This window comes from Passer domesticus, unplaced genomic scaffold (genome assembly GCF_036417665.1).
Source record: "Passer domesticus isolate bPasDom1 unplaced genomic scaffold, bPasDom1.hap1 HAP1_SCAFFOLD_54, whole genome shotgun sequence".
NCBI classification, from domain to species: Eukaryota; Metazoa; Chordata; class Aves; order Passeriformes; family Passeridae; genus Passer; species Passer domesticus.
Window position 1 is genome coordinate 236,199 of NW_026990162.1, and position 142,645 is coordinate 378,843.

The 142,645-nt window shown below is 50.6% G+C and overlaps 1 long non-coding RNA gene across 2 annotated transcripts; it reads left to right on the forward strand.

The window, feature by feature from the left end:
* Positions 1 to 46,630: 46,630 nt before the first annotated feature.
* Positions 46,631 to 108,613, forward strand: LOC135292856 (uncharacterized). Of its 2 annotated transcripts, none has more exons than XR_010355023.1 (2): positions 46,631 to 46,677; positions 108,250 to 108,613. It is a non-coding gene; the product is annotated as an uncharacterized LOC135292856 (long non-coding RNA). The 2 variants fall into 2 exon arrangements; XR_010355024.1 differs by lacking the exon at positions 46,631 to 46,677 and adding an exon at positions 107,889 to 107,939.
* The last annotated feature ends 34,032 nt before the right edge of the window (positions 108,614 to 142,645 follow it).

Sequence of the window (142,645 nt, forward strand, 5' to 3'; positions counted from 1 at the left end):
AAATGTTATAAACATCAGCAAAAGCCATCATAGTTTGCATGTGAAAATACATATTTTTTGACATTTGGGAGTTGGAAATTCTCATAATTTAAAACCAATTTCTCTTGCTGATGATACAGAAAGGGGGCAGGTTGGTGCCTTGGTGCCTATGTTTGCTACTGTTGCCTGAAAAATAACTTTTGCAGTAGCACCCTATGGCCCTGGGTGGCCAGAACGGAGGTCCAGGAGGCTTGACAGGTGTTTACTACTGAGTCTTTGACCTTTTAAGCCAAATAAAAGTTATAAATTCTTAGAACTATGTATTTATAAAAGAAAGTATAAAGGAGAGATGTTGTACACTGTGTGTGTCCCACCTTAAACATATGACATTATAAAAGCACACTCTCCAAACATCCATTCTTTTGTATGACCAGGTAAATGCCAGGTAAAACTGATTTCTTTGTTCAGAAGTATCTCACCTACTGACAACAATTAGAATTGCTTACAGGGCCTCAGTTGCAAATGCAAAACATTCAAAACTCAAACTAACTGGTTACATTAGAAAGCACACTTTGCTTTTCTCAAGGGGCTGGTTGTGAGCTATTTGATGAGCTATTCATGAACATATCCTGGGGCTGTTTGCATCAAACACTGGGATTTTGTTAGCGGTAAAAGAGGGAAAGTGCACTATGTGTGGGAAAGTAATTCCTTCCCAAAATATGTGCTTGGAGGCTACTTAGGTCAAAAGAATTTATTTTAAATTCTGTGGGCTGAAGAACTGCCCACCATCTGCTTTTTCAGAAAAAGAGGGTTGAGTCTTTGGCCCCTTGCAGAGCCTTAAATGAGAAAAGCTGAAGGCATTTGCCCCAAAAAGCAAGGAGTGTGTGAGGCTCATGGCCATAGCTGTCTGCAGAAGTGAGCATGGGCCAAGGGAAGGTCCTGCTGCCCAGAGCCAGCCCGAGGTGTCCCTGAGGATGTGTCACATCCTCTGCCTCCTCTGCCAGTGCTGCCAGAGAGCACAGCAGGAGGGATTGCAGGGATTTGTCAGCACGGGGAGGCAGAGCATGAGCTCCTGCTGATATTTCCATCCAGGGCTGGCACTTTCAGGCCAGCAGTGACAGATTCTGCAGCTCTGGCTGCACAGTTGCTGTTGGCAGTGCTGTGACAGCCTCTGCCACCAAGCCACAGTGTCTGCAGGGGCAGGATGGTGTAGAGATGCCTCTCAGAGAACGGAGAGAACACCTTCAAACAGCATCTGGCAGAGTTAATGAAGGGGTGGTAAATTCCTGTAAAGGGGACAGGTTATAGAAACCTCTCTCTGTGAATATAAGAGACTGTAGGAGTGAAGAGGGAATGGGAAAAGGGAAGGGAAAGGTAGAAAAAAGAGGCAAGGGAAAGAGAGAGGGAGAGGATAGAGTCCTTGGACATTCTGATTTTATCTAAAGGACGTTTTCTGACTACATAGATGTTTGCTACAATAGCGCTTTTCGACATGCTATGGCTTTCTAACTCATGATATTAACTGATCACAGTGTGTTTTAAAAAACATAAGAAAAAAATCAGTAAAAAGTTTTCCTTCAAGACCAAATATCTGCCAGAGTCTGAGTGCCATGGTTAATGGCTTTTGAACATTCACAGGAATGGTCAAAGCATTAAAGTAATTAAATAGGTCTCTCGAATCCAGCATAAGTTGTACTGATGAGGAGATTAAATAGAGATTCCCATTGCACTGTGTGTTTTATAGAGGCTTAGTGACAGTATTTCACGCACACATAATAACATAAAGAATGACAGCTCATGCCTGTTGCCAGGATTTTTAGTGAAAAAGCCTCTGCTAGGATTTTTCCTGTCCTGAGGAGCTGAGGGCCTCAGGAAAGAAATGTAAACAATAACTATCTGCTGCTGTGGAGTGCCACAGGTGAATCTTCCATTGGTCCATGTGGATTGTTTTCAATCAGTGACCAATCACAGCCACCTGTGCCAAGGCTGTGAGCAGTCACAGGATTTTTGTTATTCATTCCTGTTCTATTCTTGTCTTTGTAGCCTTCTGATCTCTTCTCTCTGTTCTTTTTAGTATAGTTATAATGTAGCATTTTAGTATAATATATATCGTAATAAATCAGCCTTCTGATCAACATGGAGTCAAGCCTCGTGTCCTCGCACCAGGGGTCCAAGTCAAAGCAACAATTGGTGAACCCTGCACGTGTGAAACTGATGGTCACCCCAAGAGTGACCACAGAGTCCAGCCTGGAGCTGAAGAAACGAGACCCTGAAGATGGGCAGAGTTCACAGCCAAGGCGAACAGGAGAACCTGTTGGACTTTCCTGGAGATTGTGTCCAGAGACCGCAGAGCAGCAGAGCTGCACAGCTGGATCCACTGTCTAAAGGTACTGTTATTTTTTCCCTTCCTGAAGATCCTGCCATTCGCAAAAGGTGGGAGGAAAGTTGGAAAAATGTACCTTAAGAAGCTCAGGTTCCGTTTACTGCGTCAGAGGAGAAAGTTATTAAACTCTGGCACAGATGGGGACGCGAGGACGGAGTTAATAGTCTGTGGGAGAGACTGTGTGTTGAGTTTTTCAGATGGGCAAAATTTCATGGATTTTTTACAAATGTAGCATACTCCCTCGATTTACATCTTTGGGAGTTCATGGACGCTGCTTTTGACTGGACAATGGACCAGGGTGTTACACTCCCAACAATATATGGAGTGCACCTATGGCTTTTTTTCTGTATTTTGGAAAAAAGGAAGGCTGCGGGGGACGTCGTGGCCTGGTTTGGTCGCGCTCCGTACCCGCCAGGTTCGGCACGAGAGAAGCCTCTCCAAAAAGACGAACCGCGGGTTCCCAGCCCCCCCGCAGTGCCCACAGCTGAGCAAAAGTTTTTCTCTGTTCCTTCGGAGCAGACAGAGCTGCCTTTCCCCCCAGATCCTTCTCTTGGCGGGGATGGGGAGCCGAGCCCGCCGCTTTCCGGGCCGGTCCCGCCCGCTCCACCGCGGAACTCTCCGCTTTCTCCACCCCGGGAGGGGGAGGACCCGGAACCGCCTCCCGCCGATCCGCCCGTGTTGCCAGGCAACGCGATCAACAACAGTGATTCCCCGGCTGTGCTGCTGTTCCCGGGAGCTGCAGGAGCTGCCTCCGTGTCTTCTTTCTCTGCATCCCAGCCGGCAACTGAATTCGCAACGGTGCAGGCGGCGCCGGCGAGAGCCGACCCCGCTCCGAGCCCGCCGCCCCCGCCTGTCCCGCCGCTCCCTGCCGACCCAATTGCAGTGCAAGAGCTTGCCGAGAATGGTGCTGAGCCCACGGGATCGTCTCAAGAGTCGACACCAGCGCCCGTGCTGCCCGCACCACCCACCCCAGTTGTCCCGCAGGTTTCCGAAGCTCCATCGTTCGCATCAGACCCTGCGAAGAGCCTGTCCTTCCGTGGAGGAGGCGTGGCCCTCCAGCTAACTGCAGGAGCAGTTCGGCTGGCTGTGTTCAAAATCAGTGTGGTTTCTGGGTCATTTCGTGTGTGGTCGGGGGCTTCTCCCTGGGGGTTGGGGTGCCTGCCTTCCCCTGAGCGCCCCAACGGCGTGGGGGAGTTGGCTCCTGTGGCATCTGCCTCTGATTCCCAGCCCAGTGGGGATGGTGGTGGTGCTGAGGGGCAGAATGCAGGAGAAGTGCCATTTGCCTTGCAGGAGCAAGAGAAACAGAGCAAAGCAAGCATTGCTCGCTTGCTCGGGGGACAAGAAACCCTCAGATCTGGGATGACAATTTCTGAGAAAGCTTCTCTTCCCGAGCTGTCGGTGTGCACCGGTGCTGCTGGGGGGAAGAAGCATTGGGTCATTTCTGCTCTGAAGACACTGGCAGCATGGTCCTGCCAGGTTCTGAGCATGCAGAGCCCGCCTCACAGGCTGGTTCTGGGCCGTTTGGCTCATTTCCCTGGGCCCCGCCCAGTGCTGGGTTTGGGGACTTTGCTTTCCTCACAGGGACCTGGGCCACCATTCTGTGAGCCAGGTCTGGGTTCTCTGGTCCGCCCACCAGGACCAGGGCCACCCAAGGGTCCTAGAGACCCTCTGCTGCTGCTACTCTTCTTCCTTAAAAAAAAAAAAAAAAAAAAAAAAAAAAAAAAAAAAAATTTATAAAGAAAAGTGGAAAGAGCTAGCAGCTCAAAAGCGTTGAAAAGCCAAAAATTAGCCTCAGCCCAAGTGGTTCAATGAAGGGCTGTGGCCAGGGCATTCTAGAAATTTTCTCTGAATTGTTTTGTGATTGTCAATGAATTTTTCATAATTCTTGTTTTCTTTAGCAGTTCTTTGTTTCAGAATTCTGCAAGCCTGTTTCAAGACCAAAGGGGACTTCCAGAGATGTCAAAGAGGAACATCTTCAGTCCATGGACTCTGTCCTGAAACTCAGCTGTTTGGACTTGAAACAATGAACTTTCTCTGCATGTGTTTTTGCATTTTCTTATATTTTTAAGATTGTTTTAGTGATATGATAGAATTTGATGTTTGATAAGTGAAGAATTTCCCTGAATGTTCTACAGGGGAAGAGTTTCCCTGACCATTCCACATCAGCAGATGATTGAGATTTTGATTGGCAACAGATGAACCTCAAGAGGTGTTGTTCTCTCTTTGGCAAAGCCCTAGTAGAAGAGATTGCAAACATTTCTTTTTCTATTTAATTTAATAATTTAAAAGGGTGAGATGTTGCCAGGATTTTTAGTGAAAAAGCCTCTGCTAGGATTTTTCCTGTCCTGAGGAGCTGAGGGCCTCAGGAAAGAAATGTAAACAATAACTATCTACTGCTGTGGAGTGCACAGGTGAATCTTCCATTGGTCCATGTGGATTGTTTTCAATCAGTGACCAATCACAGCCACCTGTGCCAAGGCTGTGAGCAGTCACAGGATTTTTGTTATTCATTCCTATTCCTTGTCTTTGTAGCCTTCTGATCTTCTTCTCTCTGTGCTTTTTAGTATAGTTATAATGTAGCATTTTAGTATAATATATATCATAATAAATCAGCCTTCTGATCAACATGGAGTCAAGGCTTGTGTCCTCGCACCAGGGGTCTCAGCCTAAGCAACAGGCTGCACTCAGCCTTGGCTGGGAGGATGATCTGTACCAGGGGAGAGCAGAAAGCTGGCACGGTGAGCAGAACATGCTGAGAGCACTGCAGTGCAGAGAATGATACTGCCCCTGAAGTGCAAAAAGCTTGAAAGCATAGAATTCTGTGCAGCACTGTGGTACAAATTTTCTCTTCTAGAACATGTCCCTTTTTGTATTCTGTAGACGAATTATCAGGATTTATAAAATTGTCCTGGCTTGTAAAATAAGCATGTATTCTATTTTGCCATCTGTTGGGGGTTAGGCAGTTTTTTCTTATCTCTTTCAGGAACCGAGGCCCAGCTGCTCCTTCGCCGCATTTTCGGAAGGAATCTACACCCTTCTGCAGATCGCCGCTCCAGGAGGAGCAGCCACCATTTGGCTGGACTGCTATCAGCACCCTGACTTCTCAGGGTGCCAGGTTTTTCTCACTCTGCCAGTGGTTGTTTTGCTTGTGTTAAATTACATTGTTATTTAGTTTTTTTCCAGTAAAGAACTGTTATTCCCGTTCCCATATCTTTGCCTGAGAGCCCCTTTTTAATTCTGAAGTTGTGATAATTCGGAGGGAGGGGGTTTACCTTCTCCATTTCACAGGAGGCTTTTGCCTTCCTTCACAGGCTCCTGTCTTTTCAAACCAAGACAAAAATGCATTGGGATTTTTTCTTAAGGTTTTTGGGAGAACTCTCAAGTTTATTTTTGTTTCCATACTACAAATAGTATTCATAGAGATTTCTTTTTATTCTTCTGTTGTGAATATTAGGGAACAATAATTTTTCAGTTCTTAGGGATATTGTGATTCGTATACTTAGAAAGGAAATGTAATAAATAGGTATGATTCATGCTGACAAAATTGAAACAGTAATCAATATTGATACTGTAATTAATGTTTGGAAATAATAAGAGAGTTGAAGGTGCAATGCCAAGAAAGAAAGGGAGATGAGAGCTCCCCCCGCGCCCTTCTCCTGCAGATGTTCAGAACAGGAAGATGCAAGAGATAACTATTACTAAATTTAGTTTGAAGAGGAAAATTTGGTTGGACACCAGGAAAATGTTAATTACATGAGATTTGATGCTTTAATGTTAGAACATAAGATTGGCTACACTATACCAGCCTGGTGCACATGTGTAACCCAAAAGTTGAACTAAAGGACACCGAGGAAGAGGAGAGGCCTTCCTCAAAAAAGACCCCAAAGAGTGGCGCAACACCCTAAAAGGATGGTGGAGCATGCGTGGTAAAGGTGATGATGAGGGTGGTGATACAAGTGTGATGAATCGAAAATGGGAGGAAATGGTAATGGCATACAGCATAAAAAGGGGAATTCAGGCTTGAAAAGCTTGTATGTGAGGTGACGGGGGTCAAGCCCTGCCCTCCATACCCCGCACGGTTCTTTTTGCTTATACACTATTATCAGAACCAAATTATTCCTTATTTTACCAAAGTGTGTTGTCAATATTTCAAGTGTATTCAATTTTATATAAAATAAGCTACTTAATTAAAATTGCTGTTACATTTAATTTTGCCTTTTTTTTTCTTTTATAATTGGGCAAATATAACAATATTTTTGGGAGAACTTTCAGGTTTATTTTTATTTGCATTTTACATCCAGCATTTATACAGATTTTTTTTTTTAATTTTTCTTTTGTAAGCACTTAGCGAATAAATACCCAAGCATTTTTTAATCCTTTGGGTTATTGTGATTAATATTCTTAGAAAGAGAACCTTGTTGAACAAGTGTGAAGACACCAAGAGAAGGAAAATAACATAAAAGTCTTTTAAAACAGGGCATATAATGAGGAGTGCAGAACTGAGTAATTCCTCCAAAGGGGGAATTAGCAAGGTATATTACCAAGAGTTACTGCCAAGATACTTCCTGAAATCAAGGGAAATGTGACCTGCAGCCATACAAAGTACAGCCAAAGCAAATGAAAACCCTTTGGAAAAGAGGGAATTTTGCCAGTGATATCAATCTGCCAGGATAACTGAGGGATGCTCATCTTCCTTGCACTGCATTCCTCAGTGTCTGCAGTGTGTTTTCTCCCAATTTCTGACAAGTGAACAAGCAGATGCTGTTGCTTAACATTAACTTCAGTTCTTAGGAGAATTACCTATCATCATAAATGTTTTTTGGAGCTGAGCAGGACTTGAGTTTCCCAAAATCTTCTAAAAGCAGAAAGGAACCACTGAGTTACTTCTTGTTAGTGAAGGGTTTTGTGAAAGGAGGTGTATGAGAGCATTGCAGTATAAAACTTCCACATTCAAGAAATCATGAGTGCACTTAGAATAAAAGATACAAGGCTAGCATAACATCAGAACAGGATAAAATGAAATTCCTAGACAGGAAGTGATGTATCAGAAATGAAATGTATAGTTTCTGATACATCTGCATGCATTTGCAAGCTAAAACAGAAAAAGAAAGGCAGAGATAAAAAGGAATGAAGGTTTTAAAATTGCACTGTGCAGAAGAGTAAACCGCCAGTGTAAACAGAGCTGAGAGATTCAGCTTGGAGCTGTAATAGAGTGGAATCCATTCACTGAAATTATCTGGTGCACGAGTGCAAAGACTGAGGGAAAAAGGATCGAAGTTTAGTTTCTGAAAGCCATTTAGATTCCTGGAAGCATTGTCTAGAGATCTAAAAAGCTAAAGCCTCAGAGAATCTGAACCTAAAACCTCCCCAAATCGATTAATAAGGTATGGTGGGCACATCTCTGCTGTTTTCAGAGTCACTGAAACTGACCAGGAGTATCTGGAGATCAGGAATGCCAACCCAGATTTTATCTTCGTTACTTTAAGAACACCTTAATAAGGCACATTAGGAACTGAACACTAACATTCTCACCCTGCTCTATTTACTTTACATTTGAATACAAGCTGGTAGAAAGAGAGATCTGGCTTTGATTTCTCCCCAAGTTACCTGTTGCACTTTCAGGTTAGGAGTACATGTAAAATGCAGCTAATCACTCTCTCTCTCCATGGATATTCCACTAGTGAACTGACATGTAGAAACATCCTTCTTATCTTTGTACCTTCCTAAGTGGTGCCCTAATGAACTGGAGACTTGCATAAATCACACAGAACATCACCAAAATTGCTGAAATTAACACTTAATTCCATGACAAAGGGTTCTGAGAAAACACTCCACAGGATCACTGAACAAACTCAAGCTTGGAAGAGAAACATTCATTTTAGCACTGATCAAGGGGAAAGAAAAAGAAATGCTGCAAAAATTCGAATGGAAGATAAGGAGAAAGACAGGAAGCAGAGGAAGAACAAGGACCTGTCAGATGAGCTGTGGAAGGTAACTTTGTGCCCCAGCGCTGCCAGAGGACGTTCCCTGTCATTGGTGCAAGCAGCTGGAGACAGAAATACTGCTTGATCTGGGGGCCACAGTCCTGGTAAGTGCAGAGGTGGTTCAATAACGTGACATGAGGGAGTTCCCCCAGAGCAACTGGGATGCCTGAAAGAAGTGAACAGCTCAGCACAGCCTGGCCCCTCGGCTGCTTTTCCTTCTGACCCTCCTGGGGAGGCTCTGAGATTTCCTCTTCCCTGATGGAAGTGCAGCTGCTGCCAAGGGAAACGTCCCCGTACTGACTCAGTGTTCCCTTTGCTTGCCACATGTCCCATCTGCTGTCCCTGTCCAGGAGAGCTGCTCTGCACGGGAGGAGGAGACCGAGGGAGAGCCTGGGAACATGGGGGGCTGCAATCCCTCCTGATCTGGTTCTGTTTATGGATGGGTAGAGTTAGACTTGGATAGTTACAAGTGTAGGGATATTTACATACAGTGACTGATATTTGTGTAGATATTATGAACGTGTATCTAGTTGCATTTATGGATGTATGTTATGTATGTATATATATGTGTGTGTGTGTAAAGATATATAAAAACATAGATATGTATGCAGTTATATATATGCGTACCTATGTTCATTTTACATCCCTGCTTTGTTATATTCACATATGTGTACAGTTGTACAGCTCTATAGTTCCACTGTTACAGTTAGATGGATTTTTCTATTGGTACACTGATATTTGTATTTATAGATAGGATTCTTAAGAATATGTTTACATATGTCTTACTATATGTCATATGTAACACTTAATATATATTTACAGTGCACATTGTTGTGGTGTAGTTACTTCTATTGAAATGTGTATGGATTTGTACAGTTCTGAAATTGTGTTCATTTAGTTCTAGGCCTAGGGTTATTTAGAGAGGAATATTGATATTCCTGTGTTTGTATATGGGCTGTTCAGTTGTAGTAGTTTGTAATCAATTTAATTGTTAAACTTTGATTGATATTTGTTTCTAATTAGTGTTTGTAGAGGGTTTCAGTACATTAGGTTTTTTTAACTGTATTTGATATTTGTAAATATTTACATTGCATGAGAGTAGGAAAAAAAATTTGTTTTGCAACCTTAAATTGATATTTGTATGTTGACATCGCCAGTGTAACAATTTATAAAAATTTTCATTTTTTTAACCTAAGTTGATTTTTGTGTATTTATTTAGTGTTGCAGTGCTGCAATCTTCTTGGAGATATGCAGCATTTCTTGGTAGAAATGCTGCAATCTTCTTGGAGGCGTCTCCTTCAGAAGCCACTCAGCGGAAGGCCACGAGAACAGCCATTTCCAGTCCATGCACACGCACACGCCACAGACAGCTCAGCACAGGAAAGTCAGGAAGGGTCTTTGCATGACATAGTCCAGCAAGGGTTTTACTGCATCCAGCACGCCAGAGGGACCAGAGACAAAAGACCAAACCATGTGGTCTGCAGGACTTCAGTGTGGGGTCAGTGACCGATGACCTGAGGGCACAGGGGCGGGCAAAGGGCAGGGCCAAGGGCAGCAACCTGTAGGGGGGATGAGGGATGAATAATTGGGGTGGGCGGTGTCAGCTGGCCAGTGGGGGAGGCAATCTGATGTGGATTGGCAGAAGTGCTGCAGAGCGTCAGGGGTTAAGTCTTCTCTATCAGCCCAGGTGGGGAAAACTCTGTGATCTAATCTTCCTTGAGGGGGAGGAGTCAGAGGATTCCACAACTCCCCTGTTTTTACTTACTATGAAGACTTCCCCAGTGGACCTCTGCAGACACTTAACTAAACAGGGAAACATGAGTAAAAGCAATGATTACAACCCAAAAAATTCCTCTAACAAACGATGAAACCTATCCTGTCAACCCCCATTGTCTGAAAAGTTCATTGATGGCATCTGGGTTCTTCTCAACTTTTAAGTCCTTTACTTGCTCCCTCAGTTCTGGATGTTTATGTGGATGGATGTTGGGTGTGAAGAAATTTGAAGCAGTACATCCTTTCAAAGTTGTGGCAGCTGTGTCCATGAGCGAGCAGTGAAAAGTGTGTTGCTGCTGGTTTTAGAGTGTTACATGCTTGGTGTTATTAGCATTTGGTAGCAGCTCACTCGGTGCTTAGGAGGGAGCACTGGTTTGCTTACTGAGCGAGCACTTTCAATTCTCTTAGCATTTGTTTTAAGTTTTTGCAGCATTAACCTCGGGGACCAATATTGAGGCTTCTATTTTCTTTTTTATGCCTCAAAAATCAATATTGTTTCTGCAGCCAGATTTAAACTGATGGAAAAATCTGTTGTGCTTAATTTTTTTGGTCACGAATTACAGTAATGCTAGGTGCTAGCAGAGCAGGCTTCCTGAAGTCACAGGGTGTGTTGACCATGGCACCATTTATTTGCTGGTGGGGAGTAAGGTTTCCAAGAGGCTTCATGGGTGAGCAGGGCTCCCTCAGAGGTAATTTCTCAGAGAACAACCTGTAAATAGAATACATTGGCAAGAAAAAATTAAATTGTGATAGGCTGAAAGAGTTAGTAAGCACTGAGTATTTGAAAATTTCAATTCACGGATTTGTTACGTCCAGAGTACACAGAGAGACAAAACTGTATTTAGTTACACATCTTTTTAGTAAGGCTGTTAGAGGGTTTTCCCTCTCTGCTTTCCAATGGTTTTAAAGACTAGTTATTCTTAAGACAAATTTATTGGGGTCTTCAAACTACCCTTATAAAAAGGAAACACAGTTGTGCTGTTAGAATATAACAAAATTTTGAAAACAGAAAGCATTCTTAAAAGCTCACAAGAAATAGCTATAAAAGAAGCTATGCCTTCTTTGAAAAAAAATATTTTTATTTTATCAGATGACTCGCGTGTGTTTGCGCAATTGCACATCGGTATATATCTTTGCATGAAATTCACACATATAGAACACAAAGTCTTATAAACTTCTGAAGTTGCTGCAGGTGAGGTTTGGGTTCACCTGGAGCACAGTCAGGGGTGGTGAGCACTGGAAGATCCAGCTGCAGTCCCCATCCATGTCCCTTTCAGTGATGGCTTGAGGGTGTCTCAGCCTGGATCCAGAGCGCCCTGGGGGGCTCCTGGGGCTGGCTTTGCACTCAGGGTGAGGATGGCCAGGAGCCGCTGAGGCCGGCAGTGGGGACCAAGGCTGGGGCTCGTGGCCTGGCAGGTGTGGCTCTGGGGGCTGGGACATGCCAGGGCTTGGGTCACAGTGGGAGCTGTGAGCAGGGGCACGGCCAGCTTGGCAGCCGAGTGACATGGTTCTGCTGGCTGTGACATCACAGAGGAGAGGTCACACTGCCCTCTGTGTCAGGAGCAGCTCTGGGCAGTTGGATTCTGGCAGCCAGTGAGTGCACATGCAGGGGAAATGCTGGGCTGGATGGGGGCTGGGAAAGATGCCCTGGGGATTTAAAGCCAGAGTGAGAGCTGGGACCCTCAGGGCAGGGGGCACTTGACCCCAGAGCTGAGGGAAGTGGGGCTTGGGGCTCTCAATGTGGCAGGTGCCCAGAGAGGCTCTGGGGACATTGCAGGTGTCACCAGCCCCCTGGTCCCTCCCAGCCAGACATGCTGAGCCCCCTTTCTCCCACCAGGCCATGTCTCCAACACTGGCCTTCATCCTGGCCCTGTTATTCACCCCCTGTGGGTTGAAAGCGGACATGAAAATTGATAAGGATGCAATCAGGCGGATCCGGGAGCGCGAGGAATTTCTTCATCAGGAGATGACTCGGCTCCTGCGGGAGGTGGATGACAACAATTCCATCATGGAAAGCCTGCTCCTTTCTGTACGGCAGCTGCTGTGGCTGCCTTGGCTGACCATAGCTGGGCAGAAGGGGAATCCAGCAATTGAAAAAAATGAAGCTAAATGCATGCAGGAGCGCGAGGAGTATCTGCTGCAGGAAATTACTCGGCTCCTGCAGGAAATTGATGGCAACAATTCCATCGTGGAAAATCTGTTCCATTCTCTATGGCATCTGCTGTGGCTGCCTCTGCTCTCTCTGGCCTTCTGGCTGGTCATGAGATGGAAGTGTGGCTCTGCCAGACACAGCACAAAGGAGGAATCCAGCAGCAAGATGAAGATTGTCAGGGTGAAGTTCAGCAGCAAGGAGAAGGTGAGTGAGCATGAGAAGGACAAGGGTGCAGACAGGGGTGGCAGCATTTTGGCTGTGCCCAGCCCATCACCAATGGGCACATCTGGGATAAGGCTGGAGGGGGCTGTGAGCAACCCGATCTCATTGGAATGGCCCTGCTCATTGCTGTGGGATCACACTGGGCAGTCCCTAAAGGTCACTGCCAAGCCCAGCTGTTCTGTGATTCTGCAGCAGGGCCTGCCCAGCACGAAGGTGCTGCAGGAGCTGGTGGACGAGCTCCTCGGTGTGTGCCGAGTGCTCTCCAAGAGGAGCTTCATGCCGGAGCTGCACCCAGCTGCCGGGACGGACACCAGCCCTGCAGCCTGCAGCATCCAGGAGAGCAGCAGCACCTACCGCACGCTGGTCATCCTGCGGCCACCCCCCGGCCACTCCTTCAGCCCGAAGAGCAGCAAGTGGCCACCAGCCAGGCGCATCCGTGTGGCGCTGGAGTGCCTGTGCTCCGGGGAGCAGCTGCTGGGGCACACGTGCTTCCTGCACGCCGCTGGTGGCCAGCTGCCCACGGATCAGGAGTGGTACCTGCTGGACACCCTCTGCACGGGCTCCTACTTGGACCTGCAGAAAGTCACCCGCTGGGTGCAGATGTTGGTGCTGGCGGCCTGGCCGCTTCTGCCGCAGTCGCGCCACTGCCAGCTCACGGCGCTGCCCTCCGGCAAGTCCTGCAGCTTCCGGCTGAGCGGCGCCTCTGGCCTGCACTGCAGCATCGAGATGGCTCTGGCCGTGCAGCTCGGCAGCTCAGGGGCCCCCCTGAGCCTTGAGTAGGCAGCAGCCGGCTCTGCCAGCAGCACCGTGTGGGCCAGAGAGCTGCCACCTCTCAGACTCACTGCCGCGATGGCACTGCTGCTGCGGTGACAGCATTGCAGGCAAAAAGGAGTTGGGGAAGGTGAAGGGAACCATTCCTCATGGGACATTTTTTGTTTTCTCTTAGGATTCTTTAGTTCCTTATTATGAAATCTGAAAAATGTAGCCAGATCATAATACTTCTAAAACTTCCCAAGGCAAAGCTGGGAAGGTTAACATGATTTCAAATACGTAGAAGTTTATGTTGAGAAAAATTAGACATCCATAGGAGTTTTCCTACACCACTTGTTTGGGGTTTTTTTTGCATTAAAAAAATAAAATATAGTTCTTTAACTCATATTTGGTCTCTCAACATGTCACTTGTGATGAGAATGCAGACAAGGCACCACCATTAGTAAATTGTCAATAGAAGCAACTATGGTGGCAATTCAAAATTTCATTGGCTCTCGCCCAGCTCCATCTCAACTCTAGGAGGATTTCTATAAAAAGGAAAGAGAAAATTTGGCCCACTACATACCCATTATGAAAAGGAAGGAAAGCCTCTTGTATCTAAGCCAAAGGTGACAGAGCCTAAGTGAAAAACGATCATCACATCTCAATTTAAAACTGCTGGCAGCTGTGCTGCTCCCAGACTGGTTCTGCTGATCTTCAGCAGGGAAGTAGAGGTGTTCCTAGAAACAGCAAACAAGACAAACTTCCTGGGCAAAACCAAGGTGTGAAACTGCATCAACTCTGGGATCTTTTGGGCTCGGTCCTAACTTGTATTTTGTTAAATGCTCGCTGCACTGCTCTTGTTGCTTCCCCCAACTTAATGACTACTATTACACTAATTGCAAGCATAACTTAGCACCAGCAGAGAACCTCCTCTTTGTCTTCCTTCTGGGTTAGAACAAAACAAATTTGAAGAGGAATAGTCCCTGAAAATTTGTTCCTCTCCAACTTCAAGTTGATCCATACCAGTTCTGACTAAGAGACAGCAAGAGACGATAAACTCTTCCAGAAGCTCTTCCGTGGTCATGGCTGAGGGAGCTTTTCCTGCAGCCCTGGAAAGGGCTCCAGGGGCCCTTGGCTGAGGATGGGGATCAACGCTCAGGAAAAAGAACCAAAGGGCTCAAGGCAAAGGCTGAGAGGGCAGAGTTGCCACAGCGTGGCACAGAAAGAGCCTCATCTTTTTTTTTTTTTTTTTTTTTTTTTTTTTTCCTGTGAGGGAATGAAACCAAAGAAATTGGTCTCAGCATGCCTTCTGGGATGGCAGAGATCCCCACACATCAAACTCTAAGTGTGTTTACTAATTAGACAAATCTTGCATGTATCCCTCACTTAGGAACTGTCTGAAAACTGAGGCAAAGGCTTAGGGATGCCAGATGAGAGTAATGGCCTCATTCTAGTGACTGCGTCTCTGTGCACTTTGCAAACTTGCAGAATTATTCCAGACAACTTAAAGAATGAAACAGATTTTGTCTCTCCCATCTGCTCTCACAAAATCCCTGGTGCTTCAGTTTGTTCAGTGTCTTTTTTTTGTGGTAAGGACAAGAGCATGCCTAATCAACAGCACATTACTATGGCATTTTTCCAACCGGCAAAAATAGTCCTGTCTTCTGCTCACAGATTCTAAAGAAGAAAGAAAATCCGAAAAAATAGAGGTTTTCAGAGGTCTTAGGAGGAAAAACAAATTTGTGAGAGTACAAATCTGTCTTATCACATGAGGGGTTTTGCCAGTCCATCTGCTTGGAGAAAGATTCACTTTGGGAGGTAGTTTTCAAAAGTATTCCTTGGAATTGAGGGGCACAATGCCACAATGCATCCCCCTGTGATGTCACAACCCACTGCTCTCTGACACCAGCCTCCAACCCCTGTGACAGCACAAAAGGCATTGAAACTCCTTGGAACCCCAAGATAAGCAGGGAGAGAAGGTGAGGTCACAATCCAGCAATGCCTGATGTCACCATCCACAGCTTGGTGACATCAGAGTCCTCTACCCTGTTGTCAGCGATGAGGTAATATTTTGCTGAACCCAAAAGGTTATTAGGTAAAACAATGAAAGTTTTTGGTTCTGTGTGTTGTTACTTCTGGGTTGGATTTGCTCCCGTTAATTTGTTGGGTGTTGCTGTGAGCTGGGAAAGCAGCCAGGTTAAAGACCTGACCAAAAAGGAAGGAGGATCAGAGGAGTGGGGACAGAAAAGTAGGTGGTGAGGAGAGAATAGAAATTCCCAAGTACCCAGGCAATGGGAAAGGGGACAGGGATTGCCCCTGGCCAAGAAAGGGGATAAAATGTAGTCCTTTTTTGGAGGGTGTGTGTGTTTGGCTCTTGAGGGAAAGAAGGCATACCTGCAACTCAGGTGAATTGTTACTAATAAACAGATTTCTTTTGCCTCCACTTCTTTGTCTCTCCATTTAAGTGTATCTAAAAGTTCATTTCGAACACTGTGATGACACAGCAGGCCTTCCATCCGTGCAGGCCCATGTTGTCAGAGAACAAAGGAAATCCTGTTTCCTAGTTTCAATTTCTACATTTCCATGATGCTCTTCCTCAGCCACCTGCATCACATCTCCCTGGCCCTGTCTCTAATGCCTGCTCCTGACACCTTGCCATGGCTTCCTGGGAACAGTCCTGGTCTCTACTCACAGGGCCTCTGGTCTCTCTCCCTGGGAGAGGCCATCACATCCAGGCCTTCCAGGCCAGGCCCTGTACAAGGTTTTGTCCCTTTTGGTTTAAAGGTCAGAGTTTGTCCTCTCTGCAGCCCTGCTGGATCGAGGGTGATGGGCACAAGGACACTTTGCAGCTGTGTTTAGGGCTGTGGGGCTGTTCAGCCTTGCTTGCTCAGTAGAATGGGTCCTGTCCAGGGGGCTCCAAACCCAGGAAGGAATTCTCTCTGCCTTTTGTTTTGGCAGCAGTTCTTCCATCTGCACAATGACAAGGCCAGGCCTCCATGCTGGCAGCTGTCACCCCTGAGGTGACAAGGACAGCATGTAGGCCCCTGAAGAAAGAGAATTTGCAAATACACAAATGGTGCCCCAGGGGTGCAGCTCAACTTTTCTCCTCCTGCCTGTGCTGAGTTGTCCTCCCCACCTGAATTCTGAAGCCTGGGAAGGGCACTGTGCCAGCAAGGTACAGTCGCACACTTCACTGCTGACCAAACAAGGGCCCCTTCCCATTGTTCAAGCTGCCGAACTGTGGGAAGAAAGGAAAATGTGTCTGAATCAGGGCAGCCAGGCTGCCAGCAGGGTCTTGTGGGCCTCCCTGTGTTGTTGTGGGACACCTCATGGGAACTGACTGAGTGAGGGACAGCTGGAAGCTCGGCTGGAGGAAAAGGTTGGGATTTTTCAAAGATTTGGATGCCCCAATTCAAGGCTGCTGCTGATCTCAAACTGGGAGGGGCTGTTGACTCTCTTGAGGGACAAGATGTTGCGGTGTAGAGGCTATGTGTCCCCAGCCCAGCGACAGAGAAAACAGGGGTGTGACAGATCCCCCTGGCAGACCCCGCAGAATTCCAGCTGCCAGCAGAGGTTTGGCACAGATGAACAAAGCAGCACGAGTCCTGGAGTTGGAACAGGCGTAGCTTTATTTGATGGTAAACTCCCCAAGTCCAAGGTCCCAAGACCCTGACCCAAGGGCAGGCAATAACTTATAAACAGGGATGGTCTTGGGAGAGAATACAATTGTTAACCAATCGAGAGGACTGAGGGTGGAACACAAGGTGGGGAAATACAATCTGTAAACCAATAGAGGATCTGAAGGGAGGGGAAAGGCTTAAGTAAACCAATGGGGTTTCAAAGGATAGAGAACTGACAAGGAAGGTTCTGGAGAAAAAGGCAGGCTTAGGGAAGGATTGACATCTGAGGAGGGAAGGAGCAGGGAAGGTGTTGGGGGAAAAAGAGTAGGGACAAGAGGGATTGAGGATTTGGCAGGGAGTGGCCTGCAACAAACAAGAAGACAGTTAACCAAGCTGAATAACAATGAGGGAGTGAGTCTAAATTTAGCAACATAAGATACAAAATGGGGAACCTGTGCTACTCCAAAGGCGGGGAGAAAAACACGGAATAAAAAAACCACAAATCGAGCAATAAAATATACCAAATAAAGAAAATGAAAACACATCACAACAACAAGATGTGATGCAGAGAGACTGGAGCCTTGGATTTCCTGTGGGAAAAGGTGCTGCGCCCATGGCCCTGGGCCTAAGGCTGTGCCCCACAGGACATGGGTGCCACCCGTGGTGGGGCACAAGGGGAAGGCTGAGGAAGCAGAGCCCAGAGACTCTGTGGGGGAAACAACAACAATTTCTTTTCTCTAAAATAAGGGGCTGAAGGAGCCTTGCTGGTGCTACTGGCAGGGGGGCCTCTGGCAGGGGTGGGGAGACTCCTCAGGGTCTGGGGCCTTTCTCTTTAGGGCCCGCCGGGGCCGCCCAGGTGAGCAGCGCCCGCCGTGGGTGGGAGCAGAGGGTCTGGGGCTGGTGCCCTGGACAGAGGGACCTGCCTCCTCCTGGGGCTGGTCCTGCTCTGGGGACACCGGCACAGCTGGGGGTGGCTTTGGCCCCTGGTGGCAGTGATCTCAGGAAGGAGCTGGAGTTGCTGTCCCTGCAGAGTGGGGTACGAGGGCCAGAGGAACCCTGTCATGACTCTGGAGAGCCCAGGACCCATCACCACGTGGGCCATGCTGTGCCATCATCCCCTCTTGCCTCTGGCTGTTGTCATCCCTGAGAGTCATCAGCCCAAGCAGTTCTTTCTTCACTTGGAACTATTTTCTCCTGGTTTGAGGCTTGGCTGGTGTGAGGCAAGGATGCTGCGTGCAACCACCACGTGGGTCTGCCTCAGGGGGCAGAGATCTCTCTTCAAACCTGTGCACATGGAGGGTGTCCACTGACATGCTTTGGTGCTTTACAGTCCACATGGAAAAAGATGGATGTTTGTTCATCAGGAATTTTTCTTTTTATTGGGAGGGATGTTTTTCCTTGCTTGAGGAAGTGCCTCTTAAACTGTGCAGTTATATTCAATTTTATTTGGAATTGGACTTGTACCAGTCTAAATATATACAGGCAGCAGCTGGAATTTCAGAGTACCAAGATATTGTCCTTTTCCTGGGGAAACTAAGGCCACAGATAGTCCAGGAGATGCATTTCATGCTTGAGGAGGACTCTTGGCCAAGGTGCTGATTTCATCTGGAGTTCCTTGCACATCAGTGCCCCAGAACTCCCCCCATTAAGTCACTGCCATGGTCACATTTCATTTCTTTTCCTCTTCTATCCCATGTGCCCTGAAATGATGAAATGATAGAAAGGGTGAGGATGGTGTTGTGAATTCTTTAGACATGTGACAGGTCATGGTCTTATTCCACGAATGTGCATTTATATACGGCAAACATGAGAGGTTAAAAACTCACTTTGGTCAGTGTCAGAAAGTAGAGCTGTTAATTCTTATTTATGAATATTTCTCTACTCATCTCCAATGGATGAGAAGAGATGGCATCATGTTTGCATGAGTCTTCCTAGGCACACATAGTTTAAAAATTATTCAAAATCTGGATCAGCTGGATCGGGTGTATCTTACTAAGTCAATACCCTTGAAGTTCACTGCCTCCACAGTTTTTCAGGATTGATTTTTTAAAGTTTCTTCAATGCTGATCCATCCTAAAGTGGATTTCCCTTAGATCCTTTCCCCTCTTTGCCATTGCTATGTATGCCAGGAAGACTAGGTGCTTATTTCCAGAAGCACCATGCCTGACAGGTTTTTTATCTGGGCTGTTACTAAACTGCACTTTTTGCTTGCAGGCCATCTAAGCCATCTCCTTTTTCACAGCTGTGCCTTGCTCCTTGAGACTGCAGAGACTGCAAACAATGCCCAGCCTAGAGGGAATGTCTATTCCTTTGATTCTGTCCTCGTCACAAAGGCACTTGGAAACAAGAAACCTGGAAAGAAAATATCAACGTAGCCATGAATGTTTATCTCCACGCCCTTGTTTCCTTCTTTCAGCTACCTTCTGGGTGAGGAACTCTGGCTGGTTATGGAGTACATGGATGGAGGCACCCTGAGCGATGTCATCAGCAAGAGCTACCTGTCTGAAGAGGAGATGGCAGCCATCAGTCGGGAGGTCAGCAATCCCATCTGTGCTGCCGAGGGCTTGGGCAGGATTGTCTGGGAAACAGAGGCTCAGAACAGGAGAGGTTTTATGTGCCAAGCTTTGTTTGTGTGTTGCTGCTATGCTGTGGGCAAGTAGAAGCATCTCAAGTGAAATGCCTGCCAGTGCACCTGCACTCACTGAACTCAGTTCTTGTACTCTTATCTCCTGCTGTTGTGTTCTTGCTCTGCCTCTTGTGTTTGCTCTTCTCCATCTTGCTTTCTAAACTTTTGCCTGTCTTCACTGCATTCCTTGCGTGTAAAAGCAAAGGTGCTGGTGGCAGGATTTGAAAGGAACAGCAAAGGAAAAGAGAGAGACTCGTTTCTCTCAGTCCTCAGCTAAAAAGGATAGGAGTGCAGCCAAAGCGCTGTTTGCTTCTGAGCACATCCCCTGCAGCAGCAGTCATCCTGGCTGGTGTGCAGGGGACAGTCTACAACAGCAGGTGCTGTTGCTCTTTCAAAGGCTGACACGCCTTTTCTTAGAAAGGTTCTGCTCTGCAAGTGTTGCAGCAGCAAGCTCTTCCTCTCAGTGTCACTATGTTCTCCATTACTCCCCATTCCCCTGGAGAGGGAATCTTTTTGATTCTTTGTCCCCTTTCTTATGTGATGAAATCACATCACTTAGTTTTGCCCTCTTGTTTCTGTTTCCTCTCTCAGTGCCTGCAAGGACTGGATTTTCTTCACTCCAACCACATGATCCACCGGGATGTGAAGAGCAGCAACATCCTTCTCAGAACCGATGGCTCTGTCAAGCTGGGTCAGTGTATTCTTGGTCAGGTGCAGCATTCCAAGGGATGTGGGTGTGGGGCTGCTTGGAGTGGCTGCCAGCTCCCCAGAAATGGTGCTGGTGACAGTGCAGGGACACCCGCTGTGAGCTGGTGACACGGCTGCAATGTGTACAGAGGCATGACAAGGAACAAGCAGCCAAGAGTGGTGTTTCTCTGTGTGTCCCTTCCAGGGGGAGGGAGCTACAGTCTAAAACTTCCAAAGAACAAAAGCCACTGCTGGAGGCAGTGTAAAAAAGTGTGGGAATTTTTTAAGTCACAATGCCATATTTCCTTGGCTAAAGTCCGGAGAAAACAGAGTAGGGACAGTTGTCCAAGAGATTCAACAGCACATTCTCAAACTTCTACTGGGGAATTCTTTTGCTTGGTTTCCAAATTGCACAGAATTAAAATAAAAACAGTTATTTTGCTTTCTCCTCAGCCGATTTTGGCCTCTCTACTCAACTCACCCCTGAGAAGAATACACGGAGCGTGTTAGCAGGGACTGCTTGGTGGATGGCGCCTAAAGTGGTGACGTGTCAACCATATGGCCCCAAAGTGGACATATGGTCTTTTGGAATTGTGGGAATTGAAATGGTGGAACAAGAACCTCCTTACTGGAACCAGAGTCCTGCCTTGGTAAGGAGCAAATCCTCACTAATCCCGCTGTCTTTCTCACCTGTCCCATGTTCTGTGTGTCATTGGACAAAATCCCATTGCCATCTGCTAGGACTACTTCCAGCACAGTGCCTTCCTGAAAATGTCCCTGCAACACACCAGCATCTGCTGTACTTTTGGTTGCATCATTGGGGGAATTCAAGCCTTACCACATGCAAACAAACTCCATTCTCAGGCAACACTTGCCTTTGGGTTATAAGTGGTTCCAGTTGTCTTGTCTGTGTAGATGGCCCCAGTAACAGGAAACAAGCATCTTAGAACTACTCTTATGCTTCCAGAAATGAAGGAAGGAAACCCAAACCAAACAGAGTTTCTAAAACTGTGGTTTTCAGAGAGGGACTGCATCCCCTGTGCAGTTTCTTCTTGCTGGGAAGCTTGCCTGAAATCTGGGCAGGAGGGTGTAGAGACCACAGAGTCTCTTCTGCTTCTTGTGCGGTGCTGCTGAAACATTCAGTGATGATGTTTCTCTCACAGTTGAAGCCACGTTCTCCACGTCACCAAGCCAGAACCTGGTGATGTGGAGAGCCTGCCAAAACCTTCCAGTGTATCCTGGCACTTTCTGGGATGGGCCTACCATTAATGCATTGACTTGAGTATCCAAAGGAGCAGAGAGTGACCATAGGGATGGCACCTCTCCTTCTTCTGACCATGAAAAGCTTTTCTTTTCCACATAAGAGAAGCTGAAATTTTCAGACAGTTGAGAGACAGAGCTGCAGGTGTTTCCTGTGTGCCCAAGCATGCATTTTCATCCCAACACATTTCTGCAGGCATCTTAATGTGTCTGTGTGGAATATGAGATTGTAGGTGTTAGTTGCCTTACCTGGGGAATAACTGATGGATTTCCTTTCTTTCCTTCCAATTACCATTGTTTTCAAGAACAGGAGAAAAAGCTTGATGAGTTTTGTTCTATGCCAGCTGTGCTAAAGCGGCCAACAAGCACTGCAGTGATGCCTTTCATGTACTAATCCTTGGAATTAGTATAGCAAAGTCCCTTTTCCAAAAAGCCTGTCAAGCAGGTGTGAATCCTCAGAGAAGCAAAGGTGCTTTTGTTGATGTAGTTCCCACTGAGTAGGTCAGTCAATGAAATCAGCTGTCATGGCAAGATCTGAGGGATATTGGAAAAGCTGTGGCTGCATCGGGGATTGGATTTTTTGTTGGTGAAGGAAAGGCATCTCTGGGTCTCTGCCAGGGCAGCAACTGCCACTGAAAAACAGAGGTTAAACAATGGGATCTGGGAGAGCAGTTAGAGATGTGAAAGCAGCAGGTGGAGCCTCGTGTTTCCTTTTTCTCCAGGCTAAATTCATGATAGCCTCAATAGGGACCCCACAGCTGCTGCATCCCAAGCTCCTCTCGGCTTTGCTGCGTGACTTCCTGAGCTGCTGCCTGCAGGCAGACGAGGAGCAGCGCTGGTCTGCCAAGGAGCTCCTGCAGGTAAAATGCAAAGGGGCTGCAGGTGAAACAGGGTGTGAGGGATAGGCTCCTCCTCCATGGAAGTCCAAGGCATCAGATGAGCCCCCTTCCTGCTCACCTCCACTCTTGGTGCTCTTCAAATGACAATGGTGAGAAGTCCTAGACTGGGCTGGGCTGGCAGGGCCCTGTAAAGGTCATCAGGTGCAAGTGTCCTGCAACGAGCAGGGACATCTTTAAAGAGATCAGATTGCTCAGAGCCCTTTGCCACCTGACCTGGAATGGTTCCAGGGACAGGGCAACTACAAGCTCTTGGGGCAACCCATGCCAGGGTGGCACCATGCCATGAGTAAACAATTTCTTCCTTCGTCCTACTCTGACAATCCCCTTTATGTTTAAAATTATTTGCCCACATCCTATTGTAACTTGTCCCGTTCAAAAAGGTGTCCCCCGCTTTCTTCAAAGCCAATCTGAAGTTTTGGAAGGTGGCAATAAGTGGCTCTCTGGGGCCTGTTTTTCACACAACTGAATAACTCCACCTGTCTCCACATTTCCTGAGAGGACAGGTACTTTGTCCTCTGACTGTTTCTGCTGCCCTGTTTTGTAATTTGGTGGTGTGCTCCATTTTATCCAATGGCAAAAGAATTGAAGTTGAGCAATGCAGGGTACAGAGACATGCAAAGGTGGTGCAGGAACCCAAGGAAGCCAGGCTGGCTGAGTGGTCAGAGATTTGGCTGTGGGCAGGAGGGGCTGTGGGGGGCTCACTGTCAGCCTCTGAGGGGCCCTGGTTTGTGCCCCCAGCCCACCCTTCGAGGCTTCTGGCACGCAAACAGGGAGAGCTGAGAGGGACTTGTCCCAGCCCCATCTACTGCCTGGCACGCTCAAGCAGACAGGAACTGCCCCAGGGTTACTGCCAGGTTGTGTGGCAGAGAGGGAAGTGCAGCAGCCAGTGCCACTGGGCTGTCCCTGCTGGGAAGGAAGGTGCCATCCAGCACAGGAGGGGCAGGTCATGGAAAAGTAGACACTGCTCTGTCCCCTGTGGGAATCAGCACAGTGCCTGTTGTTCAAAGACAAGGACCAATGTGAGGCTTTGGAGTTTCCTGAAAAGAAGAAACGCCAAGGACTGAAAGCACCATTTCTAGAGCAAAAATTTTTGCACCATTTTGTCAGTGCAAAAATCCCAGCAAGATGAAAACACCTTGATAAAAGGATGAGTGGGATTCTGGGCCAGGTTTGGCTGTGATGACAAGGTCTTGCACATGATGATTGAGGTGCAGATGGTCCATCTTTCTGGATCTTTCTAGGAGCCCTGTGAATCCTGTGAAGCACTGAGTTTGGAAAGTCATGGTTCATTTGACTTCTCTTGATTTTCTTTTTTCCTTTGTGCAGCATCCATTTATAATATCTGCTGAGCCTGCATCCAGCCTGGTGCCACTGCTTGTTGCAGTGAGGAAGAGGAAGGAGACAAGACAGCACCACTTAGTTATCAACCACCTTAGAGCAAGATTGTAGGTTAGGATAAGGGTAAGGTTTAGGGTTAGGGTTAGGTTTAGGCTTAGACTTAGGCTTAGGCTTAGATTTAGGCTTAGATTTAGGCTTAGTTTAGGCTTAGGCTTAGGCTTAGACTTAGGCTTAGGCTTAGATTTAGGCTTAGATTTAGGCGTAAGTTTAGGCTTAGGTTTAGGCTTAGGCTTAGGTTTAGGCTTAGGCTTAGGCTTAGGGTTAGGCTTAGGACTAGGTTTAGTACTGCGGTTACGGTTAGAGTTACTGTTATGACTAGGTTTAGTTTTAGGTTTAGTGTTAGGGTTACAACTAGTCTTAAGGGGTTAGGGTTAGGGTATGATTTTGTAATAGGTGTGCAGAGTAGGATTTGAAATTAATAAAACATTTCAAACCAAAATTCTCCTTGTAATTTCCTTCCTTCTTACTCTGTGAATAAGATCATGATTTCCTTGTAAATTGTCTGTTGTTTCTTAATGGTGGAAGTCACCCCTACAGTGTCTTTGGTATGGTGTCAAATTGGGGGATGCTCATCTTCATTTATCCTCTCCAGACCATGCTGCTTTTGGAATATGACCCACTTGTCTGGTTTTGGTCCTCTGTGGTACCTCTATTTGAGTTAGAAAGGGCAATGGCATTTGCAGGAAAAAACAGTGGAAGAATGGGGCAGCCCAAATACTCTATGAGGATACAGGCTCTCTGCTGTGACTCAAGAGCATTCGAGTTCCTGCCACTTGGATTTGTATCCCCAAGTGCAATCTCTTTGGCGGAAGGAGAGCCTTGCGCAAGTGAGAAAGCAGAAGGATCAGAGAGGGGGCTCTGAAAGGTCTCCTGTGGTGCAGAGCTGGCAGCGCCTGTGAGGTGAGAGCGGGCCCGGCCTTGGCCGGGGTGCAGCCCCAGCAGAGGCCTGGCAGAGCCCGGAGCAGCCTGAGCCTGGGCAGAGGCAGGCTGGAAGGAGGCCCTTGGAGCTGCAGGAGGCAGCAGCCGGGCCCTGGGTGCCTCTTCCTGGCAGTGGGCGAATCCTCCGCTCTCAGAGCCCAGGTGGCAGCTGGCTGCTCCCGAGGGGAAGCGGAGCCGTGCTGGGCACAGCCCAGACTGGAGGCATTGGCCGTCTGGAGTCTGCCCAGGAGCAGAGAAAGGCCAGGGGCAGCCCAGGGCCGGTGGCCTGGCTGAGGATTCCTACTCTTGTGCCGGCTGCCCTGTGACTCCTGGCAGAGGGCGGCAGTGTGTGCAGCACTCTGGGCAGCGGCGCAGGGAGCCGGGCTGCTGGGCAGGCTGGAGCACAGGGCAGCGTCCTTCAGGCACGGCACTTCTGCCAGGGCAAGCCAGGCCAGCCTGAGGCACTGACAGCTTGGCAGCTCCCATCTGCAGGAGCCAGTGCCTCCCACAGCTCTGCCAGGAAGCGCCTGCAGGCCTGCAGTTCTGCCCTGAGCCACAGCAAAGGTGTGAAATGCAGAGTGTTCTGCAGAAATATTCAGGGCCACCAGGCCAGCCTGCTTTGTGCTCTCTGGAGCACAGCAAGCACTGTGCAGTGCTGCTCTGAGCTGCTGGGAGAGAGGTGTTAGAAATAAACAAACTCTTAGTTACCATTAAATGGAGACAAAGTCATTAAAGTAAAAGAGAACCTTCTTCTTAGTAAGGATTCAACTGAGCCCGCTGTGTATCTCTGTCTCCTGAGAGCTGAACATACACACATACCAACACAATGCTGCTTTTGATTGCTTTTCACAGCCTTGGGTGATCCCTGTCCCCTTCCCCTTTGGCTGGGTGCTAGGCAACTTCTATTCTCTCCTGACAGCCTACTTTTCTGTCCCCTCTCCTCTTCTCCTACCTCTCTTTTATTCTGGTGTTCACCCCTGCCCCTTTTCCAGCTCACAGCAACACCCAAGAAATTAACTGGAACAAATGCAAACCAGAACTAACACCACCTAGCACCAACAGCTTTCATTCTTTTTTCTAATAACCTTTTGGCTGCAGCAAAATATTACCTCCTAGCTTTCTGAGGGAATCATGAGCCTAATTTCAACATGTTTTTGGGATGATGATGCATCTTCAGTGATTAGGTTTTCTTTTGGGAAGGGTATAAGGACATGAGTTCAAGGTTGCAGGACAAACAATTTTTTGTCAGTTAGAAGTTCTCGTGATGACCTTCCCATGCCTAGTTTTTAACCTTTCTGTAATCTCAAATGACCTCAGTTCTGTGATTATTATATCTGCATACTCGCTGCAAAAACCCAACATTAAAAGCCATGGTCATATTTTGGTTGAAAATTAAGAAAACATGCAAATTAATATTTCAGTGATAGCAGTGGCAGACATTTTAGGTTTAATCCTATTCGTGCTATTTTCAGAAACCTGCTCTTGACTTCAATAGGAGCTGGCATGAGTGCTTAACCATGAATAAATATGGAAGGTAGTTGTTAATGATTTTCAGCATGAAAATGATTTTATAGACACTGTAAACAGAAGTGACAGGTGGCAAATAGTCAGAAAACTCTGCAACTTAAAACCTGCTGATGAAGCACTTTTGTGTCTACAGACCTAGCCTTCAAACACCTCTGGAAGATCTGTGGAGTTCATGGGAACCTCTAGTGCCTTTATTTATAGTACCTTTAGTTATAAAGGTGTAAATTTTAATTTAAAGCTGTGAACAGAAAGGGAATATTTAACCACGTGCAATGTCTTTAGACACTGCAATCAAGGTTTTCTTTTGCTCTACCATACTCCAATGTATTTGGGAAAATAATCTTTATGCAAACCTGTGTGTCAGTGTAGTTAATCACAGTGGTATTGTGTGGATGGATGTACATACAAAGTCTTGAGACAGAAAATATAAGTTCAGACCTTGTTAATTCTTACTAATAGATTAGGAGTGCTTTGATTGATCTGATCTGGTGGGGTTCCAGTATCTCTTCTTTTAAGGCAGTCTGTAAGATAGAACTCTCTACCTCACACATAAAGTAGGTGTTCTGTCAAACAAACAAAACAAAACAAAACGCCTTGAGACAATTCTAAGTTTTTTGAGAATTATAGCTCATGCCTTGTTTGTGTATAGTGACTGTTTAGTGAATTAGCACTCCCAAAAGGCAGATTTGGATGCAGCAGTGGGGAACAAAGTGACACAGACCCCCTCATGCATCCAAAGGAGATCTCTTTATTGTAAACATGGCACCCTTTTTATGCCTTTAGTCTCAACCTGACATAACTGAAACCAAACCGAGACCTAACAGAACTGAAGAGAAAGAAGGCACCCATTGGCTGGTGCTTCCAAATGTCAGAGATGAGCTTGCTGCCAAGCCCAGGGATTGACTGCCAGGGGCTTCCCCCAGTCAGATCTCTTAGGAAGCTGCAAGCATTTCAGCGGCCAGATGCCGAGGGGGTGTGGAGTTCAGACCAATGAGAATATGCAGACTGGGTCTTTCAAATGCTCTGTATGAGGGGTAGGCTGGGAAATAAACCCTCTCTGTGCCACACAAACCTCGGGGCTGAGTGATCTCTGTCTCCTGCACCCACAACCCCCAGAAGTGACCTAACACGTGGTAAACCCCAGAGTGATAAGAACTCAGAAGCACAGAGCAAAGGAGACACACGGCGTTAGAGCTGGAAATTGGTGTACAACCGGATTACAAGCAGCGTAAGAGCTGGTAAATGGTGTGGGAACCAGATTACAAGAGCAACAGGCCCAAATTGGTGTTTGGAACTGGATAAATACAGCCTGGGAGCTGGGAATGGTGACAGAGCTGATATGCTGAAAACCTGGGACTTTGCTAAGTAGCATAAAGTGCTGCGAGGTTTCTAGCCCTGTTTTTGTGGACTGGAATCACTTAGGAGACCATGGGAGCTTGGATGTCAGGATCAGAAAACTCTGTAACGAAGGTACTGATTTTCTTCTTTCAAAGAAGAGAAATAAACCACGATGAGTGAGCTCTACAAGCTTTATTCACATGGTGCGAAAACCATGAGGTGCACGTATCAAAAGGGGATGCTTTAGATTTGCCCTTTTGGGAGAGGGCTGGACAAAATATATTTGAGGCAGTCTCATTTGGCAATGATGCAGCCATCGGTATTATAAAACCATGGACACTTGTTCTGGACTTATTAAAGAACTGGATTATGAAAGGCAAAGGGGGAAGGGCAGCAGTGCAGCCGCCTCTTCCTTCCACCCTGTGTGTGAGCTGGCATTGCCGTGGGAGCCGGCAGGCCCCGGCTGCTGTGAAAACGTGCTCTGCTACTGGGACTGTGGCTGACCAATGTGGAGTGTGTGTGGGAACCAGCACAGCCCCAGGGAGTGGGGGAATCCCGGAAAACGGAGACCATCCGGGGGCTGCCCGAGCCAAGGACACCGATGTCGTCCAGAGGGCCGGTGGCGCCGATTGCACGATCCAGACACGTGGAGAGACGGCGGCCGCCACAGCCCCGGCAGCCGACCCGGGCGGGAACACCACGCTGCCCTGCCCTGGGGGAGCAGACCATGTGGGGAACGCTTCTGCTCCCCGCCGGGGACACCATGCCATGCAGCCGCTCCAAGCCCTCCCGGGTTACAGGGGAATTCCGCAGCCATTACACCGTGCCACGTGGCCGCTGAGATCGCCCCCCACCATTCGCACCGGGGCCGCTGCAATTCCCATCACCATGGAAACCGAGTGGGCTGGCTCCAAAGTCACCCCTCCCTGGAGCCCAGCGTGTCTGCATCGGGAGTGGCCCTGCCCCGAGCCTGCCTCCAAAGTCGGATCTGAGAAGAGCTGCAGACACCAAAGCCAGAAGCAGAGCGTGGGAAAAGCCCCTGCGGGGGCCCAACCAACAAAATACAGTGGAAAGAAGCGTGTGAGGGTGTGTGGCCATTTCAGCAATAGCAAGCAAGCCGTCCTGAAAAGATGCTGCTGGCCACATGCCACGGCCATTTCACAGCAGCTGAGAGAGGGTCACTTTCTCACCAAGTCCAACAGAAAGCCAACATTGCCCTACAATGCTTTTCAAATCAAGGCTGTCATGTTTCAAAAACTCTAATAAACACACTGAAGGGTTATCACACAAAAGTTAGAAAAATGTACAACTGTTTGTAAAATATGCCTTAGAGTTCATAGTACAATACTCATTATGACTGTTTGCGATTGTTAGGACCAAAATCAATAGGCCTATGATTGGGAAAATGTGCTATTTCTTCTTCAGGCAATAACTGCTGTGCATCAAGGAAGCCTTAGTGTGTCTATTAATATTTGTTTTCCTAGTACTCCTACTAATTATTATTGCCTTGTTTCAAGAAGGATGGTTAAGCTCCAAGGGATATCCACTAAAATACTCATTTAAAAAAAAAAAATCAATTTGTCATAACCAAATTACTGTTGCAAAGTTCTTTCACTGAAGTTCTACCACTTGTCATCATTTTGTCCTAGACTGCAAGGAAATGTGTGTATTCTATTTGCCATCTGTTAGAGGTGTGGCTCTGTTATCTTCTCTTAATTGGGCAGTTTTCTTTATCTCTTCCATGACCAATCCTCCCTCTGGGGACACATCTGCTGTTAATGGGCCATTGAGTGCCACAGCATGACTGATAAAACTACATCATCCCACATTGTGAGAAGCTCTGCCCAGAGGGAGGAGCCAAGCATTCCTAACTGGATATCGTCTGAGATTTTGGACACCAGGACAGCCTTTTCCACTGGATTCCCAGAGGAGCAGCTGCCTTTTCCACTGGATTCCCAGAGGAAGACCAGGTCCATGTACACCACCACTGGATCTTCAGAGGATGACTACACCTTTCTACAGGATCGCTGCTTCAACAGAACCACACCTGACACTCCAGGAGGACGGCAGCCACCATTCCAATTGGACTGCTACCAACCCCCTGACCAACAGGTGTCTGTTGGAGTGTTGGAGGGCACAAAGCAGATGATGGACTTTGGACCGGGTTAACATAAGAGATTTGATAACAGGATGCCTTGGCAAAAGCAAATGGAACTTTGAAAGTTAGACTTAGATTGCAAGAAGATTAAATCAGAGAGGTTTACCAGAAAAAGAAATTCCCATTAAACTCTGCAAGCAAGAGATGTTGTTATATGCATAAGTTTGTGTATGTGATTTTAACCTAATCATTGTAGTACACATTACTAGCCTCCTTGAAATAGTATATAATATATAACTGTTTGTATCCCACAATAAAATTGGATTCTGATCACCAAGTCAGTCTTCCTCGTCTCTCTCCATCGCTGACAAGTGTCAGGTTGTATTCTGACTCTGGCAGTGTTGTTTTGTATTACTGCATTGTTTATTTGACTTTTATTTTCTTCCCTAATAAAGAACTGTTATTCCTGCTCCCGCATCTTTGCCTGAGAGGCCCCCTAAATTTCAAAACTATAACAATTTGTAAGGAGGGGTTTTACATTTTCCATTTCAGGGGCGGTTTCTGCCTTCCTCAGCAGACACCTGTCTTTTCAAACCAAGACACATTTTAAAAATTAAAAGTCATCTATTAAATCACTAACAAAATGTATAACTTTTAACAAGGGGAGAAGGGTGGATTGCTTGCACTGTTATTCATGTCTGAAGTTTTTGTGCACTAGATATTAGTAAAAGTTTGTTTTTAAAGTATAAATACAAAAAATCTCCCACAACCAAGCTCATGATCCTGATCAAGCCATGAACTTGGCTGGTAAAGAAAAATATATTACTAAACCTAGGTGCTTTTTTTCCAATGAGAGAAATGAAAAAAGCCTCATTCAGAAGAGGTTTTTTTCAAGTTCTCATAGTGAAAAAGAGACCCAGGCAGAGCTCAAAACCCATGTTTTGTCCTTATTTTTGTTTATTATACAAAGAAAAAAGGGGAAAAAGGGGTTGTTGTGAAGGTACATCTTTGACTCTTAAGTAAATAATATAACAGTAGAATAACCCTATGATATTCAGCTGCCTAAAATACACTTCAGTGGAAACCACAGACAAGCATCCTGAAGTCTACTTACCTCATGGACAGTTCATATAAGAACTTGATTTGTTTACAGTCTATCCCTCAAAATATTAGACCACATCCTATTGTAACTGGTCCTGTTAAAAAAGTCTCTCACTTTCTTCAAAGCCACCCTGAAGTTTTGGGAAGTGGAGCTAAAGTCTTCCTGGGGCCTGTTCTTCACAAAGCTGAATAACTCCATGTCCCTCCACATTTCCTGAGAGGAGAGCATTGCTGGCCAGGGGTCTGTGTCAATCCATGAACAGGACGGGAATGCTGAGGAACGCGCCTCGAGCTGTTTGTTTTCCAGCTGTTTGGTTTCCACTCTCATTACATGGTTATGACAATGGGAAGATGCCAGCAGCTCACATCCCCGGCAGCGCACAAAGAACTTAATGTTACCTTACCTTAAAAAAGTAAACTTTTTTGACCAATCCCACAAAGCAAAAGCATATTGACAGTAGTTCTATCCAACCCCTAGAAGCACAGGTACCTTTGGTTAAAACAATGCTTGCTTATTTGGTATGAAATACCCACTTGTAAGCCTTAAGATACAATGCACAGAGCTCCATTATTAAGCTTAGAAGTTCCTAATATCTCACTAGATATACTTTTCTGTAACTTAGAGTGTTATTCTAGCCAAGCGTTACTACAAAGACCATTGTTCTATTTACCCTTACTTTTTTACGTCTTATGTAATTTTGATGCTGACTTATCTTATGGCTGCTGCTTAGCTCTAATCACAGTTCTGATGTCTTTAAGCCCTGCCTTTTGCAGCTTTCCCAAAACCTTCTGATTTTAAGGATTCCCACAATTCTCCCTCTCAGTTTGACTAAAAAAAACCCTTCATAACTGTGTCGTTTATTAACTACCTTGTGTATCATAGCTTTACTATAGTATATCTGCTTATGACTTGCTTAAAAAATCCTTTTTGCTCACCTTAAGCCTTGCTATTTTACAGCACAGCAATTTTAATGTTGTAAAAGTCCAGTCAGTTCAAAGGGCATAAGTCATGTCTGATAGCAATTACGAGTCATTGTCAGAAGAAGTCTCACCTGTTCCAAGGTCTTAATTCAAAACCTTCTTCTATGTCAATACCTTCATCCACCATCTCTGTGAGATTTTGAGAACTCTCTGTGAATCCATTTCCTACCTATGTCTCTTATATGCTAAACACTTCTTTGATAGTTTTGTCCATCATTTGTGGCACACACTGAGGTATGCAAGGTATTACTACAGTATCACTGCCAAAATACCCAACACATATAGACCTATTTTACAAAGTTCCCTTTGTCAAGGTGCAAAGCTCCATCCTAGGAACAAATCATCTAACCAGGACCCACCATCTTCTTTAACTGGAGCTGTCAAATCTTTCAGCTTTTGTATACTTTTGGGGATGGATTCAGAATGATCAGACAGGTTCATGCAACACAATCCACAAATTCCTCACAACCATGTCCATGTGCCAGGAAAAAAATCAACAGCTGCTCTATTTCAAAGGGTAGCATGCCCAACACTGTTAACATCTGTTTAACAGTGATATTGGCATTAGTTTATTAAATTGTTAAACAATTAAAACCAACCAACATCAGTGTATCATTCAATTTTGCTCCATTCTTTTCGTCAGCTAATATTTGGCAAAAGATCCTCCCATATCTTCCTCAACTTAAAAACTTTGCTTTTGACCATTAATAAAAACTTCACCTTTGAAAACCCAATAGAGGGGATCCATAACGTCACAAAACAAAAACCACACTTTTGCCAAAAAAGCTCTACAAAACCAACAACTGACACATTTATAAATAGCATAAAATCAGAGTTTGCAGGTCCCAGCAATGAACAAGGAACGTCAGGTGTGACCCGTGATCCCTCTGTTCAGCTCACTTCTGCGTACTTGCTTCTATGGTCTTGGACTCATCAACACCTTCTGGGGTGTGATATGGTTTGATGTTTTCCACTGGGACCCACTTAATTCCTGCACCTGTAGAGACAGAAGCATACCCTTTGCCCCAAGTGGTTAATCAGAAAGGATCTTCAATTTGTCCTGTCCCAGGGTTTCTAATTAAAACAGGGGGATTTTCTTTTCATTTTGCCTGTGTGTTATTTGAAAAATGCCTAAAAATTGGTGGATCAGGTTCTGCAACAGAGCAGTTCAAGAAATTAAAAATATATAAAGCTTTGTTCAATCTCATCTGTGGTGTGATCTCTACCCCACCCCCCATTCTTGATCAAGAATGTGTTCTAATGTCTGATGTGTCCTCTCAACAACTGCTTGACTTGTGAGAGAATGGTGACAAACAGTCCAATCCTTTAAAAATGTGGCAAATTTTTGAGATATATATGCGGGACCGTTGCAGACTTTTACTTTTTGGGGCACACCCAATGAAGCAAAAGATTGCAAAAAATGTTGACAAGCATGGTTACCTGTTTCACCTGTGTGAAGAAAAGCAAAAACTGCACCAGAGAATGTGTCTACTGAAAAAATAGTATTTTTAAATTTACCAAAGGAAAGGTATTTAGTGATATCCATTTGCCACAACTGCAGGCTCTGCAAACCTCGTGGATTGACCGCTCCTGTGGAAACAGGAGGCTGCACAAGCTGGCAGTCAGGGCAAGTACTGATGATAGCTTTAGCCTGACTTTTAGAAATTGGAAACATTTGCACAAGTGCTTGCACATTTCAGTGAAAAAAGACATGACTCAGTTTTGCTTGTTCAAAAATGTTTGCAAAGTGTTTGAAATAACCATTCCCAGTTTGTCTGCTCTCGCATTTTCTTCCACTAAAAATCCAGGAAGTGAAGAATGAGCCCCAATGTGAGAAACAAAATATGGATTAGTTCTATATTGCAATGATGTATAAAGACAGGAAAGCCAACAATATAAAGTGTCGTTACTAACATCCATTAGAACTGATCCTTCTAATCATTTAACCACATTAGCAACAGAATCTCTGATTAAATTAAAAGGTTGTGGGAAGAGCTGAAAAGCCTGAATCACAGCAGCAAGCTCAGCAATCTGAAGAGATCCTTCTGTTATTTGAAAATCTGATTCCCAGGTTTTAGATGTTTGGTTCAACCAAATTACAACTGATTTATGACTTTTCCCAGATCCATCAGGGAAGAGAGTTATTGCATTTAAAGGTTCCTCACTTAACATAGGTTCCTCTCTACAACTCAATTTTGCTTGCAATAATTTGTGAGCCATGTAAGGAACAGAACAAATACCTGGAAAATTTAACAATGCGTATTGTAAATCATCAGAATTTTGCATTGCCCAATCAAGAGAATATTTTTTTCAGTGGTAAATAGATAACTGCAAATTTTGACTTGCTAAACTGAACAGTCTTGTTCTGGCCTTAATGACAATTTGTGCTATCATCCCTAACACTGTAAAACTAGTCTTTGGAAACCTGTAGGGAAGAAAAACCCATTCTATTCTCAACAAAGGATATCTCTCAGAAAGGTGCCATTGAAAAATGAGACCATAAAGTCACATTTTTAATGTGACATTTTTAAAGAAAGAAGTCCAGGCTGAAGAGGTCCCATGTCTTCAGTCATTCCATTCATCTTCCTCAGGTCATGAAGCAACCTCCAGGAGCCCGATGTCTTCTTGTGGATGAGGAATATTGGTGAATTCCCGGGACTATTCATGGGTGTGATGTGATCTTGGACCTGTAATTGCTCCCTTACCAGTCTCTTAAGGATATTCAATTTTTTCTCTGTTAAAGGCCATTGATCAATCCTTATAGGATTATTGTGTGGCAGGGGGCCCTCAAACAGGAGGAATAAAGTGCATTGACTCCATGATTGCAGAAGGCTGAGCAATTGCTTTATTGAGCTATACTATATTATAGTATAGTACAGGCTGAAGAATTGCTTTATTAAGCTATGCTATATTATATTACACTACTACATTATACTACTAGGAAAAACCCATCTCCATTGCCAGGCAGTCCAACACACTGGATCCAATTGGGCAAGGAATCCAACACCAGCACCAGAGTCCAATTAGGAAACTACCTTTTGGTAAACAACCTCCAGAACACATTCCACATGTGCACAACAACGGGTGCAGAGATTAAGAGAAGAATTGTTTTCTCTGAGCTTTCTCACAGCTTCTCAGGAAAATCCTGGCAGAGAATGAAGTCCCTTTCTGTCCAGAGAATATGTGAATACCACAAGAGGATGATCGGATTTCCAGTTCAGGTTTAAAGTGGTAGGTTTTGATGTGGTTTCCATCACAGGCCAACTTTCAGTTTTGCTCCCTTCCCTGATGGTGAGAAGCTTCTGAACAACAAAAGGACACACTGTGGCTGTCCCTTCTTCAGGAGCTCTGCTTTACACTGTGTTTTATTATTTTTTCTCATCACTGCTGTATCTGATACAAAAGAACAGGCAGTGTTGTCACAGTAACCAGCTGCCCCAGGAGCCCTGCCAAGAAAGGCACAGGAGCAGAGCTCCAAGTTCTTGGCAGTAGGGTTATAAATAAGTTAGCTTTTGTAGGCGGGGACATGAATTGTTACTTAATGCAATCAATTGTTACACTTAATTTAGGTAATAAGTTATAGAGTAATAAGTTACGGAATTAAATGTGCTGAAATAGGAATGCATGCCCAGTAGAGGGAGGGTGGTGAGATCTGGGTGAGGGAATTTGCTAGAAAACTGCCTCAGGAGATGATGACATTAATACGAAACATGATTGCAAGAGCAGGCAGCCAGTGAAGCCTCAGAACTCTGGAATGATTGGCCAGAGATGCACCATCTTATGGAACAACCAACAACCAAGACAAGGAGCAAGCAACAGGTGGATTGAGAGTGCATCACTCCTGTGGCTTTAAGAGACTTTAAAAGCCCCGGGTGCTGAGCACCTGGGTCCTTCTGTCCAGCCCGTGTCCAAGGAAACACCCTGTGCAGCACGCAGCATTGTTAGCTTGGATCTCGGACTTGCAGCCCAGGTCCCAGGCTCACCCTGGGCTCTCCTCTGCACTTGTCTTGACTTTCAATAAACAGGCCCGAGCCTTTGGAAAGATCTTGGCTTCATTTTGCCAATTTCACTCAGGAGTGAGGCTCTTAAGACAGGGTGGCCAAACAAACTTTCTGCTTGTGTTGGGTTTTCACCAGCTATCGGTCATGCGAGTTTTTCAACTAGAAAATATTTTCTTTTGAATCATGACTCCCGTCACAAAGTGTTAACTATCCAAATCTAGCACACAAATTCCACACTGAGAGGAGCTAGAAATAAATTTATACTTCTTGTATAAGAGGAATTACTTTCATCTATACTACAACACTTATCTTTCAGCCAAAGGACGCTGCCACATAAAGGAAGGAGGTCAAGGGCTTCTCTTTTCTTGGCTACTTTTTTCCTATTCTTTTTGCATTGTTTTGCCCTGTGGCCTCATCACAAACCAATATGGAATGAGATTGGTTTGCCAGACAGCAAGCTGGGACCTGATGAAAATAAACTGAATAAATGTGGAAAGCGGAAAATGGAGTGAAATTTCTTACATGGAGAAATAATTCAACTGTGTTAACTGTGCTATTAGACCTCTTAAAAAAAAAAAAACAACAAAAACCCAGCAGATGAAAAAGTCACTATGGCTTTCAGAATCCATTATGATACAGAGTTGGATATATAGAAACAAATAATGTAAAGAAAAACCCCTTTTCTTTGATTGCATTAAACAAATGTTAGTGGTGGAACATCAGTTACTGCATTCAGCTACTACATGAAGAGAGCTGTCACATGCATGTGATATAGAAAACACCCACCCACTCAGCCTGAAATACCCACAGGCCCACTTTTGAGCAACTAGTGACATGTGCTCTGTATGCATGACCACTCTGCAGTCAGGTTTCTTGTGTGCCAACAGGATGCCTATTAAAGATGGATATCATAAAAGGATTAAGGAGTCTGTCACATGCATTGTTTTCTGCTCTATTTCCTAGCCTGAGGGATTAGTCGGTGTAAACAGCTCAGGATCTCCACATTTTCCAGATGAGTCTGTGAACAGAAAACAGTAATGAGAGCATCCAATATGAAACTCAGAAAAAACGCGACTGAAGGCTGTCCTGACTTGCAAAATGATTGGTGCTGGTTTGCACTGTTGGAAACTCCTTGCTCTATGCAACCTCTTGTTTTCCTGACCATGAAGTCTGTCATTCCTGAGTAACAACAGGCTCACACTTCCATAGCAAAAAGGTACCATCACAGCACCTAGGTGTATTTCCAGTCAATCACAGTCCATTTATATCTCACTAAGCCATTCTGAAAGCTTCCTTATACATTTTCCATCTTATTAAAAACCTATAGTATTTGTTTAAATAATTTAACTTTGGAGACAGGAAGTTTTAGAAGTGACTCTCACAGCTGATGTTCTTTAAGTTGCTTGCAGCTGGTTACTGCATAAAGCAAGCTGCTGAGCTGGGTGTCAAGTCCCGATATCCCTAAAGATTAGTAGATGATCTGGGTCCCAAGTGCAAAATCAGCATTCAAATGTCATGTATTATTCAAAGCATCAGATATTTCAAGTATGAAGAGACATGGGTTAGCTGCTTCTCTAACAAAAAGAGTTTCCTATCTTATGAGCTGGAGATGATTTAAACAATTTAGAAGTGATTTATAAATCACTTGGAGTGATTTAAACAGAACTCTCCACAGCTCTCCCACAGCTTTCCGAAATATATAAATAGTATTTTATCTATGCAGCCATTTGTAAAGAAAAAAATAATTTATGTTCAATAAAAAAATTCATTTATTCATTATTTATAAGTCATCCTAATTTTACAGAACAATGAAAGTAAAATCAGAACAACATGCTTTTATTTACAATGAAATCTTTATAAATCCTTTCCCTGCTAAATTATATTTGATGGGATTTTTTAGCTGTTTCATGTGTACTTTCAGAATGCAGTCTGCTCAGAATGGTGAGTGACTTTCACCTAATTCAAGAAGCTGTTCAACCACAGAGCATTGACAACTGCCTTTGTGAAAGCCAGTATGAATTGACTTGTGAAAGTCAATTAGAATTCAGGATTTGGTTAGAGATTCTTACACAACAGCCAGATACCTCGCCAGTCAGACTGTCTCAACGTGGATGTGTGTATAATTATTCTACCCACAATTTGTTTCTTTACCTTATCACAGAATGAGATCCCTACCAACTTGGGGACAAACTAAATCCGTTGTCTTTCATGAAGAGGGCTAACTTATTCAGCCCTCTGCTGCCATTTTTTAACAGCCTGCTGAGTTCCTGCTTGAAAATAACTGTATTACAATGTGCCATAAACCCATAGCAGCAGAAGTAGTGTAAACTCATCTCAGTACTTCTGTTTCCTTTCTTCCTAAGGAATGAAGGATTGATTCCTCCACCCCTCCTTGCAATCCCTTGACACTGGCTACAGCTTCTCCCTGTAACATCTTATGGGCACATAACAAGCATGAGACAGCTGGCACAGGTACCAGCACTGCAACAAAAAGTGCATAGGAATTTTTGTTGCCTGGCAAGGAAGTTACACAGTCAGTCATAATGTCGATTACACAAGAAAAAACAAAAAAAAAAAAAACCAGAGGAGAGATTCTAGATTTCTATAGATCACAAAAACAGGACACCAAAACAAACAAATGAAAAAAAAAAAAAATACACTGTACCTTTTAGTTATAAAAACATAGGGTAAAAAAGAAAAAAACAAAAACCAAAACAACAACAAAAAAAAAAACAACCCAAAAAAACCCCACAAGAACTCCTATGCAGGATTCCTGCCTACTAAGCTTTGAGACATTATATTTACAGAGTAGTCCGCCCTTCTTTTATTCTCTCAACTGCCCTGAGAGCCACTGCAGTGTTTCCCAACTCTCCATTTCACTGCTCCAACTTTTCAAAGCAATATGGCAGAAGAAATAGCAGCAGGGCATCAAATCATCCCAGTTATTATTCTTCTCACCTTTGCTTTTCTGTTTTGGAAACTGAGGATAAGTGCATACCATCACTGCAACAAACCCGACCTAGCTGGAGAACCCTGCATGGATTGCCCATGTGACGGAGACCGGCAGCGCCAGCCGCAGGCTGGAGAAGCCCCCTGGCCCCAGTGCTCAGCGTGGGGGGCTGGCAGCTGTGCCCCTGCCCAGCGCCGCACCCGGGGCCGCCAGCCTGCGCCCCGCACGCCGCTCCCTGCCCTGGGCCGTGCGGGCCGGCTGGGCCGGTGTCCGGCTCGGGCAGCGCCCGGCCGAGGGGCAGAGCCCGTGCCAGGCCTTCCCTGCCAGCGCTCCCCGCAGCTGTTTCAGGACCAGAGCCCAGCGGCCGAGCACCTGCGCTGCGCCCTGCCGCGCCTGCAGAGCCCACAGAGGTCCCTGCCAGAGACGGCCGTCAGCATCATGGGTGAGCCACGAGCCCAGCGTCCCTCCCCGCCTCCCGGCCCGGCTGCTGCCCCGGCAGCCGGAGCCGAGCCCTGGCCGCTGCCGCCGCCCTCCCGCAGCCGAGCCCTCCCCGGGGCGGCAGCGTGCGGCAGGGGCCCGGCCCGAGCCCTGCCCGGGGAGGAGGGCGTGCGGCCCCGGGGCTGGCAGCGCCCGTGTCGGGCAGCTTTGCCGCCTGGGGCCGCCACCTGTGCCTCTGTCTTGCCAGGGGTGGCCGGAGCGCTGATGACGGGGCAGAAGGAGGAGCTCCAGGTCCTCGCTGAGGGTGAGTGAGGGCAACCGCGGGCCAGCGGGTACCGCCGGGGGCAGCTGCACATGCCGGCCCCGCAGCTACAGTCCGTGCCCGGGCTGCCCAGGGCTCTGCTCCCTGTGCGGACCAGGGCCGGCGGGGGCAGAGCCCGGAGAGCTTTCACGGGCACGTGGGGGATCCGTGGCCAGCACCTTCTGGCCCAAGCCCGTGTCTGCCGCTCCCTCCTGGCCATGGCAACAGGCGGCTGGGATGGCCATGGCAGGAGGCTTTCCTTGCATTCCCTCAATCTAGCCTCTGGCCGTGGCTCTGCTCCTCTCTCTTTCAGCTCTTCACGCCCTCAGGGGAGAGCCCATCCTGCACCAGCACAGGGATCCAGCTGACATTCCAAAGCAGATCTTCGCCACTTCCTTTGTCAGCTGGATCGGATGGAGCGGCCTCCTTCAGCCATTTTCAGTTCCTCTTGCAGATGGAACCAGCTGCACGGCAGAAGGAACCAGCTGGAGCTCCAGGCACAGCTCTAGCTGCTGACAGCTGAGCCTGTGGAAAGCTCCAGTAGCTCCTGCCATCCCTCTCCCTGCTGGCATCTCCCTCCCTGCAGCCCTCAGGCCCTGCCCATCCCCGTTTTTTACCTCCCAGCTCACCCCTTCCCTTGGCTTTTGCTTAATAAAGAGTTTGCCTTTTCCACGTTACCCGCGTCTCCATGGAGCTGAAGCAGCCCAAAACCTGAGCCCGGGGACACGCGGAACCCTGCTGCCCTTCTCTTCCCTGCTGCCTTCTGTGCACGGACAGAGAGGAAGAAGGGCAGCTCAGGCTGCAAAGCTCCCTATCCTGCTGCTCCAGTTGCACAGCGCTGTGGAGTTAAAGGTGGTGCTGAGCACGCTGAGGGGGACAGTGACCCTGGGTTTTAGAAGAGCCGGCTTGGGGTGTGCTCTGAAGCCAGCCGTGAGGGATTCCATGGCAGGCATCCACCGGGGGCAAAGGAGCTTGCAATGCTGGAAGTCTTCACAGAAAGCTTCCTGAAAGCAGAGCAATGCTCCAGCCCTACACAGGGACAGGAAGAGGGCAGAACCAGAGACCACCGTGGCCTAGCAGTGAGCTCTGGCTGTGCCAAAAAGCAAATGAAGCTGCACCAGCAGCAGCAGCAGCAGCGGAGTGGCAGAGGCTCAGAGGCGCGAGCGTCCCAGTGGCCGCAGCGCTGTCAGGCAGTGCCTGCACGCTGCGTGTGGTTGCGGCGCCTCTGCTCTCCCCACAAGCCAGGAAGCGCTGCCCCTGCCTCAGAGCCAGTCAGAAAGGCAAGCAAGTGAGCCCAGGGGCAGGGGATCCTTGCCATCTCTCTGGGGCATGGCTGCAAAACAGCTGCTGCTTTGTGTTTGGGGTGCGCCTGTGTTTGGGCTGTGCTGAGCCCAGAGCCGGCCAGCTTGTGCTCTGCTCTGCCAGGAGCGTTCTGGGCAGGCAGGAGAAGTGCTGTGTGCACAGTGGGGAAGGGGCTCACCAGAGCCTCCTGCGGGAACAGGGCTCCGCTCCCTGGCTGGCAACAGCCTGCTTTTGCTGCCCTGAGCGCAGGCAGGAGTTCAGGCACATGAGGAGGCAGCGGGCAGCTCCTGTTTATAGGGGGCCCGGGGCTGCGTGCCGGAAAGGACCCATGGAAACATACTCGGGGGAAGAAAGAGGAGCTGGAGCTGGAGTGCCATGGCTGCAAGGAGCAGAAGGAATTCAGCCTTGCCAGAGTTTCTGAAGTGTGTGTTGGTGCTCCCCGGGAAATGTGCGCATTTGTGGAAATGCCTTTGGAAGAGAGAGGCTTGCTTCTCAAGCAAAGTGCTTCCCCAGGAGCCCCCCCAGTGATGTAGGTGCAGCTGTCTTCCTCTGCCTCCCTGCTCTCCTTTCTGTCCCTGAGGCCCCTTGCACTTGGCAGTGGGGCGTGGGAAGGGAGAAGGCTGTCAAGAGCAGCTTTGGCACCTGCCTGGGCCTGCGGAGACCAAGCCAAGCACCTGTGGTAGGGTGTGTTCCCCCATTTGAGCACAGGACAGAGGCGGATCACCTCTGCCCAGCAAGAACCCCAAATGTCTCTCAGAGAGCTGTGAATTCCAAGGCCTTTATTAATGCCATCTTCCCTAGCTGGTGTGTTTTAGCTCTTGGCAAGATGCGTTTGCTTCTTGCTTGCTGGAAGCCGCTCTGCTCCAGGGCCACACCGAGTTGGGCTGTGCGGGCCGGGCACAGACGTGGAGAGGCCTTCCCTGAGCACTTGGCCGGCCTTGGTGTGTCCAGGGCTGTGTTAGACACTCGGGGAAACGGATTCCTTCCAAGCAGGGGCGCCTTGCCTGGGGAGGGGGTGGCCCCGGGGCACGTGGCAGCGTCACCAAGGGCCCCGTGTGACACGGTGCAGCAGGGTCACCGTGCGGCGCAGTGGAACAGGGTGTGGCAGCAGCCCTTTGTGACACGCGCTGACATAGGTGCTGGCAGCGTCACGGCCACGCCAGAGTGCTCGGTGCACGCGACGGGACAGGACGTGACAGAGTGGTGCTGTGTGGATCCCCCGCACAGCCAGCTCCTTCATTGCCCACCCGGAGCTTTCCCGACGCGCTACTCCTGCGGCTGGCCTCACGGCCAGACCTAAGGACTCGTTGACTCGGAGTCTTTCCGAGGCATCTCCCATCCCTGCGGCCGGTGCCCCTGTGGCCAGGCCGTGGGAGTTGGTGAACGCCATCGTTCACGAGGAGTCTCCTGTCATTGTGGCAGGAGCCCTCGAGAACACAGGGCAGGACTTGCTGTCCTGTCATCCTCCTGAGGCCTCCCTGTCGCAGGTGCCTGCAAGGCACGACTGCGGCACCGCTGACTCCGACCTTTGCCGAGGCATCTGTCCCTCCAGGTCGGGCAGCGGGATGGCGAGCAAAGTGCTCAGCCTGTTCAGGAGCCTTCGGGGGAAGAAAAAGAACGGCCCTGCAGCTGCCCCAGCGCAGCAGCCTGCAGAGCCGGAGCAGTTGCAGCCGCTGCAGGACGGTGAGTGGCGCAGCTGGGCCGCAGCACTGGTGCCTGCAGCCTGCCTAGGCCCCATCCTGCCCCATCCCATCCCATCCCATCCCATCCCATCCCATCCCATCCCATCCCATCCCATCCCATCCCTATGGACATGCCCACGGACAGGATGGGACAGGGGCAGGGACTGCCCCCCCAATGGCAGTCGTGCTCCGTCCCCCGGGCACGCAGGGGCCTGTCCCTGCCTGGGGAGCGCAGGGCTGGCCTGTGTTCTCCGGCCTCTCCCGCAGCCCCTCAGCTCTGGCTGCTCTCCCTCTTTGCCAGATGCAGCCAAGGACGCCACTCAAGAGCAGGAGCCCACCCGCGGCCGCTTCCGTAGAGCGGCGCAGGTACCTGCGGCCATCCCCACCTGGGCCGGGCCTGCTGGCCCTGCTCGGCCCAGCCCCGTCCTTGCAGCAGACCATGGAACGTCCCTCTCTTCCCGCCCTTCCTTCTGCTGCAGGCACTGCGGAGGTTCCTGCGCCTTCGGCGCAGAAAGAACAGGGCCACCGTGACCGGAGGCACGGCCCAGCCCGACTCCGTGCCCAGCGAGCTGCGGGCAGAGCCTGCTGCCAGCACTGCGCCCGCTGAGCTCGCTGCAAGCTGCGAGCGGGCAGCGGCCGAGGGCCGGGCGGAGGCTGACATGGCCCTGACGGAGGGGATGGCCACCTCAAACACCCGCAATCAGGCCATCCCGGAGGCGGACGCTGTGACTGCCCTGACTGTCAGTCCTGCACCCAGTCTGGGGTTTTGCCAGAAGGGTGTTTCTTCACCGCAGCAGGCAATCAGCCTGGGGCCGGGGCTGAAGGCCTCCCAGGATCACGTGGCCCCTCAAGCCATGTCCGCTGGTCCCGCTCAGCCTTTGGGGCCATCACAGTGGGGTGGGAAGGCAAGCACTTCCTGGGGGAAGGAAGCTGGGCAAGTTGCTGCCTTGGACAGCACACCAAGTCTCCCCCATGCCGTTCCCTCCAGGTGCTAGCCACGGTCAGGGCCATCCTGCAGAGACTGGCGTCCTGTGACACCGTGGACGCCTTGCTGCAAATGGCCATCGTGAGCCTGACCGAAGACCATCCCGCTCACGTGGTCATGAGCCTCCTGCACTGCGCCCCATTATGTGACAGGTACGGGACACAAGTGCCTCCAGAGCTCGGTGCTCACCGGCCCGTAGGGCCCCTCGGGCCTCTCTGTTTCCCAAGCCTGCTGCCATGCTCCCTCCCGGCCCCTCAGGGCACCGGGGCTCTGTCACCCGGCCCCACGCAGCTGCACGGGGCAGGGTGCTGACACACAGCTCTGGTCCCACAGAGCTGCCACACTGATGTGGAGGGCCATGGCCACCTCAGAAGTCGCCATGGAGGAGGTCCTTCCGGCGCTGCTCTCCGTGCTAGAGCAGCAGCCACCGCACGGCCCGATCTTCTGCAGCGGGAATGAGGCCGCCTTTGCCCTGGCTGTGAGTTTCTGGAGCTGGCCTTTGCTCGCCCTCCAGGTCACCCTCTCCAGCAGCTCTCCATGCTCTCCCCACGCTGCAGCTCCCGGCCTGGGCTGAAAGCTGGGCTCAGGGCAGGCTCAGGGACAGCAGGCCGGGTGCCCGCCCTGCCTCTCCCCTCGGGCCCTGCCTCATGGGCACCTCGGCACTGAGCTCTGCCTCGGGGTGCTTTGTCTCTTGCAGGCAACTCTGGTGCTGCGGAGGATTGTCCCCACGTCTGAGTGGCACTACGGGATGCACATTTATTCTCCCCAGCTGCTCGTGGATCTGCTCTTGCAAATGTTTTCTACCACAGAGCAGATGCCAGAGGACGTTGAGACCCGGAGCTTCTGGAGAGTGTGCCGGGAGGAACACGGCCTTCCCAGCGACCCCAACAGGTCCCAGTCGCCCTGTCCTTCCCATGCCCCCTGTGGCCAGGGCCAGTGCTCCCAGCGTGACCTGGCCCTTGCTGGGCACACAGGTTTGCAGCGCAGACCATGAAGGCTCTGCTCTCCCGACTGGGCTTCGACAAGAAGCTGGTGGCTCTGGAGCACACACAGGTCTGGGACGCCCTGCTCTGTGCCAACACCCAGCACGAGGCAGCGGGCCTGCTGGCCAGGTGAGACCCCCTTCTCCCCTCCGCCACTGCCAGCATTTGTGCCCCGTGCCCGGAGTGCCCCACACAGTCCCCGCGGCCGTAAGCCAGAGGGCCTTGCCACCGAGGCACGGCCGAGCAGACTGCACAAGCCTGGCAGAGGAGGATGCCCAGGAGCAGCCGCTTCCCAAGGGGCCCGTGTCCCCTTGCAGAGTGCTGGGGAAAGATCAGACCTCTGTCAGTCACCCCTGGGAGAGGTTTGCCCGCCGGCTCAGGGCCTTGGTGCCTTTTTCCCCTGCCAGGGAAATGCGCCGTGGCTTGAGCCCCCTGTGTCCCCACATGGCCTCGCACCTGCTCAGCCTGCTCATCCGCAAGCAGCCACGCCGGGATCTGCCTGCTCTGGCGTTCTTTGTGGAGGTGAGCCTGACGGCCAGCGCTGCCTGCCTGAGCTGCCTCCCAGCTCTCGGGCCTCTGCTAGCCGCAGCCGCCTGGGACGCTGCCCGCGCCCGCTGCCGCTGCTGCAGGGGCCCGGCCCTGTGCGGCTCCGGGCTCCTGCCGGCCGGCTCCCCCGTCACTGCCCTGTGCCTTTCAGCTCCTGGACTGTCTGGACTTGAGCCGACACGGTCCCAGTGCCCTCTGGCTCCTATCCAGGCACCTGCCCAGCCAGTGCAGGGACAGGCTGCGCCTGCAGCTCAGAGGCCTCATGCTGCTCAGCAAGGAGCCCTCGCTGGTGAGAAGGGGGCAGTGGCTGAAGCCGCGCTGGCAGCGTGGGGCGGGGGAACACACACCTTTGGCCTTGGCTGGGCTCTGCCAGCAGAGGCAGCTGCTCCCAGCTCTCCTGCCTCCCGCTTCAGCTGCCCCAGTGCCACAAGCAGCTGCTGGTGCTGCAGCCGTTCACGGCTTCACAGCACAGCCTCGTCTTGCACACAGGGCAGAGGAATACCCGGCCTCTATCAACACCTGCTGGAGCAGCTGCGTGATCCCAATGCGGAGATGCTCTGGACGAGCCTCTCCGTGCTCACGTGTGTGCTGCAGGACAAACTCCTCAAGATACCCAGCATCACCGCCCTGAAGCTAGCTGAGCCCCTGCTGCCACACTTTGACAACGTAAGGCTCTGTGCCCCCTGCCCAGGGCACTGGCCCCTGCCTGGAAACTCTGTGCTCTCTGCAGTTTTCGGCCGTTGCCCCAGTGGGCCCGGAGCATTTGGTGCTTAGGACTTTTCCTTTCCTTGCAGGACAACAGCCAGCTGCAGCTGCTCTCCATTCAGCTCTTCAGCCAGGTGATGGAGCTGGGAGTGGAAGAGGGGGAAGAGGCTCTCACGAGAATCCTGAGCCAGTGCCTGCTGCCTCTATTCCTGTGCTTGGCACGTGGCCAAGGTGAGGTTCTGTGGGATGCTGCCCCATCCATGGCAGGGGGCTCGGCCCCCTCCTGCCCTGGCGCCTGGCGGGCTCCAGCCTCCCCCTGGCCTTGGCACAGGGACACGGGTCCTGTGCCCTGGGCTCTGGTGCCACCTGCGGCTCTCTGCTGCTCTCCAGGACTCTCGCGAAGCCCTGCTTTGTGCGGCACGCTGCCCGAGGAGGACGGACCTGGAGGAGTGGCGGATGAAGTTCGCCCAGAGCCTGGTAAGGACAGCCCGGCAGCCCCACCGCAGGCTGGAGAAGCCCCCTGGCCCCAGTGCTCAGCGTGGGGGGCTGGCAGCTGGGCCCCTGCCCAGCGCCGCACCCGGGGCCGCCAGCCTGCGCCCCGCACACCACTCCCTGCCCTGGGACGTGCGGGCCGGCTCGGCCGGTACCGGGCTCGGGCAGCGCCCGGCCGAGGGGCAGAGCCCGTGCCGGGACTTCCCTGCCAGCGCTCCCCGCAGCTGTTGCAGGACCTGAGCCCAGCGGCCGAGCACCTGCGCTGCGCCCTGCCGCGCCTGCAGAGCCCGCAGAGCCCCCTGCGAGAGACGGCCGTCAGCATCATCGGTGAGCCACAAGCCCGGCGTCCCTCCCCGCCTCCCGGCCCGGCTGCTGCCCCGGCAGCCGGAGCCGAGCCCTCCCCGGGGCGGCAGCGTGCGGCAGGGGCCCGGCCCGAGCCCTGCCCGGGGAGGAGGGCGTGCGGCCCCGGGGCTGGCAGCGCCCGTGTCGGGCAGCTGTGCCGCCCGGGGCCGCCACCTGTGCCTCTGTCTTGCCAGGGGTGGCCGGAGCGCTGATGACGGGGCAGAAGGAGGAGCTCCAGGTCCTCACTGAGGGTGAGTGAGGGCAGCCGCGGGCCAGCGGGGACCGCCGGGGGCAGCTGCACATGCCGGCCCCGCAGCTACAGTCCGTGCCCGGGCTGCCCAGGGCTCTGCTCCCTGTGCGGACCAGGGGCGGCGGGGGCAGAGCCCGGAGGGCTTTCAGGGACACGTGGGGGATCCGTGGCCAGCACCCTCCGGCCCAAGCCCGTGGCTGCCTCTCCCTCCTGGCCATGGCAACAGCCGGCTGGGATGGCCCTGGCAGGAGGCTTTCCTTGCATTCCCTCAATCCGGCCTCTGTCCGTGGCTCTGTTCCTCTCTCTTCCAGCTCTTCAAGCCATCGGGGAAGATCAGAGCCCATCCTGCAGGAGCACACTGATGCAGCTGGCATTCAAAACCAGATCTCTGCGACTTCGTTTGTCAGCTGAATCAGATGGACCGGAGTCTGGCAATTTCCAGCTCCCACTGGAGATGGGAGCACCTGCAGAACAGAAGAGACCAGCTGGAGCTCCAGGCACAGCTCTAGCTGCTCACAGCTGAGCCTGTGGGAAGCTCCAGGAGCTCCTGCCATCCCTCTCCCTGCTGGCATCTCCCTCCCTGCAGCCCTCAGGCCCTGCTCATCCCCTTTTTTACCTACCAGCTCACCCCTTCCCTTCGCTTTCCTTTAATAAAGAGTTTAGCTTTTGCACGTTACCCGCGTCTCCGTGGAGCTGAAGCGGCGCAAACCCTGAGCCCGGGGACACGCGGAACCCTGCTGCCCTTCTCTTCTGCGCTGCATTCTCTGCACGGACAGAGAGGAACAAGGCCAGCTCAGGCTGCAAAGCTCCCTGTCCTGCAGCAGCGGAGTGGCAGAGGCTCAGAGGCGTCCCAGTGGCCGCAGCGCTGTCAGGCAGTGCCTGCACGCTGCGTGCGGTTCCGGCGCCTCTGCTCTCCCCACAAGCCAGGAAGCGCTGCCCCTGCCTCAGAGCCAGTCAGAAACCCAACCAACTGAGACCAGGGCCAGGGGATCCTTCCCATCTCTCTGGGGCATGGATGCAAAACAGCTGCTGCGTCTCCCTGCGCCTGTGTTTGGGGTGTGCTGAGCCCAGAGCCGGCCAGCTTGTGCTCTGCTCTGCCAGGAGCGTTCTGGGCGGGCAGGAGAAGTGCTGCGTGCACAGTGGGAAGGGGCTCACCAGAGCCTCCTGCGGGAACAGGGCTCCGCTCCCTGGCTGGCAACAGCCTGCTTTTGCTGCCCTGAGCGCAGGCAGGAGTTCAGGCACATGAGGAGGCAGCGGGCAGCTCCTGTTTATAGGGGGCCCGGGGCTGCGTGCCAGAAAGGACCCATGGAAACAGACTTGGGGGAACGAAGAGGAGCTCAAGCTGGAGTGCCATGGCTGCAAGGAGCAGAAGGAATTCAGCCTTGCCAGAGTTTCTGAAGTGTGTGTTGGTGCTCCCCGGGAAATGTGAGCATTTGGGGAATGCCTTTGGAAGAGAGGGGCTTGCTTCTCAAGCAAAGTGCTTCCCCAGGAGCCCCCAGTGAGGTAGGTGCAGCTGTCTCCCTTTGCTTCCCTGTGCTCCTTTCTGTCCCTGAGGCCCCTTGCACTTGGCAGTGGGGCGTGGGAAGGGAGAAGGCTGTCAAGAGCAGCTTTGGCACCTGCCTGGGCCTGCGGAGACCAAACCAAGCACCTGTGGTAGGGTGTGTTCCCCGCTTTGAGCACAGGACAGAGCCAGATCATCTCTGTCCAGCTGAGAACCCCAAATGTCTCTCAGAGAGCTGTGAATTCCAAGGCCTTTATTAATGCCATCTTCCCTAGCTGGTGTGTTTTAGCTCTTGGCAAGATGCGTTTGCTTCTTGCTTGCTGGAAGCCGCTCTGCTCCAGGGCCAGCACCGAGCTGGGCTGTGCGGGCCGGGCACAGACCTGGAGAGCACTTGGCCAGCCTTGCTGTGTCCAGGGCTGTGTTAGACACTCAGCGCAACGGATTCCTTCCAACCAGGGGCGCCTTGCCTGGGGAGGGGGTGGCCCTGGGGCACGTGGCAGCGTCACCAAGGGCCCCTTGTGACACGGTGCAGCAGGGTCACCGTGCGGCGCAGTGGAACAGGCTGTGGCAGCAGCCCTTTGTGACACGCGCTGACATAGGTGCTGGCAGCGTCACGGCCACGCCAGAGTGCTCGGTGCACGCGACGGGACAGGGCGTGACAGAGCGGTGCTGTGTGGATCCCCCGCACAGCCAGCTCGTTCATTGCCCAGCCGGAGCTTTCCCGACGCGCTACTCCTGCGGCTGGCCTCACGGCCAGACCTCGGGACACGTTGACTCGGAGTCTTTCCGAGGCATCTCCCATCCCTGCGGCCGGTGCCCCTGTGGCCAGGCCGTGGGAGTTGGTGACCTCCATCCTTCACGAGGAGTCTCCTGTCATTGTGGCAGGAGCCCTCGAGAACACAGGGCAGGACTTGCTGTCCTGTCATCCTCCTGAGGCCTCCCTGTCGCAGGTGCCTGCAAGGCACGACTGCGGCACCGCTGACTCGGACCTCTGCCGAGGCATCTGTCCCTCGAGGTCGGGCAGCGGGATGGCGAGCAAAGTGCTCAGCCTGTTCAGGAGGCTTCGGGGGAAGAAAAAGAACGGCCCTGCAGCTGCCCCAGTGCAGCAGCCTGCAGAGCCGGAGCAGTTGCAGCCGCTGCAGGACGGTGAGTGGTGCAGCTGGGCCACAGGCCTGGTGCCTGCAGCCAGCCTAGGCCCCATCCCACCCCATCCCACCCTATCCCATCCCATCCCACCCTATCCCATCCCATCCCATCCCATCCCATCCCATCCCATCCCATCCCATCCCATCCCATCCCATCCCATCCCATCCCATCCCTTCCCATCCCATCCCATCCCATCCCTATGGACATGCCCACGGACAGGATGGGACAGGGGCAGGGACTGCCCCCCCAATGGCAGTCGTGCTCCGTCCCTCGGGCACGCAGAGGGCTGCCCCTGCCTGGGGAGCGCAGGGCTGGCCTGTGTTCTCCGGCCTCTCCCACAGCCCCTCAGCTCTGGCTACTCTCCCTCTTTGCCAGATGCAGCCAAGGACGCCACTCAAGAGCAGGAGCCCACCCGCGGCCGCTTCCGTAGAGCGGCGCAGGTACCTGCGGCCATCCCCACCTGGGCCGGGCCTGCTGGCCCTGCTCGGCCCAGCCCCGTCCTTGCAGCAGACCATGGAACGTCCCTCTCTTCCCGCCCTTCCTTCTGCTGCAGGCACTGCGGAGGTTCCTGCGCCTTCGGCGCAGAAAGAACAGGGCCACCGTGACCGGAGGCACGGCCCAGCCCGACTCCGTGCCCAGCGAGCTGCGGGCAGAGCCTGCTGCCAGCACTGCGCCCGCTGAGCTCGCTGCAAGCTGCGAGCGGGCAGCGGCCGAGGGCCGGGCGGAGGCTGACATGGCCCTGACGGAGGGGATGGCCACCTCAAACACCCGCAATCAGGCCATCCCGGAGGCGGACGCTGTGACTGCCCTGACTGTCAGTCCTGCACCCAGTCTGGGGTTTTGCCAGAAGGGTGTTTCTTCACCGCAGCAGGCAATCAGCCTGGGGCCGGGGCTGAAGGCCTCCCAGGATCACGTGGCCCCTCAAGCCATGTCTGCTGGTCCAGCTCAGCCTTTGGGGCCATCACAGTGGGCTGGGAAGGCAAGCACTTCCTGGGCGAAGCTGGGCAAGTTGCTGCCTTGGATAGCACACCAAGTCTCCCTCATGCCGTTCCCTCCAGGTGCTAGCCACGGTCAGGGCCATCCTGCAGAGACTGGCGTCCTGCGACACCGTGGACGCCTTGCTGCAAATGGCCATCGTGAGCCTGACCGAAGAACATCCCGCTCACGTGGTCATGAGCCTCCTGCACTGCGCCCCACTATGTGACAGGTACGGGGCACCACTGCCTCAAGAGCTCGGTGCTCACCGGCCCGTAGGGCCCCTCGGGCACCTCTGTTTCCCAAGCCTGCTGCCATGCTCCCTCCCGGCCCCTCAGGGCACCGGGGCTCTGTCACCCAGCCCCACGCAGCTGCACGGGGCAGGGTGCTGACACACAGCTCTGGTCCCACAGAGCTGCCACACTGATGTGGAGGGCCATGGGCACCTCAGAAGTCGCCGTGGAGGAGGTCCTTCCGGCGCTGCTCTCCGTGCTAGAGCAGCAGCCACCGCACGGCCCGATCTTCTGCAGCGGGAATGAGGCCGCCTTTGCCCTGGCTGTGAGTTTCTGGAGCTGGCCTTTGCTCGCCCTCCAGGTCACCCTCTCCAGCAGTTCTCCATGCTCTCCCCACGCTGCAGCTCCCGGCCTGGGCTGAAAGCTGGGCTCTGGGCAGGCTCAGGGACAGCAGGCCGGGTGCCTGCCCTGCCTCTCCCCTCGGGCCCTGCCTCATGGGCACCTCGGCACTGAGCTCTGCCTCGGGGTGCTTTGTCTCTTGCAGGCAACTCTGGTGCTGCGGAGGATTGTCCCCACGTCTGAGTGGCACTACGGGATGCACATTTATTCTCCCCAGCTGCTCGTGGATCTGCTCTTGCAAATGTTCTCTACCACAGAGCAGATGCCAGAGGACGTTGAGACCAGGAGCTTCTGGAGAGTGTGCCGGGAGGAACACGGCCTTCCCAGCGACCCCAACAGGTCCCAGTCGCCCTGTCCTTCCCATGCCCCCTGTGGCCAGGGCCAGTGCTTCCAGCGTGACCTGGCCCTTGCTCGGCACACAGGTTTGCAGCGCACACCATGAAGGCTCTGCTCTCCCGACTGGGCTTCGACAAGAAGCTGGTGGCTCTGGAGCACACACAGGTCTGGGACGCCCTGCTCTGTGCCAACACCCAGCACGAGGCAGCGGGCCTGCTGGCCAGGTGAGACCCCCTTCTCCCCTCCGCCACCGCCAGCATTTGTGCCCCGTGCCCGGAGTGCCCCACGCAGTCCCCGCGGCCGTAAGCGAGAGGGCCTTGCCACCCAGGCACGGCCGAGCAGACTGCACAAGCCTGGCAGAGGAGGATGCCCAGGAGCAGCCGCCTGCCAAGGGGCCCGTGTCCCCTTGCAGAGTGCTGGGGAATGATCAGACCTCTGTCAGTCACTCCTGGGAGAGGTTTGCCCGCCGCCTCAGGGCCTTGGTGCCTTTTTCCCCTGCCAGGGAGATGCGCCGTGGCTTGAGCCCCCTGTGTCCCCACATGGCCTCGCACCTGCTCAGCCTGCTCATCCGTAAGCAGCCACGCCGGGATCTGCCTGCCCTGGCGTTCTTTGTGGAGGTGAGCCTGACGGCCAGCGCTGCCTGCCTGAGCTGCCTCCCAGCTCTGGGGCCTCTGCTAGCCGCAGCCGCCTGGGACGCTGCCCGCGCCCGCTGCCGCTGCTGCAGGGGCCCGGCCCTGTGCGGCTCCGGGCTCCTGCCGGCCGGCTCCCCCGTCACTGCCCTGTGCCTTTCAGCTCCTGGACTGTCTGGACTTGAGCCGACACGGTCCCAGTGCCCTCTGGCTCCTATCCAGGCACCTGCCCAGCCAGTGCAGGGACAGGCTGCGCCTGCAGCTCAGAGGCCTCGTGCTGCTCAGCAAGGAGCCCTCGCTGGTGAGAAGGGGGCAGTGGCTGAAGCCGCGCTGGCAGCGTGGGGCGGGGGAACACACACCTTTGGCCTTGGCTGGGCTCTGCCAGCAGAGGCAGCTGCTCCCAGCTCTCCTGCCTCCCGCTTCAGCTGCCCCAGTGCCACCAGCAGCTGCTGCTGCTGCAGCCGTTCACGGCTTCACAGCACAGCCTCGTCTTGCACACAGGGCGCAGGAATACACGGCCTCTATCAACACCTGCTGGCACAGCTGCGTGATCCCAATGCGGAGATGCTCTGGACGAGCCTCTCCGTGCTCACGTGTGTGCTGCAGGACAAAGATTTCAAGATACCCAGCATCACCAGCCTGAAGCTGGCTGAGCCCCAGATGCCACACTTTGACAAGGTAAGGCTCTGTGCCCCCAGCCAAGAGCACTGGCCCCTGCCTGGAAACTCTGTGCTCTCTGCAGTTTTGGGCCTTTGCTCCAATGGCTCGGGAGCATTTGGTGCTTAGGACTTTTCCTTTCCTTCCAGGACAACAGCCAGCTGCAGCTGCTCTCCATTCAGCTCTTCAACCAGGTGATGGAGCTGGGAGTGGAAGAGGGGGAAGAGGCTCTCACGAGAATCCTGAGCCAGAGCCTGCTCCCTCTATTCCTGTGCTTGGCACGTGGCCAAGGTGAGGTTTTGTGGGATGCTGCTGTATCCATGGCAGAGGGCTCGGCCCCCTCCTGCCCTGGCGCCTGGCGGGCTCCAGCCTCCCCCTGTCAATCTGACCTTCGACGCAAGATCTGCCGAACTGTGCCTGCAGGATGGGAAGAACCAGCGTCCTTTTGCCACCCCCAGTTCCCACTGAAGATGGGAGCACCTGCAGAGCAGAGGGGACCAGCTGCAGCTCCAGGCCCAGCTCTTGCTGCTCACAGCTGAGCCTGTGGCAAGCTCCAGGAGCTCCTGCCTTCTTGCTCCCTGTTTGCAGCTCCCTCCCTCCAGCCCCCTGGCCCTGCCAATCCCCCGTTTTCCCTCCCAATTCACCCCTTCACTTTGCCTTCCCTTAATAAACATTTTGGCTATTTCACTTAAGCCGTGGCTCTGTCTGTGGAGCTGAAGCAGCACAAATCCTGAGCCCGGGGACACGCAGGGCCCTGCTGCCGTTCTCTTCCATGCCATCGTCTGTGCACGGGCAGAGAGGAACAAGGGCAGCTCAGGCTGCAAAGGTCCCTGTCCTGCTGCTCCAGTTGCACAGCACCGTGGAGTTGAAGGTCGTGCTGAGCACGCTGAAGTGAACAAGGACCCTGGGTTTTTGAAGAGCCAGCTTGAGTATGCTCTTCCATGGCGAGCATCCACCGAGGGCAGAGGAGCTTGTGGTGCTGGAAGTTCTCAGCAAGAGCTTCCTGAAAGCACAGCAATTCTCCAGCCCTACAAAGGGACAGGAAGAGGGCAGAACCAGAGACCACCATGGCCTAACAGTGAGCTCTGGGTGTGCCTCAAAGCAAATGAAGCAGCAGCAGCAGCAGCAGTGCAGTGGCTGTGACTCAGAGGCGCGAGCGTCCCAGTGGCCGCAGCGCTGTCAGGCAGTGCCTGCAGGCTGGGTGCGCTTCTGGCAGCTCTGCTCTCCCCACAAGTGAGGAATTGCAGCCCGTGCCTCAGGCCCACTCAGAAAGCCAACCAAGTGAGACCAGGGGCAGGGGACCCTTCCCAGCTGTCTTGGGCATGGCTGCAAAGCAGCCACTGCGTCTTCCTGTGCCCATGTTTGGGGTGTGCTGAGCCCAGAGCCGGCCAGCTTGTGCTCTGCTCTGCCAGGAGCGTTCTGGGCAGGCAGGAGAAGTGCTGCGTGCACAGCGGAGCGTCCTGCAAGGGGCTGACCAGAGCCTCCTGCGGGAACAGGGCTCCGCTCCCTGGCTGGGAACAGCCTGGTTTTGCTGCCGTGAGCACAGGCAGGAGTTCAGGCATGTGCAGAGGCAGCAAGCAGCTCGTGTTTGTAGGGGCTGGGGCTGCGCGCCCAAAGCGACACGTGGGTGTGGGGAAGGAAACGACACAGAGCTGGAGGAAGGAAGATGAGCTCCAGTTGGAGTGCCTGTGCTGCAAGGAGCACAAGGAATTTGGCCTTGCCAGGGTTTCTGAAGTGTGTGTTGGTGTTCCCCGGGAAATGCAGACATTTGGGGAAGTGCCTTTGGAGGAGAGGAGCTTGATTCTCAAGGAAACTGCTTCCCCAGGAGCCTTCAGTGACGTAGGTGGAGCTGTCTCCCTTTGGCTCCCTGTGCTTTCAGTCCTTGAGGCCCCTTGCACTTGGCAGAGGGGCGTGCAAAGCGACAAATCCATGTAGTGATAGACATTATGTTTTCTTGATGCAGAGTGTGATTTTATAGACTCTCTCTTCTGGTGGAGATGCTCTTTTAATTCTAGTGTGTTGATTATGCCTGTTAATACATATTTTAACTTGTTCTGGCATTCTTCACAAAGAGTAGCTGTCCTTTAGTCTTTGATTTACCTCAGCAAATGTTCAGACAGAACTTCAGATATCTGAATGTAGCCCATTTCTCCTCTCACTTTCATTTCAGAGAATGTCATAAATACAGATCTACACACTAAAGTATCCAAGATTTCTGTGCAACAGAGAGATGAGTAAACAGTAGTAGAGTCCAAGCTACATTACCTTTAGCGATTACCAAAGGCACTAGGTATTTAGAAAAGTTTTCCTTCTTTCAGCAATATTATCAATAGATTGTTATAGATACATATTATAATATTCTAATATTGGCTTTTTGCAAATATTAAAATGGATTTTATATGTGTGATGTTAAAGTAACTTTCTTATAAAGATATAGTTTTTATTTCAGTTCTTAATTAGGCTTAGACATAGTAGTGAAATAGCTGATAGAAGTATGCTTGTGTTCAAATGCCTACTTAAATGGGATAACATCCAATGAACATAGAAAGAAGACACCTGCTACAGATGTGCCCACTGTCAGCACTCACTGTCTGAAGATGGTGCGGACCAAGGTCCAAAAATTGGAGGTGGTAAGAATGGACTAAAACCACAACCAAGGAATATGCATGCTCTAAGACACAGGAGGAGCCATGCAAAACAATTCTTGGAACATGTAAACTAAAGTTTGCTATGCATAAGGGTCTATGCATATGCAGCAATCTTTGTGCAACACACAGCGTGGGCTTGGCTGAGTGCCCAGATGCATCCAGCCATAATAACCTTTGCGCTATGGTCCTTGTCTCCTGTTGTCCTTTATTAAACTTTATCAGTTTTCACATGTGTTTTTCACATGCATGGACATATTTCTGGCCTGTGTGTTCTTGCTTTGGGGCAGCAATATTGTGTTTGGTGAATGAACGAGATTTTTTCACTTAGCTGCTTGGAAGTTGTGGGAAAAGCCCTTTTGTTGATCTCAGACCTAAGACAAACAAAAGAACTGCAAAAAAAAAAAACCAGAGATGCCAGCCCGAGGCTACCTGAGAATCCCGCCTGGGCTGCCAGGTTTCCAGAAGACACAAGACATGCCCCAGCTGCCAAAGCTGCAGAAGCTGCCAGGAGCTGGGAAAGGCTCCCAGCTGCCCTCCAGCCCTGCCAGTGCCGGGGCAGGGACTGCCCCACTGCACAAGGACACCAAAGGGGCCTGTCCAAAGCAGGGAGCTAAGTCACCTCAGCTGTTACTCAGGGGGTTCTAATGATCATCACTGTCCACTGCTTAGACCCGCCTGGCTCCCAGGCTGGGAATGACCCTTTTCAATGGCTGTGGGTGGATGTCACCCGGATCTGATGAAAGGAGAGCAGGGCAGCTGCAGCTGGGTCTCCGGGACGGACACTCTGCGGAGTCTGCGGGAGTTGGCTCTTCCAAGCTGCTAAGGGAAAACTTTGATAAGCATCGGCTTTTGTAGCTGTGGTGGGGTTTGCTTTGCTCCTGGAGAAGGTGGAGAAGCTGTGGAAGAGCACGGGGCTCCCCTTACCTGAGAGGAAACACGCTCTGATCCTGGCTCAGGCACGGGCTGTACAACCTGCAGCCAGTCCCGTGCTGGTGCGGCTGGAACAGCTGCGCTGCGCTGTGAGCTCAGGAGAATGGAGCTGTAGCTGCTGCCACCCTTGGCTGTGTTTGGAAGCAGAAGTTAGGAACATCAGTCTTCTATTGTGTTTGACTTTATTGTTATTTAAGATTATAGTAAATACTGAGCATGAGCTGGGGTGCAGATTGTAATTGCTCATCTTTCCAAAGATCTATATAGATTAACCTGTGCCCTGTTTATTTTTCCTAACTCACCAATTTACTGCAGTGGTTTTAGAGTGCATTTTTATTGTTGTAATGTCTGAATGTGGTGGGAGAATATATATGATGTTAGGGTATTTTTGCTTTTCTTTTTTCTCTAATAAAACCACTCTTTTCAGCTTGGTGAAGATGAAATCTGCTTCTGTCCTTGTATAGAGCTATGGGTTTGTTTACATGGCTTCTCCTTCCCTTTTCTGCCTGGGCTTTCTTACCTGCAGTTTTCAGTAGAAAAGTGAAGCCATAGGTGGAATAAATAGACTCCACAACCTGATGTAGTTATGAAGTGGGTCTGTATTGTCAGCACCCAACACAAGCGAGATTGCTCTCCTGAAAACTTGTGCCCTGAGCCCTGGTCTGAGCCCAATCTTTTATTCACAAAGGTGCTCCATATAGATGACATTGCTCAACCTTTTCATGCATATCCAACCCCTGGCCCCGCCTGTTCTTGCCTGGCATGATAATTACATCCATGATTTCTTAAGTAAAAGGAAAAAAATCAACACTTAATTCTACAAGCTAAAATTTAAATGCTTAATTCATATTGCTAACTCAAGTGAACTCCAAAAATCTCTATTTCAAAAGCAACAAATATTTGAAAGGTTATACCCCACCATATAACTGTGATCCTCAATTAATACTCCCTTCTTCCACTTGCTTAAAATCTCTTTGTCCTGGGCACTCACTATGGCCTTTTCCTGGAACCTCTCTGGCTGTCTTGAATGCTTATGGAGTAAAAGATAATCCCTGATCTATTTTCAACTCTGCCCAGACAGAGACTGCTGGAAGGGAGGTAGGACTGGTACTGGGGACCTGGCAGCTTCTCCAGGAAGAAAAATTATTGAAATAATGGTAATGTGGACAAGGCATGCAAGTCCAGGTGGTGAGCTCAAATATGCAAGTACTTGCAGTTTCCCCTCAGCACTTGACAGTTTAGGGGTATGGTCTCTTCTTATTTCTGTCTCTTAATCCTCAATCCTTGCCACACTCCTTCAACATCTTTTGCATTGTCATCTTCCCTGTTTTCTCCCTCCCTTCTTCTGTCTGTGACTTTCTGTACACGACAGACAATCTGTCACACACTGTCAGCTTGCTCAGTCACCCGAGCAGTGATAATGACGGTGTAGAAATTGTAGGTGCACAGCAGGCAAAGGTGTCATGCTTCTGTGTGCCCTCTGCAGGCAAACCTGCTTCCCAAAGCTTCAGTCAAACTTGGAACAAAGGCTTGTCCCCACTGCTTTGTTGTGGTTTATGCATTGATGGAGCAACACTTCTGTCTCAGCCCGCTTAAGCCACTGCAAAGCTGGAATTGTTGCTTTAGCAGCAGATGTGCTGGCAGAATTCTTACAGCTCCATAGTAAGAACTCTACAGTTCTTCTAGAAGAGGTTTGTGATCTTTGTGCAATGAAAATGATGCCTTCAACTGCTGCAGTGCAAGTCATGCAGTCATGTAGATGTGTTTTCAGACACAGGTATTTCTATATATGCCTAGTGAGTGGCCTCCTGGGGAGCAGGGACAAACGAGGAAGGAAAGTGGGCTCATAAAACATAAAACGGGGCTTCAAAATGAAGCCATGACTTCCCTTGACACAGAAGGACATAAACTTTATCTTGATTGGCCTGAAGGGAATAAACAAGTCTCTCAATGTCCTGATCTTTCACTAGTCTGAAATGATTTAGAAAAATTTGATTTTTTTTTTTGTTTGTTTTTTTTTTTTTTTTTTTGTTTTTGTGGAGGTTGGTGTCTGCATTTCAAGCCTGTTCTCCCAGCAGTCAGGGACCTGCACAGCTGCTTTGGGTGGGGCAGGTGATTACTAACAGCATGGTGAGAAGTTGGCTTGTGCCTGGTTGAGGGCTTGAGGACTGTGGTGAGAGAAGGGCCAGGGAGTGGAGTGGAAAATACAATTTACACAAGCAGGTATAGGTGGATGTCTGGCGTGTAGGTGGGATTTAACTGGTTTAGGTACTGCATTTATGAAGAATTGAACATTTAACTCTGAGATAGGACTATTTAGTTGCTACTCTAAATGCTGCATTTACTAACACATAATGTAATTTCTGCTGCTGTGGCAGAACCTGCTGTCCCCTGCTCTCGGAAAAGGCGTGGAGGGTCCCCAAGGCAGCCTCAGAATGGGCTTTGCCCTCACCTTGGCTTGTGCTGCTGCCGATTTTGGAGACAATTGTGCATAAGAACGGGCACTAGAACCAGACTTGGGGCTGGCATGCTCTGCATTTCCAGGATGGCTCATGGACAGGGTAAGGTGCTGTTGGTGCCCTCTGCATCAAGCTGTGATTCTATGGACACTTCAGCAAGAGAGGTTTTCTCACGGTGATTAAACCTTCATCCTTGCTGTGCTTCCTGTGACATTTGCATCTCTATTTTGTAAAACTTCAGAAATCTGAGTCATCTTTGGCCCTGTGAAATGTTATAAACATCAGCAAAAGCCATCATAGTTTGCATGTGAAAATACATATTTTTTGACATTTGGGAGTTGGAAATTCTGATAATTTAAAACCAATTTCTATTGCTGATGATACAGAAAGGGGGCAGGTTGGTGCCTTGGTGCCTATGTTTGCTACTGTTGCCTGAAAAATAACTTTTGCAGTAGCACCCTATGGCCCTGGATGGCCAGAACGGAGGTCCAGGAGGCTTGACAGGTGTTTGCTACTGAGTGGTACTGACCTTTTAAGCCAAATAAAAGTTATAAATTCTTAGAACTATGTATTTATAAAAGAAAGTATAAAGGAGAGATGTTGTACACTGTGTGTGTCCCACCTTAAACATATGACATTATAAAAGCACACTCTCCAAACATCCATTCTTTTGTATGACCAGGTAAATGCCAGGTAAAACTGATTTCTTTGTTCAGAAGTATCTCACCTACTGACAACAATTAGAATTGCTTACAGGGCCTCAGTTGCAAATGCAAAACATTCAAAACTCAGACTAACTGGTTACATTAGAAAGCACACTTTGCTTTTCTCAAGGGGCTGGTTGTGAGCTATTTGATGAGCTATTCATGAACATATCCTGGGGCTGTTTGCATCAAACACTGGGATTTTGTTAGCGGTAAAAGAGGGAAAGTGCACTATGTGTGGGAAAGTAATTCCTTCCCAAAATATGTGCTTGGAGGCTACTTGGGTCAAAAGAATTTATTTTTAATTGCGTGGGCTGAAGAACTGCCCACCATCTGCTTTTTCAGAAAAAGAGGGTTGAGTCTTTGGCCCCTTGCAGAGCCTTAAATGAGCAAAGCTGAAGGGATTTGCCCCAAAATGCAAGGAGTGTGTGAGGCTCATGGCCATAGCTGTCTGCAGAAGTGAGCATGGGCCAAGGGAAGGTCCTGCTGCCCAGAGCCAGCCCGAGGTGTCCCTGAGGATGTGTCACATCCTCTGCCTCCTCTGCCAGTGCTGCCACAGAGCACAGCAGGAGGGATTGCAGGGATTTGTCAGCACGGGGAGGCAGAGCATGAGCTCCTGCTGATATTTCCATCCAGGGCTGGCACTTTCAGGCAAGCAGTGACAGATTCTGCAGCTCTGGCTGCACAGTTGCTGTTGGCAGTGCTGTGACAGCCTCTGCCACCAAGGCAGAGTGTCTGCAGGGGCAGGATGGTGTAGAGATGCCTCTCAGAGAACAGAGAGAACACCTTCAAACAGCATCTGGCAGAGTTAATGAAGGGGTGGTAAATTCCTTTAAAGGGGACAGGTTATAGAAACCTCTCTCTGGGAATATAAGAGACTGTAGGAGTGAAGAGGGAATGGGAAAAGGGAAGGGAAAGGTAGAAAAAAGAGGCAAGGGAAAGAGAGAGGGAGAGGATAGAGTCCTTGGACATTCTGATTTTATCTAAAGGACGTTTTCTGACTACATAGATGTTTGCTACAATAGTGCTTTGAATTCTTCTCTGAATTGTTTTATGACTGTCAATGAATTGTTTGATAATTCTTGTTTTCTTTAGCAGTTCTTTGTTTCAGAATTCTGCAAGCCTGTTTCAGGACCAAAGGGGACTTCCAGAGATGTCAAAGAAGAGCATCTTCAGTCCATGGACTCTGTCCTGAAATTCAGCTGTTTGGACTTGAAACAATGAACTTTCTCTGCATGTGTTTTTGCATTTTCTTGTATTTTAAGATTGTTATAGTGATATGATATAATTAGATGTTTGATAAGTGAAGAATTTCCCTTAATGTTCTACAGGGGAAGAATTTCCCTGACCATTTCACATCAGCAGATTATTGAGATTTTGATTGGCAACAGGTGAACCTCAAGAGGTGCTTGTTCTCTCTTTGGCAAGGCGCCAGTAGAAGAGATTGCAAACATTTCTTTTTCTATTTAATTTAATAATTTAAAAGGGTGAGATGTTGCCAGGATTTTTAGTGAAAAAGCCTCTGCTAGGATTTTTCCTGTCCTGAGGAGCTGAGGGCCCCAGGAAAGAAATGTAAACAATAACTATCTGCTGCTGTGGAGTGCCACAGGTGAATCTTCCATTGGTCCATGTGGATTGTTTTCAATCAGTGACCAATCACAGCCACCTGTGCCAAGGCTGTGAGCAGTCACAGGATTTTTGTTATTCATTCCTGTTCTATTCTTGTCTTTGTAGCCTTCTGATCTCTTCTCTCTGTTCTTTTTAGTATAGTTATAATGTAGCATTTTAGTATAATATATATCATAATAAATCAGCCTTCTGATCAACATGGAGTCAAGCCTTGTGTCCTCGCACCAGGGGTCTCAGCCTAAGCAACAGGCTGCACTCAGCCTTGGCTGGGAGGATGATCTGTACCAGGGGAGAGCAGAAAGCTGGCACGGTGAGCAGAACATGCTGAGAGCACTGCAGTGCAGAGAATGATACTGCCCCTGAAGTGCAAAAAGCTTGAAAGCATAGAATTCCGTGCAGCACTGTGGTACAAATTTTCTCTTCTAGAACATGTCCCTTTTTGTATTCTGTAGACGAATTATCAGGATTTATAAAATTGTCCTGGCTTGTAAAATAAGCATGTATTCTATTTTGCCATCTGTTGGGGGTTAGGCAGTTTTTTCTTATCTCTTTCAGGAACCGAGGCCCAGCTGCTCCTTCGCCGCATTTTCGGAAGGAATCTACACCCTTCTGCAGATCGCCGCTCCAGGAGGAGCAGCCACCATTTGGCTGGACTGCTATCAGCACCCTGACTTCTCAGGGTGCCAGGTTTTTCTCACTCTGCCAGTGGTTGTTTTGCTTGTGTTAAATTACATTGTTATTTAGTTTTTTTCCAGTAAAGAACTGTTATTCCCGTTCCCATATCTTTGCCTGAGAGCCCCTTTTTAATTCTGAAGTTGTGATAATTCGGAGGGAGGGGGTTTACCTTCTCCATTTCACAGGAGGCTTTTGCCTTCCTTCATAGGCTCCTGTCTTTTCAAACCAAGACAGATTTTGGCGCCCAACGTTAGGCACGAGGGCATTGAGGAAAAAAAAGGGGATTAACAGTTCTTAGGTAGCTTAATTTGTAAGTACCACCATGTGGTCCAGTTTTCCCTGGTTTGGGTGGCATGTGGTCGCAAGTGTATACTTCCCATTTACATGCCCTTATCTAAATATGGGTCCTATAACTAAGGCCACTGTGTCTGTTATCAAGTTTGTCCTCTGGGTGAAGGATTCATGGATCTTTAATTTCCTCTGGATGGCAGGTACATGGATTCAGAGCTATCACACACTAACTGCATGTTTTTGGAGTTACTTTAATAATGGTACCTACTGTGAGGAAATGACACGGGGGGAAACTTTCTCCCAACCTTTTAACCATCTTTTTGGGTCTGCTCCACCAGTTTTCGAAGGGTTAAGATCCACTTTAAGTGCTAATGATATCATACAATGGGTGGTGTTGCTGATATGCCTGTTATGTTTAGCACTCAGAGATAAGAGAAGATTAACCTGGATAACTACCCTGACACCTACACCAGAGACTAGGGGTACTGCTGCAGAGCCTGCCACTACCCCAGAGACTGGAGATGCTGCTGCTCCAGAGCCTGCCCCTGCCCCACAGCCTACCTCAGAAACGAACCACCCAGATTGGGTGAGGGTGCTGGTTAAGGAGATGCAGGAGATGCAAGAGATGCTGAAGGAGTGCATTTCACCAGCTGGTGAGAAGCCCGCCTTTTGCCTTGAAGAGGGACAGTCTAATAGTACAGCTGTGGAACCCACAAATGTTACAACTGTCCAGGTTCCAACTGAACCACAAAGGCAGTCACAGCCAGCAGCAGTTGCCCCGGTAGAAACAAGGAGGTCTAAGATGAAAGCAGAGCACCCAGATAGAGATAGGAATGGAGGAACCTCACAACCCACAGGGGAGCCAGAAGTTGCGATCATCACCGAGTCCCTGACGTACGAAAGTCTCCGTAATCTGCACAAAGACATTGTGCGACGAGGGCGTGAGGCTTATACTACCTGGCTACTCCGGGTCTGGGACCTTATGGGTACAGGCGTGCAGCTGGACGGTGGTGAGGCAAGGAACTTGGGACCCTTAACCCAGGACTCAGGTATGAATCAGATTTTTGTAAGGGAGCCAGGATCCCTTTCTCTCTGGGAGCGGCTTTTAATGAGTGTCAGAGAGAGGTTTGTCCACAGGGAGAGAATGCAGGAGCACCACCATAGAATGCGTTGGAAGACCCTGGAGGAAGGGATCCAACAGTTAAGGGAAGTGGCAGTATTAGAGGTACTCTTTGGGAGGGACGGACAACATAATAATGACCCCGACAAGGTCAGGTGCACAGGGCAAATGCTGTGGAGTCTGGCAAATCTGGGGCCATCTCAGTACACCACTTTCATTGCAACAATTGATGCTGACACTAACCGAGAGACAGTGGGCTCTGTTGCCAACGAACTTAGGAATTATGAGAGTATGATTAATGGCCCAATGCAGGCTCACATCTCAGCTGTGATTAAGGAGTTCAAAGAAGAGATGAGGGAAGAAATGAGGAAAGTTCATGCAGCACCCGTACGAGTCACAGGCCCCAAAGTCAGAGCCCAACATTCCCCAGCTAGAGAGAGAGGGTACACCCCAAGGACTAATCTGTGGTTCTTCCTGCGTGACCATGGGGAAGACATGGGGAGGTGGGATGGGAAACCCACTTCTGTCCTGGCAGCACGGGTCCGTCAACTCAAGGAGGGAAACTCTAACCGGGGGAGTTCCACCAAGGTGAAGGTAGCCTCAACCTCCCATGACCAAGCTTTTGGGTACGATCTGTCAGATCCCCTTGAAGGGACCTCTAGTATGTATACCCAGGAGAGGAATAATAACCAGTGTTAGAGGGGCCCTGCCTCTAGCCAGGGAGAGGCACGGGAAAACCGGATCTTCTGGACGGTGTGGATCCGATGGCCTGGCACATCAGAGCCACAAAAATACGATGCCCTAGTTGATACTGGTGCGCCGTGTACCCTGATACCATCGGGACATGTGGGGGCAGAGCCTGTTTCTATTGCTGGTATGACAGGGGGATCACAGCAATTGACCCTGGTGGAAGCCGAGGTGAGCCTGACTGGGAAGGAGTGGCAGAAACATCCTATAGTGACTGGCCCAGAGGCCCCGTGTATTCTGGGCATAGACTTCCTCCGGAACGGCTATTACAAAGACCCAAAGGGACTCAGGTGGGCTTTTGGCATAGCTGCTGTAGAGGCAGGGGACATTAAGCAATTGAACACCTTGCCTGGACTGTCAGAAAACCCGTCTGCAGTAGGACTCCTGAGGGTGGAAGAGCAACTCGTGCCAATTGCGACCTCGACAGTGCACCGCCGGCAGTATCGGACGGATCGAGATGCCGTGATCCCCATCCACAGAATGATTCGTGAGCTGGAGAGCCAAGGGGTGGTCAGCAAAACCCACTCACCCTTCAACAGCCCCATCTGGCCTGTGCGCAAATCTGACGGAGAATGGAGATTGACTGTGGACTATCGTGCCTTGAATGAAGTGACTCCACCGCTGAGCGCCGCTGTACCGGATATGCTGGAACTCCAGTACGAGCTGGAGTCCAAGGCAGCGAAGTGGTATGCCACTATTGATATTGCTAATGCGTTTTTCTCCATTCCTCTGGCAGCAGAATGCAGGCCTCAGTTTGCTTTCACCTGGAGGGGCGTGCAGTACACCTGGAACCGACTGCCCCAGGGGTGGAAACACAGTCCCACTATCTGCCATGGACTGATCCAGACTGCACTAGAAAAGGGTGAGGCTCCAGAACACCTGCAGTACATCGATGACATCATTGTGTGGGGGAACACAGCGGCAGAAGTGTTTGAGAAAGGTAAGAGGATCATCCAGATACTGCTAGAATCTGGCTTCGCCATCAAGAAGAGCAAAGTCAAGGGACCTGCCCGAGAAGATCCAGTTCCTGGGAGTGAAATGGCAAGACGGACGGCGCCAGATTCCCACTGAGGTCATCAACAAGATCACCGCTATGTCCCCACCAACCAGCAAAAAGGAAACACAAGCTTTCCTAGGTGCCATAGGTTTTTGGAGGATGCACATTCCTGAGTATAGCCAGATTGTGAGCCCTCTTTACCTGGTTACCCGCAAAAAGAACGATTTCCACTGGGGCCCTGAGCAGCAACAAGCCTTCACCCAGATCAAGCAGGAGATCGCTCATGCTGTAGCCCTTGGCCCAGTGAGAACGGGACCAGAAGTCAAAAATGTGCTCTACTCTGCAGCCGGGAACAATGGTTTGTCCTGGAGCCTTTGGCAGAAGGTGCCTGGTGAGACTCAAGGTCGACCATTGGGATTCTGGAGCTGAAGTTTCAAAGGGTCTGAAGCCAACTACACCCCAACAGAGAAGGAAATCTTGGCTGCCTATGAAGGAGTTCAAGCCGCCTCGGAGGTGATTGGCACGGAAGCACAACTCCTCCTGGCACCCCGACTACCAGTGCTGGGGTGGATGTTCAAAGGAAAGGTTCCTACTATCCACCACGCCACCGACGCCACATGGAGCAAATGGATTGCCCTCATCACCCAGTGCGCCTGTATTGGAAACCTGAATCGCCCTGGGACTTTAGAGATAATTACGAACTGGCCAGAAGGTGAAAACTTTAGTCTCACTGACGATGAGGAGCAGGTACAAGCGACAAGAGCTGAAGAAGCTCCACCCTATAACCAACTACCAGCAGAGGAAACACGTTACGCTCTTTTCACTGACGGTTCTTGTCGCATCGTAGGGATGAACCGGAAGTGGAAAGCAGCCGTATGGAGCCCCACACGACAGGTTGCACAAGCTACCGAAGGAGAAGGTGGATCGAGCCAACTTGCTGAACTCAAGGCCGTTCAGCTGGCCCTGGACATTGCTGAAAGGGAGAGGTGGCCAAAGCTCTACCTTTATACTGATTCATGGATGGTAGCCAATGCTCTATGGGGCTGGCTGGGAAGGTGGAGAAAAGCTAACTGGCAACGTAAAGGAAAACCAATCTGGGCTGCTGATATATGGAAAGACATTGCCTCTCGGGTGGAGAAACTAACGGTGAAAGTCCGTCATGTAGATGCCCATGTCCCCAAAAGTCGGGCTAATGAGGAACACCGAAACAACGAGCAGGTAGATCAGGCAGCGAGAATAGAAGTGTCAAAGATAGACTTAGATTGGCACCATAAGGGGGAGTTGTTCCTGGCTCGATGGGCTCACGATGCCTCGGGTCATTAGGGCAGAGATGCCACCTACAAGTGGGCACGAGACCGAGGGGTGGATCTAACCATGGACAGTATTTCTCAGGTTATCCACGACTGTGAGACGTGTGCTGCCATCAAACAGGCCAAGCGGGTGAAGCCCCTGTGGTATGGGGGGCGGTGGTCCAAGTACAAGTATGGGGAGGCCTGGCAGATTGACTACATCACACTGCCCCAGACACGCCAAGGCAAGCGCTATGTGCTGGCCATGGTGGAAGCCACCACTGGATGGCTAGAGACCTACCCTGTACCTCATGCCACTGCCCGGAACACCATCTTAGGCCTGGAAAAGCAAGTCCTATGGAGACATGGCACACCTGAAAGGATTGACTCTGACAACGGCACCCATTTCAAGAACGGCCTTATCAACACCTGGGCCAGAGAACATGGTATCGAATGGATATATCATATCCCCTATCATGCTCCAGCTGCTGGCAAAGTTGAACGGTGCAACGGACTCCTTAAGACTACCCTGAAGGCACTTGGTGGGGGAACATTTAGAAACTGGGAAAATAACCTAGCAAAAGCAACCTGGATGGTCAACACCCGAGGGTCCATCAATCGAGCTGGCCCTGCCCAGTCTGAACCCTTGCACACAATAGATGGAGATAAAGTCCCTGTGGTACATATGAAGGGTATTTTAGGGAAAGTTGTCTGGATTAATCCCACCTCAGGCAGAGACAAACCCATCCGTGGGATTGTTTTTGCTCAAGGACCTGGTTACACTTGGTGGGTAATGCAGAAAGATGGGGAAACCCGTTGTGTACAACAGGGAAACCTGGTCTTAAGGGAAAACTGAGTATAAGATTTCATTGTGACACAGATGGAAATAGAATAAGGGGTGGATAATGTCCTGGCTTGTAAAATAAGCATGTATTCTATTTTGCCATCTGTTGGGGGTTAGGCAGTTTTTTCTTATCTCTTTCAGGAACCGAGGCCCAGCTGCTCCTTCGCCGCATTTTCGGAAGGAATCTACACCCTTCTGCAGATCGCCGCTCCAGGAGGAGCAGCCACCATTTGGCTGGACTGCTATCAGCACCCTGACTTCTCAGGGTGCCAGGTTTTTCTCACTCTGCCAGTGGTTGTTTTGCTTGTGTTAAATTACATTATTATTTAGTTTTTTTCCAGTAAAGAACTGTTATTCCCGTTCCCATATCTTTGCCTGAGAGCCCCTTTTTAATTCTGAAGTTGTGATAATTCGGAGGGAGGGGTTTTACCTTCTCCATTTCACAGGAGGCTTTTGCCTTCCTTCACAGGCTCCTGTCTTTTCAAACCAAGACAAAAATGCATTGGGATTTTTTCTTAAGGTTTTTGGGAGAACTCTCAAGTTTATTTTTGTTTCCATACTACAAATAGTATTCATAGAGATTTCTTTTTATTCTTCTGTTGTGAATATTAGGGAACAATAATTTTTCAGTTCTTAGGGATATTGTGATTCGTATACTTAGAAAGGAAATGTAATAAATAGGTATGATTCATGCTGATAAAATTGAAACAGTAATCAATATTGATACTGTAATTAATGTTTGCAAATAATAAGAGAGTTGAAGGTGCAATGCCAAGAAAGAAAGGGAGATGAGAGCTCCCCCCGCGCCCTTCTCCTGCAGATGTTCAGAACAGGAAGATGCAAGAGATAACTACTACTAAATTTAGTTTGAAGAGGAAAATTTGGTTGGACACCAGGAAAATGTTAATTACATGAGATTTGATGCTTTAATGTTAGAACATAAGATTGGCTACACTATACCAGCCTGGTGCACATGTGTAACCCAAAAGGTGAACTAAAGGACACCGAGGAAGAGGAGAGGCCTTCCTCAAAAAAGACCCCAAAGAGTGGCGCAACACCCTAAAAGGATGGTGGAGCATGCGTGGTAAAGGTGATGATGAGGGTGGTGATACAAGTGTGATGAATCGAAAATGGGACGAAATGGTAATGGCATACAGCATAAAAAGGGGAATTCAGGCTTGAAAAGCTTGTATGTGAGGTGACGGGGGTCAAGCCCTGCCCTCCATACCCCGCACGGTTCTTTTTGCTTATACACTATTATCAGAACCAAATTATTCCTTATTTTACCAAAGTGTGTTGTCAATATTTCAAGTGTATTCAATTTTATATAAAATAAGCTACTTAATTAAAATTGCTGTTACATTTAATTTTGCCTTTTTTTTTTCTTTTATAATTGGGCAAATATAACAATATTTTTGGGAGAACTTTCAGGTTTATTTTTATTTGCATTTTACATCAAGCATTTATACAGATTTTTTTTTTTTTAATTTTTCTTTTGTAAGCACTTAGCGAATAAATACCCAAGCATTTTTTAATCCTTTGGGTTATTGTGATTAATATTCTTAGAAAGAGAACCTTGTTGAAGAAGTGTGAAGACACCAAGAGAAGGAAAATAACATAAAAGTCTTTTAAAACAGGGCATATAATGAGGAGTGCAGAACTGAGTAATTCCTCCAAAGGGGGAATTAGCAAGGTATATTACCAAGAGTTACTGCCAAGATACTTCCTGAAATCAAGGGAAATGTGACCTGCAGCCATACAAAGTACAGCCAAAGCAAATGAAAACCCTTTGGAAAAGAGGGAATTTTGCCAGTGATATCAATCTGCCAGGATAACTGAGGGATGCTCATCTTCCTTGCACTGCATTCCTCAGTGTCTGCAGTGTGTTTTCTCCCAATTTCTGACAAGTGAACAAGCAGATGCTGTTGCTTAACATTAACTTCAGTTCTTAGGAGAATTACCTATCATCATAAATGTTTTTTGGAGCTGAGCAGGACTTGAGTTTCCCAAAATCTTCTAAAAGCAGAAAGGAACCACTGAGTTACTTCTTGTTAGTGAAGGGTTTTGTGAAAGGAGGTGTATGAGAGCATTGCAGTATAAAACTTCCACATTCAAGAAATCATGAGTGCACTTAGAATAAAAGATACAAGGCTAGCATAACATCAGAACAGGATAAAATGAAATTCCTAGACAGGAAGTGATGTATCAGAAATGAAATGTATAGTTTCTGATACATCTGCATGCATTTGCAAGCTAAAACAGAAAAAGAAAGGCAGAGATAAAAAGGAATGAAGGTTTTAAAATTGCACTGTGCAGAAGAGTAAACCACCAGTGTAAACAGAGCTGAGAGATTCAGCTTGGAGCTGTAATAGAGTGGAATCCATTCACTGAAATTATCTGGTGCACGAGTGCAAAGACTGAGGGAAAAAGGATCGAAGTTTAAATTCTGAAAGCCATTTAGATTCCTGGAAGCATTGTCTAGAGATCTAAAAAGCTAAAGCCTCAGAGAATCTGAACCTAAAACCTCCCCAAATCGATTAATAAGGTATGGTGGGCACATCTCTGCTGTTTTCAGAGTCACTGAAACTGACCAGGAGTATCTGGAGATCAGGAATGCCAACCCAGATTTTATCTTCATTACTTTAAGAACACCTTAATAAGGCACATTAGGAACTGAACACTAACATTCTCACCCTGCTCTATTTACTTTACATTTGAATACAAGCTGGTAGAAAGAGAGATCTGGCTTTGATTTCTCCCCAAGTTACCTGTTGCACTTTCAGGTTAGGAGTACATGTAAAATGCAGCTAATCACTCTCTCTCTCCATGGATATTCCACTAGTGAACTGACATGTAGAAACATCCTTCTTATCTTTGTACCTTCCTAACTGGTGCCCTAATGAACTGGAGACTTGCATAAATCACACAGAACATCACCAAAATTGCTGAAATTAACACTTAATTCCATGACAAAGGGCTCTGAGAAAACACTCCACAGGATCACTGAACAAACTCAAGCTTGGAAGAGAAACATTCATTTTAGCACTGATCAAGGGGAAAGAAAAAGAAATGCTGCAAAAATTCGAATGGAAGATAAGGAGAAAGACAGGAAGCAGAGGAAGAACAAGGACCTGTCAGATGAGCTGTGGAAGGTAACTTTGTGCCCCAGCGCTGTCAGAGGACGTTCCCTGTCATTGGTGCAAGCAGCTGGAGACAGAAATACTGCTTGATCTGGGGGCCACAGTCCTGGTAAGTGCAGAGGTGGTTCAATAACGTGACATGAGGGAGTTCCCCCAGAGCAACTGGGATGCCTGAAAGAAGTGAACAGCTCACCACAGCCTGGCCCCTCGGCTGCTTTTCCTTCTGACCCTCCTGGGGAGGCTCTGAGATTTCCTCTTCCCTGATGGAAGTGCAGCTGCTGCCAAGGGAAACGTCCCCGTACTGACTCAGTGTTCCCTTTGCTTGCCACATGTCCCATCTGCTCTCCCTGTCCAGGAGAGCTGCTCTGCAGGGGAGGAAGAGACCGAGGGAGAGCCTGGGAACATGGGGGGGCTGCAATCCCTCCTGATCTGGTTCTGTTTATGGATGGGTAGAGTTAGACTTGGATAGTTACAAGTGTAGGGATATTTACATACGGTGACTGATATTTGTGTAGATATTATGAACGTGTATCTAGTTGCATTTATGGATGTATGTTATGTATGTATATATATGTGAGTGTGTGTGTGTAAAGATATATAAAAACATAGATATGTATGCAGTTATATATATGCGTACCTATGTTCATTTTACATCCCTGCTTTGTTATATTCACATATGTGTACAGTTGTACAGCTCTATAGTTCCACTGTTACAGTTAGATGGATTTTTCTATTGGTACACTGATATTTGTATTTATAGATAGGATTCTTAAGAATATGTTTACATATGTCTTACTATATGTCATATGTAACACTTAATATATATTTACAGTGCACATTGTTGTGGTGTAGTTACTTCTATTGAAATGCGTATGGATTTGTACAGTTCTGAAATTGTGTTCATTTAGTTCTAGGCCTAGGGTTATTTAGAGAGGAATATTGATATTCCTGTGTTTGTATATGGGCTGTTCAGTTGTAGTAGTTTGTAATCAATTTAATTGTTAAACTTTGATTGATATTTGTTTCTAATTAGTGTTTGTAGAGGGTTTCAGTACATTAGGTTTTTTTAACTGTATTTGATATTTGTAAATATTTACATTGCATGAGAGTAGGAAAAAAAAATTTGTTTTGCAACCTTAAATTGATATTTGTATGTTGACATCGCCAGTGTAACAATTTATAAAAATTTTCATTTTTTTAACCTAAGTTGATTTTTGTGTATTTATTTAGTGTTGCAGCGCTGCAGGGTGGTAGAAATGCTGCAACCTTCTTGGAGGCGTCTCCTTCAGAAGCCACTCAGCGGAAGGCCACGAGAACAGCCATTTCCAGTCCATGCACACGCACACGCCACAGACAGCTCAGTGCAGGAAAGACAGGAAGGGTCTTTGCATGACATAGTCCAGCAAGGGTGCATCCAGCACGCCAGAGGGACCAGAGACAAAAGACCAAACCATGTGGTCTGCAGGACTTCAGTGTGGGGTCAGTGACCGATGACCTGAGGGCACAGGGGCGGGCACAGGGCAGGGCCAAGGGCAGCAACCTGTAGGGGGGATGAGGGATGAATAATTGGGGTGGGCGGTGTCAGCTGGCCAGTGGGGGAGGCAATCTGATGTGGATTGGCAGAAGTGCTGCAGAGCGTCAGGGGTTAAGTCTTCTCTATCAGCCTAGGTGGGGAAAACTCTGTGATCTAATCTTCCTTGAGGGGGAGGAGTCAGAGGATTCCACAACTCCCCTGTTTTTACTTACTATGAAGACTTCCCCAGTGGACCTCTGCAGACTTAACTAAACAGGGAAACATGAGTAAAAGCAATGATTGCAACCCAAAAATTTCCTCTAACAAACGATGAAACCTATCCTGTCAACCCCCATTGTCTGAAAAGTTCATTGATGCCATCTGAGTTCTTCTCAACTTTTAAGTCCTTTACTTGCTCCCTCAGCTCTAGATGTTTACATGGATGGATGTTGGGTGTGAAGAAATTTGAAGCAGTACATCCTTTCAAAGTTGTGGCAGCTGTGTCCATGAGCGAGCAGTGAAAAGTGTGTTGCTGCTGGTTTTAGAGTGTTACATGCTTGGTGTTATTAGCATTTGGTAGCAGCTCACTCGGTGCTTAGGAGGGAGCACTGGTTTGCTTACTGAGCGAGCACTTTCAATTCTCTTAGCATTTGTTTTAAGTTTTTGCAGCATTAACCTCGGGGACCAATATTGAGGCTTCTATTTTCTTTTTTCTGCCTCAAAAATCAATATTGTTTCTGCAGCCAGATTTAAACTGATGGACAAATCTGTTGTGCTTAATTTTTTTCATCACGAATTACAGTAATGCTAGGTGCTAGCAGAGCAGGCTTCCCCAAGTCACAGGGTGTTTTGACCATGGCACCATTTATTTGCTGGTGGGGAGTAAGGTTTCCAAGAGGCTTCATGGGTGAGCAGGGCTCCCTCAGAGGTAATTTCTCAGAGAAGAACCTGTAAATAGAATACATTGGCAAGAAAAAATTAAATTGTGATAGGCTGAAAGAGTTAGTAAGCACTGAGTATTTGAAAATTTCAATTCACGGATTTGTTACGTCCAGAGTACACAGAGAGACAAAACTGTATTTAGTTACATATCTTTTTAGTAAGGCTGTTAGAGGGTTTTCCCTCTCTGCTTTCCAGTGGCTTTAAAGACTTGTGATTCTTAAGACAAATTTACTTGGATCTTCTAACTACCTTTATAAAAAGGAGACACAGTTGTGCTGTTAGAATATAACAGAATTTTGAAAACTGAAAGCATTCTTAAAAGCTCACAAAAATAGATATAGAAGAAGCTATGCCTTTAAAAAAAAAAATTATTAGATGACTTGAATGTGTTTGAGCAATTGCACATTGGTATATATCTTTGCATGAAATTCACACATATAGAACACAAAGTCTTATAAACTTCTGAAGTTGCTGCAGGTGAGGTTTGGGTTCACCTGGAGCACAGTCAGGGGTGGTGAGCACTGGAAGATCCAGCTGCAGTCCCCATCCATGTCCCTTTCAGTGATGGCTTGAGGGTGTCTCAGCCTGGATCCAGAGCGCCCTGGGGGGCTCCTGGGGCTGGCTTTGCACTCAGGGTGAGGATGGCCAGGAGCCACTGAGGCCGGCAGTGGGGACCAAGGCTGGGGCTCGTGGCCTGGCAGGTGTGGCTCTGGGGGCTGGGACATGCCAGGGCTTGGGTCACAGTGGGAGCTGTGAGCAGGGGCACGGCCAGCTTGGCAGCCGAGTGACATGGTTCTGCTGGCTGTGACATCACAGAGGAGAGGTCACGCTGACCTCTGTGTCAGGAGCAGCTCTGGGCAGTTGGATTCTGGCAGCCAGTGAGTGCACATGCAGGGAAAATGCTGGGCTGGATGGGGGCTGGGAAAGATGCCCTGGGGATTTAAAGCCAGAGTGAGAGCTGGGACCCTCAGGGCAGGGGGCACTTGACCCCAGAGCTGAGGGAAGTGGGGCTTGTGGCTCTCAATGTGGCAGGTGCCCAGAGAGGCTCTGGGGACATTGCAGGTGTCACCAGCCCCCTGGTCCCTCCCAGCCAGACATGCTGAGCCCCCTTTCTCCCACCAGGCCATGTCTCCAACACTGGCCTTCATCCTGGCCCTGTTATTCACCCCCAGTGGGTTGAAAGCGGACATGAAAATCAATAAGGATGCAATCAGGCGGATCCGGGAGCGCGAGGAATTTCTTCATCAGGAGATGACTCGGCTCCTGCGGGAGGTGGATGACAACAATTCCATCATGGAAAGCCTGCTCCTTTCTGTACGGCAGCTGCTGTGGCTGCCTTGGCTGACCATAGCTGGGCAGAAGGGGAATCCAGCAATTGAAAAAAATGAAACTAAATGCATGCAGGAGCGCGAGGAGTATCTGCTGCAGGAAATGACTCGGCTCCTGCAGGAAATTGATGGCAACAATTCCATCGTGGAAAATCTGTTCCATTCTCTATGGCATCTGCTGTGGCTGCCTCTGCTCTCTCTGGCCTTCTGGCTGGTCATGAGATGGAAGTGTGGCTCTGCCAGACACAGCACACAGGAGGAATCCAGCAGCAAGATAAAGATTGTCAGGGTGAAGTTCAGCAGCAAGGAGAAGGTGAGTGAGCGTGAGAAGGACAAGGGTGCAGACAGGGGTGGCAGCATTTTGGCTGTGCCCAGCCCATCACCAATGGGCACATCTGGGATAAGGCTGGAGGGGGCTGTGAGCAACCTGATCTCATTGGAATGGCCCTGCTCATTGCTGTGGGATCACACTGGGCAGTCCCTAAAGGTCACTGCCAAGCCCAGCTGTTCTGTGATTCTGCAGCAGGGCCTGCCCAGCACAAAGGTGCTGCAGGAGCTGGTGGACGAGCTCCTCGGTGTGTGCCGAGTGCTCTCCAAGAGGAGCTTCATGCCGGAGCTGCACCCAGCTGCCGGGACGGACACCAGCCCTGCAGCCTGCAGCATCCAGGAGAGCAGCAGCACCTACCGCACGCTGGTCATCCTGCGGCCACCCCCCGGCCACTCCTTCAGCCTGGAGAGCACCAAGCGGCCGCCAGCCAGGCGCATCCGTGTGGCGCTGGAGTGCCTGTGCTCCAGGGAGCAGCTGCTGGGGCACACGTGCTTCCTGCACGCCGCTGGTGGCCAGCTGCCCACGGATCAGGAGTGGTACCTGCTGGACACCCTCTGCACGGGCTCCTACTTGGACCTGCAGAAAGTCACCCGCTGGGTGCAGATGTTGGTGCTGGCGGCCTGGCCGCTTCTGCCGCAGTCGCGGCACTGCCAGCTCACGGCGCTGCCCTCCGGCAAGTCCTGCAGCTTCCGGCTGAGCGGCGCCTCTGGCCTGCACTGCAGCATCGAGATGGCTCTGGCCGTGCAGCTCGGCAGCTCAGGGGCCCCCCTGAGCCTTGAGTAGGCAGCATCCGGCTCTGCCAGCAGCACCGTGTGGGCCAGAGAGCTGCCACCTCTCAGACTCACTGCCGCGATGGCACTGCTGCTGCGGTGACAGCATTGCAGGCAAAAAGGAGTTGGGGAAGGTGAAGGGAACCATTCCTCATGGGACATTTTTTGTTTTCTCTTAGGATTCTTTAGTTCCTTATTATGAAATCTGAAAAATGTAGCCAGATCATAATACTTCTAAAACTTCCCAAGGCAAAGCTGGGAAGGTTAACATGATTTCAAATACGTAGAAGTTTATGTTGAGAAAAATTAGACATCCATAGGAGTTTTCCTACACCACTTGTTTGGGTTTTTTTTTGCATTAAAAAAATAAAATATAGTTCTTTGACTCATATTTGGTCTCTCAACATGTCACTTGTGATGAGAATTCAGACAAGGCACCACCATTAGTAAATTGTCAATAGAAGCAACTATGGTGGCAATTCAAAATTTCATTGGCTCTCGTCCAGCTCCATCTCAACTCTAGGAGGATTTCTATAAAAAGGAAAGAGAAAATTTGGCCCACTACATACCCATTATGAAAAGGAAGGAAAGCCTCTTGTATCTAAGCCAAAGGTGACAGAGCCTAAGTGAAAAACGATCATCACATCTCAATTTAAAACTGCTGGCAGCTGTGCTGCTCCCAGACTGGTTCTGCTGATCTTCAGCAGGGAAGTAGAGGTGTTCCTAGAAACAGCAAACAAGACAAACTTCCTGGGCAAAACCAACCTGTGAAACTGCATCAACTCCAGGATCTTTTGGGCTGGGTCCTAACTTGTATTTTGTTAAATGCTCGCTGAACGGCACTTGTTGCTTCCCCCAACTTAATGACTACTATTACACTAATTGCAAGCATAACTTAGCACCAGCAGAGAACCTCCTCTTTGTCTTCCTTCTGGGTTAGAACAAAACAAATTTGAAGAGGAATAGTCCCTGAAAATTTGTTCCTCTCCAACTTCAAGTTGATCCATACCAGTTCTGACTAAGAGACAGCAAGAGACGATAAACTCTTCCAGAAGCTCTTCCGTGGTCATGGCTGGGGGAGCTTTTCCTGCAGCCCTGGAAAGGGCTCCAGGGGCCCTTGGCTGAGGATGGGGATCAAGGCTCAGGGAAAAGAACCAAAGGGCTCAAGGCAAAGGCTGAGAGGGCAGAGCTGCCACAGCGTGGCACAGAAAGAGCCTCATCTTTTTTTTTTTTTTTTATTTTATTTTTTTCTGTGAGGGAATGAAACCAAAGAAATTGGTCTCAGCATGCCTTCTGGAATGGCAGATATCCCCACACATCAAACTCTAAGTGAATCTTTACCTTTACTAATTAGACAAATCTTGCATGTATCCCTCACTTAGGAACTGTCTGAAAACTGAGGCAAAGGCTTAGGGATGCCAGATGAGAGTAATGGCCTCATTCTAGTGACTGCATCTCTGTGCACTTTGCAAACTTGCAGAATTATTCCAGACAACTTAAAGAATGAAACAGATTTTGTCTCTCCTATCTGCTCTCACAAAATCCCTGGTGCTTCAGTTTGTTCAGTGTCTTTTTTTTTTTGGTAAGGACAAGAGCATGCCTAATCAACAGCACATTACTATGGCATTTTTCCAACCGGCAAAAATATTCCTGTCTTCTGCTCACAGATTCTAAAGAAGAAAGAAAATCCGAAAAAATAGAGGTTTTCAGAGGTCTTAGGAGGAAAAAGAAATTTGTGAGAGTACAAATCTGTCTTATCACATGAGGGGTTTTGCCAGTCCATCTGCTTGGAGAAAGATTCACTTTGGGAGGTAGTTTTCAAAAGTATTCCTTGGAATTGAGGGGCACAATGTCACAATGCATCCCCCTGTGATGTCACAGCCCACTGCTCTCTGACACCAGCCTCCAACCCTTGTGACAGCACAAAACCATTGAAACTCCTTGGAACCCCAAGATAAGCAGGGAGAGAAGGTGAGGTCACAATCCAGCAATGCCTGATGTCACCATCCACAGCTTGGTGACATCAGAGTCCTCTACCCTGTTGTCAGCGATGAGGTAATATTTTGCTGAACCCAAAAGGTTATTAGGTAAAACAATGAAAGTTTTTGGTTCTGTGTGTTGTTACTTCTGGGTTGGATTTGCTCCCGTTAATTTGTTGGGTGTTGGTGTGAGCTGGGAAAGCAGCCAGGTTAAAGACCTGACCAAAAAGGAAGGAGGATCAGAGGAGTGGGGACAGAAAAGTAGGTGGTGAGGAGAGAATAGAAATTCCCAAGTACCAAGGCAATGGGAAAGGGGACAGGGATTGCCCCTGGCCAAGAAAGGGGATAAAATGTAGTCCTTTTTTGGAGAGTGTGTGTGTTTGGCTCTTGAGGGAAAGAAGACATACCTGCAACTCAGGTGAATTGTTACTAATAAACAGATTTCTTTTGCCTCCACTTCTTTGTCTCTCCATTTAAGTGTATCTAAAAGTTCATTTCTAACACAGCAGGCCTTCCATCCGTGCAGGCCCATGTTGTCAGAGAGCAAAGGAAATCCTCTTTCCTAGTTTCAATTTCTACATTTCCATGATGCTCTTCCTCAGCCACCTGCATCACATCTCCCTGGCCCTGTCTCTAATACCTGCTCCTGACACCTTGCCATGGCTTCCTGGGAACAGTCCTGGTCTCTACTCACAGGGCCTCTGGTCTCTCTCCCTGGGAGAGGCCATCACATCCAGGCCTTCCAGGTCAGGCCCTGTACAAGGTTTTGTCCCTTTTGGTTTAAAGCTCAGAGTTTGTCCTCTCTGCAGCCCTGCTGGATCGAGGGTGATGGGCACAAGGACACTTTGCAGCTGTGTTTAGGGCTCTGGGGCTGTTCAGCCTTGCTTGCTCAGTAGAATGAGTCATGTCCAGGGGGCTCCAAACCCAGGAAGGAATTCTCTCTGCCTTTAGTTTTGGCAGCTGTTCTTTCATCTGCACAATGACAAGGCCAGGCCTCCATGCTGTCACCCCTGAGGTGACAAGGACAGCATGTAGGCCCCTGAAGAAAGGGAATTTGCAAATACACAAATGGTGCCCCAGGGGTGCAGCTCAACTTTTCTCCTCCTGCATGTGCTGAGTTGTCCTCCCCACCTGAATTCTGAAGCCTGGGAAGGGCACTGTGCCATCAAGGTGCAGTCTGACACTTCACTGCTGACCAAACAAGGGCCCCTTCCCATTGTTCAAGCTGCTGTGGGAAGAAAGGAAAATGTGTCTGAATCAGGGCAGCCAGGCTGCCAGCAGGGTCTTGTGGGCCTCCCTGTGTTGTTGTGGGACACCTCATGGGAACTGACTGAGTGAGGGACAGCTGGAAGCTCGGCTGGAGGAGAAGGTTGGGATTTTTCAAAGATTTGGTTGCCGCAGTTAAATGTCCCAATTCAAGGCTGCTGCTGATCTCAAACTGGGAGGGGCTGTTGACTCTCTTGAGGGACAAGATGTTGCGGTGTAGAGGCTATGTGTCCCCGGCCCAGCGACAGAGAAAACAGGGGTGTGACAGATCCCCCTGGCAGACCCCGCAGAATTCCAGCTGCCAGCAGAGGTTCGGCGCAGATGAAAAAAGAGGCAGCAGCACGAGTCCTGGAGTCGGAACAGGCGTAGCTTTATTTGATGGTAAACTCCCCAAGTCCAAGGTCCCAAGACCCTGACCCAAGGGCAGGCAATAACTTATAAACAGGGACGGTCTTGGGGGAGAATACAATTGTTAACCAATCGAGAGGACTGAGGGTGGAACACAAGGTGGGGAAATACAATCTGTAAACCAATAGAGGATCTTAAGGCATGGGAAAGGCTTAAGTAAACCAATGGGGTTTCAAAGGATAGAGAACTGACAAGGAAGGTTCTGGAGAAAAAGGCAGGCTTAGGGAAGGATTGACATCTGAGGAGGGAAGGAGCAGGGAAGGTGTTGGGGGAAAAAGAGTAGGGACAAGAGGGATTGACAATTTGGCAGGGAGTGGCCAGGCAACAAACAAGAAGACAGTTAACCAAGCTGAATAACAATGAGGGAGCGAGTCTAAATTTAGCAACATAAGATACAAAATGGGGAACCTGTGCTACTCTAAAGGCGGGGAGAAAAACACAGAGGGATTAAAAAACCACAAATCAAGCAATAAAATATAGCAAATAAAGAAAATGAAAACACACCACAACAACAAGATGTGATGCAGAGAGACTGGAGCCTTGGATTTCCTGTGGGAAAAGGTGCTGCGCCCATGGCCCTGGGCCTAAGGCTGTGCCCCACAGGACATGGGTGCCACCCGTGGTGGGGCACAAGGGGAAGGCTGAGGAAGCAGAGCCCAGAGACTCTGTGGGGGAAACAACAACAATTTCTTTCTTTGCTCTAAAATAAGGGGCTGAAGGAGCCTTGCTGGTGCTACTGGCAGGGGGGCCTCTGGCAGGGGTGGGGAGACTCCTCAGGGTCTGAGGCCTTTCTCTTTAGGGCCCGCCGGGGCCGCCCAGGTGAGCAGCGCCCGCCGTGGGTGGGAGCAGAGGGTCTGGGGCTGGTGCCCTGGACAGAGGGACCTGCCTCCTCCTGGGGCTGGTCCTGCTCTGGGGACACCGGCACAGCTGGGGGTGGCTTTGGCCCCTGGTGGCAGTGATCTCAGGAAGGAGCTGGAGTTGCTGTCCCTGCAGAGTGGGGTACGAGGGCCAGAGGAACCCTGTCATGACTCTGGAGAGCCCAGGACCCATCACCACGTGGGCCATGCTGTGCCATCATCCCCTCTTGCCTCTGGCTGTTGTCATCCCTGAGAGTCATCAGCCCAAGCAGTTCTTTCTTCACTTGGAACTATTTTCTCCTGGTTTGAGGCTTGGCTGGTGTGAGGCAAGGATGCTGCGTGCAACCACCAGGTGGGTCTGCCTCAGGGGGCAGAGATCTCTCTTCAAACCTGTGCACATGGAGGGTGTCCACTGACATGCTTTGGTGCTTTACAGTCCTCATGGAAAAAGATGGATGTTTGTTCATCAGGAATTTTTCTTTTTATTGGGAGGGATGTTTTTCCTTGCTTGAGGAAGTGCCTCTTAAACTGTGCAGTTATATTCAATTTTATTTGGAATTGGACTTGTACCAGTCTAAATATATACAGGCAGCAGCTGGAATTTCAGAGTACCAAGATATTGTCCTTTTCCTGGGGAAACTAAGGCCACAGATAGTCCAGGAGATGCATTTCATGCTTGAGGAGGACTCTTGGCCAAGGTGCTGATTTCATCTGGAGTTCCTTGCACATCAGTGCCCCAGAACTCCCCCCATTAACTCACTGCCATGGTCACATTTCATTTCTTTTCCTCTTCTATCCCATGTGCCCTGAAATGATGAAATGATAGAAAGGGTGAGGATGGTGTTGTGAATTCTTTAGACATGTGACAGGTCATGGTCTTATTCCACGAATGTGCATTTATATACGGCAAACATGAGAGGTTAAAAACTCACTTTGGTCAGTGTCAGAAAGTAGAGCTGTTAATTATTATTTATGAATATTTCTCTACTCATCTCCAATGGATGAGAAGAGATGGCATCATGTTTGCATGAGTCTTCCCAGGCACACATAGTTTGAAAATTATTCAAAAATTATTCAAAAATTATTCAAAATCTGGATCAGCTGGATCGGCTGTATCTTACTAAGTCAATACCCTTGAAGTTCACTGCCTCCACAGTTTTTCAGGATTGATTTTTTAAAGTTTCTTCAATGCTGATCCATCCTAAAGTGGATTTCCCTTAGATCCTTTCCCCTCTTTGCCATTGCTATGTATGCCAGGAAGACTAGGTGCTTATTTCCAGAAGCACCATGCCTGACAGGTTTTTTATCTGGGCTGTTACTAAAGTGCACTTTTTGCTTGCAGGCCATCTAAGCCATGTCCTTTTTCACAGCTGTGCCTTGCTCCTTGAGACTGCAGAGACTGCAAACAGTGCACAGCCTAGAGGGAATGTCTATTCCTTTGATTCTGTCCTGGTCACAAAGGCACTTGGAAACAAAAAACCTGGAAAGAAAATATCAACGTAGCCATGCATGTTTATCTCCACGCCCTTGTTTCCTTCTTTCAGCTACCTTCTGGGTGAGGAATTCTGGCTGGTTATGGAGTACATGGATGGAGGCACCCTGAGCAATGTCATCAGCAAGAGCTACCTGTCTGAAGAGGAGATGGCAGCCATCAGTCGGGAGGTCAGCAATCCCATCTGTGCTGCCGAGGGCTTGGGCAGGATTGTCTGGAAAACAGGGGCTCAGAACAGGAGAGGTTTTATGTGCCAAGCTTTGTTTGTGTGTTGCTGCTATGCTGTGGGCAAGTAGAAACATCTCAGGTGAAATGGCTGCCAGTGCCCCTGCACTCACTGAACTCAGTTCTTGTACTCTTATCTCCTGCTGTTGTGTTCTTGCTCTGCCTCATGTATTTGCTCTTCTCCATCTTGCTTTCTAAACTTTTGCCTGTCTTCACTGCATTCCTTGTCTGTAAGAGCAAAGGTGCTGCTGGCAGGATTTGAAAGGAACAGCAAAGGAAGAGAGAGAGACTCGTTTCTCTCAGTCCTCAGCTAAAAAGGATAGGAGTGCAGCCAAAGCGCTGTTTGCTTCTGAGCACATCCCCTGCAGCAGCAGTCAACCTGGCTGGTTTGCAGAGGACAGTCTACAACAGCAGGTGCTGTTGCTCTTTCAAAGGCTGACATGCCTTTCCTTAGAAAGGTCCTGCTCTGCAAGTGTTGCAGCAGCAAGCTCTTCCTCTCAAAGGAAGCTGTGTTCTGCCATTATCCCCCATTCCCCTGGGGAAAGGGAATCTTTTTTGATTCTTTCTGTCCTTTCTTTTGTAATAAAATCACATCACTTAGTTTTTGCCATGTTGTTTCTGTTTCCTCTCTCAGTGCCTGCAAGGACTGGATTTTCTTCACTCCAACCATGTGATCCACCGAGATGTGAAGAGCAGCAAAATCCTTCTCAGAACCGACGGCTCTGTCAAGCTGGGTCAGTATATTCTTGGTCAGGTGCAACATTCCAGGGATGTGGGTGTGGGGCTGCTTGGAGTGACTGCCAGCTCCCCAGAAATGGTGCTGGTGGCAGTGCAGGGACACTCCCTGTGAGCTGGTGACATGGCTGCAATGTGTACAGAGGCATGACAAGGAACAAGCAGTCAAGAGTGGTGTTGCTCTGTGTGTGTCCCTTCCAGAGGGAGGGAGCTACAGGTCTAAAGCTTCCAACGAACAAAAGCCGCTGCTGGAGGTAGTGTAAAAAAATGTGAGGATTTTTTAAGTCACCAATGCCATATATCCTTGGCTAAAGACCTGAGAAAACAGAGTAGGCACAGTTGTCCAGGAGATTCAACAGCACATTCTCAAACTTCCACTGGGGAATTCTATTGCTTAGTTTCCTAATTGCACAGAATAAAATAACAACAGTTGTTTTGCTTTCTCCTCAGCCGATTTTGGCCTCCCTACTCAGCTCACCCCTTAGAAGAATACACGGAGATTGTTAGCAGGGACTGCTTGGTGGATGGCACCTGAAGTGGTGACACGTGAACCATATGGCCCCAAAGTGGACATATGGTCTTTTGGAATTGTGGGAATTGAAATGGTGGAACAAGAACCTTTTTACTGGAACCAGAGTCCTACCTCGGTAAGGAGCAAATCCTCACTGATCCCGCTGTCTTTCTCACCTGTCCCATGTTCTGTGTGCCATTGGACAAAATCCCATTGCCATCTGCTGGCATTACTTCCACAACGGTGCCCTTTTAAAAATGTCCCTGCAACACATCAGCATCTGCTGTAGTTTTGGTTGCATGAGTGGGGGAATTCAAGCCTTACCACATGCAAACAAACTCCATTCTCAGGCAACACTTGCCTTTGGGTAATAAGTGGTTCCAGTTCTTTTGTCTCTGTAGATGGCCCCAATAACATGAAACAAGAATCTTAGAACTACTCTTATCCTTCCAGAAATGAAGGAAGAAAACCCAAAGCAAACAGAGTTTCTAAAACTGTGGTTTTCAGAGAGGGACTGCATCCCCTGTGCAGTTTCTTCTTGCTGGGAAGGTTGCCTGAAACCTGGGCAGGAGGGTGTAGAGACCACAGAGTCTCTTCTGCTTCTTGTGCAGTGCTGCTGAAACACTCAGTGACCATGTTTCTCTCACAGTTCAAGCCACATTCTCCATGTCACCAAGCCAGCAGCTGGTGATGTGGAGAGCCTGCCAAAACCTCCCAGCGTTTCCTGGCACTTTCTGGGATGGGCCTACCATTAATGCATTGACTTGAGTATCCAAATGAGCAGAGAGTGACCATAGGGGTGGCACCTCTCCTTCTTCTGACCATGAAAAGCTTTTCTTTTGCTGCATAAGGGAAGCTGAAATTTTCAGACTGCTGAGACACAGAGCTGCAGGTGTTTCCTGTGCGCCCAAGCAGGCATTTTCATCCCAACACATTTCTGCAGGCATCTTAATGTGTCTGTGTGGAATATGAGATTGTAAGTGTTAGTTGCCTTACCTGGGGATTGACTGATGAATTTCCTTTCTTTCCTTCCAATTACAATTGTTTTCAAGAACAGGAGAAAAATCTTGATGGGTTTTGTTCTATGGCAGCTGTGCTTAAGGGACCAACAAGCACTGCAGTGATGCCTTTCATATACTAATCCTTGGAATTAGTATAGCAAAGTCCCTCTTCCAAAAAGCCTGTCAAGCAGGTGTGAATCCTCAGAGAAGCAGATGTGCTTTTGTTGATGTACTTCCCACTGAGTAGGTCAATGAAATCAGCAGCCATGGCAAGATCTGAGGGATGTTGGAAAAGCTGTGGCTGCGTTGGGGTTTGGGTTTTTTGTAGATGAAGGAAAGGCATCTCTGGGTCTCTGCCAGGGCAGAAACTGCCACTGAAGAACAGGGGTTAAACAGTGGGACCTGGGAGAGCAGTTACAGATGTGAAAGCAGCAGGTGGAGCCTCGTGTTTCCGTTTTCTCCAGGCTAAATTCATGATAGCCTCAATAGGAACCCCACAGCTGCTGCATCCCAAGCTCCTCTCAGCTTGGCTGCGTGACTTCCTGAGCTGCTGCCTGCAGACAGACGAGGAGCAGCGCTGGTCTGCCAAGGAGCTCCTCCAGGTAAAAAGCAAAGGGGCTGCAGGTGAAACAGGGTGTGAGGGATGGGCTCCTCCTCCATGGAAGTCCAAGGCATCAGATGAGCCCCCTTACTGCTCACCTCCACTCTTGGTGCTCTTCAAATGAAAACGGTGAGGAGTCCTAGACTGGGTTGGGCTGGCAGGGCCCTGTAAAGGTCATCTGGTGCAAGTGTCCTGTAATGAGCAGGGACATCTTTAAAGAGATCACATTGCTCAGAGTCCTTTGCCACCTGAGCTGGAATGGTTTCAGGGATGGGGCAACTACAAGCTCTTGGGGCAACCTGTGCCAGGGTGGCACCATGCCATGAGTAAACAATTTCTTCCTTCGACCTACTCTGACAATCCAAAGTCTTGAAAGGTGGCAACAAGTGGCTCTCTGGGGCCTGTTTTTCACACAGCTGAATAACTCCACCAATCTCCACATTTCCTGAGAGGAGAGATGATCTGTCCTCTGACTGCTTCTGCTGCCCTGTTTTGTAATTTGGTGGTGTGCTCCATTTTATCCAATGGCAAAAGAATTGAAGTAGAGCAATGCAGGGTACAGAGACATGAAAAGGTGGTGCAGGAACCCAAGGAAGCCAGGCTGGCCGAGTGGTCAGAGATTGGCTGTGGGCAGGAGGGGCTGTGGGGGGCTCACTGTGAGCCTCTGAGGGGCCCTGGTTTGTGCCCCCAGCCCACCCTTCGAGGTTTCTGGCACGCAAACAGGGAGAGCTGAGAGGGACTTGTCCCAGCCCCATCTGCTGCCTGGCACACTCAAGCAGACAGGAACTGCCCCAGGGTTACTGCCAGGTTGTGTGGCAGAGAGGGAAGTGCAGCAGCCAGTGCCACTGGGCTGTCCCTGCTGGGAAGGAAGGTGCCATCCAGCACAGGAGGGGCAGGGCATGGAAAGGTAGGCACTGCTCTGTCTCCCTGTGGGAATCAGCACAGTGCCTGTTGGTCAAAGACAAGGACCAATGTGAGGCTTTGGAGTTTCCTGAAAAGAAGAAACTCCAAGGACTGAAAGCAGCATTTCTAGAGCACTGTCAGTGCAAAAATCCCAGCAAGATGAAAACACCTTGATAAAAGGATGAGTGGGATTCTGGGCCAGGTTTGGCTGTGATGGCAAGGTCTTGCACATGATGATTGAGGTGCAGATGGTCCATCTTTCTGGATCTTTCTAGGAGCCCTGTGAATCCTGTGAAGCACTGAGTTTGGAAAGTCATGGTTCATTTGACTTCTCTTGATTTTCTTTTTTCCATTGTGCAGCATCCATTTATAACATCTGCTGAGCCTGCATCCAGCCTGGTGCCACTGCTTGTTGCAGTGAGGAAGAGGAAGGAGACAGGACAGCACCACTTAGTTATCAACCACCTTAGAGCAGGATTGTAGGTTAGGATAAGGGTAAGGTTTAGGGTTAGGGTTATGCTTAGGCTTAGATTTAGGCGTAAGTTTAGGCTTAGGTTTAGGCTTAGGCTTAGGTTTAGGCTTAGGCTTAGGTTTAGGCTTAGGCTTAGGTTTAGGCTTAGGCTTAGGCTTAGGTTTAGGCTTAGGACTAGGTTTAGTGCTGCGGTTACGGTTAGAGTTACTGTTATGACTAGGTTTAGGTTTAGTGTTAGGGTTACAACTAGTCTTAAGGGGTTAGGGTATGATTTTGTAATAGGTGTGCAGAGTAGGATTTGAAATTAATAAAACCTTTCAAACCAAAACTCTCCTTGTAATTTCCTTCCTTCTTACTCTGTGAATAAGCTCATGATTTCCTTGTAAATTGTCTGTTGTTTCTTAAATGTGGAAGTCACCCCTACAGTGTCTTTGGCATGTTGTGAAATTGGGGAATGCTCATCTTCATTTATCCTCTGCAGACCATGCTGCTTTTGGAATATGACCCACTTGTCTGGTTTTGGTCAGCTGTGGTACCTCTATTTGAGGTAGAAAGGGCAATGGCATTTGCATGAAAAAACAAAGGAGAAATGGGACAGCCCAAATACTCTATGTGGATACAGGCTCTCTGCTGTGACTCAGGAGCATTCGAGTTCCTGCCACTTGGATTTGTATCCCCAAGTGCAATCTCTGGCAGAAGGAGAGCCTTGCTCAAATGAGAAAGCAGAAAGATGAGAGAGGGGGCTCTGAAAGGTCTCCTCTGGTGCAGAGCTGGCAGCGCCTGTGAGGTGAGAGCGGGCCCGGCCTTGGCCGGGGTGCAGCCCCAGCAGAGGCCTGGCAGAGCCCGGAGCAGCCTGAGCCTGGGCAGAGGCAGGCTGGAAGGAGGCCCTTGGAGCTGCAGGAGGCAGCAGCCGGGCCCTGGGTGCCTCTTCCTGGCAGCGGGCGAATCCTCCGCTCTCAGAGCCCAGCTGGCAGCTGGCTGCTCCCGAGGGGAAGCGTAGCCGTGCTGGGCACAGCCCAGACTGGAGGCATTGGCCGTCTGGAGTCTGCCCAGGAGCAGAGGAAGGCCAGGGGCAGCCGAGGGCCGCTGGCCTGGCTGAGGATTCCTACTCTTCTGCCGGCTGCCCTGTGACTCCTGGCAAAGGGCAGCAGTGTGTGCAGCACTCTGGGCAGCGGCGCAGGGAGCCGGGCTGCTGGGCAGGCTGGAGCACAGGGCAGTGTCCTTCAGGCACGGCACTTCTGCCAGGGCAAGCCAGGCCAGCCTGAGGCACTGACAGCTTGGCAGCTCCCATCTGCAGGAGCCAGTGCCTCCCACAGCTCTGCCAGGAAGCGCCTGCAGGCCTGCAGTTCTGCCCTGAGCCACAGCAAAGGTGTGAAATGCAGAGTGTTCTGCAGAAATATTCAGGGCCACCAGGCCAGCCTGCTTTGTGCTCTCTGGAGCACAGCAAGCACTGTGCAATGCAGCTCTGAGCTGCTGGGAGAGAGGTGTTAGAAATAAACAAACTCTTAGTTACCATTAAATGGAGACAAAGTCATTAAAGTAAAAGAGAACCTTCTTCTTAGTAAGGATTCAACTGAGCCGGCTGTGTATCTCTGTCTCCTGAGAGCTGAACATACACACACACCAACACAATGCTGTTTTTGATTGCTTTTCACAGCCTTGGGTGATCCCTGTCCCCTTCCCCTTTGGCTGGGTGCTAGGCAACTTATGTTCTCTCCTGACAGCCTACTTTTCTGTCCCCTCTCCTCTTCTCCTACTTCTCTTTTGTTCTGGTGTTCACCCCTGCCCCTTTTCCAGCTTCAGCAACACCCAAGAAATTAACTGGAACAAATGCAAATCAGAACTAACACCACCTAGCACCAACAGCTTTCATTCTTTTTTCTAATAACCTTTTGGCTGCAGCAAAACATTACCTCCTAGCTCCCTGAGGGAATCACGAGCCTAATTTCAACATGTTTTTGGGATGATGATGCATCTTCAATGAATAGGTTTTCTTTTGGGAAGGGTATAAGGACATGAGTTCAAGGTTGCAGGACAAACAATTTTTTGTCAGTTAGAAGTTCTCGTGATGACCTTCCCATGCCTAGTTTTTAACCTTTCTGTAATCTCAAATGACCTCAGTTCTGTGATTATTACATCTGCATACTATCTGCAAAAACCCAACATTGAAAGTTGAAAATTAAGAAAACATGCAAATTCATATTTCAATGATAGCAGTGGCAGACATTTTAGGTTTAATCCTATTCGTGCTATTTTCAGAAACCTGCTCTTGACTTCAACAGGAGCTGGCATGAGTGCTTAACCATGAATAAATATGGAAGTTAGTTGTTAGTGATTTTCAGCATGAAAATGATTTTATAGACACTGTAAACAGAAGTGACAGGTGGCAAATAGCCAGAAAACTCTGCAACTTAAAACCTGCTGATGAAGCACTTCTGTGTCTACAGACCTAGCCTTCAAACACCTCTCAAAGATCTGTGGAGTTCATGGGAACCTCTAGGACCTTTATTTATAGTACCTTTATTTATAAAGGTGTAAATTTTAATTTAAAGCTGTGAAGAGAAAGGGAATGTTTAACCACGTGCAATGTCTTTAGACACTGCAATCAAGGTTTTCTTTTGCTCTACCATACTCCAATGTATTTGGGAAAATAATCTTTATGCAAACCTGTGTGTCAGTGTAGTTAATCACAGTGGTATTGTGTGGATGGATGTACATACAAAGTCTTGAGACAGAAAATATAAGTTCAGACCTTGTTAATTCTTACTAATAGATTAGGAGTGCTTTGATTGACCTGATCTGGTGGGGTTCCAGTATCTCTTCTTTTAAGGCAGTCTGTAAGATAGAACTCTCTACCTCACACATAAAGTAGGTTTTCTGTCAAACAAACAAAACAAAACAAAACGGCTTGAGACAATTCTAAGTTTTTTGAGAATTGTAGCCCATGCCTTGTTTGTGTATAGTGACTGTTTAGTGAATTAGCACTCCCAAAAGGCAGATTTGGATGCAGCAGTGGGGAACAAAGTGACACAGACCCCCTCATGCATCCAAAGGAGATCTCTTTATTGTAAACATGGCACCCTTTTTATGCCTTTAGTCTCAACCTGACATAACTGAAACCAAACCGAGACCTAACAGAACTGAAGAGAAAGAAGGCACCCATTGGCTGGTGGTTCCAAATGTCAGAGATGAGCTTGCTGCCAAGCCCAGGGATTGACTGCCAGGGGCTTCCCCCAGTCAGATCTCTTAGGAAGCTGCAAGCATTTCACCAGCCAGATGCCGAGGGGGTGTGGAGTTCAGACCCATGAGAATATGCAGACCGGGTCTTTCAAATGCTCTGTATGAGGGGTAGGCTGGGAAATAAACCCTCTCTGTGCCACACAAACCTCGGGGCTGAGTGATCTCTGTCTCCTGCACCCACAACCCCCAGACGTGACCTAACACGTGGTGAACCCCAGAGTGATAAGAACTCAGAAGCACAGAGCAAAGGAGACACACGGCGTTAGAGCTGGAAATCGGTGTACAACCGGATTACAAGCAGCGTAAGAGCTGGTAAATGGTGTGGGAACCAGATTACAAGAGCAACAGGCCCAAATTGGTGTTTGGAACTGGATAAATACAGCCTGGGAGCTGGGAATGGTGACAGAGCTGATATGCTGAAAACCTGGGACTTTGCTAAGTAGCATAAAGTGCTGCGAGGTTTCTAGCCCTGTTTTTGTGGACTGGAATCACTTAGGAGACCATGGGAGCTTGGATGTCAGGATGAGAAAATTCTGTAATGAAGGTACTGATTTTCTTCTTTCAAAGAAGAGAAATAAACCACGATGAGCGAGCTCTACAAGCTTTATTCACATGGTGCGAAAACCATGAGGTGCACGTATCAAAAGGGGATGCTTTAGATTTGCCCTTTTGGGAGAGGGCTGGACAAAATATATTTGAGGCAGTCTCATTTGGCAATGATGCAGCCATCGGTATTATAAAACCATGGACACTTGTTCTGGACTTATTAAAGAACTGGATTATGAAAGGCAAAGGGGGAAGGGCAGCAGCGCAGCCGCCTCTTCCTTCCACCCTGTGTGCGAGCTGGCATTGCCGTGGGAGCCGGCAGGCCCCGGCTGCTGTGAAAACGTGCTCTGCTACTGGAACTGTGGCTGACCAATGTGGAGCATGTGTGGGAACCAGCACAGCCCCAGGGAGTGGGGGAATCCCGGAAAACGGAGACCATCCGGGGGCTGCCCGAGCCAAGGACACCGATGTCGTCCAGAGGGCCGGTGGCGCCGATTGCACAATCCAGACACGTGGAGAGACAGCGGCCGCCACAGCCCCGGCAGCCGACCCGGGCGGGCACACCACGCCGCCCTGCCCTGGGGGAACAGACCATGTGGGGAACGCTTCTGCTCCCCCCCGGGGACACCATGCCATGCAGGCGCTCCAAGCCCTCCGGGGTTACAGGGGAATTCCACAGCCATTACACCGTGCCACGTGGCCGCTGAGATCGCCCCCCACCATTCGCACCGGGGCCGCTGCAATTCCCATCACCATGGAAACCGAGTGGGCTGGCTCCAAAGTCACCCCTCCGTGGAGCCCAGGGTGTCTGCATCGGGAGTGGCCCTGCCCCCAGCCTGCCTTCAAGGTCGGATCTGAGAAGAGCTGCAGACACCAAAGCCAGAAGCAGAGTGTGGGAAAAGCCCCTGCGGGGGCCCAACCAACAAAATACAGTGGAAAGGAGCGTGTGAGGATGTGTGGCCATGTCAGCAATAGCAAGCAAGCCGTCCTGAAAAGATGCTGCTGGCCACATGCCACGGCCATTTCACAGCAGCTGAGAGAGGGCCACTTTCTCACCAAGTCCAACAGAAAGCCAACATTGCCCTACAAAGCTTTTCAAATCAAGGCTGTCATGTTTCAAAAACTCTAATAAACACACTGAAGGGTTATCACACAAAAGTTAGAAAAATGTACAACTGTTTGTAAAATATGCCTTAGAGTTCATAGTACAATACTCATTATGACTGTTTGCGATTGTTAGGACCAAAATCAATAGGCCTATGATTGGGAAAATGTGCTATTTCTTCTTCAGGCAATAACTGCTGTGCATCAAGGAAGCCTTAGTGTGTCTATTAATATTTGTTTTCCTAGTATTCCTACTAATTATTATTGCCTTGTTTCAAGAAGGATGGTTAAGCTCCAAGGAATATCCACTAAAATACTCATTAAAAAAAAAAATATCAATTTGTCATAACCAAATTACTGTTGCAAAGTTCTTTCACTGAAGTTCTACCACTTGTCATCATTTTGTCCTAGATTGCAAGGTAATGTGTGTATTCTATTTGCCATCTGTTAGAGGTGTGGCTCTGTTATCTTCTCTTAATTGGGCAGTTTTCTTTATCTCTTCCATGACCAATCCTCCCTCTGGGAACACATCTGTGTTAATGGGCCATTGAGTGCCACAGCATGACTGATAAAACTACATCATCCCACATTGTGAGAAGCTCTGCCCAGAGGGAGGAGCCAAGCATTCCTAACTGGATATCATCTGAGATTTTGGACACCAGGACAGCCTTTTCCACTGGATTCCCAGAGGAGCAGCTGCCTTTTCCACTGGATTCCCAGAGGAAGACCAGACCCATGTACACCACCACTGGATCTTCAGAGGATGACTACACCTTTCTACAGGATCACTGCTTCAACAGAACCACACCTGACACTCCAGGAGGACGGCAGCCACCATTCCAATTGGACTGCTACCAACCCCCTGACCAACAGGGTGTCTGTTGGAGTGTTGGAGGACACAAGGCAGAGGATGGACTTTGGACCGGGTTAACATAAGAGATTTGATAACAGGATGCCTTGGCAAAAGCAAATGGAACTTTGAAAGTTAGACTTAGATTGCAAGAAGATTAAATCAAAGAGGTTTACCAGAAAAAGAAATTCCCATTAAACTGTGCAAGCAAGAGATGTTGTTATATGCATAAGTTTGTCTCTGTGATTTTAACCTAATCATTGTAGTACACATTACTAGTCTCCCTGAAATAGTATATAATATATAAGTGTTTGTATCCCACAATAAAATTGGATTCTGATCACCAAGTCAGTCTTCCCCGTCTCTCTCCATCGCTGACAAGTGTCAGGTTGTATTCTGACTCTGGCAGTGTTGTTTTGTATTACTGCATTGTTTATTTGACTTTTATTTTCTTCTCTAATAAAGAACTGTTATTCCTGCTCCCATATCTTTGCCTGAGAGGCCCCCTAAATTTCAAAACTATAACAATTTGTAAGGAGGGGTTTTACATTTTCCATTTCAGGGGAGGTTTCTGCCTTCCTCAGCAGACACCTGTCTTTTCAAACCAAGACACATTTTAAAAATTAAAAGTCATCTATTAAATCACTAACAAATTGTATAACTTTTAACAAGGGGAGAAGGGTGGATTGCTTGCACTGTTATTCATGTCTAAAGTTTTTGTGCACTAGATATTAGTAAAAGTTTGTTTTTAAAGTATAAATACAAAAAATCTCCCACAACCAAGCTCATGATCCTGATCAAGCCATGAACTTGGCTGGTAAAGAAAAATATATTATTAAACCTAGATTCTCTTTTTCCATTGAGAGAAATGAAAAAAGCCTCATCCAGAAGAGGTTTTTTTCAAGTTCTCATAGTGAAAAAGAGACCCAGGGGGAGCTCAAAACCCTTGTTTTGTCCTTATTTTTGTTTATTATACAAAGAAAAAGGGGGGAAAAGGGGTTGTTGTGAAGGTACATCTTTGACTCTTAAGTAAATAATATAACAGTAGAATAACCCTATGATATTCAGCTGCCTAAAATACACTTCAGTGGACACTGGAAACCACAGACAAGCATCCTGAAGTCTACTTACCTCATGGACAGTTCATATAAGAACTTGATTTGTTTACAATCTATTCCTTAAAATATTAGACCACATCCTCTTGTAACTGGTCCTGTTAAAAAAGCTGTCTCCCACTTTCCTCAAAGCCACCCTGAAGTTTTGGGAAATGGAGCTAAAGTCTTCCTGGGGCCTGTTCTTCACAAAGCTGAATAACTCCATGTCCCTCCACATTTCCTGAGAGGAGAGCATTGCTGGCCAGGGGTCTGTGTACAATCCATGAACGGGACGGGAATGCTGAGGAACACGCCTCGAGCTGTTTGTTTTCCAGCTGTTTGGTTTCCACTCTCATTACATGGTTATGACAATGGGAAGATGCCAGCAGCTCACATCCCCGGCAGCACACAAAGAACTTAATGTTACCTTACCTTAAAAAAGTAAACTTTTTTGACCAATTCCACAAAGCAAAAGCATATTGACAGTAGTTCTATCCAACCCCTAGAAGCACAGGTACCTTTATTTAAAACAATGCTTGCTTATTTGGAATACAATACCTGTTTGCAAGCCTTAAGGTAGAATGGACTGAGCTCCATTATTAAGCTGATAAGTTCCTAATATCTCACTAGATATACTTTTCTGTAGCTTAGGGAATTATTCTAGCCAAGCGTTAATACAAAGACCATTGTTCTATTTGTCCTTACTTTTTTATGTCTTATGTAATTTTTCTGCTGACTTATCTCGTGGCTGCTGTTTAGCTCTAATCACAGTTCTGATGTCTTTGAGGCCTACCTTTTGCAGCTTTCCCAAAACCTTCTGATTTTAAGGATTCCCACAATTTTCCCTCTTGGTTTGACTAAAAAACCCCTTCATAACTGTGTTGTTTCTTAACTACCTTGTGTATCATAGCTTTACTATAGTATATCTGCTTATTACTTGCTGAAAACATCCTTTTTGCTCACCTTAAGCCTTGCTATTTTACAACACAGCAATTTTAATGTTGTGAAAGTCCAGTCAGTTCAAAGGACATAAGTCATGTCTGATAGCAATTACAAGTCATTGTCAGAAGAAGTCTCACCTGTCCCAAGGTCTTAATTCAAAACCTTCCTCCATGTCTATACCTTCATCCACCATCTCTGTGAGATTTCAAGAACTCTCTGTGAATCCATTTCCTACCTATGTCTCTTATATGCTAAACACTTTGATAGTTTTTTGTCATTTGTGGCACACACTGAAGTATGCAAGGTATTACCAGAGTATCACTACCAAAACACCCAACACATACAGACTTATTTAACAAAGTTCCCTTTGTCAAGGTGCAAAGATCCATCCTTGGAACAAATCATCTAACCAGGACTCACCATCTTCTTTAATTGGAGATGTCAAATATATCAGCTTTTGTATACTTTTGTGGATGGATTCAGAATGATCAGACAGGTTCGTGCAACACAATCCACAAATTCCTCACAACCACGTCCATGTGCCAGGAAAAAAAAAAATCAACAGCTGCTCTATTTCAAAGGGTAGCATGCCCAACACTGTTATCATCTGTTAGCATATCACTGATTGCACTGGATGTGGCATTAGTTTGTTAAATTGTTAAACAATTAAAAACAACCAACATCAGTGTATCATTCAATTTTGCTCCATTCTTTTTGTGAGCTAATTTTTGGCAAAAGATCCTCCCACATCCTCCTCAATTTAAAAACTTTGCATTTGACCTTCAATAAAAATTTCACCTTTGAAAACCCAATACAGGAGATCTATTACATCACAAAACAAAAACCACAATTTTGTCAAAAGAGCTCTACAAAACCAACAATTGACACATTTATAAACAGCATAAAATCAGAGTTTGCAGGTCCCAGCAATGAACAAGGAACGTCAGGTGTGACCCGTGATCCCTCTGTTCGGCTCACGTCTGCGTACTTGCTTCTACAGTCTTGGACTCATCAACACCTTCTGGGGTGTGATATGGTTTGATGTTTTCCACTGGGACCCACTTAATTCCTGCACCTGTAGAGACAGAAGCATACCCTTTGCCCCAAGTGGTTAATCAGAAAGGACCTTCAATTTGTCCTGTCCCAGGGTTTCTAATTAAAACAGGAAGATTTTCTTTTCATTTTGCCTGTGTGTTATTTGAAAAATGCCTAAAAATTGGTGGATCAGGTTCTGCAACAGAGCAGTTCAAGAAATTTAAAACATATAAAGCTTTGTTCAACCTCATCTGTGGTATGACCTCTACTCCCCCCCTCTGTTGATCAAGAATGCGTTTTAATGTCTGATGTGTCCTCTCAACAATTGCTTGACGTATGGGAGAATGGTGACAAACAGTCCAATCTTTAAAAAAAGTAGCCAATTTTTGAGATATATATGCGGGACCATTGCCATTTTTTACTTCTTGGGGCACACCAAATGAAGCAAAAGCTTGTAAAATTGTTGACAAGCATGGTTACCTGTTTCACCTGTGTGAAGAGAAGCAAAAACTGCACCAGAGAATGTGTCTACTGAAACATGAGTATTTTAAACTTTACTAAAAGAAAGGTATTTAGTGATATCCATTTGCCACAACTGCAGGCTCTGCAAATACCATGGGTTGACCACTCCTGTAGAAACAGGAGGCTGCACAAGCTGGCAGTCAGGGCAAGTACTGATGATAGCTTTAGCCTGACTTTTAGAAATTTGAAACATTTGCACAAGTGCTTGCACATTTCAGTGAAAAAAGACATGACTCAGTTTTGCTTGTTCAAAAATGTTTGCAAAGTGTTTGAAATAACCATTCCCAGTTTGTCTGCTCTCACATTTTCTTCCACTAAAAATCCAGGAAGTGAAGAATGAGCCCCAATGTGAGAAACAAAATATGGATTAGTTCTATATTGCAACGATGTATAAAGACAGGAAAGCCAACAATATAAAGTGTCATTACTAACATCCATTAGAACTGATCCTTCTAATCATTTAACCACATTAGCAACAGAATCTCTGATTAAATTAAAAGGTTGTGGGAAGAGCTGAAAAGCCTGAATCACAGCAGCAAGCTCAGCAATCTGAAGAGATCCTTCTGTTATTTGAAAATCTGATTCCCAGGTTTTAGATGTTTGGTTCAACCAAATTACAACTGATTTATGACTTTTCCCAGATCCATCAGGGAAGAGAGTTACTGCATTTAAAGGTTCCTCACTTAACATAGGTTCCTCTCTACAACTCAATTTTGCTTGCAATAATTTGTGAGCCACGTAAGGAACAGAACAAATACCTGGAAAATTTAACAATGCATATTGTAAATCATCAGAATTTTGCATTGCCCAATCAAGAGAATCTTTTTTTCAGTGGTAAATAGATAACTGCAAATTTTGACTTGCTAAACTGAACAGTCTTGTTCTGGCCTTAATGACAATTTGTGCTATCATCCCTAACACTGTAAAACTAGTCTTTGGAAACCTGTAGGGAAGAAAAACCCATTCTATTCTCAACAAAGAATATCTCTCAGAAGGGTCCCATTGAAAAATGAGACCATAAAGTCACATTTTTAATGTGACATTTTTAAAGAAAGAAGTCCAGGCTGAAGAGGTCCCATGTCTTCAGTCATTCCATTCATCTTCCTCAGGTCATGAAGCAACCTCCAGGAGCCCGATGTCTTCTTGTGGATGAGGAATATTGGTGAATTCCCGGGACTATTCATGGGTGTGATGTGATCTTGGACCTGTAATTGCTCCCTTACCAGTCTCTTAAGGATATTCAATTTTTTCTCTGTTAAAGGCCATTGATCAATCCTTATAGGATTATTGTGTGGCAGGGGGCCCTCAAACAGGGGGAATAATGTGCATTGACTCCATGATTGCAGAAGGCTGAGCAATTGCTTTATTGAGCTATACTATATTATAGTATAGTACAGGCTGAAGAATTGCTTTATTAAGCTATGCTATATTATATTACACTACTACATTATACTACTAGGAAAAACCCATCTCCATTGCCAGGCAGTCGAACACACTGGATCCAATTGGGCAAGGAATCCAACACCAGCACCAGAGTCCAATTAGGAAATTACCTTTTGGTAAACAACCTCCAGAACACATTCCACATGTGCACAACAACAGGTGCAGAGATTAAGAGAAGAATTGTTTTTTCTGAGCTTTCTCACAGCTTCTCAGGAAAATCCTGGCAGAGAATGATGTCCTTTTCTGTCCAGAGAATATGTGAATACCACAAGAGGATGATCGGATTTCCAGTTCAGGTTTAAAGTGGTAGGTTTTGATGTGGTTTCCATCACAGGTCAATTTTCAGTTTTGCTCCCTTCCCTGACGGTGAGAAGCTTCTGATCAACAAAAGGACACACTGTGGCTGTCCCTTCTTCAGGAGCTCTGCTTTAGACTGTGTTTTATTATTTTCTCTCATCACTCCTGTATCTGATACAGAAGAAAAGGTAGTGTTGGCACAGTAACCAGCTGCCCCAGGAGCCCTGCCAAGAAAGGCGCAGGAGCAGAGCTCCAAGTTCTTGGCAGTAGGGTTATAAATAAAGTTAGCTTTTGTAGGCGGGGACATGAATTGTTACTTAATGCAATCAATTGTTATACTTTATTTAGGTAATAAGTTATAGAGTAATAAGTTACGGAATTAAATGTGCTGAAATAGGAATGCATGCCCAGTAGAGGAAGGGTGGTGAGATCTGGGTGAGGGAATTTGCTAGAAAACTGCCTCAGGAGATGATGACATTAATATGAAACATGATTGCAAGAGCAGGCAGCCAATGAAGCCTCGGAACTCTGGAATGATTGGCCAGAGATGCACCATCTTATGGAGCAACCAACAACCAAGACAAGGAGCAAGCAACAGGTGGATTGAGAGTGCATCACTCCTGTGGCTTTAAGAGACTTTAAAAGCCCCGGGTGCTGAGCACCTGGGTCCTTCTGTCCAGCCCGTGTCCAAGGAAACACCCTGTGCAGCAGGCAGCATTGTTAGCTTGGAACTCGGACTTGCCGCCCAGGTCCCAGGCTCACCCTGGGCTCTCCTCTGCACTTGTCTTGACTTTCAATAAACAGGCCCGAGCCTTTGGAAAGATCTTGGCTTCATTTTGCCAATTTCACTCAGGAGTGAGGCTCTTCAGACAGGGTGGCCAAACAAACTTTCTGCTTGTGTTGGGTTTTCACCAGCTATCGGTCATGCGCGCTTTTCAACTAGAAAATATTTTCTGTTGAATCATGACTCCTGTCACAAAGTGTTAACTATACAAATCTAGCACACAAATTCCACACTGAGAGGGGCTAGAAATTAAATTTATACTTCTTGTACTAGAACAATTACTTTCATCTATACTACAACACTTATCTTTCAGCCAAACGAGGCTGCTACATAAAGGAAGGAGGTCAAGGGCTTATCTTTTCTTGGCCACTTTTTTCCTATTCTTTTTGCATTGTTTTGCCCTGTGGCCTCATCACAAACCAATATGGAATGAGATTGGTTTGCTGGACAGCAAGCTGGCACCTGATGAAAATAAACTGAATAAATGTGGAAAATGGAAAATGGAGTGAAATTTCTTACATGGAGAAATAATTCAACTGTGTTAACTATGCTATTAGACCTCTTAAAAAAAAAAAAAACCAACAAAAACCCAGCAGATGAAAAAATCACTATGACTTTTAGAATCCATTATGATACAGAGTTGGATATATAGAAACCAATAGAGTAAAGAAAAACCCCTTTTCTTTGACTACATTAAACAAATGTTAGTGGTGGAACATCAGTTACTGCATTCACCTACTACATGAAGAGAGCTGTCACATGCATGTGATATAGAAAACACCCACCCACTCAGCCTGAAATAGCCACAGGCCCACTTTTGAGCAACTGGTGACATGTGCTCTGTATGCATGACCACTCTGCAGTCAGGTTTCTTGTGTGCCATCAGGATGCCTATTAAAGATGGATATCATAAAAGGATTAAGGAGTCTGTCACATGCATTGTTTTCTGCTCTATTTCCTAGCCTGAGGGATTAGTTGGTGTAAACAGCTCAGGATCTCCACATTTTCCAGATGAGTCTGTGAACAGAAAACAGTAATGAGAGCATCCAATATGAAACTCAGAAAAAACGTGACTGAAGGCTGTCCTGACTTGCAAAATGATTGGTGCTGGTTTGCACTGTTGGAAACTCCTTGCTCTATGGAACCTCTTGTTTTCCTGACCATGAAGTCTGTCATGAAGTCTGACCATGAAGTCTGAGTAACAACAGGCTCACACTTCCATAGCAAAAAGGTACCATCACAGCACCTAGGTGTATTTCCAGTCAATCACAGTCCATTTATATCTCACTAAGCCATTCTGAAAGCTTCCTTATACATTTTACATCTTATTAAAAACCTATAGTATTTGTTTAAATAATTTAACTTTGGAGACAGGAAGTTTTAGAAGTGACTCTCACAGCTGATGTTCTTTAAGTTGCTTGCAGCTGGTTACTGCATAAAGCAAGCTGCTGAGCTGGGTGTCAAGTCCCGATATCCCTAAAGATGAGTAGATGATCTGGGTCCCAAGTGCAAAATCAGCATTCCAATGTCATGTATTATTCAAAGCATCAGATATTTCAAGTATGAAGAGACATGGGTTAGCTGCTTCTCTAACAAAAAGAGTTTCCTATCTTATGAGCTGGAGATGATTTAAACAATTTAGAAGTGATTTATAAATCACTTGGGGTGATTTAAACAGAACTCTCCACAGCTCTCCCACAGCTTTCCGAAATATATAAATAGTATTTTATCTATGCAGCCAGTTGTAAAGAAAAAAATAATTTATGTTCAATAAAAAAAATTCATTTATTCATTATTTATAAGTCATCCTAATTTTACAGAACAATGAAAGTAAAATCAGAACAACATGCTTTTATTTACAACGAAATCTTTATAAATCCTTTCCCTGCTAAATTATATTTGATGGGATTTTTTAGCTGTTTCATGTGTACTTTCAGAATGCAGTCTGCTCAGAATGGTGAGTGACTTTCACCTAATTCAATAAGCTGTTCAACCACAGAGCATTGACAACTGCCTTTGTGAAAGCCAGTATGAATTGACTTGTGAAAGTCAATTAGAATTCAGTATTTGGTTAGAGATTCTTACACAACAGCCAGATACCTCGCCAGTCAGACTGTCTCAACGTGGATGTGTGTATAATTATTCTACCCACAATTTGTTTCTTTACCTTATCACAGAATGAGATCCCTACCAACTTGGGGACAAACTAAATCCGTTGTCTTTCATGAAGAGGGCTAACTTATTCAGCCCTCTGCTGCCATTTTTTAACAGCCTGCTGAGTTCCTGCTTGTAAATAACTGTATTACAATGTGCCATAAACCCATAGCAGCAGAAGTAGTGTCAACTCATCTCAGTACTTCTGTTTCCTTTCTTCCTAAGGAATGAAGGATTGATTCCTCCACCCCTCCTTGCAATCCCTTGACACTGGCTACAGCCTCTCCCTGTAACATCTTATGGGCACATAACAAGCATGAGACAGCTGGCACAGGTACCAGCACTGCAACAAAAAGTGCATAGGAATTTTTGTTGCCTGGCAAGGAAGTTACACAGTCAGTCATAATGTCGATTACACAAGAAAAAACAAAACAAAAAAAAACCCAGAGGAGAGATTCTAGATTTCTATAGATCACAAAAACAGGACACCAAAACAAACAAATGAAAAAAAAAAAAATACACTGTACCTTTTAGTTATAAAAACATAGGGTAAAAAAGAAAAAAACAAAAACCAAAACAACAAAAAAAAAAAAAAACCAAAAAAACCGCACAAGAACTCCTATGCAGGATTCCTGCCTAATAAGCTTTGAGACATTATATTTACAGAGTAGTCCGCCCTTCTTTTATTCTCTCAACTGCCCTGAGAGCCACTGCAGTGTTTCCCAACTCTCCATTTCACTGCTCCAACTTTTCAAAGCAATATGGCAGAAGAAATAGCAGCAGGGCATCAAATCATCCCAGTTATTATTCTTCTCACCTTTGCTTTTCTGCTTTGGAAACTGAGGATAAGTGCATAGCATCACTGCAACAAACCCGACCTAGCTGGAGAACCCTGCATGGATTGCTCATGTGACGGAGACCGGCAGCCCCAGCCGCAGGCTGGAGAAGCCCCCTGGCCCCGGTACTCGGCGTGGGGGGCTGGCAGCTGTGGCCCTGCCCAGCGCCGCACCCCTGGCCGCTGCCGCCGCCCTCCCGCAGCCGAGCCCTCCCCGGGGCGGCAGCATGCGGCAGGGACCCGGCCTGAGCCCTGCCCGGGGAGGAGGGCGTGCGGCCCCGGGGCTGGCAGCGCCCGTGTCGGGCAGCTTTGCCGCCTGGGGCCGCCACCTGTGCCTCTGTGTTGCCAGGGGTGGCCGGAGCGCTCATGACGGGGCAGAAGGAGGAGCTCCAGGTCCTCGCTGAGGGTGAGTGAGGGCAGCCGCGGGCCAGCGGGGACTGCCGGGGGCAGCTGCACATGCCGGCCCCGCAGCTACAGTCCGTGCCCGGGCTGCCCAGGGCTCTGCTCCCTGTGCGGACCAGGGGCGGCGGGGGCAGAGCCCGGAGGGCTTTCAGGGGCACGTGGGGGATCCGTGGCCAGCACCTTCTGGCCCAAGCCCGTGTCTGCCGCTCTCTCCTGGCCATGGCAAGAGCCGGCTGGGATGGCCCTGGCAGGAGGCTTTCCTTGCATTCCCTCAATCTGGCCTCTGGCCGTGACTCTGCTCCTCTCTCTTTCAGCTCTTCACGCCCTCAGGGGAGAGCCCATCCTGCACCAGCATAGGGATCCAGCTGACATTCCAAAGCAGATCTTCGCCACTTCCTTTGTCAGCTGGATCGGATGGAGCGGCCTCCTTCAGCCATTTTCAGTTCCCCTTGGCGATGGAACCAGCTGCACGGCAGAAGGAACCAGCTGGAGCTCCAGGCACAGCTCTAGCTGCTGACAGCTGAGCCCGTGGAAAGCTCCAGTAGCTCCTGCCATCCCTCTCCCTGGTGGCATCTCCCTCCCTGCAGCCCTCAGGCCCTGCCCATCCCCGCTTTTTACCTCCCAGTTCACCCCTTCCCTTGGCTTTTGCTTAATAAAGACTTTGGCTTTTCCACGTTACCCGCGTCTCCATGGAGCTGAAGCAGCCCAAAACCTGAGCCCGGGGACACGCGGAACCCTGCTGCCCTTCTCTTCCCTGCTGCCTTCTGTGCACGGACAGAGAGGAACAAGGGCAGCTCAGGCTGCAAAGCTCCCTATCCTGCTGCTCCAGTTGCACAGCGCCGTGGAGTTCAAGGTGGTGCTGAGCACGCTGAGGGGGACAGTGACCCTGGGTTTTAGAAGAGCCGGCTTGGGGTGTGCTCTGAAGCCAGCCGTGAGGGATTCCATGGCAGGCATCCAGCGAGGGCAAAGGAGCTTGCAATGCTGGAAGTCTTCACAGAAAGCTTCCTGAAAGCACAGCAATGCTCCAGCCCTACACAGGGACAGGAAGAGGGCAGAGCCAGAGACCACCTTGGCCTAGCAGTGAGCTCTAGCTGTGCCAAAAAGCAAATGAAGCTGCACCAGCAGCGGCAGCAGCAGCAGAGTGGCAGAGGCTCAGAGGCGCGAGCGTCCCAGTGGCCGCAGCGCTGTCAGGCAGTGCCTGCACGCTGCGTGTGGTTGCGGCGCCTCTGCTCTCCCCACAAGCCAGGAAGCGCTGCCCCTGCCTCAGAGCCAGTCAGAAAGGCAAGCAAGTGAGCCCAGGGGCAGGGGATCCTTGCCATCTCTCTGGGGCATGGCTGCAAAACAGCTGCTGCTTTGTGTTTGGGGTGCGCCTGTGTTTGGGCTGTGCTGAGCCCAGAGCCGGCCAGCTTGTGCTCTGCTCTGCCAGGAGCGTTCTGGGCAGGCAGGAGAAGTGCTGCGTGCACAGTGGGGAAGGGGCTCACCAGAGCCTCCTGCGGGAACAGGGCTCCGCTCCCTGGCTGGCAACAGCCTGCTTTTGCTGCCCTGAGCGCAGGCAGGAGTTCAGGCACGTGAAGAGGCAGCGGGCAGCTCCTGTTTATAGGGGGCCCGGGGCTGCGTGCCGGAAAGGACCCATGGAAACATACTCGGGGGAAGAAAGAGGAGCTCCAGCTGGAGTGCCATGGCTGCAAGGAGCAGAAGGAATTCAGCCTTGCCAGAGTTTCTGAAGTGTGTGTTGGTGCTCCCTGGGAAATGTGCACATTTGTGGAAATGCCTTTGGAAGAGTGGGGCTTGCTTCTCAAGCAAAGTGCTTCCCCAGGAGCCCCCCCAGTGATGTAGGTGCAGCTGTCTGCCTCTGCTTCCCTGCTCTCCTTTCTGTCCCTGAGGCCCCTTGCACTTGGCAATGGGGCGTGGGAAGGGAGAAGGCTGTCAAGAGCAGCTTTGGCACCTGCCTGGGCCTGCGGAGACCAAGCCAAGCACCTGTGGTAGGGTGTGTTCCCCCCTTTGAGCACAGGACAGGGGCGGATCACCTCTGCCCAGCAAGAACCCCAAATGTCTCTCAGAGAGCTGTGAATTCCAAGGCCTTTATTAATGCCATCTTCCCTAGCTGGTGTGTTTTAGCTCTTGGCAAGATGCGTTTGCTTCTTGCTTGCTGGAAGCCGCTCTGCTCCAGGGCCACACCGAGTTGGGCTGTGCGGGCCGGGCACAGACGTGGAGAGGCCTTCCCTGAGCACTTGGCCGGCCTTGGTGTGTCCAGGGCTGTGTTAGACACTCGGGGCAACGGATTCCTTCCAAACAGGGGCGCCTTGCCTGGGGAGGGGGTGGCCCCGGGGCACATGGCAGCGTCACCAAGGGCCCCGTGTGACACGGTGCAGCAGGGTCACCGTGCGGCGCAGTGGAACAGGGTGTGGCAGCAGCCCTTTGTGACACGCACTGACATAGGTGCTGGCAGCGTCACGGCCACGCCAGAGTGCTCGGTGCACGCGACAGGACAGGACGTGACAGAGTGGTGCTGTGTGGATCCCCCGCACAGCCAGCTCGTTCATTGCCCACCCGGAGCTTTCCCGACGCGCTACTCCTGCGGCTGGCCTCACGGCCAGACCTAAGGACTCGTTGACTCGGAGTCTTTCCGAGGCATCTCCCATCCCTGCAGCCGGTGCCCCTGTGGCCAGGCCGTGGGAGTTGGTGAACTCCATCATTCACGAGGAGTCTCCTGTCATTGTGGCAGGAGCCCTCGAGAACACAGGGCAGGACTTGCTGTCCTGTCATCCTCCTGAGGCCTCCCTGTCGCAGGTGCCTGCAAGGCACGACTGCGGCACCGCTGACTCGGACCTTTGCCGAGGCATCTGTCCCTCGAGGTCGGGCAGCAGGATGGCGAGCAAAGTGCTCAGCCTATTCCGGAGGCTTCGGGGGAAGAAAAAGAACGGCCCTGCAGCTGCCCCAGCGCAGCAGCCTGCAGAGTTGGAGCAGTTGCAGCCGCTGCAGGACGGTGAGTGGCGCAGCTGGGCCGCAGCACTGGTGCCTGCAGCCAGCCTAGGCCCCATCCTGCCCCATCCCATCCCATCCCATCCCATCCCATCCCATCCCATCCCATCCCATCCCATCCCATCCCATCCCATCCCATCGCTGTGTACATGCCCACGGACAGGATGGGACAGGGGCAGGGACTGCCCCCCCAATGGCAGCCGTGCTCCGTCCCCCGGACACGCAGGGGGCTGTCCCTGCCTGGGGAGCGCAGGGCTGGCCTGTGCTCTCCGGCCTCTCCCACAGCCCCTCAGCTCCGGCTGCTCTCCCTCTTTGCCAGATGCAGCCAAGTACCGGTCTCAAGAGCAGGACACCACCCGCGGCTGCTTCCGTAGAGCGGCGCAGGTACCTGCGGCCATCCCCACCTGGGCCGGGCTTGCTGGCCCTGCTCAGCCCAGCCCCGCGCTTGGAGCAGAGCATGGAACGTCCCTCTCTTCCCGCCCTTCCTTCTGCTGCAGGCACTGCGGAGGTTCCTGCGTCTCCGGCGCAGAAAGACCAGCGCCACCGTGACCGGGGGCACGGCCCAGCCCGACTCCATGCCCAGCCAGCTGCGGGCAGAGCCTGCTGCCAGCACTGCGCCCGCTGAGCTCGCTGCAAGCTGTGAGCGGGCAGCGGCCGAGGGCCGGGCGGAGGCTGACATGGCCCTGACGGAGGGGATGGCCACCTCAAACACCCGCAATCAGGCCATCCCGGAGGCGGACGCTGTGACTGCCCTGACTGTGAGTCCTGCACCCAGTCTGGGGTTTTGCCAGAAGGGTGTTTCTTCACCGCAGCAGGCAAGCAGCCTGGGGCCGGGGCTGAAGGCCTCCCAGGATCACGTGGCCCCTCAAGCCATGTCTGCTGGTCCAGCTCAGCCTTTGGGGCCATCACAGTGGGGTGGGAAGGCAAGCACTTCCTGGGCGAAGCTGGGCAAGTTGCTGCCTTGGATAGCACACCAAGTCTCCCTCATGCCGTTCCCTCCAGGTGCTAGCCACGGTCAGGGCCATCCTGGAGAGACTGGCGTCCTGCGACACCGTGGATGCCGGGCTGCAAATGGCCATCGTGAGCCTGACCGAAGAACATCCCGCTCACGTGGTCATGAGCCTCCTGCACTGTGCCCCATTATGTGACAGGTACGGGGCACCACTGCCTCAAGAGCTCGGTGCTCACCAGCCCGTAGGGCCCTTCGGGCCCCTCTGTTTCCCAAGCCTGCTGCCATGCTCCCTGCCGGCCCCTCAGGGCACCGGGGCTCTGTCACCCGGCCCCACGCAGCTGCACGGGGCAGGGTGCTGACACACAGCTCTGGTCCCACAGAGCTGCCACACTGATGTGGAGGGCCATGGCCACCTCAGAAGTCGCCGTGGAGGAGGTCCTTCCGGCGCTGCTCTCCGTGCTAGAGCAGCAGCCACCGCACAGCAGGATCTTCTGCAGCGGGAATGAGGCCGCCTTTGCCCTGGCTGTGAGTTTCTGGAGCTGGCCTTTGCTCGCCCTCCAGGTCACCCTCTCCAGCAGCTCTCCATGCTCTCCCCACGCTGCAGCTCCCGGCCTGGGCTGAAAGCTGGGCTCAGGGCAGGCTCAGGGACAGCAGGCCGGGTGCCCGCCCTGCCTCTCCCCTCGGGCCCTGCCTCATGGGCACCTCGGCACTGAGCTCTGCCTCGGGGTGCTTTGTCTCTTGCAGGCAACTCTGGTGCTGCGGAGGATTGTCCCCACATCTGAGTGGCACTACGGGATGCACATTTATTCTCCCCAGCTGCTCGTGGATCTGCTCTTGCAAATGTTTTCCACCACAGAGCAGATGCCAGAGGACGTTGAGACCAGGAGCTTCTGGAGAGTGTGCCGGGAGGAACACGGCCTTCCCAGCGACCCCAACAGGTCCCAGTCGCCCTGTCCTTCCCATGCCCCCTGTGGCCAGGGCCAGTGCTCCCAGCGTGACCCGGCCTTTGCTCGGCACACAGGTTTGCAGCGCACACCATGAAGGCTCTGCTCTCCCGACTGGGCTTCGACAAGAAGCTGGTGGCTCTGGAGCACACACAAGTCTGGGACGCCCTGCTCTGTGCCAACACCCAGCACGAGGCAGCGGGCCTGCTGGCCAGGTGAGACCCCCTTCTCCCCTCCACCACTGCCAGCATTTGTGCCCCGTGCCCGGAGTGCCCCACGCAGTCCCCGCGGCCGTAAGCGAGAGGGCCTTGCCAGCGAGGCACGGCCGAGCAGACTGCACAAGCCTGGCAGAGGAGGATGCCCAGGAGCAGCCGCTTCCCAAGGGGCCCGTGTCCCCTTGCAGAGTGCTGGGGAAAGATCAGACCTCTGTCAGTCACTCCTGGGAGAGGTTTGCCTGCCGGCTCAGGGCCTTGGTGCCTTTTTCCCCTGCCAGGGAGATGCGCCGTGGCTTGAGCCCCCTGTGTCCCCACATGGCCTCGCACCTGCTCAGCCTGCTCATCCGCAAGCAGCCACGCCGGGATCTGCCTGCCCTGGCCTTCTTTGTGGAGGTGAGCCTGACGGCCAGCGCTGCCTGCCTGAGCTGCCTCCCAGCTGTCGGGCCTCTGCTAGCCGCAGCCGCCTGGGACGCTGCCCGCGCCCGCTGCCGCTGCTGCAGGGGCCCGGCCCTGTGCGGCTCCGGGCTCCTGCCGGCCGGCTCCCCCGTCACTGCCCTGTGCCTTTCAGCTCCTGGACTGTCTGGACTTGAGCCGATACGGTCCCAGTGCCCTCTGGCTCCTATCCAGGCACCTGCCCAGCCAGTGCAGGGACAGGCTGCGCCTGCAGCTCAGAGGCCTCGTGCTGCTCAGCAAGGAGCCCTCGCTGGTGAGAAGGGGGCAGTGGCTGAAGCCGCGCTGGCAGCGTGGGGCGGGGGAACACACACCTTTGGCCTTGGCTGGGCTCTGCCAGCAGAGGCAGCTGCTCCCAGCTCTCCTGCCTCCCGCTTCAGCTGCCCCAGTGCCCCGAGCAGCTGCTGGTGCTGCAGCCGTTCACGGCTTCACAGCACAGCCCCGTCTTGCACACAGGGCAGAGGAATACGCGGCCTCTATCAACACCTGCTGGAGCAGCTGCGTGATCCCAATGCGGAGATGCTCTGGACGAGCCTCTCCGTGCTCACGCACGTGCTGCAGGACAAACACCTCAAGATACCCAGCATCACCGCCCTGAAGCTAGCTGAGCCCCTGCTGCCACACTTTGACAACGTAAGGCTCTGTGCCCCCTGCCCAGGGCACTGGCCCCTGCCTGGAAACTCTGTGCTCTCTGCAGTTTTCGGCCGTTGCCCCAGTGGGCCTGGAGCATTTGGTGCTTAGGACTTTTCCTTTCCTTGCAGGACAACAGCCAGCTGCAGCTGCTCTCCATTCAGCTCTTCAGCCAGGTGATGGAGCTGGGAGTGGAAGAGGGGGAAGAGGCTCTCATGAGAATCCTGAGCCAGTGCCTGCTGCCTCTATTCCTGTGCTTGGCACGTGGCCAAGGTGAGGTTCTGTGGGATGCTGCCCCATCCATGGCAGGGGGCTCGGCCCCCTCCTGCCCTGGCGCCTGGCGGGCTCCAGCCTCCCCCTGGTCTTGGCACAGGGACACGGGTCCTGTGCCCTGGGCTCCGGTGCCACCTGCGGCTCTCTGCTGCTCTCCAGGACTCTCGCGAAGCCCTGCTTTATGCGGCACGCTGCCTGAGGAGGACGGACCTGGAGGAGGTGCGGATGAAGTTCGCCCAGAGCCTGGTAAGGACAGCCCGGCAGCGCCAGCCGCAGGCTGTAGAAGCCCCCTGGCCCCGGTACTCGGCGTGGGGGGCTGGCAGCTGTGCCCCTGCCCAGCGCCGCACCCGGGGCCGCCAGCCTGCGCCCCGCACGCCGCTCCCTGCCCTAGGCCGTGCGGGCCGGCTGGGCCGGTGCCCAGCTCGGGCAGCGCCCGGCCGAGGGGCAGAGCCCGCGCCGGGCCTTCCCTGCCAGCGCTCCCCGCAGCTGTTGCAGGACCTGAGCCCAGCGGCCGAGCACCTGCGCTGCGCCCTGCCGCGCCTGCAGAGCCCGCAGAGCCCCCTGTGAGAGACGGCCGTCAGCATCATCGGTGAGCCATGAGCCCGGCGTCCCTCCCCGCCTCCCGGCCCGGCTGCTGCCCCGGCAGCCGGAGCCGAGCCCTGGCCGCTGCCGCCGCCCTCCCGCAGCCGAGCCCTCCCCGGGGCGGCAGCGTGCGGCAGGGGCCCGGCCTGAGCCCTGCCTGGGGAGGAGGGCGTGCGGCCCCGGGGCTGGCAGCGCCCGTGTCGGGCAGCTTTGCCGCCTGGGGCCGCCACCTGTGCCTCTGTCTTGCCAGGGGTGGCCGCAGCGCTCATGACGGGGCAGAAGGAGGAGCTCCAGGTCCTCGCTGAGGGTGAGTGAGGGCAGCCGCGGGCCAGCGGGGACCGCCGGGGGCAGCTGCACATGCCGGCCCCGCAGCTACAGTCCGTGCCCGGGCTGCCCAGGGCTCTGCTCCCTGTGCGGACCAGGGGCGGCGGGGGCAGAGCCCGGAGGGCTTTCAGGGGCACGTGGGGGATCCGTGGCCAGCACCTTCCGGCCCAAGCCCGTGTCTGCCGCTCCCTCCTGGCCATGGCAACAGCCGGCTGGGATGGCCCTGGCAGGAGGCTTTGCTTGGATTCCATCAGTGGGGCCTCTGACCATGGCTCTGTTCCTTTCTTTTCCAGCCCTTCAAGCCCTGAGCGAATACAAGTGCCCCTCCTTCATAAACCAGTTTGTCAAGCTGACCTTCGACACATGATCTGCCGAACTGCGCCTGCAGGATGAGAAGAACCAGCGTCCTTTGGCCACCCCCAGTTCCCACTGAAGATGGGAGCACCTGCAGAGCAGAGGGGACCAGCTGCAGCTCCAGGCCCAGCTCTTGCTGCTCACAGCTGAGCCTCTGGCAAGCTCCAGGAGCTCCTGCCTTCTTGCTCCCTGTTTGCAGCTCCCTCCCTCCAGCCCCCTGACCCTGCCAATCCCCCGTTTTCCCTCCCAATTCACCCCTTCACTTTGCCTTCCCTTAATAAACATTTTGGCTATTTCACTTAAGCCGTGGCTCTGTCTGTGGAGCTGAAGCAGCACAAATCCTGAGCCCGGGGACACGCAGGGCCCTGCTGCCGTTCTCTTCCACGCCATCGTCTGTGCACGGGCAGAGAGGAACAAGGGCAGCTCAGGCTGCAAAGGTCCCTGTCCTGCTGCTCCAGTTGCACAGCACCGTGGAGTTGAAGGTCGTGCTGAGCACGCTGAAGGGAACAAGGACCCTGGGTTTTTGAAGAGCCAGCTTGAGTATGCTCTTCCATGGCGAGCATCCACCGAGGGCAGAGGAGCTTGTGGTGCTGGAAGTTCTCAGCAAGAGCTTCCTGAAAGCACAGCAATGCTCCAGCCCTACACAAGGACAGGAAGAGGGCAGAACCAGAGACCACCATGGCCTAACAGTGAGCTCTGGGTGTGCCTCAAAGCAAATGAAGCAGCAGCAGCAGCAGCAGTGCAGTGGCTGTGACTCAGAGGCGCGAGCGTCCCAGTGGCCGCAGCGCTGTCAGGCAGTGCCTGCAGGCTGGGTGCGCTTCTGGCAGCTCTGCTCTCCCCACAAGTGAGGATTCGCAGCCCCTGCCTCAGGCCCACTCAGAAAGCCAACCAAGTGAGACCAGAGGCAGGGGACTCTTCCCAGCTGTCTTGGGCATGGCTGCAAAGCAGCCACTGCGTCTTCCTGTGCCCGTGTTTGGGGTGTGCTGAGCACAGAGCCGGCCAGCTTGTGCTCTGCTCTGCCAGGAGCGTTCTGGGCAGGCAGGAGAAGTGCTGCGTGCACAGCGAAGCGTCCTGCAAGGGGCTGACCAGAGCCTCCTGCGGGAACAGGGCTCCGCTCCCTGGCTGGGAACAGCCTGGTTTTGCTGCCGTGAGCGCAGGCAGGAGTTCAGGCATGTGCAGAAGCAGCAAGCAGCTCGTGTTTGTAGGGGCAGTTCAAAGGGCATAAGTCATGTCTGATAGCAATTACAAGTCATTGTCAGAAGAAGTCTCACCTGTTCCAAGGTCTTAATTCAAAACCTTCTTCTATGTCAATACCTTCATCCACCATCTCTGTGAGATTTTGAGAACTCTCTGTGAATCCATTTCCTACCTATGTCTCTTATATGCTAAACACTTCTTTGATAGTTTTGTCCATCATTTGTGGCACACACTGAGGTATGCAAGGTATTACTACAGTATCACTGCCAAAACACCCAGCACATATAGACCTATCTTCCAAAGTTCCCTTTGTCAAGGTGCAAAGCTCCATCCTAGGAACAAATCATCTAACCAGGATCCAGCATCTTCTTTAATTGGAGCTGTCAAATCTTTCAGCTTTTGTATGTTTTTGTGGATGGATTCAGAATGATCAGACAGGTTCACGCAACACAATCCACAAATTCCTCACAACCATGTCCATGTGCCAGGAAATAGAAAAAATCAACAGCTGTTCTATTTCAAAGGGTAGCATGCCCAACAATCTTAACATCTGTTTAACAGTGATATTAAACAGATGTTAACATCTGTTTAATATCACTGTGTTATTGCAGTGATATTGGCATTAGTTTGTTAAATTGTTAAACAATTAAAAACAACCAACATCAGTGTATCATTCAATTTTGCTCCATTCTTTTCGTCAGCTAATTTTTGGCAAAAGATCCTCCCATATCTTCCTCAATTTAAAAACTTTGCTTTTGACCTTTAATAAAAACTTCACCTTTGAAAACCCAATAGAGGGGATCTATAACGTCACAAAACAAAAACCACACTTTTGCCAAAAAAGCTCTACAAAACCAACAATTGACACATTTATAAACAGCATAAAATCAGAGTTTGCAGGTCCCAGCAATGAACAAGAAACGTCAGGTGTGACCCGTGATCCCTCTGTTCAGCTCACGTCTGCGTACTTGCTTCTACGGTCTTGGACTCATCAACACCTTCTGGGGTGTGATATGGTTTGATGTTTTTCACTGGGACCCACTTAATTCCTGCACCTGTAGAGACAGAAGCATACCCTTTGCCCCAAGTGGTTAATCAGAAAGGATCTTCAATTTGTCCTGTCCCAGGGTTTCTAATTAAAACAGGGGGATTTTCTTTTCATTTTGCCTGTGTGTTATTTGAAAAATGCCTAAAAATTGGTGGATCAGGTTCTGCAACAGAGCAATTCAAGAAATTAAAAATATATAAAGCTTTGTTCAACCTCATCTGTGGTGTGATCTCTACTCCCCCCCTCATTCTTGATCAAGAATGTGTTCTAATGTCTGATGTGTCCTCTCAACAATTGCTTGACGTATGGGAGAATGGTGACAAACAGTCCAATCCTTTAAAAATGTGGCAAATTTTTGAGATATATATGCAGGACCATTGCTGACTTTTACTTTTTGGGGCACACCCAATGAAGCAAAAGCTTGCAAAAAATGTTGACAAGCACGATTACCTGTTTCACCTGTGTGAAGAGAAGCAAAAACTGCACCATAGAATGTGCCCACTGAAACATGAGTATTTTTAAATTTACCAAAGGAAGGGTATTTAGTGATAGCCACAACTGCAGGCTCTGCAAACACCGCGTGTTGACCGCTCCTGTAGAAACAGAAGGCTCACAAGCTGGCAGTCAGGGCAAGTACTGATGATAGCTTTAGACTGACTTTTAGAAATTGGAAACATTTGCACAAGTGAAAAAAGACATGACTCAGTTTTGCTTGTTCAAAAATGTTTGCAAAGTGTTTGAAATAACCATTCCCAGTTTGTCTGCTCTCACATTTTCTTCCACTAAAAATCCAGGAAGTGAAGAATGAGCCCCAATGTGAGAAACAAAATATGGATTAGTTCTATATTGCAATGATGTATAAAGACAGGAAAGCCAACAATATAAAGTGTCATTACTAACATCCATTAGAACTGATCCTTCTAATCGTTTAACCACATTAGCAACAGAATCTCTGATTAAATTAAAAGGTTGTGGGAAGAGCTGAAAAGCCTGAATCACAGCAGCAAGCCCAGCAATCTGAAGAGATCCTTCTATTATTTGAAAATCTGATTCCCAGGTTTTAGATGTTTGGTTCAACCAAATTACAACTGATTTATGACTTTTCCCAGATCCATCAGTGAAGAGAGTTATTGCATTTAAAGGTTCCTCACTTAACATAGGTTCCTCTCTACAACTCAATTTTGCTTGCAATAATTTGTGAGCCACGTAAGGAACAGAACAAATACCTGGAAAATTTAACAATGCATATTGTAAATCATCAGAATTTTGCATTGCCCAATCAAGAGAATCTTTTTTTCAGTGATAAATAGATAACTGCAAATTTTGACTTGCTAAACTGAACAGTCTTGTTCTGGCCTTAATGACAATTTGTGCTATCATCCCTAACACTGTAAAACTAGTCTTTGGAAACCTGTAGGGAAGAAAAACCCATTCTATTCTCAACAAAGGATATCTCTCAGAAGGGTCCCATTGAAAAATGAGACCATAAAGTCACATTTTTAAAGAAAGAAGTCCAGGCTGAAGAGGTCCCATGTCTTCAGTCATTCCATTCATCTTCCTCAGGTCATGAAGCAACCTCCAGGAGCCCGATGTCTTCTTGTGGATGAGGAATATTGGTGAATTCCCGGGACTATTCATGGGTGTGATGTGATCTTGGACCTGTAATTGCTCCCTTACCAGTCTCTTAAGGATATTCAATTTTTTCTCTGTTAAAGGCCATTGATCAATCCTTATAGGATTATTGTGTGGCAGGGGGCCCTCGAACGGGTGAAATAATGTGCTTTGACTCCATGATTGCAGAAGGCTGAGCAATTGCTTTATCGAGCTATACTATATTATAGTATAGTACAGACTGAACAATTGCTTTATTGAGCTATGCTATATTATATTACACTACTACATTATACTACTAGGAAAAACCCATCTCCATTGCCAGGCAGTCGAACACACTGGATCCAATTGGGCAAGGAATCCAACACCAGCACCAGAGTCCAATTAGGAAACTACCTTTTGGTAAACAACCTCCAGAACACATTCCACATGTGCACAACAACAGGTGCAGAGATTAAGAGAAGAATTGTTTTCTCTGAGCTTTCTCACAGCTTCTCAGGAAAATCCTGGCAGAGAATGAAGTCTCTTTCTGTCCACAGAATATGTGAATACCACAAGAGGATGATCGGATTTCCAGTTCAGGTTTAAAGTGGTAGGTTTTGATGTGTTGCTCCCTTCCCTGACGGTGAGAAGCTTCTGAACAACAAAAGGACACACTGTGGCTGTCCCTTCTTCAGGAGCTCTGCTTTACACTGTGTTTTATTATTTTTTCTCATCACTGCTGTATCTGATACAAAAGAACAGGCAGTGTTGGCACAGTAACCAGCTGCCCCAGGAGCCCTGCCAAGAAAGGCGCAGGAGCAGAGCTCCAAGTTCTTGGCAGTAGGGTTATAAATGAGTTAGCTTTTGTAGGCGGGGACATGAATTGTTACTTAATGCAATCAATTGTTATACTTTATTTAGGTAATAAGTTATAGAGTAATAAGTTACGGAATTAAATGTGCTGAAATAGGAATGCATGCCCAGTAGAGGAAGGGTGGTGAGATCTGGGTGAGGGAATTTGCTAGAAAACTGCCTCAGGAGATGATGACATTAATATGAAACATGATTGCAAGAGCAGGCAGCCAGTGAAGCCTCAGAACTCTGGAATGATTGGCCAGAGATGCACCATCTTATGGAACAACCAACAACCAAGACAAGGAGCAAGCAACAGGTGGATTGAGAGTGCATCACTCCTGTGGCTTTAAGAGACTTTAAAAGCCCTGGGTGCTGAGCACCTGGGTCCTTCTGTCCAGCCCGTGTCCAAGGAAACACCCTGTGCAGCACGCAGCATTGTTAGCTTGGAACTCGGACTTGCAGCCCAGGTCCCAGGCTCACCCTGGGCTCTCCTCTGCACTTGTCTTGACTTTCAATAAACAGGCCCGAGCCTTTGGAAAGATCTTGGCTTCATTTTGCCAATTTCACTCAGCAGTGAGGCTCTTAAGACAGGGTGGCCAAACAAACTTTCTGCTTGTGTTGGGTTTTCACCAGCTATCGGTCATGCGCGTTTTTCAACTAGAAAATATTTTCTGTTGAATCATGACTCCCGTCACAAAGTGTTAACTATCCAAATCTAGCACACAAATTCCACACTGAGAGGAGCTAGAAATAAATTTATACTTCTCGTATTAGAGGAATTACTTTCATCTATACTACAACACTTATCTTTCAGCCAAACGAGGCTGCCACATAGAGGAAGGAGGTCAAGGGCTTCTCTTTTCTTGGCTACTTTTTTCCTATTCTTTTTGCTTTGTTTTGCCCTGTGGCCTCATCACAAACCAATATAGAATGAGACTGGTTTGCCAGACAGCAAGCTGGCACCTGATGAAAATAAATTGAATAAATGTGGAAAGCAGAAAATGGAGTGAAATTTCTTACATGGAGAAATAATTCAACTGTGTTAACAGTGCTATAAGAACTCTTAAAAAAAAAATAAAACCCAGCAGATGAAGAAGTCACTATGGCTTTCAGAATCCATTATGATACAGAGTTGGATATATAGAAACAAATAATGTAAAGAAAAAAACCTTTTCTTTGATTTCATTAAACAAATGTTAGTGGTGGAACATCAGTTACTGCATTCAGCTACTACATGAAGAGAGCTGTCACATGCATGTGATATAGAAAACACCCACCCACTCAGCCTGAAATAGCCACAGGCCCACTTTTGAGCAACTAGTGACATGTGCTCTGTATGCATGACCACTCTGCAGTCAGGTTTCTTGTGTGCCATCAGGATGCCTATTAAAGATGGAGATCATAGAAGGATTAAGGAGTCTGTCACATGCATTGTTTTCTGCTCTATTTCCTAGCCTGAGGGATTAGTCGGTGTAAACAGCTCAGGATCTCCACATTTTCCAGATGAGCCCGTGAAAAGAAAACAGTCATGAGAGCATCCAATATTAAACTTGGAAAGAAACGTGATTGAAGGCTGTCCTGACTTGCAAAATGATTGGTGCTGGTTTGCACTGTTGGAAACTCCTTGCTCTATGCAACGTCTTGTTTTCCTGACAATGAAGTCTGTCATTCATATCTATGCAGCCATTTTTAAAGAAAAAAATAATTTATGTTCAATAAAAAAAATTCATTTATTCATTATTTATAAGTCATCCTAATTTTACAGAACAATGAAAGTAAAATCAGAACAACATGCTTTTATTTACAATGAAATCTTTATAAATCCTTTCCCTGCTAAATTATATTTGATGGGATTTTTTAGCTGTTTCATGTGTACTTTCAGAATGCAGTCTGCTCAGAATGGTGAGTGACTTTCACCTAATTCAATAAGCTGTTCAACCACAGAGCATTGACAACTGCCTTTGTGAAACCCAGTATGAATTGACTTGTGACAGTCAATTAGAATTCAGTATTTGGTTAGAGATTCTTACACAACAGCCAGATACCTCGCCAGTCAGACTGTCTCAACGTGGATGTGTGTATAATTATTCTACCCACAATTTGTTTCTTTACCTTATCACAGAATGAGATCCCTACCAACTTGGGGACAAACTAAATCCGTTGTCTTTCACGAAGAGGGCTAACTTATTCAGCCCTCTGCTGCCATTTTTTAACAGCCTGCTGAGTTCCTGCTTGTAAATAACTGTATTACAATGTGCCATAAACCCATAGCAGCAGAAGTAGTGTCAACTCATCTCAGTACTTCTGTTTCCTTTCTTCCTAAGGAATGAAGGATTGATTCCTCCACCCCTCCTTGCAATCCCTTGACACTGGCTACAGCTTCTCCCTGTAACATCTTATGGGCACATAACAAGCATGAGACAGCTGGCACAGGTACCAGCACTGCAACAAAAAGTGCATAGGAATTTTTGTTGCTTGGCAAGGAAGTTACACAGTCAGTCATAATGTCGATTACACAAGAAAAAACAAAAAAAAATAAAAACAGAGGAGAGATTCTAGATTTCTATAGATCACAAAAACAGGACACCAAAACAAACAAATGAACAAAAAAAAATACACTGTACCTTTTAGTTATAAAAACATAGGGTAAAAAAGAAAAAAACAAAAAACAAAACAACAAAAAAACCCCACAAAAAACCAAAACAAAAGAAAACAAAAACAAAGACAAAAAAACCCCACGAGAACTCCTATGCAGGATTCCTGCCTAATAAGCTTTGAGACATTATATTTACAGAGTAGTCCGCCCTTCTTTTATTCTCTCAACTGCCCTGAGAGCCACTGCAGTGTTTGTCAATTCTCCATTTCACTGCTCCAACTTTTCAAAGCAATATGGCAGAAGAAATAGCAGCAGGGCATCGAATCATCAAAGTTATTATTCTTCTCACCTTTGCTTTTCTGTTTTGGAAACTGAGGATAAGTGCATAGCATCACTGCAACAAACCCGACCTAGCTGGAGAACCCTGCATGGATTGCTCATGTGACGGAGACCGGCAGCCCCAGCCGCAGGCTGGAGAAGCCCCCTGGCCCCGGTACTCGGCGTGGGGGGCTGGCAGCTGTGCCCCTGCCCAGCGCCGCACCCGGGGCCACCAGCCTGCGCCCCGCACGCCGCTCCCTGCCCTGGGCCGTGCGGGCCGGCTGGGCCGGTGCCCGGCTCGGGCAGCGCCCGGCCGAGGGGCAGAGCCCGCGCCGGGCCATCCCTCCCAGCGCTCCCCGCAGCTGTTTCAGGAGCAGAGCCCAGCGGCCGAGCACCTGCGCTGCACCCTGCCGCGCCTGCAGAGCCCGCAGAGGTCCCTGCCAGAGACGGCCGTCAGCATCACGGGTGAGCCACGAGCCCGGCGTCCCTCCCTGCCTCCTGGCCCGGCTGCTGCCCCGGCAGCCGGAGCCCAGCCCTGGCCGCTGCCGCCGCCCTCCCGCAGCCGAGCCCTCCCCGGGGCGGCAGCGTGCGGCAGGGGCCCGGCCTGAGCCCTGCCCGGGGAGGAGGGCGTGCGGCCCCGGGGCTGACAGCGCCCGTGTCGGGCAGCTTTGCCGCCTGGGGCCGCCACCTGTGCCTCTGTCTTGCCAGGGGTGGCCGGAGCGCTCATGACGGGGCAGAAGGAGGAGCTCCAGGTCCTCGCTGAGGGTGAGTGAGGGCAGCCGCGGGCCAGCGGGGACCGCCGGGGGCAGCTGCACATGCCGGCCCGGCAGCTACAGTCCGTGCCCGGGCTGCCCAGGGCTCTGCTCCCTGTGCGGACCAGGGGCGGCGGGGGCAGAGCCCGGAGAGCTTTCAGGGGCACGTGGGGGATCCGTGGCCAGCACCTTCTGGCCCAAGCCCGTGGCTGCCGCTCCCTCCTGGCCATGGCAACAGCCGGCTGGGATGGCCCTGGCAGGAGGCTTTCCTTGCATTCCCTCAATCTGGCCTCTGGCCGTGACTCTGCTCCTCTCTCTTTCAGCTCTTCACGCCCTCAGGGGAGAGCCCATCCTGCACCAGCATAGGGATCCAGCTGACATTCCAAAGCAGATCTTCGCCACTTCCTTTGTCAGCTGGATCGGATGGAGCGGCCTCCTTCAGCCATTTTCAGTTCCCCTTGGCGATGGAACCAGCTGCACGGCAGAAGGAACCAGCTGGAGCTCCAGGCACAGCTCTAGCTGCTCACAGCTGAGCCTGTGGAAAGTTCCAGTAGCTCCTGCCATCCCTCTCCCTGGTGGCATCTCCCTCCCTGCAGCCCTCAGGCCCTGCCCATCCCCGTTTTTTACTTCCCAGCTCACCCCTTCCCTTGGCTTTTGCTTAATAAAGACTTTGCCTTTTCCACGTTACCCGCGTCTCCATGGAGCTGAAGCAGCCCAAAACCTGAGCCTGGGGACACGCGGAACCCTGCTGCCCTTCTCTTCCCTGCTGCCTTCTGTGCACGGACAGAGAGGAACAAGGGCAGCTCAGGCTGCAAAGCTCCCTATCCTGCTGCTCCAGTTGCACAGCGCCGTGGAGTTCAAGGTGGTGCTGAGCATGCTGAGGGGGACAGTGACCCTGGGTTTTAGAAGAGCCGGCTTGGGGTGTGCTCTGAAGCCAGCCGTGAGGGATTCCATGGCAGGCATCCAGCGAGGGCAAAGGAGCTTGCAATGCTGGAAGTCTTCTCAGAAAGCTTCCTGAAAGCACAGCAATGCTCCAGCCCTACACAGGGACAGGAAGAGGGCAGAACCAGAGACCAGCGTGGCCTAGCAGTGAGCTCTGGCTGTGCCAAAAAGCAAATGATGCTGCACCAGCAGCAGCAGCAGCAGCGGAGTTGGCAGAGGCTCAGAGGCGCGAGCGTCCCAGTGGCCGCAGCGCTGTCAGGCAGTGCCTGCACGCTGCGTGTGGTTCCAGCGCCTCTGCTCTCCCCACAAGCCAGGAAGCGCTGCCCCTGCCTCAGAGCCAGTCAGAAAGGCAAGCAAGTGAGCCCAGGGGCAGGGGATCCTTGCCATCTTTCTGGGGCATGGCTGCAAAACAGCTGCTGCTTTGTGTTTGGGGTGCGCCTGTGTTTGGGCTGTGCTGAGCCCAGAGCCGGCCAGCTTGTGCTCTGCTCTGCCAGGAGCGTTCTGGGCGGGCAGGAGAAGTGCTGCGTGCACAGTGGGGAAGGGGCTGACCAGAGCCTCCTGCGGGAACAGGGCTCCGCTCCCTGGCTGGCAACAGCCTGCTTTTGCTGCCCTGAGCGCAGGCAGGAGTTCAGGCACATGAGGAGGCAGCGGGCAGCTCCTGTTTATAGGGGGCCCGAGGCTGCGTGCCAGAAAGGACCCATGGAAACATACTCGGGGGTAGAAAGAGGAGCTCCAGCTGGAGTGCCATGGCTGCAAGGAGCAGAAGGAATTCAGCCTTGCCAGAGTTTCTGAAGTGTGTGTTGGTGCTCCCCGGGAAATGTGCGCATTTGTGGAAATGCCTTTGGAAGAGAGGGGTGTTGAGAGCTTTGTAACAAGCTAGCTCCAAGCTAAAGCTCACAGTGAGGTTAATGTGACCAAGATAGAAAATGTGGGAGTTGCTATCCCAATTAAACTGTGTCCTTGGCCCACGGATGAAGTAATGCACAGACACTGGTGGTGGAGCAAATAGCCTGGGAAAGTGGAATATTTATACTAAAAACAGCACGTAGTTAGCTGATAGCTAGTTAGCCAATGGTGAGCTGGGATTTTGCACTATGCATGAGCTAATTAAAAGGTGTATAATAATCGGTGATTCGGGAATAAAGACAAGAGTTGTCGATCATCATATGGTGAGCAAGTCTTCCTTCTCCATCAAATGGCTGACCCCGACGTCGACCGTAAGACGACTACGGACGGACACGGCTGCCACGGATGGGGAAGTATGAGCGGGTCTCTCTGAAGCAAGGGGGGGGACAGCAAACGAACCACTGCGTTCGCGGCCCTAGGAGCCATATAGGTGGTCCTAGCCTACGTGCTGCCGAAGTCTGTAAGCCTTGCAACAGCGCTGATTAGAAATGGAAAGGCAAGCAGCATATGATTTATTTATTTGCTTTTTTAAAAAGCAGCAGATTAAGGACATAGACTTGCAGAAAGAGTTCCCACAGTTGTTAGCTTACGGGTGTGCACAAGGAGTTTCTCAAGATCCTTGTGCACTACATGAGCTAACAGAGTGGCGTAAGTTCGGGACCAGGAGGGCGGTTACGCGCGCCGCGGGAGAGGCCGGGCCAGACGCGTATGGTGGCGGCGGTGCCAGCGGTGCGGCGGCGCAGCGGGCCGAGCGCTGCGGCGGCGGCATGCTCGGTGCCGGCGGCGGTTACGCGCACCGCGGGTCCAGTGACACGCGCGGTGACAAAAACTCGCACGGCAGCTGTCCGTAGGGAAAGCGCACAGATCGCGAGGGGGGTGCCGGCCAGGGCCAAGCCGGCCAAAGCGAGACGCGGCAGCGATAAGCACAGTGCCGGTGCTAGCGGCGGCGGATGCGCACCAGTAACGCAAAACCCGAAAGCTGGAACTAGGAGGGCTTTTTCACTCTTTGCAAGCGCACAAAAGCACCAGCGGTGTGGGACATGCTCCCGCTGGCTGCGGGTGCTGGCGCAGAGCCAGGGGGAACCAGCCCGAGCGGAGACCCAGGCGGAGCGGAGCCCAAAGGAGACCGGGGCTGCGCGGGTTCGGGCGAGGGCGTTCCTTTCCGCACCCCCGGGATAGCGCAGACTGAGGCTGTGCCGGAGCAGGCGGAGACGGGCGCGAGCTGACATTCATCAAAGCACCGCCCTGTCACAGCTGCCTGGAAACCACAGCAGACAGCCGATCGCAACAATTCAAACAAGTGTCTGAGAAAAAACAGGGCAGGAATTTCCTTCAAGATCAGGATAGAAAACTTCTGAAACTTTACATAGTGCATCATACAGCAGATGTTATACAAGGCATTTCACCCAACTGTTCCACAGACTTTACAATTAGTTTACCAGTTTTTTTTGTAAATGTGTTTGCTTTTAAAAGTGATTGAGTATTTAGGTTTGATGGCTTTAAGTTTGATGACTTCATTGCCTTTCCCTTACCTGAGGCAGGAACAACCTTTTAGGGGGGGCAGAGTCTAAGTAAACTTCCTAGTTTCTGTTTGGACTACATGTGAGAAGATTTAAACTGTAATATTTCTGTATACTATGGGCTTTATAGTCTTTGCTCTCTTCTATTCATTAAGAGATGGCATTAGACAAATTGATGTAAATGTGCTAATTGTTTTTGTACTGTCCTTATTTTAAGTGAAATTATTTGTGTTTAAAATTATCTGTCATCTTTCTCAGTTTTGTTTTAAAATATTTATCCAAGATTCAAGGTTTTAAGAATTGTTGATGTTGAGTTTATAATCTTTGTTATTTTTAGTTTTTGTAAGTAATGCTGATAGATAGTGATTGTTGTTAATACTAGATGAATACTCTGGGAAGGTTGTCTTAACCCCTTCAAGCACTTCTTGTTAGGGAGTTTTCAGATTTTTGTGATGAAAATTGTTGTTGGTATATTGTAACATTTGCAGCCGACTTTCATGTGCTTTCCTTTCATGTGTTTTCCTGTTTTTTTTGTGTGATCACCTGCAAGACACGTGTCTCTTCAGGATCCTGTCTTTTTATTTCCTAACTATTTAGATGTTTCTGAAGGTTTTTATCCAAATTGCCAGTTTTGTGGTTCTTTTAATTATTATTACAGGAATACTCCAGCAGAGAATTCAAGAAGTTTGCTGTGTTTGGAAAATCTTTGTCTTGACAGAAACTTCAGAAGGATTCAATTATTTGCTAGTTTAATTAGTTTGTAACCCTAAGGTTTCTTGTTTATAACAGTTGTTTTTAAAAGCCCTGTTTAAAAAATGTGTTAAGTGACACTCACCAATTAGAGTTCGGGCTCTGGCCAAGTGCTAACTCTATTTGGATGGAGTGACTGACAATCAACCCAGATGTTTTCTGCATCAAAAAGTATTCAAGTCCTTTTGACTCGGCAATTTGACCATCTATGACAGCTGAGCCATTTTCAAAAGTGATTTGGAGAAACATGAATCCGGACATGATTTCTCCAATTCTCTGTCATTTTAAGGTTTATCAGCTGTCGCAGACTCTGGGATAAGAGTTCAGTGTTATAGTGTTTAGTAATTTTCTGATCTTGTATGTGTTGATTGTGTGTATTATCTAAATTAATTCCTAATTACTCTTATCTTAACATTTCTTTATGTAACATTACAAAATGAAACCAGGACCCATTTTTCACCTCCAGGATTTTGAGAAGATTCTTTAGTCCTGCAGGGATGTGGGATTTGTTTGTGTTTTAACAGGTGCCCTGTCTCAGCTTGAAAAGAAAACGGGGGAGCTCAGGGTATTGGAGTTGCTCTCTCCACCACTACGGCAACAGAGAACTGTGAGACTGAAAATTGAAATGATTGCATCCCTCATAAAGAAAGGACGTCTTAGAGCAATCCAAGTTACAGGAGCAGAGCCTTCCACAATACGATTGCCCATCAAAAAGGACACGCTTGACTGGTATTTGGTGAACTCTGGGGAGCTCCAGGAAGCCCTTTTAGGAGCTGGAGCTGTCGTGGAGACTGGGAAACTGCATCCTAGTCCCCTCCAGTGGATGACAGAATGGGACTGGATAACAAAGCCCATTCGGAGTCTGTCACCATTAAGGGGGGCTATCACGGCCTTTACGGACGCTGGTAAAAAGTCCAGGAGAGCAGCCGTGACATGGAAACAGCAAGGACAGTGGCGACAACATTTGTTAGATGCAGATGCCAGGGACAGTCTACAGACATTGGAACTTTTAGCTGTAGTATAGGCAATGATGAATTTAAAAGGTCCTTTGAATATTGTGACTGACTCCCTTTATGTAGCAGGAGTAGCTGCCAGGGTACTATACTGGGGGAGGGGATATCTTTGTGTTTCCTCTCCAACAGGACCCTTATGGATCCCCGCGAAGTGGACTCGAGCTGTACCAGATGTTCAGGACCGTCGCGGCCTTGCCACCGGAGGACAAAGAGAAGGTGCACAACAAACTGACGCTGATATTGCGGCCCTATTTGCAGCGCCTTAAGCCCTACTCTAACGACGCGCGACATACCTGCGTTCATCTTCCTGACGATTGGATAGAGTGGTGTCAGGACCTTACGGTAGAAGTAAAAGCTCCTCAATCACAGCCATGCCTGGACTGTGGGGACAATAAATGCGCTGCATGGATTGCGCTAGACTGTGGAGGCTGTAATAAGGTGTTTTGGTTGGAGCAATCGACCGTTCGGCAATACTGGTGCCCAAGCTGCCGATTCTCCTGGAACTTGCAGAACTCGTGGCAACGAGCACTAAGGGATTTTACAGGGCTTGATTTGAGAGGATCGTTAGGCTTATATGAAGCCCCGGAGCAAATTATTTTGGCATATGTTACTTGGCAACTTAAGACCTTGTGTGAGCAAGCTGAAACAGGTAGTTGTAGCCACACTTTTACCTGGAGGGGCAGCGAATAAGGCCATGAATTTGGCCAAGCAATTAGGCTGCTGGGCTAAAGACGAACTGAACACCATCTCCCAGGTATTGGACATGCTGTTTTAAGATGTACAAAGTGTAAATCACGCAGTATTGCAAAATAGAGCAGCAATCGATTTCTTATTATTAGCTCAAAGCCATAGTTGTGAAGAGTTTGAGAGTATGTGTTGTATAAATTTATCAGATCATTCTGTATCAATATGCTATAAGAGATATTGTGTGATAGTATTGCTAATGCTTGTATTACCATGCTTGCTTAATTGCATACAAAGAATGGTGAGTCAGATGATGGAAAGGGCTTGGAAAACAACACTTCTGGCCCAAAAAGAAAACGGGGGAAATGTTGAGAGCTTTGTAACAAGCTAGCTCCAAGCTAAAGCTCACAGTGAGGTTAATTTGACCAAGATAGAAAATGAGGGAGTTGCTATCCCAATTAAACTGTGTCCTTGGCCCACGGATGAAGTAATGCACAGACACAGGTGGTGGAGCAAATAGCCTGGGAAAGTGGAATAGTTATACTAAAAACAGCACGTAGTTAGCTGATAGCTAGTTAGCCAATGGTGAGCTGGGATTTTGCACCATGCATGAGCTAATTAAAAGGTGTATAATAATCGGTGATTCGGGAATAAAGACGAGAGTTGTCGATCATCATATGGTGAGCAAGTCTTCCTTCTCCATCAGAGGGGCTTGCTTCTCAAGCAAAGTGCTTCCCCAGGAGCCCCCAGTGATGTAGGTGCAGCTGTCTGCCTCTGCCTCCCTGCTCTCCTTTCTGTTCCTGAGGCCCCTTGCACTTGGCAGTGGGGCGTGGGAAGGGAGAAGGCTGTCAAGAGCAGCTTTGGCACCTGCCTGGGCCTGCGGAGACCAAGCCAAGCACCTGTGGTAGGGTGTGTTCCCCCCTTTGAGCACAGGACAGAGGCGGATCACCTCTGCCCAGCAACAACCCCAAATGTCTCTCAGAGAGCTGTGAATTCCAAGGCCTTTATTAATGCCATCTTCCCTAGCTGGTGTGTTTTAGCTCTTGGCAAGATGCGTTTGCTTCTTGCTTGCTGGAAGCCGCTCTGCTCCAGGGCCACACTGAGTTGGGCTGTGCGGGCCGGGCACAGACGTGGAGAGGCCTTCCCTGAGCACTTGGCCGGCCTTGGTGTGTCCAGGGCTGTGTTAGACACTCGGGGCAACGGATTCCTTCCAAGCAGGGGCGCCTTGCCTGGGGAGGGGGTGGCCCCGGGGCACGTGGCAGCATCACCAAGGGCCCCTTGTGACACGGTGCAGCAGGGTCACCGTGCGGCGCAGTGGAACAGGCTGTGGCAGCAGCCCTTTGTGACACGCGCTGACATAGGTGCTGGCAGCGTCACGGCCACCCCAGAGTGCTCGGTGCACGCGACGGGACAGGACGTGACAGAGTGGTGCTGTGTGGATCCCCCGCACAGCCAGCTCCTTCATTGCCCACCCGGAGCTTTCCCGACGCGCTACTCCTGCGGCTGGCCTCACGGCCAGACCTAAGGACTCGTTGACTCGGAGTCTTTCCGAGGCATCTCCCATCCCTGCGGCCGGTGCCCCTGTGGCCAGGCCGTGGGAGTTGGTGAACGCCATCGCTCACGAGGAGTCTCCTGTCATTGTGGCAGGAGCCCTCGAGAACACAGGGCAGGACTTGCTGTCCTGTCATCCTCCTGAGGCCTCCCTGTCGCAGGTGCCTGCAAGGCACGACTGCGGCACCGCTGACTCGGACATCTGCCGAGGCATCTGTCCCTCGAGGTCGGGCAGCGGGATGGCGAGCAAAGTGCTCAGCCTGTTCAGGAGCCTTCGGGGGAAGAAAAAGAACGGCCCTGCAGCTGCCCCAGTGCACCAGCCTGCAGAGCCGGAGCAGTTGCAGCCGCTGCAGGACGGTGAGTGGTGCAGCTGGGCCACAGGCCTGGTGCCTGCAGCCAGCCTAGGCCCCATCCCGCCCCATCCCGCCCCATCCCTTCCCATCCCATCCCATCCCATCCCATCCCATCCCATCCCATCCCATCCCATCCCATCCCATCCCATCCCATCCCATCCCATCCCATCCCTATGGACATGCCCACGGACAGGATGGGACAGGGGCAGGGACTGCCCCCCCGATGGCAGTCGTGCTCCGTCCCTCGGGCACGCAGGGGGCTGTCCCTGCCTGGGGAGCGCAGGGCTGGCCTGTGTTCTCCGGCCTCTCCCACAGCCCCTCAGCTCTGGCTGCTCTCCCTCTTTGCCAGATGCAGCCAAGGACGCCACTCAAGAGCAGGAGACCACCCGCGGCCGCTTCCGTAGAGCGGCGCAGGTACCTGCGGCCATCCCCACCTGGGCCGGGCCTGCTGGCCCTGCTCGGCCCAGCCCCGTCCTTGCAGCAGACCATGGAACGTCCCTCTCTTCCCGCCCTTCCTTCTGCTGCAGGCACTGCGGAGGTTCCTGCGCCTTCGGCGCAGAAAGAACAGGGCCACCGTGACCGGAGGCACGGCCCAGCCCGACTCCGTGCCCAGCCAGCTGCGGGCAGAGCCTGCTGCCAGCACTGCGCCCACTGAGCTGGCTGCAAGCTGTGAGCGGGCAGCGGCCGAGGGCCGGGCGGAGGCTGACATGGCCCTGACGGAGGGGATGGCCACCTCAAACACCCTCAATCAGGCCATCCCGGAGGCGGACGCTGTGACTGCCCTGACTGTGAGTCCTGCACCCAGTCTGGGGTTTTGCCAGAAGGGTGTTTCTTCACCACAGCAGGCAATCAGCCTGGGGCCGGGGCTGAAGGCCTCCCAGGATCACGTGGCCCCTCAAGCCATGTCTGCTGGTCCAGCTCAGCCTTTGGGGCCATCACAGTGGGGTGGGAAGGCAAGCACTTCCTGGGCGAAGCTGGGCAAGTTGCTGCCTTGGATAGCACACCAAGTCTCCCTCATGGCGTTCCCTCCAGGTGCTAGCCACGGTCAGGGCCATCCTGGAGAGACTAGCGTCCTGCGACACCGTGGACGCCGGGCTGCAAATGGCCATCGTGAGCCTGACCGAAGAACATCCCGCTCACGTGGTCATGAGCCTCCTGCACTGCGCCCCACTATGTGACAGGTACGGGGCACCACTGCCTCAAGAGCTCGGTGCTCACCGGCCCGTAGGGCCCCTCGGGCCTCTCTGTTTCCCAAGCCTGCTGCCATGCTCCCTCCCGGCCCCTCAGGGCACCGGGGCTCTGTCACCCGGCCCCACGCAGCTGCACGGGGCAGGGTGCTGACACACAGCTCTGGTCCCACAGAGCTGCCACACTGATGTGGAGGGCCATGGCCACCTCAGAAGTCGCCATGGAGGAGGTCCTTCCGGCGCTGCTCTCCGTGCTAGAGCAGCAGCCACCGCACAGCAGGATCTTCTGCAGCGGGAATGAGGCCGCCTTTGCCCTGGCTGTGAGTTTCTGGAGCTGGCCTTTGCTCGCCCTCCAGGTCACCCTCTCCAGCAGCTCTCCATGCTCTCCCCACGCTGCAGCTCCCGGCCTGGGCTGAAAGCTGGGCTCAGGGCAGGCTCAGGGACAGCAGGCCGGGTGCCCGCCCTGCCTCTCCCCTCGGGCCCTGCCTCATGGGCACCTCGGCACTGAGCTCTGCCTCGGGGTGCTTTGTCTCTTGCAGGCAACTCTGGTGCTGCGGAGGATTGTCCCCACATCTGAGTGGCACTACGGGATGCACATTTATTCTCCCCAGCTGCTCGTGGATCTGCTCTTGCAAATGTTTTCCACCACAGAGCAGATGCCAGAGGACGTTGAGACCAGGAGCTTCTGGAGAGTGTGCCGGGAGGAACACGGCCTTCCCAGCGACCCCAACAGGTGCCAGTCGCCCTGTCCTTCCCATGCCCCCTGTGGCCAGGGCCAGTGCTCCCAGCGTGACCCGGCCTTTGCTCGGCACACAGGTTTGCAGCGCACACCATGAAGGCTCTGCTCTCCCGACTGGGCTTCCACAAGAAGCTGGTGGCTCTGGAGCACACACAGGTCTGGGACGCCCTGCTCTGTGCCGACACCCAGCACGAGGCAGCGGGCCTGCTGGCCAGGTGAGACCCCCTTCTCCCCTCCGCCACTGCCAGCATTTGTGCCCCGTGCCCGGAGTGCCCCACACAGTCCCCGCGGCCGTAAGCCAGAGGGCCTTGCCAGCGAGGCACGGCCGAGCAGACTGCACAAGCCTGGCAGAGGAGGATGCCCAGGAGCAGCCGCTTCCCAAGGGGCCCGTGTCCCCTTGCAGAGTGCTGGGGAATGATCAGACCTCTGTCAGTCACTCCTGGGAGAGGTTTGCCTGCCGGCTCAGGGCCTTGGTGCCTTTTTCCCCTGCCAGGGAGATGCGCCGTGGCTTGAGCCCCCTGTGTCCCCACATGGCCTCGCACCTGCTTAGCCTGCTCATCCGCAAGCAGCCACGCCGGGATCTGCCTGCTCTGGCGTTCTTTGTGGAGGTGAGCCTGACGGCCAGCGCTGCCTGCCTGAGCTGCCTCCCAGCTCTGGGGCCTCTGCTAGCCGCAGCCGCCTGGGACGCTGCCCGCGCCCGCTGCCGCTGCTGCAGGGGCCCGGCACTGTGCGGCTCCGGGCTCCTGCCGGCCGGCTCCTCCGTCACTGCCCTGTGCCTTTCAGCTCCTGGACTGTCTGGACTTGAGCCGATACGGTCCCAGTGCCCTCTGGCTCCTATCCAGGCACCTGCCCAGCCAGTGCAGGGACAGGCTGCGCCTGCAGCTCAGAGGCCTCGTGCTGCTCAGCAAGGAGCCCTCGCTGGTGAGAAGGGGGCAGTGGCTGAAGCCGCGCTGGCAGCGTGGGGCGGGGGAACACACACCTTTGGCCTTGGCTGGCCTCTGCCAGCAGAGGCAGCTGCTCCCAGCTCTCCTGCCTCCCGCTTCAGCTGCCCCAGTGCCCCGAGCAGCTGCTGCTGCTGCAGCCGTTCACGGCTTCACAGCACAGCCCCCTCTTGCACACAGGGCAGAGGAATACGCGGCCTCTATCAACACCTGCTGCAGCAGCTGCGTGATCCCAATGCGGAGATGCTCTGGACCAGCCTCTCCGTGCTCACGCACGTGCTGCAGGACAAACACCTCAAGATACCCAGCATCACCGCCCTGAAGCTAGCTGAGCCCCTGCTGCCACACTTTGACAACGTAAGGCTCTGTGCCCCCTGCCCAGGGCACTGGCCCCTGCCTGGAAACTCTGTGCTCTCTGCAGTTTTCGGCCGTTGCCCCAGTGGGCCTGGAGCATTTGGTGCTTAGGACTTTTCCTTTCCTTGCAGGACAAGAGCCAGCTGCAGCTGCTCTCCATTCAGCTCTTCAGCCAGGTGATGGAGCTGGGAGTGGAAGAGGGGGAAGAGGCTCTCACGAGAATCCTGAGCCAGTGCCTGCTGCCTCTATTCCTGTGCTTGGCACGTGGCCAAGGTGAGGTTCTGTGGGATGCTGCCCCATCCATGGCAGGGGGCTCGGCCCCCTCCTGCCCTGGCGCCTGGCGGGCTCCAGCCTCCCCCTGGCCTTGGCACAGGGACACGGGTCCTGTGCCCTGGGCTCCGGTGCCACCTGCGGCTCTCTGCTGCTCTCCAGGACTCTCGCGAAGCCCTGCTTTGTGCGGCACGCTGCCCGAGGAGGACGGACCTGGAGGAGCTGCGGATGAAGTTCGCCCAGAGCCTGGTAAGGACAGCCCGGCAGCCCCAGCCGCAGGCTGGAGAAGCCCCCTGGCCCCAGTGCTCAGCGTGGGGGGCTGGCAGCTGTGCCCCTGCCGAGCCGCACCCGGGGCCGCCAGCCTGCGCCCCGCACACCACTCCCTGCCCTGGGACGTGCGGGCCGGCTCGGCCGGTACCGGGCTCGGGCAGCGCCCGGCCGAGGGGCAGAGCCCGCGCCGGGCCTTCCCTGCCAGCGCTCCCCGCAGCTGTTGCAGGACCTGAGCCCAGCGGCCGAGCACCTGCGCTGCGCCCTGCCGCGCCTGCAGAGCCCGCAGAGCCCCCTGTGAGAGACGGCCGTCAGCATCATTGGTGAGCCACAAGCCCGGCGTCCCTCCCCGCCTCCCGGCCCGGCTGCTGCCCCGGCAGCCGGAGCCGAGCCCTCCCCGGGGCGGCAGCGTGCGGCAGGGGCCCGGCCCGAGCCCGGCCCGGGGAGGAGGGCGTGCGGCCCCGGGGCTGGCAGCGCCCGTGTCGGGCAGCTGTGCCGCCCGGGGCCGCCACCTGTGCCTCTGTCTTGCCAGGGGTGGCCGCAGCGCTGATGACGGGGCAGAAGGAGGAGCTCCAGGTCCTCGCTGAGGGTGAGTGAGGGCAGCCGCGGGCCAGCGGGGACCGCCGGGGGCAGCTGCACATGCCGGCCCCGCAGCTACAGTCCGTGCCCGGGCTGCCCAGGGCTCTGCTCCCTGTGCGGACCAGGGGCGGCGGGGGCAGAGCCCGGAGAGCTTTCAGGGACACGTGGGGGATCCGTGGCCAGCACCCTCCGGCCCAAGCCCGTGGCTGCCTCTCCCTCCTGGCCATGGCAACAGCCGGCTGGGATGGCCCTGGCAGGAGGCTTTCCTTGCATTCCCTCAATCCGGCCTCTGGCCGTGGCTCTGTTCCTCTCTCTTCCAGCTCTTCAAGCCATCGGGGAAGATCAGAGCCCATCCTGCAGGAGCACACTGATGCAGCTGGCATTCAAAACCAGATCTCTGCGACTTCGTTTGTCAGCTGAATCAGATGGACCGGAGTCTGGCAATTTCCAGCTCCCACTGGAGATGGGAGCACCTGCAGAACAGAAGAGACCAGCTGGAGCTCCAGGCACAGCTCTAGCTGCTCACAGCTGAGCCTGTGGGAAGCTCCAGGAGCTCCTGCCATCCCTCTCCCTGCTGGCATCTCCCTCCCTGCAGCACTCAGGCCCTGCTCATCCCCTTTTTTACCTACCAGCTCACCCCTTCCCTTCGCTTTCCTTTAATAAACAGTTTAGCTTTTGCACGTTTCCCGCGTCTCCGTGGAGCTGAAGCGGCGCAAACCTTGAGCCCGGGGACACGCGGAACCCTGCTGCCCTTCTCTTCTGCGCTGCATTCTCTGCACGGACAGAGAGGAACAAGGCCAGCTCAGGCTGCAAAGCTCCCTGTCCTGCAGCAGCGGAGTGGCAGAGGCTCAGAGGCGTCCCAGTGGCCGCAGCGCTGTCAGGCAGTGCCTGCACGCTGCGTGCGGTTCCGGCGCCTCTGCTCTCCCCACAAGCCAGGAAGCGCTGCCCCTGCCTCAGAGCCAGTCAGAAACCCAACCAAGTGAGACCAGGGCCAGGGGATCCTACCCATCTCTCTGGGGCATGGATGCAAAACAGCTGCTGCGTCTCCCTGCGCCTGTGTTTGGGCTGTGCTGAGCCCAGAGCCGGCCAGCTTGTGCTCTGCTCTGCCAGGAGCGTTCTGGGCGGGCAGGAGAAGTGCTGCGTGCACAGTGGGAAGGGGCTCACCAGAGCCTCCTGCGGGAACAGGGCTCCGCTCCCTGGCTGGCAACAGCCTGCTTTTGCTGCCCTGAGCGCAGGCAGGAGTTCAGGCATGTGAAGAGGCAGCGGGCAGCTCCTGTTTATAGGGGGCCCGGGGCTGCGTGCCAGAAAGGACCCATGGAAACAGACTCGGGGGAAGGAAGAGGAGCTCCAGCTGGAGTGCCATGGCTGCAAGGAGCAGAAGGAATTCAGCCTTGCCAGAGTTTCTTAAGTGTGTGTTGGTGCTCCCTGGGAAATGTGCGCATTTGGGGAAATGCCTTTGGAAGAGAGGGGCTTGCTTCTCAAGCAAAGTGCTTCCCCAGGAGCCCCCAGTGAGGTAGGTGCAGCTGTCTCCCTTTGCTTCCCTGCGCTCCTTTCTGTCCCTGAGGCCCCTTGCACTTGGCAGTGGGGCGTGGGAAGGGAGAAGGCTGTCAAGAGCAGCTTTGGCACCTGCCTGGGCCTGCGGAGACCAAACCAAGCACCTGTGGTAGGGTGTGTTCCCCGCTTTGAGCACAGGACAGAGCCGGATCATCTCTGTCCAGCTGAGAACCCCAAATGTCTCTCAGAGAGCTGTGAATTCCAAGGCCTTTATTAATGCCATCTTCCCTAGCTGGTGTGTTTTAGCTCTTGGCAAGATGCGTTTGCTTCTTGCTTGCTGGAAGCCGCTCTGCTCCAGGGCCAGCACCGAGCTGGGCTGTGCGGGCCGGGCACAGACCTGGAGAGCACTTGGCCGGCCTTGGTGTGTCCAGGGCTGTGTTAGACACTCGGGGCAACGGATTCCTTCCAACCAGGGGCGCCTTGCCTGGGGAGGGGGTGGCCCTGGGGCACGTGGCAGCGTCACCAAGGGCCCCTTGTGACACGGTGCAGCAGGGTCACCGTGCGGCGCAGTGGAACAGGCTGTGGCAGCAGCCCTTTGTGACACGCGCTGACATAGGTGCTGGCAGCGTCACGGCCACCCCAGAGTGCTCGGTGCACGCGACGGGACAGGACGTGACAGAGCGGTGCTGTGTGGATCCCCCGCACAGCCAGCTCCTTCATTGCCCACCCGAAGCTTTTCCGAAGCGCTACTCCTGCGGCTGGCCTCACGGCCAGACCTCGGGACACGTTGACTCGGAGTCTTTCCGAGGCATCCCCCATCCCTGCGGCCGGTGCCCCTGTGGCCAGGCCGTGGGAGTTGGTGACCTCCATCGTTCACGAGGAGTCTCCTGTCATTGTGGCAGGAGCCCTCGAGAACACAGGGCAGGACTTGCTGTCCTGTCATCCTCCTGAGGCCTCCCTGTCGCAGGTGCCTGCAAGGCACGACTGCGGCACCGCTGACTCGGACATCTGCCGAGGCATCTGTCCCTCGAGGTCGGGCAGCGGGATGGCGAGCAAAGTGCTCAGCCTGTTCAGGAGCCTTCGGGGGAAGAAAAAGAACGGCCCTGCAGCTGCCCCAGTGCAGCAGCCTGCAGAGCCGGAGCAGTTGCAGCCGCTGCAGGACGGTGAGTGGTGCAGCTGGGCCACAGGCCTGGTGCCTGCAGCCAGCCTAGGCCCCATCCCGCCCCATCCCGCCCCATCCCGCCCCATCCCATCCCATCCCATCCCATCCCATCCCATCCCATCCCATCCCATCCCATCCCATCCCATCCCTATGGACATGCCCACGGACAGGATGGGACAGGGGCAGGGACTGCCCCCCCGATGGCAGTCGTGCTCCATCCCTCGGGCACGCAGGGGGCTGTCCCTGCCTGGGGAGCGCAGGGCTGGCCTGTGTTCTCCGGCCTCTCCCACAGCCCCTCAGCTCTGGCTGCTCTCCCTCTTTGCCAGATGCAGCCAAGGACGCCACTCAAGAGCAGGAGACCACCCGCGGCTGCTTCCGTAGAGCAGCGCAGGTACCTGCGGCCATCCCCACCTGGGCCGGGCCTGCTGGCCCTGCTCGGCCCAGCCCCGTCCTTGCAGCAGACCATGGAACGTCCCTCTCTTCCCGCCCTTCCTTCTGCTGCAGGCACTGCGGAGGTTCCTGCGCCTTCGGCGCAGAAAGAACAGGGCCACCGTGACCGGAGGCACGGCCCAGCCCGACTCCGTGCCCAGCCAGCTGCGGGCAGAGCCTGCTGCCAGCACTGCGCCCGCTGAGCTCACTGCAAGCTGTGAGCGGGCAGCGGCCGAGGGCCGGGCGGAGGCTGACATGGCCCTGACGGAGGGGATGGCCACCTCAAACACCCTCAATCAGGCCATCCCGGAGGCGGACGCTGTGACTGCCCTGACTGTGAGTCCTGCACCCAGTCTGGGGTTTTGCCAGAAGGGTGTTTCTTCACCACAGCAGGCAATCAGCCTGGGGCCGGGGCTGAAGGCCTCCCAGGATCACGTGGCCCCTCAAGCCATGTCTGCTGGTCCAGCTCAGCCTTTGGGGCCATCACAGCGGGGTGGGAAGGCAAGCACTTCCTGGGCGAAGCTGGGCAAGTTGCTGCCTTGGATAGCACACCAAGTCTCCCTCATGCCGTTCCCTCCAGGTGCTAGCCACGGTCAGGGCCATCCTGGAGAGACTGGCGTCCTGCGACACCGTGGACGCCGGGCTGCAAATGGCCATCGTCAGCCTGACCGAAGAACATCCCGCTCACGTGGTCATGAGCCTCCTGCACTGCGCCCCACTATGTGACAGGTACGGGGCACCACTGCCTTAAGAGCTCGGTGCTCACCGGCCCGTAGGGCCCCTCGGGCCTCTCTGTTTCCCAAGCCTGCTGCCATGCTCCCTCCCGGCCCCTCAGGGCACCGGGGCTCTGTCACCCGGCCCCACGCAGCTGCACGGGGCAGGGTGCTGACACACAGCTCTGGTCCCACAGAGCTGCCACACTGATGTGGAGGGCCATGGCCACCTCAGAAGTCGCCATGGAGGAGGTCCTTCCGGCGCTGCTCTCCGTAGCAGAGAAGCAGCCACCGCACGGCAGGATCTTCTGCAGCGGGAATGAGGCCGCCTTTGCCCTGGCTGTGAGTTTCTGGAGCTGGCCTTTGCTCGCCCTCCAGGTCACCTCTCCAGCAGCTCTCCATGCTCTCCCCACGCTGCAGCTCCCGGCCTGGGCTGAAAGCTGGGCTCAGGGCAGGCTCAGGGACAGCAGGCCGGGTGCCCGCCCTGCCTCTCCCCTCGGGCCCTGCCTCATGGGCACCTGGGCACTGAGCGCTGCCTCGGGCTGCTTTGTCTCTTGCAGGCAACTCTGGTGCTGCGGAGGATTGTCCCCACGTCCGAGTGGCACTACGGGATGCTCATTTATTCTCCCCAGCTGCTGGTGGATCTGCTCTTGGAAATTTTCTCTGCCACAGAGCAGATGCCAGAGGACGTTGAGACCCGCAGCTTCTGGAGAGTGTGCCGGGAGGAACACGGCCTTCCCAGCGACCCCAACAGGTGCCAGTCGCCCTGTCCTTCCCATGCCCCCTGTGGCCAGGGCCAGTGCTCCCAGCGTGACCTGGCCCTTGCTGGGCACACAGGTTTGCAGCGCAGACCATGAAGGCTCTGCTCTCCCGACTGGGCTTCCACAAGAAGCTGGTGGCTCTGGAGCACACACAGGTCTGGGACGCCCTGCTCTGTGCCGACACCCAGCACGAGGCAGCGGGCCTGCTGGCCAGGTGAGACCCCCTTCTCCCCTCCGCCACCGCCAGCATTTGTGCCCCGTGCCCGGAGTGCCCCACGCAGTCCCTGCGGCCGTAAGCCAGAGGGCCTTGCCACCGAGGCACGGCCGAGCAGACTGCACAAGCCTGGCACAGGAGGATGCCCAGGAGCAGCCGCTTCCCAAGGGGCCCGTGTCCCCTTGCAGAGTGCTGGGGAATGATCAGACCTCTGTCAGTCACTCCTGGGAGAGGTTTGCCCGCCGCCTCAGGGCCTTGGTGCCTTTTTCCCCTGCCAGGGAGATGCGCCGTGGCTTGAGCCCCCTGTGTCCCCACATGGCCTCGCACCTGCTCAGCCTGCTCATCCGCAAGCAGCCACGCCGGGATCTGCCTGCCCTGGCCTTCTTTGTGGAGGTGAGCCTGACGGCCAGCGCTGCCTGCCTGAGCTGCCTCCCAGCTCTGGGGCCTCTGCTAGCCGCAGCCGCCTGGGACGCTGCCCGCGCCCGCTGCCGCTGCTGCAGGGGCCCGGCCCTGTGCGGCTCCGGGCTCCTGCCGGCCGGCTCCCCCGTCACTGCCCTGTGCCTTTCAGCTCCTGGACTGTCTGGACTTGAGCCGACACGGTCCCAGTGCCCTCTGGCTTCTATCCAGGCACCTGCCCAGCCAGTGCAGGGACAGGCTGCGCCTGCAGCTCAGAGGCCTCGTGCTGCTCAGCAAGGAGCCCTCACTGGTGAGAAGGGGGCAGTGGCTGAAGCCGCGCTGGCAGCGTGGGGCGGGGGAACACACACCTTTGGCCTTGGCTGGCCTCTGCCAGCAGAGGCAGCTGCTCCCAGCTCTCCTGCCTCCCGCTTCAGCTGCCCCAGTGCCACCAGCAGCTGCTGGTGCTGCAGCCGTTCACGGCTTCACAGCACAGCCTCGTCTTGCACACAGGGCGGAGGAATACACGGCCTATATCAACACCTGCTGCAGCAGCTGCGTGATCCCAATGCAGAGATGCTCTGGACCAGTCTCTCCGTGCTCACGCGTCTGCTGCAGGACAAAGATTTCAAGATACCCAGCATCACCACCCTGAAGCTGGCTGAGCCCCAGATGCCACACTTTGACAACGTAAGGCTCTGTGCCCCCAGCCAAGAGCACTGGCCCCTGCCTGCAAACTCTGTGCTCTCTGCAGTTTTGGGCCTTTGCTCCAATGGTTGGGGAGCATTTGTTCTTAGGACTTTTCCTTTCCTTCCAGGACAACAGCCAGCTGCAGCTGCTCTCCATTCAGCTCTTCAGCCAGGTGATGGAGCTGGGAGTGGAAGAGGGGGAAGAGGCTGTCACGAGAATCCTGAGCCAGAGCCTGCACCCTCTATTCCTGTGCTTGGCACGTGGCCAAGGTGAGGTTTTGTGGGATGCTGCTGTATCCATGGGAGAGGGCTGGGCCCCCTCCTGCCCTGGCGCCTGGCGGGCTCCAGCCTCCCCCTGTCAATCTGACCTTCGACGCAAGATCTGCCGAACTGCGCCTGCAGGATGGGAAGAACCAGCGTCCTTTGGCCACCCCCAGTTCCCACTGAAGATGGGAGCACCTGCAGAGCAGAGGGGACCAGCTGCAGCTCCAGGCCCAGCTTTTGCTGCTCACAGCTGAGCCTGTGGCAAGCTCCAGGAGCTCCTGCCTTCTTGCTCCCTGTTTGCAGCTCCCTCCCTCCAGCTCCCTGGCCCTGCCAATCCCCTGTTTTCCCTCCCAGTTCACCCCTTCACTTTGCCTTCCCTTAATAAACATTTTGGCATTTTCACTTAAGCCATGGCTCTCTCTGTGGAGCTGAAGCAGCACAAATCCTGAGCCCGGGGACACGCAGGGCCCTGCTGCCGTTCTCTTCCACGCCGTCGTCTGTGCACGGACAGAGAGGAACAAGGGCAGCTCAGGCTGCAGAGGTCCCTGTCCTGCTGCTCCAGTTGCACAGCACCGTGGAGTTGAAGGTCGTGCAGAGCACGCTGAAGGGAACAAGGACCCTGGGTTTTAGAAGAGCCAGCCTGAGTATGCTCTTCCATGGCAAACATCCACCGAGGGCAGAGGAGCTTGCAGTGCTGGAAATTCTCACCAAGAGCTTGCTGAAAGCACAGCAATGCTCCATGCATACACAGGGAGAGGAAGAGGGCAGAACCAGAGACCATGGTGGCCTAACAGTGAGCTCTGGGTGTGCCTCAAAGCAAATGAAGCAGCAGCAGCAGCAGCAGTGCAGTGGCTGTGACTCAGAGGCGCGAGCGTCCCAGTGGCCGCAGCGCTGTCAGGCAGTGCCTGCAGGCTGGGTGCGCTTCTGGCAGCTCTGCTCTCCCCACAAGTGAGGAATCGCAGCCCCTGCCTCAGGCCCACTCAGAAAGCCAACCAAGTGAGACCAGAGGCAGGGGATCCTTCCCATCTCTCTGGGGCATGGCTGCAAAGCAGCCGCTGCGTCTTCCTGTGCCTGTGTTTGGGCTGTGCTGAGCACAGAGCCGGCCAGCTTGTGCTCTGCTCTGCCAGGAGCGTTCTGGGCGGGCAGGAGAAGTGCTGCGTGCACAGCGGAGCGTCCTGCAAGGGGCTGACCAGAGCCTCCTGTGGGAACAGGGCTCCGCTCCCTGGCTGGGAACAGCCTGCTTTTGCTGCCGTGAGCGCAGGCAGGAGTTCAGGCACGTGCAGAGGCAGCGGGCAGCTCGTGTTTGTAGGGGCCCGGGGCTGCGCGCCCAAAGCGACACGTGGGCGTGGAGAAGGAAGTGACACAGACCTGGGGGAAGGAAGATGAGCTCCAGTTGGAGTGCCTGTGCTGCAAGGAGCACAAGGAATTTGGCCTTGCCAGGGTTTCTGAAGTGTGTGTTGGTGTTTCCCGGGAAATGCAGACATTTGGGGAAGTGCCTTTGGAGGAGAGGAGCTTGATTCTCAAGGAAACTGCTTCCCCAGGAGCCCTCAGTGACGTAGGTGCAGCTGTCTCCCTTTGGCTCCCTGTGCTTTCAGTCCTTGAGGCCCCTTGCACTTGGCAGAGGGGCGTGCAAAGCGACAAATCCATGTAGTGATAGACATTATGTTTTCTTGATGCAGAGTGTGATTTTATAGACTCTCTCTTCTGGTGGAGATGCTCTTTTAATTCTAGTGTGTTGATTATGCCTGTTAATACATATTTTAACTTGCTCTGGCATTCTTCACAAAGAGTAGCTGTCCTTTAGTCTTTGATTTACCTCAGCAAATGTTCAGACATAACTTCAGATATCTGAATTTAGCCCATTTCTCCTCTCACTTTCATTTCAGAGAATGTCATAAATACAGATCTACACACTAAAGTATCCAAGATTTCTGTGCAACAGAGAGATGAGTAAACAGTAGTAGAGTCCAAGCTACATTACCTTTAGCGATTACCAAAGGCACTAGGTATTTAGAAAAGTTTTCCTTCTTTCAGCAATATTATCAATAGATTGTTATAGATACATATTATAATATTCTAATATTGGCTTTTTGCAAATATTAAAATGGATTTTATATGTGTGATGTTAAAGTAACTTTCTTATAAAGATATAGTTTTTATTTCAGTTCTTAATTAGGCTTAGACATAGTAGTGAAATAGCTGATAGAAGTATGCTTGTGTTCAAATGCCTACTTAAATGGGATAACATCCAATGAACATAGAAAGAAGACACCTGCTACAGATGTGCCCACTGTCAGCACTCACTGTCTGAAGATGGTGCGGACCAAGGTCCAAAAATTGGAGGTGGTAAGAATGGACTAAAACCACAGCCAAGGAATATGCATGCTCTAAGACACAGGAGGAGCCATGCAAAACAATTCTTGGAACATGTAAACTAAAGTTTGCTATGCATAAGGGTCTATGCATATGCAGCAATCTTCATGCAACACACAGCGTGGGCTTGGCTGAGTGCCCAGATGCATCCAGCCATAATAACCTTTGCGCTATGGTCCTTGTCTCCTGTTGTCCTTTATTAAACTTTATCAGTTTTCACATGTGTTTTTCACATGCATGGACATATTTCTGGCCTGTGTGTTCTTGCTTTGGGGCAGCAATATTGTGTTTGGTGAATGAACGAGATTTTTTCACTTAGCTGCTTGGAAGTTGTGGGAAAAGCCCTTTTGTTGATCTCAGACCTAAGACAAACAAAAGAACTGCAAAGAAAATCAGAGATGCCAGCCCAGGCTACCTGAGAATCCCGCCTGGGCTGCCAGGTTTCCAGAAGACACAAGACATGCCCCAGCTGCCAAAGCTGCAGAAGCTGCCAGGCGCTGGGAAAGGCTCCCAGCTGCCCTCCAGCCCTGCCAGTGCCGGGGCAGGGACTGCCCCACTGCACAAGGACACCAAAGGGGCCTGTCCAAAGCAGGGAGCTAAGTCACCTCAGCTGTTACTCAGGGGGTTCTAATGATCATCACTGTTCACTGCTTAGACCCGCCTGGCTCCCAGGCTGGGAATGACCCTTTTCAATGGCTGTGGGTGGATGTCACCCGGATCTGATGAAAGGAGAGCAGGGCAGCTGCAGCTGGCTCTCCGGGACGGACGCTCTGCGGAGTCTGTGGGAGTTGGCTCTTCCAAGCTGCTAAGGGAAAACTTTGATAAGCATCGGCTTTTGTAGCTGTGGTGGGGTTTGCTTTGCTCCTGGAGAAGGTGGAGAAGCTGTGGAAGAGCACGGGGCTCCCCTTACCTGAGAGGAAACGCGCTCTGATCCTGGCTCAGGCACGGGCTGTACAACTGCGGCCAGTCCCGTGCTGGTGCGGCTGGAACAGCTGCGCTGCGCTGTGAGCTCAGGAGAATGGAGCTGTAGCTGCTGCCACCCTTGGCTGTGTTTGGGAAGCAGAAGGTAGGAACATCAGTCTTCTATTGTGTTTGACTTTATTGTTATTTAAGATTATAGTAAATACTGAGCATGAGCTGGGGTGCAGATTGTAATTGCTCATCTTTCCAAAGATCTATATAGATTAACCTGTGCCCTGTTTATTTTTCCTAACTCACCAATTTACTGCAGTGGTTTTAGAGTGCATTTTTATTGTTGTAATGTCTGAATGTGGTGGGAGAATATATATGATGTTAGGGTATTTTTGCTTTTGTTTTTTCTCTAATAAAACCACTCTTTTCAGTTTGGTGAAGATGAAATCTGCTTCTGTCCTTGTATAGAGCTATAGGTTTGTTTACATGGCTTCTCCTTCCCTTTTCTGCCTGGCTTTCTCACTTGCAGTTTTCAGTAGAAAAGTGAAGCCATAGGTGGAATAAATAGACTCCGCAACCTGATGTAGTTATGAAGTGGGTCTGTATTGTCAGCACCCAACACAAGTGAGATAGCTCTCCTGAAAACTTGTGCCCTGAGCCCTGGTCTGAGCCCAATATTTTATTCACAAAGGTGCTCCATATAGATGACATTGCTCAACCTTTTCATGCATATCCAACCCCTGGCCCCGCCTGTTCTTGCCTGGCATGATAATTGCATCCATGATTTCTTAAGTAAAAGGAAAAAAATCAACACTTAATTCTACAAGCTAAAATTTAAATGCTTAATTCATATTGCTAACTCAAGTGAACTCCAAAAATCTCTATTTCAAAAGCAACAAATATTTGAAAGGTTATACCCCACCATATAACTGTGATCCTCAATTAATACTCCCTTCTTCCACTTGCTTAAAATCTTTGTCCTGGGCACTCACTATGGCCTTTTCCTGGAACGTCTCTGGCTGTCTTGAATGCTTATGGAGTAAAAGATAATCCCTGATCTATTTTCAACTCTGCCCAGACAGAGACTGCTGGAAGGGAGGTAGGACTGGTACTGGGGACCTGGCAGCTTCTCCAGGAAGCAAAATTATTGAAATAATGGTAATGTGGACAAGGCATGCAAGTCCAGGTGGTGAGCTCAAATATGCAAGTACATGCAGTTTCTCCTCAGCACTTGACAGCTAAGGGGTATGGTCTCTTCTTATTTCTGTTCTTAATCCTCAATCCTTGCCACACTCCTTCAACATCTTTTGCATTGTCATCTTCCCTGTTTTCTCCCTCCCTTCTTCTTTCTGTGACTTTCTGTACACGACAGACAATCTGTCACACACTGTCAGCTTGCTCAGTCACCCGAGCAGTGATAATGACGGTGTAGAAATTGTAGGTGCACAGCAGGCAAAGGTGTCATGCTTCTGTGTGCCCTCTGCAGGCAAAGCTGCTTCCCAAAGCTTCAGTCACACTTGGAACAAAGGCTTGTCCCCACTGCTTTGTTGTGGTTTATGCATTGATGGAGCAACACTTCTGTCTCAGCCCGCTTAAGCCACTGCAAAGCTGGAATTGTTGCTTTAGCAGCAGATGTGCTGGCAGGGTTCTTACAGCTCCATAGTAAGAACTCTGCAGTTCTTCTAGAACAGGTTTGTGATCTTTGTGCAATAAAAACAATGCCTTCAACTGCTGTAGTGCAAGTCATGCAGTCATGTAGATGTGTTTTCAGACACAGGTATTTCTATATATGCCTAGTGAGTGGCCTCCTGGGGAGCAGGGACAAACGAGGAAGGAAAGTGGGCTCATAAAGCATAAAACTGGGCTTCAAAATGAAGCCATGACTTCCCTTGACACAGAAGGACATAAACTTTATCTTGATTGGACTGAAGGGAATAAACAAGTCTCTCAATGTCCTGATCTTTCACTTGTCTGAAATGATTTAGAAAAATTTGATTTTTTTTGTTTTTGTTTTTGTTTTTGTTTTTGTTTTTGTTTTAGTTTTTGTTTTTGTTTTTGTTTTTGTTTTTGTTTTTTTTTTTTTGGTGGAGGTTGGGGTCTGCATTTCAAGCCTGTTCTCCCAGCAGTCAGGGACCTGCACAGCTGCTCTGGGTGGGGCAGGTGATTACTAACAGCATGGTGAGAAGTTGGCTTGTGCCTGGTTGACGGCTTGAGGACTGTGGTGAGAGAAGGGCCAGAGAGTGGAGTGGAAAATACAATTTACACAGGCAGGTATAGGTGGATGTCTGGCGTGTAGGTGGGATTTAACTGGTTTAGGTACTGCATTTATGAAGAATTGAACATTTAACTCTGAGATAGGATTATTTAGTTGCTACTCTAAATGCTGCATTTACTAACACATAATGTAATTTCTGCTGCTGTGGCACAACCTGCTGTCCCCTGCGCTCGGAAAAGGCGTGGAGGTTCCCCAAGACATCCTCAGAATGGGCTTTGCCCTCACCTTGGCTTGTGCTGCTGCAGATTTTGGAGACAATTGTGCATAAGAACGGGCACTAGAACCAGACTTGGGGCTGGCATGCTCTGCATTTCCAGGATGGCTCATGGACAGGGTAAGGTGCTGTCGGTGCCCTCTGCATCAAGCTGTGATTCTATGGACACTTCAGCAAGAGAGGTTTTCTCACGGTGATTAAACCTTCATCCTTGCTGTGCTTCCTGTGACATTTGCATCTCTATTTTGTAAAACTTCAGAAATCTGAGTCATCGTTGGCCCTGTGAAATGTTATAAACATCAGCAAAAGCCATCATAGTTTGCATGTGAAAATACATATTTTTTGACATTTGGGAGTTGGAAATTCTCATAATTTAAAACCAATTTCTATTGCTGATGATACAGAAAGGGGGCAGGTTGGTGCCTTGGTGCCTATGTTTGCTACTGTTGCCTGAAAAATAACTTTTGCAGTAGCACCCTATGGCCCTGGGTGGCCAGAACGGAGGTCCAGGAGGCTTGACAGGTGTTTACTACTGAGTCTTTGACCTTTTAAGCCAAATAAAAGTTATAAATTCTTAGAACTATGTATTTATAAAAGAAAGTATAAAGGAGAGATGTTGTACACTGTGTGTGTCTCACCTTAAACATAGGACATTATAAAAACACACTCTCCAAACATCCATTCTTTTGTATGACCAGGTAAATGCCAGGTAAAACTGATTTCTTTGTTCAGAAGTATCTCACCTACTGCCAACAATTAGAATTGCTTACAGGGCCTCAGTTGCAAATGCAAAACATTCAAAACTCAAACTAACTGGTTACATTAGAAAGCACACTTTGCTTTTCTCAAGGGGCTGGTTGTGAGCTATTTGATGAGCTATTCATGAACATATCCTGGGGCTGTTTGCATCAAACACTGGGATTTTGTTAGCAGGAAAAGAGGGAAAGTGCACTATGTGTGGGAAAGTAATTCCTTCCCAAAATATGTGCTTGGAGGCTACTTGGGTCAAAAGAATTTATTTTAAATTCTGTGGGCTGAAGAACTGCCCACCATCTGCTTTTTCAGAAAAAGAGGGTTGAGTCTTTGGCCCCTTGCAGAGCCTTAAATGAGCAAAGCTGAAGGCATTTGCCCCAAAATGCAAGGAGTGTGTGAGGCTCATGGCCATAGCTGTCTGCAGAAGTGAGCATGGGCCAAGGGAAGGTCCTGCTGCCCAGAGCCAGCCCGAGGTGTCCCTGAGGATGTGTCACATCCTCTGCCTCCTCTGCCAGTGCTGCCAGAGAGCACAGCAGGAGGGATTGCAGGGATTTGTCAGCACGGGGAGGCAGAGCATGAGCTCCTGCTGATATTTCCATCCAGGGCTGGCACTTTCAGGCCAGCAGTGACAGATTCTGCAGCTCTGGCTGCACAGTTGCTGTTGGCAGTGCTGTGACAGCCTCTGCCACCAAGGCAGAGTGTCTGCAGGGGCAGGATGGTGTAGAGATGCCTCTCAGAGAACGGAGAGAACACCTTCAAACAGCATCTGGCAGAATTAATGAAGGGGTGGTAAATCCCTTTAAAGGGGACAGGTTATAGAAACCTCTCTCTGTGAATATAAGAGACTGTAGGAGTGAAGAGGGAATGGGAGAAGGGAAGGGAAAGGTAGAAAAAAGAGGCAAGGGAAAGAGAGAGGGAGAGGATAGAGTCCTTGGACATTCTGATTTTATCTAAAGGACGTTTTCTGACTACATAGATGTTTGCTACAATAGTGCTTTTCGACATGCTATGGCTTTCTAACTCATGATATTAACTGATCACAGTGTGTTTTAAAAAACATAAGAAAAAAATCAGTAAAAAGTTTTCCTTCAAGACCAAATATCTGCCAGAGTCTGAATGCCATGGTTAATGGCTTTTGAACATTCACAGGTATGGTCGAAGCATTAAAGTAATTAAATAGGTCTCTCAGAATCCAGCATAAGTTGTACTGATAAGGAGATTAAATAGAGATTCCCATGGCACTGTGTGTTTTATAGAGGCTTAGTGACAGTATT